The sequence below is a fragment of the Podarcis cretensis genome (assembly GCF_951804945.1).
Source record: "Podarcis cretensis genome assembly, chromosome: 4".
In the NCBI taxonomy this organism is placed as follows: Eukaryota; Metazoa; Chordata; class Lepidosauria; order Squamata; family Lacertidae; genus Podarcis; species Podarcis cretensis.
Window position 1 is genome coordinate 12,490,749 of NC_137173.1, and position 133,346 is coordinate 12,624,094.

Genomic DNA, 133,346 nt, shown 5'->3' on the forward strand with positions numbered 1-133,346 from the left:
CATGGCCTAGCTGGGTCATGTGCAGAAGGCCGAATGTAAATACTGGAAGGAGAAAAAGACGGGGTTTTGTTTGAATGTTTAAGGGAGAAGCTGTAATCTTCAACTTAGAAAAAACAAGCCCATGCTTGGATAAGCATGCGAATGCAAATACTTTGCATATATTCTTCTTTGCAAGGGACACGGGTGACGCTGTGGGTTAAACCACAGAGCCTAGGACTTGCCGATTAGAAGGTCGGCGGTTTGAATCCCCGCGACGGGGTGAGCTCCCATTGCTCAGTCCCTGCTTCTGCCAACCTAGCGGTTCGAAAGCACGTCAAAGTGCAAGTAGATAAATAGGTATCGCTCCAGCGGGAAGTTAAACGACGTTTCCATGCGCTGCTCTGGTTCGCCAGTAGCGGCTTAGTCATGCTGGCCACATGACCCGGAAGCTGTACGCCGGCTCCCTTGGCCAATAAAGCGAGATGAGCTCCGCAACCCCAGAGTCGGTCACGACTGGACCTAATGGTCAGGGGTCCCTTTACCTTTACCTTATATTCTTCTTTAGCTATATGTTCTGCAAGCAAAAGCTTTCGAATAGTTTAACAAGTGTTTGGACAGTGTTTTAAGTTCAAGGAAAGAGTCAGTATTGCACATGATTTGACTTCCTAACTGCAGTTTTGCTACTCGGCCAACATGCTTCTTCCCCCTCCTCATTCAGTCCCCAAAACAACCCTGTGAGGTGGGTTAGGCTCAGAGGGAGTAAATGGCACAGGATCACACCCCGTGAGCTTCATAGCCACGAAGGGATTCGAACCCTGGTCTCTCCCGTGTCCAAGCCCGACACTCTAACCACTGCACCACACAGGCTCTCTTGTGGTCTGTCTTAAGAAACAAAAGCATACTGATGGTGTTCTTTCATTGCAGAAGAAGGCTCTTTTCGGCTTGTCAGCTTGTATTTCGTTGATTGGGCTGTGTGCTCAATCACTATTTGTTGAGGGTCTCTCTTTCTTTTTCTTTTAAAAGAACCTGATTTGGTCTCCACTGTCGCCAACAACTATGGTCTCTCTCCTCCCCCCCCCCCCAGCTCCCACCATACTGAAGGCACGGGAGACCTTTGGAAGGGTTAATAAACAAACAACTTTAAACAAATGCATTGACCAAAAAAAGGGGGGGAGGGGAGAACGAGGAAAGAAAGTATGGGAACCGAGAAAGAGCGAAGGAGAAAATCTCACATCAAACATAGAGCGCTTAAAGGAAACGGGGAGGAAAAAAAGACTGAGAAAAGACCAGCTAGTTAATGCAGGACAGCTAATAAAAGGGGGAAGAACTGACGTTAAGAACACATTTGCATGTCTATTGGGCACTTGGGAAATGCTGATAAAACTGGCTTTATTTTTCAGCAGAATTCAGGAAATCTCACCCACAACATCTGTGCATAGACACAAAAGAGAACATCGGCGTTGTTGCAGCGTTTCAGGTCCGAGACCATCGCACGAGTGACAATGTCAGACTCATGTGTGCGTGTAGATCTGTGCAGCTCTTATCTCTCGATCCTGCCAGCAACGAAAATGGGAACATGGCGGTGGCTCCTATTCCCTTTCCTGGAAGGCTGGAGGGCCAAAACGCATTGCCAACGAATTATTTCTGAGCCACAGAGCTGGGAACGTGCCTGAAGCTTCACTCTCCCACACTTCCCCTTGTCTGAAATGGCCACCTTTATTTCGCTAACTACTTTCAATGGCTGCAACGGCCATTTTAATTTTAATGATCTATGGATATCTATATAAAGATAACTATAAACCAAAGCATAGAATTGTAGAGTTGGAAGGGACTCCCAGGGTCTCCTTGTCCAACTCTCTGCCATGCAGAAATCACAGCTAAAGAACCCCGGACACATAACCATCCAACATCTGCTTAAAAACCTCCAAGGAAGGAGAGTCCACCACCTTCTGAGGGAGTCCATTTCACTGCTGATCAGCTCTTACCATCAGAAAGTTCTCCCTGATGTTTAGTTGGAATCTGCTTTCCTGTAACTTGAATCCATTCATTCGGGTCCTGCCCTCCAAAGCAGGAGAAAACAAGATTGCTCCACCTTCCACGTGGTAGCCCTTCAGATATTTGAAGACGGCTTTCATATCACCTCTCAAATCTACTCCAGGCTGTTGTTGCTTAGTCGTTTAGTCATGTCCAACTCTTTGTGACCCCATGGACCAGAGCACGCCACGCACTCCTGTCTTCCACTGCCTCCTGCAGTTTAGTCAAACTCATGCTGGTAGCTTCGAGAACACTATCCAACCATCTCGTCCTCTGTTGTCCCCTTCTCCTTGTGCCCTCCATCGTTCCCAACATCAGGGTCTTTTCCAGGGAGTCTTCTCTTCTCATGAGGTGGTCAAAGTACTGGAGCCTCAGCTTCAGGATCTGTCCTTCCAGTGAGCACTCAGGGCTGATTTCCTTCAGAATGGGTCGGTTTGATCTTCTTGCAGTCCATGGGACTCTCAAGAGTCTCCTCCAGCACCATAATTCAAAAGCATCCATTCTTCGGCGATCAGCCTTCTTTATGGTCCAGCTCTCACTTTCATACATCACTACTGGGAAAACCATGGCTTTAACTATACGGATCTTTGTTGGCAAGGTTGTCTCTGCTTTTTAAGATGCTTTCTAGATTTGTCATTGCTTTTATCCCAAGAAGCAGGCGTCTTTAATTTCGTGACTGCTGTCACCATCTGCAGTGATCATGGAACCCAAGAAAGTACTTCTCCAGGCTAAACATACCCAATTCCCTCAGCCATTCCTATTCAGGCTTGGTTTCTAGATCCTTGATCATCTTGGTTGCCCTCCTCTGCTCCATTCCACATTTTCTTTTTTAAAAAGGCTTAGTCCCACTGAGGTGGTATACCTACTTATTTGGACTATATCACTTGATGCAATAGTCAATTGTATAATCAATGGCTGCTAGCCATGTCTATGTTCTACCTTCCGTGCTGAATGCCAGATGCTGGAAGCCACAGTGTTCTTGGGCTCAGGTCCTGCTCATGGGCTGGCCACTGTGAGAAGAGGATGCTAGACAAGATGAGCCTTTGGTCTGATCCAGCAGGGATCTTGTGTTCTTCGGGCGACTGTAACTGGGGGTTCACCTGATAGAATGTGCCTCCATACACAGGGCCGGATTTAGGTTTGATGTGGCCCTAAGCTACTGAAGGTAGTGGGGCCCTTTATATGTCCAGCTGCCCTTTGTAAACAACAAATTGTTGCTGTTTTTTGTATTGAATATACAGTGCTACCTCGGGTTACATATCCTTCAGGTTACATACACTTCAGGTTACAGACTCTGCTAACCCAGAAATATTACCTCGGGTTAAGAACTTTGCTTCAGGATGAGAACAGAAATCGTGCTCTGGCGGCGCGGCAGCAGCAGGAGGCCCCATTAACTAAAGTGGTGCTTCAGGTTAAGAACAGACCTCCAGAACGAATTAAGTACTTAACCCGAGGTACCACTGTATGCTATATGGTAATTTATGGACCTTATAGGTATCTAAAGCCATTTGCACATGTTGCCATGCAACCAGTCCATGCAGAATGTAGGCACCCTATATATAGAAAGGAGCAAACCAGTGATATTTTAGGAGCAGGCTAGCAGGTGGGGCCCATTGCTTACATCATAGGAGCCTACACAACACAAAACACTGTTGTTGTATGTAGGTTTTATTTTATTTGTTTTTTGTCTTATATTTTGGAAATGTACATCCAGGTATTTTTTCCTTTATATTTTTTTGCGGCCCCCAAGAGAGTGGGGCCCTAAGCTATAGCTTGTTTAGCTTATACGTAAATCCGGCACTGTCCATACAAAAGAATCCCCCATGCATATAGGAAGAAAGCATCTCAGGGAAAAGGCTAAGCTAGAAAGCCTTTCCTTTTGACATGCTTATTCTCTACATGCAGGGAATGCATTTATTTTTGCAAGAAACAACCCTAACCTTCACTCTGGCATAGGAGGGTTCAGAATCAGGGTTTTGATTATCTCAGCGAGATCCAGGCTAAAATCTTGGATTATGATGATGAATAATTGATACATCTTTGTTTTTTACTAAGTAAGCAGCCATATTTAATTGAACTTTATTATGGTTTGCATGACATGACATTATTCTGATTGGACGGTTTTGCTGAGTGTCTCAAAATGATAATTACCCAAATAAAATTAAATCTGTATTTCTGCTAACAGCATTTTAAATGTATCCTCACAATGGATTTGATGATACTGCAGAATAGGATTCATTACAGGATATGATCTTTATTTATTCCTTTACCCTATCCAACCCCTCCCCACCCCCATTGTCTTTAAGTTTGGCACAAATGCGCCATAAAATGAAAACAGACTCCTTTTAAAAAATCTCTTTAATATCTAGCAGTTAGGCACCAATTTGGATTTTGGATGATCTTATTATCTTCAAGATGATCAAACAGAGAAAAATACTGTCTGTGGATGGCTTGTGGGGGAGGCCAAGTTGTGCTGCCGTGATTGCACAGCTCAGTGAGTGCTCTATGATACAAATTGTGGAGTGTACAGTGTATCTAAATGCGTGACTACTCAGAAACAAGTACTACTGCATCCAGTGTGGCTTACTCCCTAGTAAGGCTGCGTGGGGTGAGAAATTAGATTCTGTCCACATTGAAAGATGAACCTACGTGAGCCATAGTTTACAAAACAATGTGCAAACCTAAAAACAGCCTTTCTTAGAAATTTTTCACATTTCCAAATATTGCAATGTAGTTCTCCAACCAAGTACAGTGGTACCTCGTGTTAAGAACTTAATTTGTTCTGGAGGTCCGTTCTTAACCTGAAACTGTTCTTAACCTGAGGTACCACTTTAGCTAATGGGGCCTCCCGCTGCCACTGCTGCATGATTTCTGTTCTCATCCTGAATCAAAGTTCTTAACCCAAGGTAATATTTCTGGGTTAGTGGAGTCTGTAACCTGAAGCGTCTGTAACGAAGCGTCTGTAACCAGAGGTACCACTGTAACGTGCTCAAAAACGCACATACTAGGATAGGATAAAGCGTGCACAGAAATGCCTATGTTTGTGAAATTGACATACAAAATTCATCACAGGAAAATTGCTTTGCAAAAGAAAATGTATATATTAGACAAAATTGCATACCAAAATTACAAAAATTTGCACTAAGAATTTCAGCGAGGATAACAACAACAACAACAACAACCTAATGTGGGAATGTGGAGAACTGAGCATGAGATTGGAAAAAGAAACTGTCCGTTCCTACTCCCAGGTAAGTGTGTGCATGCAGACTGCTTACTTAGAAGTAAGCCCAACCGAAATCAGCAGGACTTGCTTTTGACTAAACATGCTTTCTGGATCAGGTGGCTGTCAGCAGGATTTAAGCCTTGCCCCTATTTTGGAGAAGGCAAGGGGAAATGAAGGCAGAACAAGAGGCAGGCATGGCAACGGAGAGCTTTTTCTCTCTTTCGAGCCAATTTGCCAGCTTTCTGCTGTGATCACTGCAAAAAGGAGAAGCGGAGATAGGGGCTGGAAGGACACACAACAAAAGCGCCGGTTTCTGGGGAAACGTGGCTCTAGAAGATAACTCGGGCCACAGTTAAAGCAATGGTTGTGGGGTGGGGGGAGCAGTAGGAGAAGTGTCAAAACATTTAGATGACTGGGACATTTATCCTGGTGCTGGGGGAGAGGAGCCGAGAAGCTTTTTGCCAAATCCCAGTTGCTCCATTGCTGCCGATCTGGCTGGGAACTGAAGGCAAAGGAAAAAGATAAGCCGCCAGTTACCCTTCCATTTCTTTTGTGCTGGGGGGGGGGGAAACCAGATGCAGCATTGTTAATATTTGTTTTAATCCTGCCTTTCCCCAGAGGCGCCAATAGGTGGTTTTTTTTGGCCCAGTGGATAGGGCCCTCCAACCCACTGGCAAAAGAGGATGCATAAAATTTGCATGTGCTTCTTCTCACATGCAAATCTGTGTCCTCTTTTGCAAGCAGGTAAAGGTAAAGGGACGCAGGTGGCGCTGTGGGTTAAAGCCTCAGCGCCTAGGGCTTGCCGATCGAAAGGTCGGCGGTTCGAATCCCTGCGGTGGGGTGCGCTCCCGCTGCTCGGTCCCAGCGCCTGCCAACCTAGCAGTTCGAAAGCACCTCCGGGTGCAAGTAGATAAATAGGGACCGCTTACCAGCGGGAAGGTAAACGGCGTTTCCGTGTGCGGCTCTGGCTCGCCAGAGCAGCGATGTCACGCTGGCCACGTGACCCGGAAGTGTCTCCGGACAGCGCTGGCCCCTGGCCTCTTGAGTGAGATGGGCGCACAACCCCAGAGTCTGTCAAGACTGGCCCGTACGGGCAGGGGTACCTTTACCTTTACCTTTAAAGGTAAAGGGACCCCTGACCATTAGGTCTAGTCGTGACTGACTCTGGGGTTGCGGCGCTCATCTCGTTTTACTGGCCGAGGGAGCCAGCGTACAGCTTCGGGGTCAAGTGGCCAGCATGACTAAGCCGCTTCTGGAGAACCGGAGCAATGCACGGAAATGCCGTTTACCTTCCCGCCAGAGCGGTACCTATTTATCTACTTGCACTTTGACGTGCTTTCGAACTGCTAGGTTGGCAGGAGCAGGGACTGAGCCACGGGAGCTCACCCCGTCACAGGGATTCGAACCGTCGACCTTCTGATGGGCAAGTCCTAGGCTCTGTGGTTTTAACCCACAGTGCCACCCGCATCCCTCTTTGCAAGCAGAGAGCCCCCCCCCCAAATAAAGCAATAGTCCCTAATCACACTTGATATAATGCCTGGCAGACAGTCAACAGGTGAAGCGTTCCCTGTAATGGTATTTCGATAAGGATTAAGGCTTGACCTACTGAATTTCTGCCTGCAACCCAGCTGCTAATGGCACAAGAGCCCTGGCTTTTCTCTAATGCCAACCCTAAAAGCAAAGTCTAGACTGCAGTCCTAGAGTCTGCAGCAAAGAGACTGACTTCTGAGCGGACATGTATATCATTACAGTAGTACCTCGGGTTAAGTACTTAATTCGTTCTGGAGGTCCGTACTTAGCCTGAAATTCTTCTTAACCTGAAGCACCACTTTAGCTAATGGGGCCTCCCGCTGCCACCGTGCCCCCAGAGCACGATTTCTGTTCTCATCCTGAAGCAAAGTTCTTAACCTGAAGCACTATTTCTGGGTTAGCGGAGTCTGTAACCTGAAGCATATGTAACCTGAAGCGTATGTAACCCGAGGTACCACTGTATACCATAACTTTATACAGTGAATTCTTAATTAATGCTAGGTCTTTAGCTCTTGCTTCCAAAGATTTCATATTTTGCACCTGTCATTTGGGAGCGGGGATTCTTTAATACTTATTGTGCGCAGTGGCATTTGCAGAAAATAACTTCAAGGAAGTACCGGATCTCAGCAGAGCCCACCACAAGAAAGATGTGTCCTGGTAGCTGGGGGAAGGAAAGGTAAAACTACAGAAATTCCAAGCAGGAAAAGTGCAAGGAAGGGGGACACCAGAGAAAGCAACAGAGAAGAGGTTGGCTTGTTTTTGTTTTTTTTTAAAGACCATCTCATCCAAGAGGGACTTGGTTTCACCTTTCTGTTTCAAGTGACCCGGTTACATTGCCATGACGGCTTATTCCCACGCTGTGTGTGAAAAAGCAGAAAAGGTTTACGTTGCTTGATGGTTATTAATTTAAAATGATTCTGGGGTGCCAGGAAAACTCTTTGCTCCCACCTCATCTCATCTCCACAGGTGGGTATTGAGGAGATCGCTGGGATGATACATGGACAAGACCAGGACCAATGAGAAAGGGGGCCCATTTGGCCTTCAGCTCAAAAGGGGCCATCAGATTTAGACACTGGCTCATTTTTTTGCCGGGGGGGGGGGGGTAGGGAGAGAGATTTCATTAGTTTCACAACTTCGTTCCTGCATGCACCAGACCAGGCCCAAATGTGACATCCCTCTGCAAATCTAAGCCAAGTGAGAGATGTGATGATTTTCTCACTAACTGATAAGAGATTGATCAGATGAATAATTCACAGATATTAATAGATTGGGTTCTAACGGTTGGGAACATGCAAGGATGGAAGTGACCTGAGACTTTTTGGAATGCTAAGAGGCCAGTCTGGAGCACAAGGGTGGCAGCAGCGTGGGGGCAGGAGGGACAATTGCCCCTCACAACTACAAACAAGAAGCTTGCCCCCCCTCATTAAGGTTTACAGTCATACCTCGGGTTGAATGTGCTTCAGGTTGAGCGCTTTCGGGTTGTGCTTCACGGCAACCCGGAAGTAACAGAGCGCGTTGCGTCCGGGTTTCGCCACTCGTGCATGCGCAGACGCTCAAAATGACATCGTGCGCATGCGCGGAAGCGACAAAACGTGACCTGCGCATGCCATCGCGTCTTACGTTCTATTCAGGATGCGAACGGGGCTCTGGAACGGATCCCATTCGCATCCCAAGGTACCACTGTACTGTTATTTTTCTTTCGGAGATCTTTGCATGTGAGAAGCAACTCACCCACCTAGAAATATACTTTGCCCCTTCTGCGCCCATGCCTATAATTCCTCCCCTCCACTGTTGCCACTGCTGAGCACCTGTTCCTCCATAGTCAGCCCCCCACCCTGCAAACACACACACACACACACACACACACACAAACACACACTGATGCAGCTCACACAAAAAAGCCCTATTGGAGAAAATGTTAGGAAAAGCTCTATTTTCCCATCACGCCCTTATTAAACCCTGATTCAAGTTTCCCACTGAATCTGGGCCACTGGTGATCCTTTAGCTCAGTTGCCTGAGTCGGGCTTCTTTTCTCTGCGGTATAAACGCCCTGCTGTTTGTTGATAGTATTAATAATATGAGCAGCAGGAGTCTGTAGACGTTTGGGGCCTAGGCTGCGGGAATTGTTCTCGGATGACATCGGGCCGCCTCTGTAAATTACTCGGCGACCTGGGATTTCGGCAGGTTACCGCTATAACTCAAGGGCCTGCGGTTATTGCGTTTGCCTCCTGCTGCCTTCCCGCTTATTGGCCTCTTCTCGACATGAGGAGATGGCAGGCCCTGTCGCTTTGGGAGAGAGACCTTGGAAGCGGTGTCTCACAAAGGTCTTGTGCCATTGTTTCGACAAAAGCCTCAAGCGCGGAGTTCAGGAAATTAAAGGGAGGGCATGAGACCGAGAGCTGCCGCTTCTCGTGGAAATGGTTTTGCCCAACTCAAAGGCGAAAGAGGCTAGTCATGCCTGTTCGTTTTTGGAAGAGGTGTGTCTGCATTAGAACGCAAGAAAAGCCATCTAGGCCATTCTCGCAGCAGCCAACCTGATGTCTGTGGGAAGCAAGAAAGCAGGATTCAAGCAAAAGGGCGCTTTCCCCTTCTGTGGCTTCCAGCAATTGGCATTCAGAAGCATTGCTGCCTGCAAGTGTGGCGGCAGAACATAGCCGTTATGGCTAGTAGTCCTTGATAGTTGCAGAGCTGGAAATTCTGGGTATCTCCACCTGGCTTGTGCTGGCCCTTTGCTGCCTGAGGTGACACAGTGTAGGAATGATCGCTGGGTTGCAGAGCACACTCCGGCCCATGGGCAGCCTCAGCTGCCTGCACGCATGACCTTGGGGTGCGGAGCACTCTCTCCCTCACAGATAAAGCCACAGCTGTCTGAACATCTTGCCCTCAGTCTAACCTTTTGGGATCTCAGTAATCCGCCATGTCCTGTCTGTGACCTTTGTCTCTTTTGTCATACATTGTGCAAGAGGAAAATGACATGGTGGAAACAGGTGCCAAAATAACTTTGTACCACCCCACGATCTTGGGACTGTGTAAAGCTCACAGCCCAAAATGTATCTACCTGGGTTTGCATATTGTGTCAATAAAAAGGAGCCTCCACAGAGCTGGCCGGCAGCTTGCTTGCTTGCAGCTCACCTGTGCGCAGCTTACCTGCATTACCAACTCCTGCCTCATGTCCTTCACTTCACACAGCAGCAAACATATTGATTACCTGACCTCACCTCCCTGCCGGACAGGGAGCAGCATCCTTTCTGGAACTCCTTCCCCACCTGACAACACGGCTTTGCAGTGGCTCCTCCCTTCAGGAAAAGCTGGAGCAAAGCCCTGCCACACTGCCAGGGTGGGGAATCTCCCTGCCCCCTGCCCAGCAGCAAAGTTGGGTGGCAGAACACCTCCTCTCATGCCAACTTGGCAGAAGGGGAGGCGTTCCACAGAGCTTTGTTGCAAGTCCCTCTCTGCCCCAGAGGCTGGGGAGACCAGTGGCAAATTTGGGCAGCAGAACATGGGCGATGCCCCTTAGAGAGTGCCGCCTGAGGCAGTCGTCTCATTCTGCCTCATGGGCAGGCCGGCTCCATCTGGCTGTAATGCATCCTTGTGTTGTGAATATTCATCTTACTTTCTTGGGTAGCAGATTAAGAGATGTGTGTGAATGCAGAAGAGTCCTGTCTATTGCTCTGTCCCCTTTTACTTCTGGGCTTGCATGCAGCCTCAAGACATTTGGCCAAGGGAATGTGGCCCTCAGTCCAGAAAAGGTTGCCCAACGCCTGGGCCATAAAGGTAAAGGGACCCCTGACCATTAGGTGCAGTCATGGCTGACTCTGGGGTTGTGGCGCTCATCTCGCTTTATTGGCCAAGGGAGCCGGCGTACAGCTTCCGGGTCATCTGGCCAGCATGACTGAGCCGCTTCTGGCGAACCAGAGCAGCACACGGAAATGCCGTTTACCTTCCCGCTGGAGCAGTACCTATTTATCTACTTGCACTTTTACATGCTTTTGAACTGCTAGGTTGGCAGGAGCAGGGACTGAACAACGGGAGCTCACCCCATCGTGGGGATTTGAACCGCCAACCTTCTGATCGGCAAGTCCTAGGCTCTGTGGTTTAACCCACAGCGCCACCCATGTCCCTTTAGCCATAATGATGGCATAAATCGGTGGATCCTGAAGTGGGTGGTACTGCCCCCTGGGGTGGGTGGGATTACCTTGAGGTGCTTAGAGGGAAGTGCAGCAAACAGAGGACTCTGTAGGTGCAAATGGCTTTGAAAAGCTGGTACCACTGGATCAAGTTCAGCAGTTTTGTTGCATTAATTCAGCTAAATGGTTTTAACTGGATTTTGAATAAACGTGCAACTAATTGTTCCCACTTTGGATTTTATTGTGTTATTATCTCCCTTAGTGGGTCTTGAAGACAGCTATTCTGAATAATGCTTTTGGTGGGGGGCACAACTGATGAATTTATGGAACTATGGGGGAAATGGCCCCAAAACATCTGGGAACCACTGCTTTGATATATGCAGGTATGTACAGCACTCAGAATATTTTAGGTAATTGGCTGCTGTCTTACATGACACATTCTTGAAGACAAACCCTCTTTCCCATTCAGTATTATGCATTGAATGGGGTGGTAAGGATCTGTTTCTACGATGAAAGAAAATTCAGCAATGCTTAGTTTGTTTTTTCGGTTGTTAGTTTGCTAATTTTGCTAATATTGCTTTGTGGGTTACAAGAGCTGTAATGCTTTGTGAATTTTGCAATATGACTTTTCTCATAGTTGTGCTGTTTAGCCTATTTGTAAAGTTGTTTTGTTACTGGTGTTTTATGGAAGGTGGTTGTTTTACTAATGATTTGTTAATGTTATGTTGTGGTGTTCTACTATATTTATAGTATGTAAGCCGCCTTGCGACTCGAGTGAAAAGCGGAAATATAATAATGATGAATTTTATCTAGTTCCAAAACATTTTAGGCAGCTGGAGGCAAAACAAATGCTCATCTTGCTCCAAGTTCCACTATTTAGCTTTTGTGAGGAGTTGGTTTTGTTTTTTTTAATGCTCTTTAGAGTGCTCCTTAGCTACTTCCAGCAGCTTTGGTGGTTGTGTTTTTCTTTTTCTTTTCTTTAAAAAAAGAGAGGCATTAGAAAAAGTATTTTAAAAAGCTGCCAGCTACTCATAACCTCTGCAGACTAAGCATTTGCTCCTGTATAGAAAGAGCGACCGCCTCCCAATAGCATTGTCCAGCACATTAGAGAAAAGGATTAAGCCGATACATTCAGCTATTCTAACAGATTTCCTTTACGCCTTCAATACCCCACTCTCACATTCACTTGGATAATCACATTAGTTTTGTCGTTAAGAAAGGAGGGCACACCACCTCCCCTTCTATGGCAAATACCTAAACTGCTTACCCACCACCCAAAGGGGTTGCATAGATTAGGGAAACAAGACAAACGGAAGGGATTTGCCATCCTGCAGCTCCATGTTTCAGGACAGCCCTTTATTTTTTTTCACAGCAAGGAGATGGAACTAAAATATTTTTCCCCCTTTGCAAATGGAAACTGGGGGCTGCTGGGGTGGGAGAGAGGAAGCAATGGAAACCAGAGGGAGACGGTTATGCAGAAGATGGGATGGCATCTGAAAAACAACGGCACCCTCTTCAGTTAGCACCTTGAATAACAAGTTTCGAGGGGGTCACATTTCTGGATCTGCACAAACTAGCGCTGCTGGCAAGAGCTTCCTCCATTCATTCATTTACAATTCCCTTCTAATTAATGATAAAATAAATGGGAAGAGCCTGGTGTTATCAGGCCAATGGTCCAGCTCTCGCAGCGGCCACCCAAACTTGGTTCTAATCCCACCTGCAGCTGCCAAGATGCAAACAGCTCGCCACTAGAAACATAATTTTACATTACCTCTGGAAGGATGGTGCAGTGAAGTTTGGAATTTGGTGCAACCAGAACGACTCACCCAGTGAAGGCAGCTTGGCAGAAGAGCAATAAAATCCAACAAATATGAGATTATGCGGTGGCTCTTTTTTAGTTATCCTATGCAACCAGAATGTATGAGACATCATCCAGGCTGCCACTTGGCTTTCTGATCTGTTTATCTCAGCCCTAAGCTGCTGTACCTCCTTTTGTTGTGTGGGCCAATATATTTTCTTTTCTCATTGTACCAAGATCCCCTATATCCTTTTTAATGTTTTGTGCATCTGCATGTGTTTAGAACCCTCCCTGTGTATAGGGTTCTTCTCTTTATTTATTGCAGAATTATTTGTTCCTTTTTTATTGTTACTTGCTACATTGAAAACCAATACAAAAATTGATGGTGTGCTTTTTTTTAAGGAACAAGTAGTAGATCCCTACCACCACCGCATTCAGGTCTCCACTGCAGAATGTTGCAGGTGTGCTTGTTCATATTGGGAGCATTAGAATGGGCTTTATGCTTCGAATAACAAATCCATGCATGGAAAATTGTTGAGAATGATGAATGGAACACAATTCAAAGGAAAACATCAGTGTTGCAACCACTCTAGACCCCAGAATATCCCTTCATTTAAAACATCTGCCAGTTTAAGATGAGGGATAAGGCTTTGTCATATCGCCTCAAGCTGGCCGGTTCACATTAGCGGACAAAAAGTCTCTCTCATACCTACTCTTTTAAGCAGTTTGATATTGTTTCTTTTGGTCTAAATGACATATAAAGAAAGAGGAGAGTAGTTATGTTAGTCTTCAAAGTGCCACAGACTGGGTTTTTCACCCCTGATATCGTGGACTAACTGCAATTATTTTAAGAGGGCATAAGCTTTCATGTGCCGGCACCTACTTCCTCAGATGCATACATGAAGAATCAGACTGGGTGGATAGACAGTCGACTCAACTTCTTACCTATCCAATTACAGGGTCATTAAGCTCAGGAACACAAGATCTTAACTTCAAAACAACCTCAAGATGGCATATGACTCATGTTAGACTAAAATAAGTAACCATGATTGTTTATAGTTTTGTTTGCTGTAAAATCTGCTATGATTTAAAACTCAGTAACACACGCACACACATATTTATATGCTTTAGCCTACAAAAACTGATACCATAATAAAAACAGTCATTCATATCCCACAGATTCTTTCCTGTTGTTTTTCATGGTGACTAAGACACACTCACGCCCAACTGCAACAAAACAGTTATTATCCCTGTAAAATATGTTGAAGGTTTTATTGGAGGCTCATAGCTTATCTGGCCTTTTTTTCCTTAACAGCTTTGCAATCTGTTGGGCCCGACTGAGGCCTTGCAGTTCATGGTCCAATGAAAAGGTGAAGCCAGCTTAAGCCACCCTGTTTAAGGCAGGGTATAAATTCTTAGCAAACAAACACACAAACAAAATTACTGGCAGATAGGAACAAAGCCCCAAAGAGTCATGGCAAATGTGGTACAACACAGAGATGGGGCGGTCCTGTGCTGCAGCAGCTACTGTTGTAACTGAGTCTATCAGGTGAGCCATTCAATATGCCTGGCACTGTCTGCTGGGGGAATTCCGGGGGGGGGGGGGCAGAACCTTGAGCCCAACAGCGTCCCTGAAAAAGTTTACACCTATGTCATAAACTGTTGAGCTTAACACAAGTGTGTTGCTGCATCAGGCCAAGGATCCATCTAGTTCAGCATCCTGTTTTCTAACCACAGCCAGTGAGATGCTTTCATGCCCTGCTTGGGGGCTTCTTGAAAGCACCAACCTCCTGCCATTCTTGTGATTCCCAGCAACAGGAATTCAGATAGAAATTCCATGATCAGGAACTTTGAGCCATAATGCCTTATAGCCACTGATTTGTCATCTGTGAATTTACACTATACAGCTTTAAACCCAGTGGATATTGCAAGTTACTTATGTGCCAGCTTCCCATACACAAGGGATGCTTGTGGGACAAGAAAGGAAAGCCTCTCTCCCCCCCCCCCCAAACCCCCACAAAGATACCCTACACTCCCAAGTTTGGGTTCCAGTGCTCAACCAGGAGCAGTGGGAAATTTCTCTAAAGCAGCTTTCTTCCATAAGACCTGGTGGAGTGGACGGGGCCCTAAACACCGGCAATGCCATTTGAACTCTGTCAAAACTGTGAAGCGCCAGAAGAACATTAAGGAAGAGTCACCAGTCTGGAGCCATACACTGCAAGGTTTAGGTTTGCCACCTCAAAAGATCCTTTGCACAGCCAGACATCTGCTATACAAATAAGATGCTTTGGTTAGGAGAGAAAGAGGAAAGCAGGCATGAAACAACGAGGGAGGAAACACTTGTGTGAAGCCAGCCATCCAGCCAGCAGATCCTCCCTCGGCGTTGACAGGAGAAAGCGGAAACCACAAAAACCAGCTCTTTCAGTTACTTCGAACCATTACGACGATAGTTCTGCAACCAGAGTCTCATGTAGTGAACTTCCAAAAGACGGGCTTGCAGCACTGAGTCCGGATCGTAAGGGCTGTTGGAGCGCAGGTCCAAATGATGAGCACCTTCTGGGATCAGTATGGCAACTAGAGTGTCCGTGATATTCCGTGTTACTCCGCCCCCAGACCAGGGGTCGAGCCCACCATTGCTGGAAGGAAAAAGGGGAGAAAGAAATGAACATCTATCTGCATGTTAGGAACATCCCAATTAACAAAAGGTTTGCATCCCATCCCAGCAATCTCTGCAGGTCAATGGAAAGGCTTGTTTTGTGTTATCACCCTGGAAACTGGATCAGGGTGTCAACTGTAAAGCAACTGTCAGGGGTCCCGAAGGTCACGTGTGTGTGTCTCTCCCCATCACACCAACATGCCCCTGATTATATTGTATATTTGCACCAATTCTACTTGCAAGCCATTGTGGAAAGTATTCTTGGCTGAAAAGTGGGCCATGAATGTAAGATTCCAGCAAAAATTCAAGCTGACACCTGCTGTTTACTTCTGTGCATGCATGTCTAAGACACCCGTTCCCACAAAAATCATTCCTACTTTTAACAAGCTATGCGAATTGAGTGCAAGGCTGACCACATAAATCTCTTACTCATGCAATTCCAATATGCAATTATGTTATCATCCCCACCGCTGGCTTGGCATCAGGTTTGCATCATTTGCTGATTATTCAAGTACTACTACCTTGCATAAAATGGAAAATGTAGATGAGAGAAGCTGTCTGTTATTAGAGTAGCTTCTGTTGGCGGACAGAGAGTCACAATACAGTCACGGGTGGAATTCTATGCGGCTCCAGAACAGCACCAAACACCATCAGCTAGTGACATAGCTCACATTCCAGCCATGCCCACCACTTATGATTGACAGACACACCAACACCTCACCTGAAGATGATGTTGCTGTGAGCACTGATGTTCTTCCCCCCATAGAGAGTGGCGATCCAGTCAGGACGAGGTCTCACCCCCCAGGTTTTGAAGCATTCATCCGAGTAGGTTTTCAAGTCCCAATTTTCGGGCTCAAACATGTCGTTGATGCCATCTGAACACATGGGCATCACCATTTCAGTGCAAGCCTAGAGCAGAAGGGTGAAGAGGAAAACAATGAAATTAGTTTAGAGAAGTAGACTGCCTTTTTTTAAGGGGGGGGGGATGAACCAACTTATGATCCTCTGTAAAGCAACAGGCAGGTACATCAAGATTGCTGTATAAGTAAGGCAGCCGGTCCACTTCTAAAACAATCGAGTTTTCTACTTCAATTTTTTACAGTACAAGTTCACCATAACATGAGGACAATACAAAAGTGTGACTATTCAGCTTTAATTGCTTCATTGTTCTAAACTCCTGAGGCTCTGTGTATATCCGGAATGGGCACTCTTCTTGAAATTGCATTTGAACCCGCCCCCCCCCCCCCCGCCCCAGTCAGTATTTTAAACTTTTTTCTTCCAAGTTGCCCAACTTCACTGTTGTATTCCCCGGACATATTTCACAAGGCTACAGGAGGTCCAGTTCAACTAGTTTGACCTCAACGTCTAGACATTCTGTCGCAACTTGGCGGCTTTTCATCAACCCTCAGGTGTGTATAACTAAAGCAACTTTCATAATGTGACCCTGTTTTACCCCTGCCTCCTCCAGCAGTTTGGACGGCACACTCTTCTTAAAGAGCAGGGACCTACCTGGCCTTCTGTGCTCTGTTAAGCACTAGGCAGACTGATAGCATCACATCATGGATGAAGAACCCTTTCCCACCCAAGAGCTACATTTCTCCATGGAGAATCTTCTGGGAGCTGCATGCCAGAGATGAGTGGGGTCAAAGCAAAAATGTGCTTAGTCCCCCACATAACTGCCACCTGCCCCTGATGTGAGAGGGTTTCCTCCTTTATCCTAATTGCCATGCTTGGGTAGGGAAGGCCACAGGCTAGTTTGCCAGCCGTGTTCTGTATAAATAATTGGCACTGTAAATATACCCACCACCCAAAAACCTACCAGATTACAATTTGTTTTTCACTAGCCTGCTTGGCTGGCAGAGGAGGGGTGGAAAACACTGCCCCTCCCATTTCTACGCTAGATGTAGAGAAAAGATGGATTGCACCTTCTCTCCATCAATTCTGCCCCTCACAGTTGTGTTTAGGAATAGGCACAAATGGGCAAACCTTTATTCAGAACTGAGTTCTCATCAATGTTCAGTTCAAGGGATATTTTGCCTACTAGAACAGTCTCCTTCAGGAATACTGGGGAGTATGTTGGACCCTCCAACACCTCAATTGTCTTAATTTGGGGCAATGCCTCAAAAAGCATTCTCTATCTCTGTTATATTCCTCCCCATTTGAGGTATCCCAGTAACTATTGCTACTCTGAGGATCAGAATGGAGACTCCATGGTTCTTCAAATCTAATGGGCTTTTTAAAAGGACTCAACCAAAGGTTTACTTTCACATTTCTGTAATCCCATAATCATGTTGATATTTCTTAATTCTAATAGCTTTTAAATCCTTTAAGAAAACATCCAAAATATTTTGCATTTTCTCTAACTACTGTGCTTTATCTTGTGATATACTATCAAATTCCAGCTTGGTTTCACAATACTGAGTAGTTTTTATCTGTCTTCCGTTTCCACATTTGAACGTTCAGTTAGGAAGAACATTAAATCCGTAGAATGTATGTTCAGAATAGATGCCCATTTGTATAGAAGCACAATGGTTAATTGAACTCTCAAATGTGAAAATGGAGATGATAGCTAAGGATACTCGGGACAGTGAAACCGAGCTGGAATTTAATTGCATATGACAAGATAAAGCAGAATGGTTAGCGGAAATACAAAAAGAATTGATGTTTACTTAAAAGATATTACAATTTAGACATTTAAATATGATGAATTAGATCACAGAAATGAGTAGATATACCTTTCCCAATGACTCAGGATTAAATGGAACATATTGTAAAAGGACTTAAACGTAGATGGATCTATAACCGGGTCTTTATTGTGTTTCATACCTATATTTTTGATCCTATATTTTTTTAATTGTAGCTGTCGGAGATCAAACATAGGACATTCTGCATTCACATATGGGTCTCAAGAGCCCCACTTTGTGCTACAGTTTCACAGAGCAAATGATGCTGCATACATACCTGATAATACCAGCCCTGAATCCCAAGGCTTTTTGTGGCAGTCTGAGTTAAATTAAGGCATGAAGCACGTCCCGTGTAGTTATAGTAGACATCTACTGCCTGTAAGATGTTTTGCAGCAGCAATTTGTCTGGCAGTTTGGGATTCCTCAAGTATTTACAAACTGCCTATAGAAAGACAGAAAAGGGGAAGTTTTTTTTAAGAGAGAGAGTGCAAAGAAATCAGCAACAGACTAAACCTGCAGACAGGAGATGCTGCGTTTTCTGTAGACTCAGTTTGTCCACTCTGGTTAGTGATAGCAGATATGCAACCTCTAAACTACAGATCAGCAAATTAACTTTGAATCTTGGCATGGCCAAAACATTTGTTATTCTACTAATAAACAAAATCATTACCACAAATCTGCAGCGAGAGGATTTCCTTCATTATACTTTAATAAAAATAGCGGCGATGGACCTATGGTACTCGAAATGTTGCTGGACTTCATTTCCCATTATCCCTTGGCCAGGGCTGACGGGAGTTAAAAGTCCAGCAACATCTGGAGAGTCACAGGTTAGCCACCTTTGCTTCAAAGAACTTTGAGAGTTTAAGCTTACTAACCCCAAATGATTTTCACAGAGGGAAATCATCTACGGTTGAAGGCAGTACGTTACTGAATACAGGTTTCCTGGAGATTCTAAATGGGAAGAGAACTGTCATGCTCAGATCCTGCTTCCCATAGGCGTGTGGCTGGCCACTGTGAGGGCAGGATGCTAGAGCAGATCAAGCAGCCTCTTATGATCTTAGGTGCAGTTCCTTCTTGGTCTCTCCAAGAAGATTCATTCTAGTTTAAGATGGCTTCTTTGCAGCATAACTGTGGATGCTACTGCAAACAGGCTGAGGATAAGGTAACAATCTGTTTTACATTACTTTGAGACACTGATGATCTGGTGCCTTAGTAAGGTGCGAGGGGAGGAGGGGGAGAGTTCCAGCAACTTCGGTATTCAGCTCTTGGCAGGAGCTGGTTCGCTGAGCGAAGGGTGAAGGGGTTGGGGGAGTTAATCACTTATTAAGACGACTTCTAGCCTTTTCCAGCCTACTGAGCAGCTTCTCGGCTGGAAAACCAAAGATTCCTGAAAACTCCTTTACTAGCACAGATGTGCCATACGGAAGTTAAAGAGCGGCTTTAAGAGGCGGCAACCTTTTATGAAGGACAGCGGGGAAAGGGGGTAGGTTTGGGGGAAAGAGGGAAAGCCTGCACTTCCCCCAGAGGACCATGGGCCCCATTACAGAGGAGGATTAAGCAGATACATTCAACTGTTCGAACGGATTCTTTCCCCTAAGCTCTCAATACACCTCTAAGTCTCACTCAGGATAATCACATTAGTTTTATCACTGAAGTCCCCCCCCCCCCCCCGGTTTGAAAAGAAAGGAAGGGAGGAAACTGGAACAGCTTATGCCACCCAGAGAGGCTGCATACATTTTTCCCTTTTAAAAAAATGTTTTGCAACAAAAGAGAAGGAAATCTCTTGGTTTTAGGTGTTGGGGAACTGAAGTGCCTTGTCAAAAGGCTCTCAAAGAAAGCCGCCTCCTCCCTAAATGGCTTCTAGCCATAAAAAACCCTCTAAAGCAAGCAGTAACGAACAAAACAAATTTGGTTTCAAAGTTTTACCAAACCTGGATTTCCAGGTATCTTCCCTCATCTCTCCCCACTGCCCAATAAAAGGCCATTAAACTGTCCCAAAGTCCTAGACTGGGCTTGAAGAATCTCTGGGATGTGACCATTGCAGCATCTTCCCACCAATCTGTGTCCTCCCTGGACTTTTAGGTACCTGAAGAATCACCTCTCCCCATAAAAAAGTGTTCATGCACTTGGATCTTTAGGGGAGGTTATTGTGTCACTGCTCCACTGGAGGTAGACTTGGCAGGTACAAAGGGCAGGGCCTTCTCGGTAGTGGTACCTGAACTATGACTGCAGGGCCTTCTAGAAGCCTTTTGCTTCTATGTGCCATATTCTAGTATTCTAGCATAGGAAACACAGCTCACTTAAGAATACACATCCCCTACAATAAAGCTACTGCTTTCAACTACAGTGGTGCCTCGCAAGATGAAAAGAATCCGTTCCGCGAGTCTCTTCGTCTAGCGGTTTTTTCGTCTTGCGAAGCAAGCCCATTGACGGCTTATCGGATTAGCGCTATTAGCGCTATTAGCGGCTTTTAGTGGCTTATCCGCTTAGCGGATAAGCAGATAAGCGGCTTAGAAAAGGGGGGGGGGAGGAAAAAAAACCTGCAGGAACTCGCAAGACATTTTCGTCTTGCGAAGCAAGCCCATAGGAAATTCGTTTTGCGAAGCACGTCCAAAACGGAAAACCCTTTCGTCTAGCGGGTTTTCTGTCTTGCGAGGCATTCGTCTTGCGGGCCACCACTGTACTAGCTTGTAGCTCACTCCTTTTGCTCTTCTGTGGTGTGTGTGTTTGGGCAGGGGTGCTCCCCTCTCCTTGCTTAGGTTACATCACATCTTGGCTCTAGAAATTCTGCTAACCCCCTTATTAAAAAAGTATTCATTTCCTCTATCCTCAGGCATCAATTAAAATCAATTGTTTAGAAACAACTCACAATGCTGAAAGCCACAATTTATGTCTGATGCCTAATGTGCTGGCTGCTTTTGTACACTGATGTTTTTAACTGAAATTATTTGCTACCTTGGGAGTACCACTGTGGAGCCAAGAGGCAGAATAAAAATCCATTTAGTGTTCAGTTATTATTGAACTACAACCTCCTCAATAAAGGAAAATCATCTGGAGGTTGTGCGATCAACCAAATTATGCTTAGTATTCTCTTATTATGGAATCCTTGGGCATCTTGTGTCACTGCTATTTATTAATGTTTGACCTCCTAGAGTCTTTAAAAAGTGTTGGCTAAAAGAGAGGATGCGGAGCAAATGAAAAGATGCCTTTGTTCAGTTACCTTAATAGGCCAGGCAGGGAGAGGTTGCAAGAAGTCAGCCTTATATGGGTAGTCAACCATTGCCAAATTAACCCAAGTCTCACTTAGCCATCCTTTGAAAGCAGCAGCATCTGTCACAGTTTTCAGTGGGCTACACAGGCGAAATGTACACGAAAGCCAATGCAAGCCTTCCTCTGGAAAGAAAAATATACAGAGATTCAGTTAACACATATTAAGCTGCCTTGTGCCAAGTCAAACCATTGCTTCCTCTAGTCCAGTTTTTTCTCCTCTCTGGGCAGTGGCTCTTCTTGGGGTCTTTTCCAAGTTCTCCGATCCAGGAGTCTTTTTTAAAAAACTGGAGATGTTGGCAACTGAACTTCTATACTGAGTGGGAAACCTTTTTTTAGCTCAAGGGGCAAATTTCCTCACTGCCAACTTCCTGGGGGCTGCACTAATATTGGTGGGTGAGGCCAGAGAGGAACAAATGCAACTCTTTCCAGGAGGTTACATTCAAGCCATACAAAAGTCACACAACACAACCCTCTTCAGGGAAGCAAGAGGCATTACCCGGGTTCAAGGCCACATTTCACCCAGGCAGAAAACCTGGGTGGGCATCGATTAGAGTTAGTGAGGTGAGCTATGAGTGCTAGATAGAGGAGGCCCTGAACACCTAGATATGGCTCCTCCCCACTGTCAGTACAAAGAGTGCAGAAAGGAGGCTCTTAACATTTCGGGAGAGCCCTGAGTGAGATCCTATAGCCACTTCCAACAGGGATTACACAAGCAAAAAAGTATGTATGTGAAATATATTTGGGCAGCATCATGAGCATCTACTGGATACTACCTGTGCCCCAATAGGCTATGGATGACAACTCCCACCAACCACAGCATTTGTGCTTCTTAAAACCAAGCTGGGAAGAAAGTACCTGGTCATTATAATGTGTGAGGTATGTGTGAAGGAAGGGAATAAAGGAAAGTGCAATCTCTGGAGAGTGAATGAGTGGTAGCCTGGATGTTGTTTATTAAATCTGTATACCACCCGACACCCATAGGTCTCAGGGTGGTTCCCATCCTAAAGTTGCAATATAAAAAAAAGCATGAAATACATAAAACAGTGGTACCTCAGGTTACATATGCTTCAGGTTATAAACACCGCTAACCCAGAAATAGTACCTCGGGTTAAGAACTTTGCTTCAGGATGAGAACAGAAATTGTGCTCCGGCAGCATGGCAGCAGCAGGAGGCCCCATTAGCAAAAGTGGTGCTTCAGGTTAAGAACAGTTTCAGGTTAAGAACGGACCTCCGGAACGAATTAAGCACTTAACCTGAGGCACCACTGTACCAATTTCTCCAAACTAATAAAAAACACACTTAATGCTGAAAACCCCTTAAATACATTAATCTTACAACAAGGAGGCTGGTCCACACCCTCATTCCACCACCAAAGCACTGCCTCCAAAGCGATGACCCCCTTTGGTGTTGCCCCACAGGGGAAGTCACACCCCCCAAGGCAGGCAGGCTTTATAGAACTGCTAGGAGCACATCACAGCAGAGATCGAAGGCCTAGAGAAGGTTCTAGATGAGTCTCTTCATGAGCTGCCTACCTGTGGAAGCAAGACGGTCAACGGCTGCCCAGGAGTTCCTGATGCTTTCTGAGCAACAGTTCCCACTCTTTTTGAAATCTTCGGTTACGATACGATAGAAGCTGCCACAGGGAACCAGGTTATCGAACTGCCAGATGGGGGCTGAAGCCGCAAGAGCTCTGTGAGCCAAGGGGGAAAAAGAGGAGATTAATGAATAAGGAGATCTAACTGAGCACTTGTGGCAACAAGAGCTTTTGCCATGGATCCAAACCCTAGCAGTGAGCCAACTGAATCATCCCCCAAAGCCATTCAGTCTTGGCTTGTTTTTCGTAAGCTTTCCCCCTTCAGTTAATAGCCTTCCTCACAGAGCTGTTGCTTGGTTGTTCTTCAACATGGGGGTTGCAACCCATGACTTGCTTGTGCCAGTCTTAAAAGTGAGGACTTGACAGTGGCAACAGCACTGTTTTTAAAAAAGGAGAAAGGGTAGCGAAGAAAGGTCACGAGACAAAATTAAAATGTGTCTTAAGTTGTGATGTGCATGCCATCTGATGAATATAGTTAATGGGTGTTAATGCAGATGCAGAAACACCAACAAATTCCTCTGATGCCTTCAACACAGGGTTGGTTCCTAAAGGTGGAAATTTCCTGAAGCACCAAGAACAGCTGGTCAGAGTCAGTACAAGAGAATTCAGGTGCCATGCCCCATCTCATCCAGACCCACTCCAACCTGCCTAACATTCCCTGGAGCTAGCCCTTCTTAGATAGAGTCTGTGCCCACTGTAAGCTGCTGGTCCCCCAAAACTGAAGTAGTTTGCTCTGGTAATAAAGGAGTTTGTGTGTGTGTGTGTGTGTGTGTGTGTGTGCGCGCGCGCGCACAACACATACCCCTTAACCATGAGATGAACACATCTAAAGACACACAGACAGACAAATCTGGTGTGTGTGTGTGTGTGTGTCTGAATATTGGATATTTAAATCCAATTTGTTCTCTGTGAAATATGCAGAATTTTCTATCAGACAAGATCATTTTCTGATACTCTTTTGGTACAGCACTCACCCAATTACAATATGAGGATATTTCATTCGAAACCATGCAGCAAGCATCCCTCCATAAGACCCCCCTATGGCAATGACTGGAGTGTCCTGGGTCCCAGGGATAGTATGCTTCAGGTGTTGAATGAGCACTGCAAAATCAGCCAAAGCTTGCTCTGAAGACAGGTAATTCAGATGCTTGGCATCCTGAAACAAGATTGCATGACATTTGCATTTAGAAACAGAAAACTGACTCTTAGTCTTTGCTACCCCAATGCAGGAGGTGAAAATGCTATTCATTTCTCACATGGCTCAACGGAGAGAGCACCGGAAACAATGATGTGGGAGTTCAGCAAAAAGGTACAGAAGAATCCACACATGGCAGCAGACTTGACTACTCACTACACAGTAGCCCACATGGTTTCTACTGCAAAGGAACAGGACTGTGTCTGGGATGTTCCCAACCTTTTGGGTAGCACAAGCTCTACCTATATGAACATGTGATACAACTGCACCCTGAAATTGTGTGTTGTGGGAGGGATTATGCCATAGAAATTGTGTGTTGTGGGAGGGATTATGCCATAGTAAAGCTATGACAGTGGGTGAAACCCTGTCTACTTTTACCAAAGGAACCCTTGCAAATGTCACATGGCAAGACTGTCACCTCCAATGTAGCAGGACTATGAGGGAAGACACTGAGTTTTAGCTGTATTTAACTGGCTACCCTTGCTGAAACAACTCATCCCTATACCTCAAATTTCCATTTTGCAATTGCTCCAGAGCTCTCTTATTTACATATAAATTGCTTATGGTTTTTTCTATTACCGCACCCGTATCTCCCATTCTAGTTGTCCTCTAAAATTCTAAATTCTCTGTTGAACCAATAACTAACCTGAATGCAACGGGCTACTTACACTGAATGATTTGTTTCCAAAGGGCAGAGACTCTCCATAGTATCGGTGTTCAGCAAATACCAATATGGCATCAAGCTCTTCCGCTATGTTCCACATAAGACCCTGGAAGGAAGTAAAGAGAAAAACCCAGCAGAATAAATGTTGTCTATTTACAAACTGCCAACCACTAAACCATTTAAACATAATTTTAAGTTATAGAACATCCTATGCATACATAATTACTATAAATCAAAAGAGTTGTAAGGTTGTATATTCTGAAATTTATCATTCCAATTCATCTACTATATATTTTGTAAAGTTGTTTGTTCACTATGCATTTGGAAATCTCTTAAGATATGAAATTTTGCATAATGGTTCCTGAGATCAAGGACCAAGCTTTTGCCTATGTCTGGATACACTCAGATGCCCTTTTGAATCAACATGAAAACTGAGCCTTTGAAAACTGTCCTGAATTTAAGCACAGGGGTTTTTTTGGGGGGAGGGGGGCATGTTCTCAGAATTCATGAGCAATACCAGGTACTAGGCTGTTAGTCTCAAATAAAGTTCATATTACTGATTACTCTTCTGTAATATGTTAATTTAGGGAGCAAAGCAAACTCAAGATCAGTCACGACAAGTAAGTTGAGATCCAGAAGATTTCTGGCTCAGTTAGTTAATGCCCAGCACACCAAGGCTATGCCGGTAAAAGTACCACATCCCAGCTTGGCTGGAAATATGCCAGGCTAACTCCTTTGCCCCAGATCAGCCAGGGTAAGCTCTGCCTGAGCTGAGACCAGTGGATATTATGCTGGCATAAACCCTGGGGGGGGGGAGGACATTCCAGGGGGGTGAGCAGGACTGGGCAGGGTGCCTTGCATTGGATCCTAACTCCATTCAGATCAATCACATGACCTGGCAACCAGGGTGAGCATATGCTGGCAAAAAGGGTGATATAAGCAAAATTTACACTGGCATATTTCAAGCAACTTTTGTCAGCTTCCTATAGTTAGGATTGTTCTGTTAGGCATATTCTGTTCTACCATTCTGAAACTGATGGAGCAGTATTTTTTTCCCAGTTTTTTGCTTTATACATTTTTGCAGCAGCAAGATTTATCACCACTTCCAAGTCATCTATAACAAAGTTATTTAAATAATACAAATGTGATATTTTTGGCTCCTGGGATTATCCAGTCATTCCCATTATTATACTGCAATCCTGAAATATATGTAGGAAATCAGAATGCCAACCGTCTTCTAAGAGCTGTACAGATAATAAATGACAACAGAGTTCCTACCTAGAATCCTAGACTCTCCCTTACCGTATTATTGGCAAACCAAGTGATATCTCCTTCATTGCCAGTATAGAAGAGCATCGACCCGATATTTCTCTTCCAGTGCTGGTCTGCAATGAGGTAGCGTTGCTTGAATGTGCCATCTTCGGAAAAACCAAAGTGGTCGATCTGCAGCAACAGACAGAAGGGAGCTCATGATATGGAAAGAAGGGAAAACTCATCAATAAGGAATTTCCTAATTTTAGACCATTCTATCTGCAACTCTCCAAGTAATGAGATTCACAAGCTATTTATTTATTATATTTCATACCGCACCTTTCCCCCACAAGGAGCTCAAGGTGGCATACATAGCTCTCCTTCTCATTTTATCCCGAAAATAACCCTGTGAGGTAGGTTAGGCAGAGTGTGACTGGCCCCAGGTTACCCAGTGAACTTCATGGCTGAGTGGGAATTTGAATCCTGGTCTCCCTGGTCTGAGTCTGACACCGTAACCACTACACGAACTGGCTCATGTGCTATTCAGACATGCAGAAGAGTAGAAACAGACTCAAGTAAACATACTCAGCAAAGAAGATTGGGATGGGAGAAAGACAGTAGATGGAGCTGTTGCATAAACTAAAACCTTCTTCCAGTCAAAGCAAAAGATGCGATCTGAAGCTTTGTGCATTTGGACTACTCAGGTGGGATCCCATATATGTTTCAAGAAAGGCTACAAACAGTAACAGTGCTGAAGAAGTGGCTCACCTTTGAGGATCCTACTGTTTTTAGTTCTAGGCTATGTTCACATAAGCAAAACTAAACCGTACTAGATACTCAGAGAAGTTATTCAGTACAGTAAGCTGGCCCCTTAACGCAGCGGTTACACCTAAAACCAAAATCCTGTATAGTCAAAACACATTGGGTTCAATGGCAGGTGGGGTTGCCAAAGTCTTTTTTCGTGGATGCTCACCCCCTTTCTGCCTATGTATTTATTTGGCAGGCATGTAAAGCTGAATACACACAAGTTAATTGTGCCCAAGTTGCAGGCTTACTGTGCAGAACAGCAGTGGTGCTGCAGTGGCAGGACTTCTGAGGCAGGAGTCCAGAGCCCTGCTCAATACAAAGTTTTAAACTGAATGAAGCAATGCAGATTGTTTTCTTGGTAAGCAAAGAACAAACCTAGGCTGCAGAATGTAACACTCCATTTTGTTCATCTATTGGATTTCATTCCCTTGGTGGCTATATTATCCCTCTGTGGAGCATAGCTAATGTTAGAACTTTCATCCCTTGCTTTTTTTCAAAAGCCAGAGCAAAATAGGATATTACTCTCACACTGAAATTTAGGTGCTGGTGCTGGAACCAAGCGTAAAGGAATATCACTCTATGGACAAAATGCAACTAGTACAGTTTTCTGATCATGGGGAAAAGCTTTAAGAATTCACACTAGTCCCAAGCAAGACATGGTAGAGGGCAACAGGGCACATCCTGTCTATATTGTCTCCTTGTAAAAAGAATCAGGGAAGTCACAGGATATCCTCCTGCAGCTTACAAGCCCATGTCAACAAGCCAAGCCTTCTTAAATCTCAGTTTTAAATGAAGTATTATTTTAAAAATATGTAATCAAAGTTTTTTAACATTAAGAAGGGCAGGAGTAGTACAGTGGCAAAGCTAAACATAGCAATCCTATGCATGTTAATTCAGAAGTCTCATGGTGTTCAATAGGACTACTCCCTAGGAAGCATGTTTAGGGTTGATTCAGCATTTTTACACTGCTGAATCAAATGTCTGTCAGCTCGTCTTAATTCTCAAAGCACTGATCAAACCCTAGCCCATGGGAACCTAGAGGGGGTCAGGGCACCCACAAACCCATACTTTGTTTGGGAAAAGACATGTGTGAGCGAGAGTTACGGGGAAAGTCAGTCAAGACACACTATTACAAAGGTCCAAAGATCCTTATACACAAGACTCGTCAAATGTGGATCTACCAAGAAAGCTTGTTCACTGCCTTTCATTCATTGGTCCTACATAAAATGTAGGTCGCATTCATTGGTACCTACATAAAATGCAATGCATATAGATGCATCTTTACCTGTTAATGGCCTACAGTATTAGTGCAAGATGAAAGGGGAGGTTACATTTCAGAGCCTGGAGGCAACCAGATTATCATCATCGTTATAGCAGGGTATTAACTAGGTAGACCTTTGCAAGGTTGCTTTATTTGTGTCCGTTCTGCATCACAGCAACAACATTGGATCAAGTGACAGATAGTTCCAGGGCACCCTAAAGGCAAATGTTGTGGCACAAGCTCTCACAGATACTAGCGAAACAAACCTTATTCTGAAAGCTAGTTGTTAGTTCTTCAAAGCATCTCAAAACAGCTGGTTCCGTTTGCTACACTAAGATGGTCGCAACTCCTTTGCTAGAATTAGATCAGTGGAGTTTTACCACATGCCAGTTTTTAAAAGCTAAGGAGGAAGAAAGTTAAATTGTGAAAACATGTTCAAAAAAGAAAGCCAGCCTGGAAGCAGTTTCACAAAGCATCTTTAGTTCCTGGCCCAGATACTGAAGAAAGTTCAACACCTTTGTCACTGTAGTCACATTAAAGTAAAAGCAGGAAGTTTCAAAAAGCAGAAGTGGGGGGCAAGAAGGAAGGATGGAAGAGACAGAATATGACTAACTGAAGGGAGGACTTATTCCATTCTGGTGGTTGTTCCACATGTAGTTTTTATTCAGAATCTTATTTTGTACAGGCATTCACCTCGCCCCAGGAGAACTTCTGCTTTATCAGTGACGTACTGAGCATCACAAGGAGGAACATGAAACTCATGCAGAGGATTTTCCAAACTATCACTCCAAATCTTAGCTCACACACCCAGGTGAGGACAGTGGTTTACTCAAAGAACTGCAGGAACTCGCCAGCCCAGGAATGCAATGAAGAGGGTGCTCAACACATGGGCCAGGCTTGCTTCCTTTCACTGAAGAAAGGGAAAAGATCAGTGTTCAGGTATCCACATAAACTGCAAACACATACAACCACCCTTTCTACTATAGAAGAACCACCTACAGACAGGCAAGCCCCTACTTCCCCTAAATAAGACAAGGAACAACTTACCACCCCCTCCCTGGCAGTGCAGTATAGGAGGAACTTGAAATCAATCCACTCTTGTTGCAGTGACTAAGGAGTGCAGAATAAACACATGGCAGAACCAGCCTTCATTAGTTAAGCTGACAAAGAAAGGAGTCAGCAAGAGGCTTCAAAGCACCATGTGAAAATAATGTTGTGGGGAATGAAACTGCAGTGTTTCAAAAGATTTAATTGTTTTATTCAAGGTATGCATGTATTATGCCATGCCCCTCAGCAGTTGTTTCATGACTGGTACCCACAGCAATCTACCAAAATGCCAAGTGTGCCCACTGGCCATAAAAAAAGTTTCCAAGCCCTGACGCAAAGTCAATCACCTTGTTTTATTGCAATACATGGAGATGCTTCATGCTGGCACCACATATTCTCAGCTGTCAGAGATGCCATTTCAACTGAGTCTGTGACACCCAGTGTGGCTGGATGAAGATATGGCAACAGCTCCCTACAATCCGTAATTTGAAAGGTGGAAGCAAGCCTTGAGACTGTGTGCCCTCCATCCTCCAATCCTGGCCTAAACTGTATTTGTCATATTTTTAGGACAAAACCTGGTTTGCCAACCCATCAATTTCAGATTTATAAGGGAACTGAGATTTATGTCTGTACACATCTCATGTGAAGTCACAGCTACTGGGGAAGGGGGGGGGGATCTGGTCCGAAGGATAGGTAACATGGGATGAGGAATATAAATTCTTCAGGACCCTTCCCATTTTGTAAACCATGATTTGTCAAGCCTTTGCCCCTATCAGACAGGATCAGCCCCCTGAGGACCAGATGACCCTCAGGGTCCCTTCCAACTCTACAATTCTATGATTCAATCTTTCAGTAAATCCTTGTCTAAAACTAACACATTCATATTTCCTCCTCCCTTTTCACCTTTGTTAAGCCTCTTCACCTTTGGAAATTTTGCTCTACTTCTGCTTTTCCAAAGATAATCTTCAATCTATGTTTTTTTTAAAAAAAGAGATATTGCATCATGGTGTTTATATTGGGTTCAAAATGCAAACTGACTCTTGCTTCCCTCTGCATCTTCCCCAATCATAACCTCCCTTTAATACACACTGCAAGCTTAACGTTTGCTTGAAACTTACTCCCAGAATATATATAACCTTAAAACTGACCATAAAATATGATCACCTTTATATAGATAGCTGAGTAATTTGATTTTATGGCTTGATTTATTTTCATCAGCAAGCGTGTGCTCCAGACACTCAACACAGGAATTGAAAGTATCAGGTAGCAAGGGATGGGAAAACTTCTGCCCCAAATCCTGGACAACTACCGCCACTCAGAGTATGTTATTATCTCATTTCAGGGTGTGAATCTGTGTGCATGACTAAAGTGATCATGCCAGAAGCTGTGGAACAGAAGCAGACTTTGGTCATTATAAGACTGTGGTTTAAGCAGGCTTGGATGCTATAAGCCAGGCTTCATGCCCTCCAGATGTTTTTGCCCTACAACTCCCATGATCCCTAGCTAGCAGGACCAGTGGTCAGGGATGATGGGAATTGTAGTCTCAAAACATCTGGCGGGCCAAGGTTGAGGTAGCCTGCTATAAGCTTTAAGGGCAGAAAATCCCATGTCTACCTTGACCCCTTCATGGAACACGAGGAACAAAAGGCTTCAGTTGAACTGAGATCATGTGCCAGGTGAAGAAGATGCAAGACTCATTAGCAGCTGAGTGACCTTCATGAAATGCTTTGTGCCTGATAAGACTTGAGAATCTGTCACTTCCCAAAAATAATTAAGTAAAACTAAAACACCTTTCTTTTTCTTTTACAGGAGTCTGCCACTGATGTCACTTACCTACATACCGGTAATTTAATTTTAGTGAGATAAGGTGACGTGAAAGAAAAGAGTGAATTAGAAGACAGGAAAATTACTTTTGCTAGTTTTATAATTTTGCTGCTTTATCAGTTCCCAATGCTTTGATGAAGTCACGCAGAGCTCTTGGCACACAATCCACTGATAAAGATACCCAGATGGCAGTGGGAAGAGGGAAGTCCAATAGGAACTTCTACAAAGTCCTTTGACCCTACAGGACAATAATAAAGACTCCTATTGTCAAATAAATCCCCCAGTGATTTGTTCACAATACATGACTATTTTTAAACAACTCTTACAATATACCAACTCTTTCCATCCTAAAATTTTGATTAACCAAGGATGTTTTTCAATGAGAGTTTCATACTGGTTTCCGTTTGCTTGGGATCGCTTGTATTTTAATTACAAATGCAGCCATCCCTGCACCTGCCTGATTTTTTTTTTACTAAAGTGGAACCGTTCGGCTTTCGAGGCATGTGCAAAAATGGAAGCATTCACTTCTGGATTGTCGGTGTTCGGCTTCCGAATTGTTTGGCTTCCGAAGTGTTTCAACAACCGAGTTTCCACTGTATATGATTCAGTATTTCATGAAGCACATCACTTAATACTCCCAAGGTCAATTATTGCATAGTATTGCAGCACTGGCATCAAGATCTTGACTTTAAAGGCTATTATAACCTAAGCGCGGGTGGCGCTGTGGGTTAAACCACAGAGCCTAGGACTTGTCTATCAGAAGGTCAGCAGTTCGAATCCCCGCGACAGGGTGAGCTTCCGTTGCTCGGTCCCAGCTCCTGCCAACCTAGCAGTTCGAAAGCACGTCAAAGTGCAAGTAGATAAATAGGTACCGCTCCAGCAGGAAGGTAAACAGCGTTTCCGTGCGCTGCTCTGGTTCGCCAGAAGCGGCTTAGTCATGCTGGCCACATGACCCGGAAACTGTACGCCGGCTCCCTCGGCCAATAAAGCGAGATGAGCGCCGCAACCCCAGAGTCGGCCACAACTGGACCTAATGGTCAGGGGTCCCTTTACTTTTACCTATAACCTAAGACCAGATATAAAGAGTTATATTAGGCTGCCATAAACATGATCAAGACTGCTTGAGTCTATAGAGGCATTCATTTCATCCAAAGTGGGAGCCTCCTGCCAACACTAACACGATCATCATTTTTCATAGAAAAATACAGAGGTGCATTCAGAGATAAACAATAGGCCAGGAGCTTGCTAATAAATACATGCTGTTGTTCAGAACAAGAAGTCCAAGTAGATGTTCTCACAGAGGAACACAATGTACACTTCCATACCATGTTCTGCAAACGACAAGCTTTATTCAGGTTACAGCTTCTTTACACAGCAGTGTCAAAAGATGCAACCTCACACCATTAATTTCTTCAGAGACCATATGTTTGCCTTCCTCTCCTCAAAATAGATGTCTGAACTCCTACACCGCTTCCTGTGACAGCCTGGTACACACAAACAGGGTTCAAAAATCCCATTGTTCTAGGCGCATTTTGCAACAGGGAATTCCACTAATGGGAGCTGTTTTTGAGCTCAGAAACTGCTCATTCTAATGAAATTCCCCGTCGCAAAATGTGCCTAGGACAATGGGAGTTTCAAACACCGGCTAAATTTTGCTTTTGTGTAGTTTGGTTTCAACATGTGACAATGAACATTCAAAAAGTTTACTATCCTTTAATGTTGTTTTTAGTTCTGCTACCCAAAGAAGCTATTATCCAGTAGGATATATCTACAAGGGCAGCTCTTCTAGAGTCAGATTCATAGGGCAGTTCCAACCAAACTTAAAATGGGTGTCTTCAGGAGTTCCACGCTTGGGTGTGGTGGAAAGCCATCATACCATACAAAACTACTAGCCACACCTTTCCATTCTAATGAGTTTTGGGGCTCCACAACATTTAAGCAACATGACACTCCATTGTTAAGAAGGTATTGCTTAGTCAATGTGATATGACAGCCTTCTCTTGGAATGTCAGGTGCTAAATAAGGATAGGATAATGATAGATAATCCTATATTATATAAGCCAGACAGAAACAATCCTAATTCGGTATATGGATATGAAAGCTGACTGAAATAATTCCAGTAAGGAGTTCAGCTCATGTTGAATTAGGGTCAAAGTAGACATGATTAGGGCTGAAATAGACACATGAATCCCTGTATTGGCACCAATGGGTGGCAGGATTTCCTCCCCATTCCAGCTTCAGAGAAGGGCTTCCCTCGGAACTACAGTAGAGGAAAGAACAGCAAAGCTCTCCCTCCATTGCAACTCTTACCCTGTTAATTATCCTAAAATGCTACTTGCTGTTTTGACCCTTTACTTACTAAAATACCACTGCTTAAGAGTGGAATGAGCCCAAGTAGAGCTGGGAGGGCACACCTTCCTCTGTAGAGGTTGAAAGTTAAGATACAGTGATGAGGGAGGATATTGTAGTTTCTTTATCTGTTCCTTCTTTCTTTCGTTTCTTTCTTTTCTATATTTCCTGTACATTAGTTTGTTTCTTTTATTGTATTGTGAAAACTTCAATAAATTTTTTTTCCAAAAGAATAAAAATAAAATACCACTGGTTAACTTGCCCATATTGTGACTTCTTCACTATTGGGGGGCCATTCCACAAGTTATACAATAACCAGCCCATATGGGCTTGCTTCCAAGCATACATTCAGCAGGAAGTTACAGTCAACCTTTGCTCTTTTAAGAGATAAACTTAAATGACGTGTTTTCAAAGCACTAGCTTGTCAGTCACATTAGTGACACACTTATGTGTTGAGTGCCCAAACACATGCTTTTGCCCTACAGAGGTTACAGTCGTACCTTGTTGTCAAACTTAATCCATTCCGGGAGTCCATTCGACTCCTGAAACAGTTGAAAAACCAAGGCATGACTTCCGATTAGCTGCAGGAGCTTCCTACACTCAATTGGAAGCTGCTGGGTTTGCGGCGTTCGGGAGCCAAAACGTCCAAATACCAAAGCATTCGAGAACCAAGGTATGACTTTCACAATCTTGATCCTTCAAAAGTTTGCTTGGCTCCCCAAAAGTTAACACATTCTAGACCTTGTGGCTTTTGGAAAGGCGATTATGTACCTGACTGAACCTCAACTAGAAAGCAATGTAGAGTGATTGCCCAAGACCTGTAATCTTACACAGTATAGCTTGCTTGAAGCTACAGTTGTTTTAAATGAAGGCTTGCATTCTCTGCCCTGTGAGGCACTTATACTAAGATTATGAAGGCTATGTAGTAAAACCCAGCGGTAAGAAGACAGCTCCTTTCTCCGCAGGTCTATCCTAGGCAAGCCAAAATGGGTCACCATGAAATGCTTGAAAGAAAAGCAATCGAAGAGGACTCACAGGGCAGTTACAAATTCACAAGTCAGCTGAGCAGATCAAACCACAGGGGAATACTAGGGAAAATATGTTTTTGCGGGGGGGGGGGGACAACTTCCCACTAGAAATATATTATTATTATCTTGCATGCCAGTGATGCTGAGGATCATTAGAAGTAATGAAAATTTGGTTATAATAAAAAAATTTATGATCCTGCAATTGTCTGCTGATGCACCAGCTTCATGGGTTCTTAACTAGGGAACACATTATCTTCAGCTGGAGGATTCTACTTGTCTACTCAGATGAAAAGAGGGGTAGTTTGCTCTATCTCACCACTAGCAGAAGAGCAGCTGATGGGTATGCAGGAGAGGACTCTTCATTATGGCACCTGGATTTGAGAACGCAATTGAACTTTCTGTGATAGTGCTTCATCAACCAATAGACAAATTTATTTATCTGGGCGTTTAGCTTAGACAATTAAATGGTTTGCTACGTAGCCACGTGTAATTTTGGATGTTTACTGTATTGCTTTATTGACGCTGTAACCACCTTCAAAGTGCTTTGGAATGGAAAAGGAAAGTTAACATCCTTCTAATAAAAATAAGATATTGGACATGGAAGAATGGGGAGTTTGAACGCATGTCCATCCATGTAGCTCATTGGGAAGGCCTGTGTATGTCACTTCCTCAGCTGCAAGAATAAAGTGGGGTGATCTTATGTTAACCACCAATTGTTTAGAGCAGGCTTCCTCAACCTCAGCCCTCCAGATGTTTTGAGACTCCAATTCCCATCATCCCTGACCACTGGTCCTGCTAGCTAGGGATCATGGGAGTTGTAGGCCAAAAACATCTGGAGGGCCGAGGTTGAGGAAGCCTGGTTTAGAGGGAGAAAAGTGGGGCGCAAGTATCATAGTACAGCTGACAACTAGCAAGAACTCATGTCTGCAAAAGATGGGGAAGCTGTGACCTTCCAGATGTTTCAGACTACAACTCCCATCAGTCCCAGTCAGCATGGCTAATGGTCAAGGATCACCTACATCTGAAAAGCCACAGGTTTTCCTCCACTGGGTATAAGGGATCCTGCCATGCCAAGCTTTTTGTGTGAGCATGTGGGGGGGGGTTGATGAAGTGGGGGAAAGCACATATCTAAGCCTTAAGCACTGCAGTGAAGGAAAAAGCTGGAAATTATGAAAAGGAAACTCTTCAATTACAGACATCCTTAAAGAGTCATGTCTGCAGTCTGACCTACAGATTAAGTGCATAAAAATAAAGTTTCACTGAGAAAACACAAACAACTACTTCCACTATTTCCGAGGACTATTGTTCAAAGGCCTATTGTTTCACTCACAGTTTCTTTTGTCCCTCACTATGCAAACATCTGCCAAAAAGGACTCATATGATCAATGCTGGCTAGCAACCTCTAAGAGACAATCACTTATTTTAAGAATAAGATAGAGAGAATCAGACACCTCTTTCAATTGGTGTATGATGGAGGCAATGACTCTGAAAAGTAAGAGGAGAGTTATGAAATACAATACAGAAATTTTAAAAAGTAATACTCCAGGATATACTCCATTCAGACCTAGCCATTTATGCATGCCCTAGAACAGTGTTCTTCAAGCTTGGCTAAGGTAGCAGGGGATGTTGGGAGTTGTAGTCCAATAACATCCAAGAACTCAAGGATTAAGAGCACTACCTTAGAAACTGTTGCAGCAAAACATTGCAAGGGAAAGCTGGCAACACTAATGTGGCAACATGCTTGCCATTACTATTCTTCTTTTGAAAAATCCACAATGAAATTTCAAGGTTCTTCATGGTTCATGGGTGCAGTTTTTAAGACACTGCACAGTTGAGTCTACAGCATAATGAAGGTGATCTGCGCCATCTGTTTTAACTGCCTGGGATAATGGAAGACTGCATTTGCACCTGTGCATAATTACTTTCATGTATGAAACCAGGAAAAACACTAATTACACATCCGTCAAAACAAATTGATGGCAAGCGAAACTGCCATGTGCTCTCCTCCCTTCTGCAGTCCAAGACACCTATTAAATCAATAAGCAATTTGGCTTGCAACATCTTTCCTTCCACCCTAGAGTTATTTTTACTGAGCCACCCAGGGACAAGGCATTGCTACATCTACAGAAACACAAAGATCAATGTTTCTACTTGAAAGGCTTTTTTAGTTTGTTGGGCTATATTACAAGAAGGGTTAGGGTTACAGATAGGTAGCCGTGTTGGTCTGCCATAGTCAAAACAAAAAAATTCCTTCCAGTAGCACCTTAAAGACCAACTAAGTCAGTTCTTGGTATGAGCTTTCGTGTGCATGCACACTTCTTCAGATACACTGAAACAGAAGTTTCCAGACCCTTCTATATAGTGAGAAGGTGGGGAGGGGTATTACTCAGAAGGGTGGTGGGAATGGGTGATTGGCAGATAGCTGTGATGAGCCTGTTGACGACTCTTAACGACTGCAATAGGTCTTACAGGAAAAAGCAAGGGGTGAAAAGGTGAAAAATGGCAATAAGCAGGTTAAGCCACCTGTCATTCCCCCCAACTTCATTTTTTCCATGAATTTATTAGTTTTGTTTTACAAAATGTCTCTGAAAGTGACTTACAAAAAATAGCATGCACATTAAAACCACCACGGAACTAAAAGAAAGTACAAGCTAAAAACACATTCCTATTTCTAAAAAGGCACATCCCACCCACTGAGGGCCACAGATAATTAAATACCAAAGACCTGGCAGAAAAGAAAAGCTTTTACCTGGCACCCAAAGTTCACTTAACAGTCACAGCCAATAGCCGGGTTTTATGTTCAAAAGTACTTCACATACATTATAATCTCATCAATGTTTACAAGGCTACTATTGATGAAACTCATGAAATTTTAGTGTTTTTGGCACTGAGTTTTGAATCTCCCCCTCCTATGAATCAGCTAACAGTCTACAGCACAATTCTCTGCGACTTTCTTCTAAGCAAGCATGCAACATGTTCAATTGGGCTTACTCTCAGGCAAGTGTATATAAGAGCTACAACCAGAGGATGTTGGTTAGTAGGAAAAGCCCAAGAAACCTGCAAACTAATAATGACAGGATAGGTTAAAATTAGATGAACTCATAGGCAAAAAGTTTAATAAGGCACAATGGTTCTGTCTCTAAACACCAGTTGCTGGGAAAATCAAGGAGAGTGCTATTGTGCTTACGATATGCCTTGTGCATCAGGCTGGACACAGTGAAAACAGAGTGCCGGACCAGGTAAGCCTGTGGTGTGATCCCTCTTATGTACTTACAAAGACAACTGACTAAGTAGAAGGGAGAGACCAGAGTTTGCACAAGAGCAGAAGAACATAAGGCTCCATTAGCAGAGGGTGGCAATTGTGTCAAGGAAAATTGGCTGTGCTAACTGAAGACACCTCCTAGCCAAATAGAAAGACCATAGTTAGCTGAAACCCAGTTGCTGGCTTTTGCTTTCGTGCCCTAGTTGTGGGTTTCTGGAGAGCACTTGTCTAATCACTGCTGAAAAACAGAATAACCATGAGTTCATCTAAGTTTATTGTAAGAAAGCAGCAGCCTGGGGCAACAGAGTTGTGAGAAAGCACATTCTGTCATTCAAACAGGGACCAAGCACCACTGGGTGATTACACCACCCGCTTTCCTGGAAGAACATGATGCACAAGGGTGAAGTCGACATGGCTCCATTGGCCACCCAAAGATGAGCAGTTGCAAGAAGCTTGCTTCACCCCCTCCCTGCCGGAAATGAAATTAATCACCTTCCAAACAAAACACTAGTGTCAAGAGTATGTATGCATTTTTCCTCCTCCCTCCAAATCTTTTTCCTCTTACGTACTGTATCTCTTTTTTTTTAGGACTGTGAACTTGAAGACACGAGCAGTTTTATTACTTATCCTTGAGAGTCACTCTGGGAGTCTTCTTAAAAAGGCAAGTACAGTGGTACCTCGGGTTAAGTACTAAATTCGTTCCGGAGGTCTGTTCTTAACCTGAAACTGTTCTTAACCTGAAGCACCACTTTAGCTAATGGAGCCTCCCACTGCCGCGGCTGCGCGATTTCTGTTCTCATCCTGAAGCAAAGTTCTTAACCCGAGGTACTATTTCTGGGTTAGCGGAGTCTGTACCCTGAAGCGTCTGTAACCTGAAGCGTATATACCCGAGGTACCACTGTACCAGTCCTTTTTAAGTATGCAAGAATACTTGACACTGGGCCCCTCCAGTCACACTCATCCTGACCTCCTTGCACAAACATTGTCGCAGAGATTAGATTATATCCCATTTTCACTGAGTCTTCCATCTTTGCTGACCATATATTCCAATTTGTTTATGGGGCAATTAGACACTACTGACCATTCAACCCATCTCCATCCTGATTTATATATTTTCCCATGGCTCACTCATTTGCCCCACACTTTTCAATGCCTGTCACTTTCCAAGCTTATGTTTAAATGTGGCTCTGTTGCACTAGGGAGGCAGAGACCATTGACGCACCTGTAATGCAGTTATATTGTAAATTCCTATTAATAAATTACCAATAATAAATTTAATAGTTTAATATTTAATTTAATACTATTAATTTATTGTTAATGGGAAACTTATTAACAAATTATTCAGAAACTATTGTCATTGATTTAATATCGGTTCATTTATTACCAATGGCAAGCTATCAGTAAGTTGCTAATTACTATTAATGAATGACTATTAATAAGAAAATTATTGCTAGTATTATTACTTTTAAATATATGCATGTAAACCTTTGTCCTTATTTCCTGTCACTTTCCAAATATGAAAAAAAAAACCCGTTTTATTCTTTTGAAACGTGGCTCTGTTGCACTGGGAGGACAGGGACCCTTGCCTTGCCCCACCTGAAGCGAGAACAAATTTGCCAATAACCAATTTTAGACATGGAGGCACTGAGAGATTTTACTTTCTTGGGCCCCATGATCACTGCAGATGGTGACAGCAGCCACAAAATTAAAAGACGCCTGCTTCTTGGGAGAAAAGCAATGACAAACCTAGACAGTATCTTAAAAAGTAGAGACATCACCTTGCCGACAAAGGTCCGTATAGTTAAAGCTATGGTTTTCCCAGTAGTGATGTATGGAAGTGAGAGCTGGACCATCAAGAAGGCTGATCGCCGAAGAATGGATGCTTTTGAATTATGGTGCTGGAGGAGACTCTTGAGAGTCCCATGGACTGCAAGAAGATCAAACCGACCCATTCTGAAGGAAATCAGCCCTGAGTGCTCACTGGAAGGACAGATCCTGAAGCTGAGGCTCCAATACTTTGGCCACCTCATGAGAAGAGAAGACTCCCTGGAAAAGACCCTGATGCTGGGAAAGATGGAGGGCCCAAGGAGAAGGGGACGACAGAGGATGAGATGGTGGACAGTGTTCTCGAAGCTACCAGCATGAGTTTGACCAAACTGTGGGAGGCAGTGGAAGACAGGAGGGCCTGGTGTGCTCTGGCCCAGGGGGTCACGAAGAGTCAGACACGACTAAACGACTAAACAACAACAACTTTTAGGTATATGCCTATCAGCTTTTTTCCCCTCGCTCTTCCCCGCCTTACCTTCTGGGTGACATAGCAGGTGCGGTAAGTGCGGGAGTCATAGAGGAGGCCGGGGTCAGGGCGGGACGCCGTGTGGAGAGAAGGGGGTCCGGGGACGACGACGCCCCCTGAAACAAGGCACACAGCCTCCAACAACCCAAGTATCGCCGGAAGCCTCATGATAAGACTACCTCACCCGCAGCCGCGCACCGCCCTTTTTATAGCTGAGCATCGTGGGGGCGGGGCCGGGGGAACGGAGGGAGCAAGGCGCGAGACGGCTCCTGGCTCCGCCCATTGCCGGGAGGGAAACCAAAACCAAATCCGTTGGGCGGTGAGGGGAGGAGGAGGAGGGGCGGGAGGTGCCAGCTCGCTCCAAACCCCGCCCTCCTCCAAGGCGATTGGCTGTCGGAGAGGGCCCGCCCTCATTGAAGAGCGGGAGGTCGGCTACCGAGGCTTCCCGCGATTGGCTAGCTTGTCAAGACCTGCTGTGGAGGCGGGCGCGCGGTTCTGACGGTTGGAAGCCGCGTAGGGCGCCGCCGATTGGTCGGTGGGCGCGGTAGGGCGGGGAGGCCGGGCGGGGCTTGAGCGGCGATTGGCTGCCTTCGGTCGAGGCGGGAAAAACAGACCTTGTTGGAGTTGCCGGCGGTGTCTTGGGTCTCGCTCGGGGCTGTCTCTCCCCCTCTCTGATTGGTGCGCGACTCTGATGTCGTCACTTCCTCTGGAGCGTGAGGAGAATGTGTGGTAGGGGGCGTGAGGGAACTTGAAAGTCTGTGGTGAGTGAGGCGCTCCCCCCCCATTTTTCTAACCAATGTCTCTTTTTTCCTCTTTGTAATCTTCCTTCGTGTCTCTCCCCCCCCACTGGCCCCTTAATCCTGCGCCCGAAATTTTTGGTAAAACACGGGTTTTACCAAAATATTACCGAAAAATATTATTAAATTTCTGTGCCGCCCTTAATCTGGGGTTCACAGGGCGGTTTACACTATAAAAACCTAGACATACATACTGTAATAACAGACAAAAAACAGTTTAAAAATCCATAGATTCTTTAATCCAGAGTTTCCCAAACTTGGGTCTCTTCCTTTTTTGGGGACTACATTTCCCATCATCCCTGACCACTGGTCCTTCTAGCTAGGGATGATGGGAATTGTAGTCCAAAAACGGCTGGAGACCCAAGTTTGGGAAACGCTGGTTGCAAATGCCTGAGAGAAGAGGAATATTTTCTCCTAAATATATACATAATGAAGGCGCCAGGTGAGCCTCCCTGGGGAGAGCGTTTCCGAAATAGGGCGCCACCGCAGAAAAGACCCCGTTCTTGTGCCACCCTCTGGACCTCAGGTGGAGGAGGCACCCAAAGAAGGGCCTCAGGATGATTTCAGGCTCCAGGTCAGTTCATATGGAGAGAGGCAATCCTTGAGGTATTGTGCTCCTGAGCCGTTTAAGGCTTTAGAGATCAAAATCAGTGCCAGTGGTTGGACTACTACTGCCATTGTTACTACCATTAATTCAATTTATATACCACCCTTTATCAAAAGACCCCACGGTGGTATACAACATTAAAAAAAATTACAGAACATCAATGATAAAAACATAAAAAGCATACTGACAGATAATAAAATAGTCATCATAATAACAGTCCTCTCCCCTACACTTTCACAGGCCATAGATTATTTAATAGCCATAGGCATGGGTAAAGAGGAATGCTTTTGCCTGGTGCCTAAAAGGTAAAAGGTAAAGGTACCCCTGCCCGTACGGGCCAGTCTTGACAGACTCTGGGGTTGTGCGCCCATCTCACTTAAGAGGCCAGGGGCCAGCGCTGTCCGGAGACACTTCCGGGTCACGTGGCCAGCGTGACATCGCTGCTCTGGCCAGAGCCAGAGCCAGAGCCGCACACGGAAACGCCGTTTACCTTCCCGCTGGTAAGCGGTCCCTATTTATCTACTTGCACCCGGAGGTGCTTTCGAACTGCTAGGTTGGCAGGCGCTGGGACCGAGCAGCGGGAGCGCACCCCACCGCAGGGATTCGAACCGCCGACCTTTCGATCGGCAAGTCCTAGGCGCTGAGGCTTTAACCCACAGCGCCACCAGGCCAGGCAAGCCTCTCTGCAAAGAGCATTCTACAATCGGGGAGCCACCACTCTTGTTGCCACCCTTCCTTGTCACTAGGCAGCTCCCAAACCCCCGCTTTACCATTTTATTCTATTTATTTCTTTAAAAAAGTTTTTATTTCATTGTGCAACATGCTTCAAAGGAGGACTGTTGCAAACATCTTGAATGCCTTTGCATTATTCACCCATAAGAGCTTTCAGGATACAGTGGTACCTTGGTTTGCATACATCTTGGATTACAAACATGTCAAACGCAGAAGTGTGTGTCCCGGTTTGCAACCTTTTTTTGGATTACGTACAACCCTTTTTTTTTTTTTTTGGATTACGAACAAATTTTTGGGGGAGGCCCCATTGGCGAAAGCACGCCTTGGGTTACAACCTGTTTTGGTTTACAAACAGACCTCCAGAACGGATTATGGTTGTAAACCAAGGTACCACTGTATTGTGAATGAAAAGGAAAATACATTATCACACCACACACATGGCGTACAAAGAAAGAGTATATACTCTACTCAAGGAGAACTCTCCAATAGTCCACCATGAGACTTGGAATGGTAGGAGTCCTTGTTTGTTCTTCCTGTCTCATGTGAGATACAAATGGTCACTGTACCATGTAAAAAAAGAAAAGGGGTTTTGCCCTTCCTTTAGCCACATGGTTTCATTTTGTTTCTTTAATGTATTTGTATTCTGTCATTCTTCCATGATGGCATTCATTATTATTATTTTTCAAAATGTGTAAAATGTAAAGTAACAAAACCAGTAGCTAAATACAGTAAGCCTGGAGTATATGTGAGGCCATTGGGATTTTTTCCTGGATGCCTGCTCTTTTTTCACTCCTTAAAATTTTTTTTTTAATTGCCAAGCAGGCAAAGCAGAATGTACACAAGCTAAATGCGCGTAAGTTGTGAGCTTACTGTACATCAAAACAGTTTTACAACCACTGGTGCTTGCTTGCTATTTAAAAGGGCAAAGATTAAGTGGTACTAGTTAAAAACGTATAAAGCACAGCGCTTCCCCCCTTCTTTAATGTGTTATCCTCCAGGCACCCTTTTCCAGATTGACTCCTCTGGCCAAGGAAATCCTGATGTGCACATTATGCTATGGATCCCTTGGCTCATTGCAAAGGACTCTGCGACATGTTTTAAGGCAGGCATCTGGCTTAAAACCCCATGGGTTTTATACACTAGGAAATTTGCAGTATAACTACAATCGGCACCTGCATTACCACAGACGAAGGATTCCAATAGCTTAAGGCAGACTCTCCAAGTGTCTATTTTCCAGGGACAGAAACCATCCCAGTTTCTGATTTGATCCCAGAATGTCCCTCTGTTCCTTAGAATGTTCCTACTTTCCATCAGGGAAGTGGAGGGTATGGTAGGACATCTCTATTTTTGTCAGAGAAATGTTGGAATATTTCACAGTGCTGCTGTGAAATAACTGGAAATTTGAAACCATTGTACCTCAGCTGAAAATCATGTAACAATCCACCAGTGCATCCAAATCTATATTTCCTCTGCCTGTGTTTTAAGGTATAGCTGCTGGACCTCACTACATGCTCATTAAAGCATACGCAACACCATCTTGTGGTTGTACACACAGTGGAAGTGTACAAGCTTTCTTTCAGGGAACCTCTGACAAACGATGGTTTATTGGAATGTATTGCAAACAATCAACATATTACTGTATTTTTATTTTGAAATGGATTTTGTAGCTTAGGGGCCAGAATGTCTGTTTAGTATGAATGCTTTTTATCCCACACTGACTTGATGGTTGTGGCGGGTCCCAAAGCTTATTTTTATATTTATATTGCACCTTTCCTCCAAGGAGCTCAGAATGACTGGCATACATCATCTTTTCCTCTTTCCCATAAGTTGAGGAATAGCAACTCATCAAAAAATACCCAGAGAGCTTCATGGCTGAATAATAATAATAATAATAATAATAATAATAATAATAATAATAATATATTATTTATACCCTGCCCATCTGGCTGGGCTTCCCCAGCCAAATATTAAAATACAGTAATACATCAAACATTAATAGCTTCCCTAAACAGGGAATAAGGATTTGAATCAAGGTCTCTGTGTTCCAAGTTGTGCGCTGTTCTGTCCACTCCACCATACTGTCTCTTTCAAACACACAGTACTGAGCACTTTATAAAAATGTAGAAGCCATGTCAGGAAAAAAGAAAAGAGTAATTTCTTGCCGAACATTTTGCTTCTCTGCTGTTCTTGTGTGCAATTTCCTCATAACATCTCCCAATCCACATATTACTTACAAGTCACCCTACCACTTTATTGAGTGTTAATTAATCCAAAATTACTCAAACACAGCTGGTTGTGCAGTCACAAGCAATAAGGTGCATTAGCACCCTGAGGTAAATTAGGCAGAAATATGATTGCTCCAGAAGTACTAGATTTAAGTTGCTGCACCTGCAAGCTACATCTTAGCAGCTGCTTGCGCCCAGGGCTCTCATTAGCTTTATTCCTATAACATTAAAATCAGGTTTAATTTTGCTCTTGACCCGAGCTGAAGTGGTATTGGTCCTTTGGTAATCTTTGCTGCTGTACAGTCCAGGGTTAAAGTGTTTGAGTTGCAACCCTCATTTTTATTGTATTGTATTGATATGTTGCCTTTCATAACAAACCAGGTGCTAGAATGCTAGTATCGTCCCCAGGGCCCCAGTTGTAAGCAAAATGGGTGAAGGTGATTGTTCATATTAAAATAGGGTTAGACAAAAAAGAAAAAGCTTTGAGCCAGCCTACCCAGACAAATAATTTAGCCATATATATCATTTAGCCATATATATTATATATATATTAGTTCAGTCTATCATTGATAATTGTTTTATATAATTTTGTATACTTAGATGGTTTTTTATTATTAAGCAGCCTGTACATTTTTCTAAATAAAATGAATGAATACATATATGGAGAATAAGGCTACTAGCCATGATAGCAGCACTGTACATCTTTGAAGACCAGTTTATAAGGAACACAAGTGGGAAGAACGTTGCGCTCATGTCCTGCCTGTGGACTTACCATAGGCACCTGGTTCGCCACTGTGAGAACAGGATTCTGGGCTTGATGGAAATTTGGCCTGGTAAGAACATAAAAAGAACCTCCTGAATCAGGCTAAAGGCCCATGTAGTGCAGTATCCAGATCTCACAGTGACCAACCAGATTTCTGAACGCAACAGCACTCTTCACCTCTGCCGTTTCCAGCAACTGGTACTCAGAAACTTATAGTCTCTGACAGTGAAGGGAGAATTAAGTAAGTCTGCTTCAAAACTAGAGGGCTGAAATCCGCCTAGTGCTCCAGCAGCTGAAAATCTCATACGTCACTGAGATTTGTATGGGGAACATGTAAATGCAGAAACCAACAAGACAAAACCAAGGAAGATTCTAGTGCCATTTTAAGAACTAACACTTTTAGCATAGCGTTGAATCTCTGATCCTAAACCTCCTCTGCCTTGTGTGATATCTTCAGAAGAAAAGGCTAAGAAGTAAACCCTACACAAATCCAGAATGGAGTTCCAAAGATGGATGACATCTTGTACGCCTCCTTCCAGCAACTCCTGTAGCCAAGCTGTTGCCAGACATATTGCTCTGCTTTCCTTTGGACCATATCAGCAAGGCCAAGAGGGGATCTTGTCATCTGGGCAGCCATAGGACCTCCATATACACTGGCCAGCCTTGTGCCCAGAGAGGTCACTTCAGTGCTGCTAGCACAGTGGTTTGACTTCACCCCCAGAGGCACATTCCATTGTCCATTGATACAGATCTGTGCCAACCATGTTTTGTGTTCAGAACCCACTTCCACCACGATGCATGAATTAGTCACTTAAGTCTTTTTTTATAAATAAACAACCAGGAAAAAGGAAAAGAAGGCAGAGAATACAAAATATGTAGAAGCAAGAGTGGGGAAGAGAGATGAGATTAACAAAATAGAGTGGGGAAACTTTACTGGTAAATGTAAATGTGCAGCATGATTGCTGAAAATTTAGGTTACCCTGAAGAGCAATGAAAGTAGTCAGAAAGTAGATATTAAGGCTAACTGTTATATCTTCCCTAGGTTATTGCTGTACAGAGGCCCTTTCTAACCAAAACTGCTTTTCTTTTGCATTTCTACACTGCAGGTGCTGATCTTGCATTCTGCTCCAGCAAATGAGTCACTAAGGCATTAGCCAGTCCTGTAGATGAGGAAATACATGTGCCAGTTTGTTTTGCCTTCTGCTTTGAAACCCAAGAGCATATCTTGCTGAAATGTTTTGGTTAGTGCTTTCCCAACTTCAGACCCCTGCTCTCCCCAATTCCATAATTTAAAATCAGAACCTTTACTCTTGTATCTGAAAAACTTCCCCATTTTTAAAGAATCCCAATAATAATACCTACCCTCAGAGAAGTATGCTTTCTGTATTCACCTCCTCACTGGAAGGAAGCAAGTTCTGAACAATGAGTTATGCAGAGATGCAATGGATAAGGTTATTGGTGAATGAGCTGTCACAGTTCACGAGAGAGTTTCGATGGGGAGCTCTAGTGTAGCCAGTCCCATCCATGTTTGCTGTCAATGTTGATCAGCCGGCCATTGATGTCAGCAAACTTTTGTTTGCAAAGGAACAATACAGAGCTAACTTTGATTACCCCTTTGTAGCCATGTCCTTACCTGCTTTGCACTTCACATTACATCTTATGTCAGGTGAGGGGCCAAATTTGAACCAGTGCTGGACCTAATTAGGCCTATTATCTGGAAGTTGCCAACCCCTGGCTTTGGCAGTGGAGCTAATTACCTGTTGCACTCCATGGGCCACACAACCTGAATTACTACATATCAGGGACTCTTAACAGTCCAAGTAGTTTTTATTTTTTATTTTAATTCTTACCATCCTGCTACCGTGAGATCCCAGGGTGGATTACAGCAATAAAAAATACAATATTAAAATCAGTTTGAAATAAATTATATTCAAGAGAATAGGGAACTACGGTAATATATGTACAAATGTGTGTGTGTGTGTGAATCAAGTGTCAAAGGCCAGGGTAAAGTGCAAACAATAAAGCTTTTTGTCAATTAAAATAACAGAGAGTCAGAATTGGTGGCTGCTATACTACAAATCGCATTGAGTGATGCATGTCTAGGTTAAGAAACATCCACACTGTAGGAATATGAGCAGACTTGGTATGACTAACAATAAACTATGTTGTCTCTTGGTAGCTAACCCTGGGAGCACATGAATGGCAGACATCTCCTGGCTGCTTCTGTAATTTCTGTCCAGAACTCCAATTTTGTATATCCTTCATGTCAAAACTGCTTTTCCAGGCTACTCCTAGATTTGAAGAGGTAAGTCCACTCCAGAGCACTGATAAATTTGGACTATCATCTAGCACAGCACAAATAGGAAAGCTGTGGCCCTCCGAATGTTGGGCTTCAACTCCCATAAAATCCAGCCATCATAGCTAGTGATCACAGATTATGGGAGTTGTAGTCTAATAACACCTGGGGAGTCACAGTTCAAAAAGTGTGCAATGAATTCTCTAGGCCTGGGGTCAGTTTGAAACAACATTGTTTCCCCACTTGCATGACATTTGGGGCTATATGGCAATGGGTAATTTGCATACAAAATTCACATGAACTTTTATTATTGATTGATTGATTCATTGATTGAATTTATATACCATCCTATACCCGGAGGTCTCAGTCTGCTTGTCATGTGACTGAGGCTTGCTTTGCTGTAGTGGAGACCAGACCATGGCATTACAGAAGTACAAGACTTCCATCAGCAATTTAAGCATTATGCACTATGAGGCTAACACCATGTAGTGATAGTTTATCATTTTAAGACATTTATTTATCTGAGATAAATTTATCTGGCCATGTTAAGTAAATGGCAGTTTGTGGGCATTCTCTAAAGTTGGATGGGCATTCTCAGCTGGGAGCTACATTCCAGCCATACAAAAGCCAGAGATGTTCCTTTAAGTGGCCACACGCACAACCTTCAAGCAGGCAAGTAAGAGGACTTGTCACAGTTCAAGGACACCTTCCAGACAGGCAAAGCATCCAAGGACATGGAGCAAGGTCAGTGGGGGAGTGTGGCCTTGAGAGAGTAGAATAGAGAAAGTCCTAAGGGCCAGATAGCAGGGCCTCATTTGATCCTCAGGCTTGGAAGTTTGTCACATGGGGCAGCAGAAGGCAAATGCCATAGTTCAGTGTTTCCCAACCTTTTTTGGGCAAAGGCACACTTGTTTCATGAAAAAAATCTCGAGGCACACCACCATTAGAAAATGTTTAAAAAATTAACTCTGTGCCTATATTGACTATATATAAAGTAACTCTCTTTAATAGGAATCAAATAAACACAAAGAAAGTATTTTATAATTACTTTATTATGAAATAGTAAGTAAACAGAAATATGAAAAATTATAAAATACTTTATTCAGTGCGCAACCTGGGCCTGTTTGGCTGAACACAAAGCTGATATTCTGGCTGGAATCGAAGAAAGACACACACGTAGCTCTTCGTCAACAGCTCTCAGTCTCTCTCTGTATTTAGTTTTTATAGCAATCATGCTTGAAAAGCTCAACTCACAGAGATATGTAGTGGAAAATGGGAGCAATGTCAAAATAGCTTTGTTTGCCAGAAGGGGGAACTCCTTGGCAGTTTCCAACCAAAAACTGTCCAAAGGTAGATCAGCAAATCTTAGCTTGAAACCACGATTTTGTCTCAGTTCAGTTAGTTCCTCCTGCTCCTGTAAAGTCATGTCCTTTCCACCAACTGATGCTGAGCTATAAGGGTCCCTAACCCAGTCAAGGCATTCAGTGGAGACTGAAGAGAAATAAAATGACAACTTCCCCTCGAGAGTTTTTAAATGTTTACCTATTATCTCACACAGTGCAGCAGTGTGAACACCTTGCCATTGCTTGGTGAGTGTGAACATTTCAAGATTGCCACTTTCCACGTGTTGATGCCAGAGTTGCACCTTTGAACGGAATCCATTTATTTTATCTGTACTTGTAAGCAGGTTTTCATTTCGGCCTTGCATTCGTGTGTTCAGTTCATTCAGATGATGAAATATATCTGCCAGGTATGCCAGCCTTGCACACCACTCATCACTTGCAAGCAGCTTTGCGTAATCTGACCTCTCATTTGTCAGAAACACTTTATTTATTTTTTAAATGATATTTATTAAGTTTCACAAAATATAACAAACTTCGAAACAACAAACAACAAACATCAAAAATACAAACAATATCAAAAATCATAAGAAAAAAAAACATGGAAAAGATTCAACATAATAATAAAAGAAAAATTAAAAGAAAACTCTGGTTCATTCTAATAGTCTTCAAAACCTTATTTTCCTTGCTTCCTCCCGCCTTCCCTTCTTGTATTCCACTTTAAAAGTTTTTTCAGCAAGCTCATTCATATTCGTTTTCATCCTTTATCTTTCCCTTTATACTCTTCCTTATCCTAATCACTAGAACCCCAACATTTCATTTACACTGCCCTTAGCACTCATAGATTTTACAATGATTTTGTAGATAAACTTTAAACTTCTTCCAATCTTCTTCCACCAACTCTTCTCCTTGATCTCGGATTCTGCCGGTCATTTCTGCCAATTCCATATAGTCTATTACTTGTATCTGCCATTCTTCCAGGGTGGGTAGGTCTTGTGTCTTCCAGTGTTTTGCGATGAGTATTCTTGCTGCTGCAGTAGCATACATAAAAAAGGTTCTATCCTTCTTTAATACCAATTGGCCGACCATGCCCAGGAGAAAGGCCTCTGGTTTCTTTAGGAAAGTATATTTAAATACCTTTTTCATTTCATTATAAATCATCTCCCAGAAAGCCTTGATCCTTGGGCACGTCCACCAAAGGTGAAAGAATATACCTTCAATCTCTTTACATTTCCAGCATTTATTATCGGGCAAATGATAGATTTTTGCAAGCTTGACTGGGGTCATGTACCACCTAATGTAAGCTCAATATTTTGTCTCTTTCTTCTTTTGATCTTAACGAAATCAAGCAGTCCCTCGCCTTGTTCTTCCTTCTAACCCTTCCCAGTTGGAAGGCACTCACTATCTTAATTTCTTCAGGGTCCAGACCCCAGAAAGTCTCAAACTCCAGTGTGAGGAACTCTATTAATTCTCCTTCCTCTGTTTCCGGAACTGCTCTTATTCTCAAGTTGGCCTGCTTTTCCTTAAGTTCAATCAAAGAGAATTGTGCCTTGTAGTCATCCAATCTTCTATTAATTGGCGGTATTTTTTCCTCTACCGCCAAGATCCTCTCTTTCGCTTCCTCTGCTGTCTGTTTTGTCTCCTTGGATTCCTGCAGTAGCCTATCAATTGCCTGGGTATTGGAGTTCACTTTCTGCCCCACATCATTCACCTTTTGTCCAAGGTCTTTAATAGTTGAAGTGTTTAAGTCTATCTTGGTTGACAAATTTTGTAGAGCTGAGAGAATCTTATCCAATGTTGCAGAGTCTGATCCTACTGGTCCTGCTCCTTTGGCTTCTTCTCTTTCTGTAACTTGTGGGACAGAAAGGCCTGTTAAAGATGGTCTTCTGTAGTGTTGTTGTTGCTGTGTCAGCAATTGCTGCTGTTGTCTGGTTTTATATTTTATAACTTTCTCTTGCGCCTTCTCCTGAGCATTATCTTGTGGTTTGTCTTGATCCATTCCTACGGCTCAAGAAGTCAAGGTCACTTACACAGTTCTCACAGCTCCCAGGATTGTTCTCAGCAATAGTAAAAAGGCAGCTGCAGTGGAAAATTCCCAGCTATAACACAAGATACCTCTGGGGGAGCAGAGTAGCAAAATGTTTCATGGATGACAACTATAGAACAATGTCTTCGTAAATATAATAGTGTTACACAGATAGCAACAGTTACAAGCTCAGATAGTCCCAAAATGTTACCAATCTTTTGCAGAGGTCTGCTGTAATAGTTACAATGTCTATAAAACGGTGCATTCGAAGTGACCTTTCAATTACTTAAGGCAGACCGAAGTCAAGGATTAAGTGGTAGATTCAATCCCCCCCTTTCCCTTTTTTTGGGGGGGTTCTTCTGTCAGGCAGTGAGATTTAGCTCTTTATAAAATTTCAAATTCTGTGGTTCCCAGCTCCGATGTCCCTTGCTTTAAGCTGTCTACAAGTCGGCAAAGCAGGCTTCCTGTTTAAACTTTACCGATTTCAGATTCAAATTCAAGATCAAAGTCCCAGGATCAAAGTGTCAAAGTCAAAGTCAAATTACTGGTTCGCTTATTTTAAGTCCTTTCCTTTGATCCTTTCAAAGTTTCCCCAGTCTTACTCACGGGTAGATGTTTCAATTCGATGTTCACAGGAAAAAGGTCAGCGCTCTCCGGCAACTGCTATGCAGCTTCACTCCGTAGAAGTAGCGATCGACTCCCAGCACAGCGCAACCCCGCTCCGCTCCGGAGCTCTTTACAGAGCTCCTTTGACAGTTCGGGGTGCGCTCCGTGTGCCCACTGAGCCCCACGGCCTCAGGCTTCTCCCGCCTGCAGGTTTTTTAAGGGTCCCCCGCTTCGCTGCAGCGGTGGACCCGATTTCTACGGAGCTTCTCCCTCCGGTTAGAGGGAATCCGCCATTGCCGATAGGCGCCGCCTCCGGAAGCCTCATTTGTCAGAAACACTTTAAGTTCCTCCCGCAGCTCATACACACGAACCAAGACCTTGCCACGCGACAACCACCGGACCTCCGTATGAAACAGCAAGGTTTTATGCTTCGCTCCCATCTCCTCACACAAAGCTGCAAATATGCGACTTTTCACGGGTCGTGACTTTACAAAGTTTACCATGCGCACAACATCATTCAACACATGAACTAGGTCTGCTGGTAAAGTCTTGGCTACGAGGGCCTCACGGTGCAAAAAACAATGCGTAACAATCACATCTGGATTTCTTTCCTTCACTCTGCTTACAAAGCCTTTGGTGTGCCCGACCATGGCTGCAGCTCCATCGGTGCAGACACTTGTGCAGTTTTCCCACTTAAGCCCTCCTTGTTCAAGGTATTCTGATGTGACCCGAAAAATTTCTTCTCCTGTTGCTTTTTCTGGCAATGCCTTGCAGAAAAAGAAGTTTTCTCTAATTGCATCACCATCAACAAAACGCACATTGGCCAAGAGTTGAGCATGTCCACTGATATCAGTAGACTCGTCAAGTTGTAATGCAAATTTCTCACTGCTATGGATCTTTTCCAAAACCACACTTTCAATGTCTGCAGACATGTCATTAATACGTCTGGAAATTGTGTTGTTTGAGAGAGGGACTTTGGCTATTTCCTTAGCTGCTTCAGGTCCGAGCATCTCCTCTACAATAGCTTTGCAGGCGGGAAGTATTAATGTCTCTGCCACAGTGTGCGACTTTTTTGACTTGGCTATAAGTTCAGCAACGTGATAGCTAGCTTTAAGACCTCTTTCATTTACCTTTGAGGTTTGTCTCATGAAAGTTGCCTGTTTCTCCGTGTTTTCACGCAGGCGAACAAAATAGTCCGCATTCTTGTTTTGAAGCGAAGGGTGTTTCGTTTGGAGATGGCGTTTAAGTTTGCTTGGGACCATAGCACTGTTAGCTAGCTTTTCACCACACACCACGCACAGTGGAGTTGGTTGGTTTGCATCTCCGGTGAAAGTAAATCCAAATGAAATATAGCTTTCGCTATATTGCCTTGTGCCAGAGAATTTGCTTGAGCTAACCATCTTTGCTTTCTTTTCATGCCCACTCATACTTGGGCTCTCATCTGGCTCCAAATTTTGTTCAGAGTCCAGTTCTTTTCTTTTCAAAAACTTTTCCATCACTGCAGTATCCGGCCATCCAATTGCCACTGACAAACGGATACAGACCCCTTTTTCTTACAGCACAGCTCGCACAAATTTACACGCAACACCCTTTTCGAATTAAAACACACAGTCTCACGAGAGCAAGGAGCAGCGATTTTATATTTTACGAAAAGAAGTCGCCAGAATCATACCACACATGGTGCCATCTGCGTGGAAAAAAAAAGCTTCCGTGTGTGTGCATTCCCTGTGGCCACTGTATCATTTAAACCTACATGCACTCATGCCAGAGCAGGTGTCTTGAATCCCCAGAGCACTAATACTGCACATGTCGGCGAGGATACACCACAGCTGCTTTTCTCTTTAAACCATACTATAATCAGAGTAAACGACCCCTAGCAAACCCTGCTGAGGGTTTGCAGTTTGCACAGTCCGAGCTCACGCGTGTTCCCTGCAACTCCGCCTGCCTCCAACGGGACGTGCTCCCAAGTAAGCGCGTTTAGCACTGCGGTGCTCGTTTGCCTGGTGATTTGCAATGGTCGGTGCTGGGCGATATTGTGCCCCGCTGGGCTTGTTTACGGAGCTCGGGCCTCCTCATGGAGTTGCTGGCTAAGTGACGGGTCTCCTGAACTTCTCAGGTATCCCGGTTCCCCAGAGGGCATAATGATCGCTGCCACGCGGGGTAACGTTACAAGGGCAAACTCCCGCTCTCGGGAGCCGAGGGCAGCAATTCCACGTGGCTGGAAAGAAAATGCGTGGAGCGCCTGCACGCCGGGAAGGGGCAAGATTCGGCTCCGTAGCAACCGGGAAAGGTGCAAAGCGTGTGGCACGTTTCAACTACCGGCTCCGGGCTCCCTCGGCCCCAAGCGGGAGGGGGGCGCCGAAAGAACCCGCCGCCTTTTTCCTGCTCCCGCGGCGAGGCTTTGCACTTTCTTTCCGGTTCTCTCCCCTGCGCCGTTTCCTAAATTTTCCTCTCGCCCAAGTCCTGCCAACTGCGAAAGTCAACTGCCAACTGCGAAGAACCGTAGGACTGGGGGGTGGGTGGGTTGGAGAGAGAGCGCCGCGCAAGAGACGCTCCTCCTCCCTCTTCTTGCCCCCCTTCCTTCTCCCCCCCTCTTTTTTTCTTTCTTTCTTGCTGCGTCTGTTTGTACTTTAGCTCGCCCGCCTCCCTCCCATGGCACACCAGGCAACGTCTCGCGGCACACTAGTGTGCCGCGGAACACCGGTTGGGAAACACTGCCATAGTTTAAACTGCAGTGAAAAACTTGAGTATTTGGAACTGCAGTTGAAAGATTCGCCACACGGGGGAGCTGTATGGTTCAGCAGTATGTGATAAGTGAAGCCTAGTCCAGAAAAGCTTCTGCTTTAATAAATCTGTTAACATTTACACTCTAAAGTATGTCAACATCATTTCCAGTAATCTGTAATTCCTCTAACACAAAATAGATTAATTATCATTTTCCAATTGTTCACCGAGTAGCCCACCTTTCATTGTGATGCATTGCCAGGTTTAATTCCCCCTTTAGGGCTTAACCTGAAGCAGGGCATAGTTCTGGCCTCTAAAGGGTCAACTCTCTCTTTTAGAACATACAAAATGACAAAGAGTGCACAAAGAGTATATAACTGCAACCAGTTCTGTCCCCCAGGAGGTCACAGAGTGAGTCTCCCATACAGGATTGTTTCCCACCGCTTCTCACTTATGAAATTAAATTGTCTGTTGCAGATGGGGACTGCCTTTTCCTAACCAGCTCTGTGAGTTCAAATCTGAGCTGAGGTTTGAATCCTCCGCTCAGAACCTGTGAAAGCAGGTTGCTTATGCCATTTTCATTCATTTTTTCCTAAGGCAACAATCCCAAGTACACTTCCTAGGAAGTAAATCTAATGGGACTCAGTGGAACTTGCTTCCAAGCAAATATGCAAAGGATTGTGCTGTTAGATTATTAAGATGACAGGTGATTAAAGACTTAGGTTGGGAAGCTGGTATGCACCTGCAATATTTGTCAGCTTCCAGTAGCTTTTTCATCTGGTCTTTTAACAGGTACAGTTGCCTGAAGTGTGGCTGCTCAGGTGACTCTAGGGAAGCGAACTACAGGTATCGACTCTCACTAGAGGTAGCCGACACTCGTGATGTATTTGAGGTGACAGTATTTGGAAGCTGTTTGGATACTTTCTTTGGAGTGACAGCAAAGGGACTGCAGAGGTAAGGAATGCAATATCATTTCTCTGCTGAAAATGAGTGTTTCCCCCTCCCCCCCCACCCAGTACATCCCAGACTGCATGTGATGTAATTATGTCTCTAAAAACAGTTGCGGCACATTTTGCTGCTTGGATACCAAGCTGGTATTTATTAATAGGGGCAATTAAATCTGTGCAGCTATGAAATTTGTGGACATTCAGCAAACCCAGCATATTCTAGTGGGGTAGATCCCTGGACAAATCTGGACTCAAATTCCCTCTCAGCTTTCCTTAAAACATTTTTTAAATTGATGTTTGTGTATATAAACATCCATCTGTAAGATGAAAGAAGAGCAAACAATGACTACATCTTGCCACCTAACCCTGATTTCAGTTTATAAGAAAAAGGGAGCATGATTGCTTCATGCCCTGCATTTAAAAAAATGGCAATAATCAGTCTTTGTCCTGAAAATTCAAGCTCTACACTGCATGTGTACCAGTGAGTAACACTGAGGTAAGCTGGAGCAAAGCAGGTACAGCCTAATGTAGCATACTTAAGCTAAACTGTCTTGCAGTATTTGCAGAAGATGAGCCACTAATGGACAAAAATGAAGGGTTCTGATAACAGTCAGAGGCCATGAGAAAATGCTTTGTGTTCTCAAACTTCTATGCTTTATAAGAGAATGATGATTTGGACCAAGGTTTGAAACAGTGGCTGGGGGGCGGGGGGCAAAAACTGTATTTTTTAAAAAGAAGCAAAGTAAAGATTCTCAGGAGCCCTGATTGATGCTAACTAGGCCCAGATAGCAATCTGTTGTCATATGACTCACTTCTATTTCTGATACTAAGCCAGGCTTTTTAGCCACCTGCGAGCCATTTAAAGCTCTTCTGAGCTCTTTTGGGAACAGCAGGGTGCAAGTGAAAGAAATTATAACCAAAGAATTGACTGAGTTGCTCAAATTCATATGTGGACTTTGATACCTTATTCCAGTATTCCATTAAAGGTAGCCAGATTATAACAGAAGCAACAACTTGCAGAGTTCTCTCTCCATGTAATTCAAAAAGACCCTCTTCATATGGGGATAGACATGGTAACATTCCCCCCTTCGCTGGGAGAAGAAACGCCATGGTGCATTTGCAGCAGCACAACCAGACACCGTCATTTGCCCCAGCTGCAACAAAACATGTCTCTCCCACATCGGTCTCTACCGCACAGCAGACACTGCAACCTTCCAAAAGCTTGAGTTCACCCCCAAAGGCACAATCCTCCATCATCTCCCGAGACAGATGGATGCCAACAACAACAGCTCCCTAATTCATAATTTTCAAGCCTTTTTCAGGTTTCAGTGTATTCAGGCTTTTGGTTCATCTTGTCCAGTATTTACGAGTATCTGCTGTAACTGAGAACAGCTCTCAAAGGCCCCAGGTAAAGATCTTTGATAAACCTGGGAGACTGTCCCAAGAAATCTGATACATACAAAGGAGATGGAAGGAAGGAGGGAATCTGTTTCCTTTTTCACGGCAGGCCTGGAAAACCTAAGTTCAGCTTCTTCTATTGTACAAGTACAGGGATTGAAGGAGGCATTACAATTTGAATATGATGGATGCTGTCCTTTTCGGATACACAGGCAGACATTTGCACGTACATTTTCAACTTGCTAATACATGTGCAGGGACGCAGGTGGCGCTGTGGGTTAAAGCCTCAGCGCCTAGGACTTGCCGATCGAAAGGTCGGCGGTTCGAATCCCTGCGGCGGGGTGCGCTCCCGCTGCTCGGTCCCAGCGCCTGCCAACCTAGCAGTTCGAAAGCACCTCCGGGTGCAAGTAGATAAATAGGGACCGCTTACCAGCGGGAAGGTAAACGGCGTTTCCGTGTGCAGCTCTGGCTCGCCAGAGCAGCGATGTCACGCTGGCCACGTGACCCGGAAGTGTCTCCGGACAGCGCTGGCCCCTGGCCTCTTAAGTGAGATGGGCGCACAACCCCAGAGTCTGTCAAGACTGGCCCGTACGGGCAGGGGTACCTTTACCTTTACCTTTAATACATGTGCACAAACAATCCTGGGTGTGTTTACTGCGAAGTAAGTCCCACTGTGTTCATTAAGGCTTACTCCCAGGTAAGGTTGCACACCATAGCACAGTTAGTGATGTCCTGGCTATTTGAATGGAAGTGCATTTTGCTAAATTCTCTCTTCGCAGCTTGCTGCAAAGTGTAACACAGCAATATTATTTTGACACTTGGACCTTAAATTCCTTATAGGTCTCAGAAGCCAAGCTGTATCCAGTCAGTAATTTTTTGTAACACTTTTATTCAAGGTACATTGAAGAACTGAAACAAGAAGCAAGGGAACCAGACAGGGATGCTGTTCCGGGTTTGGTATTTCAAGCAGTTGAAACGTGCTTCCTTGGGAAGAAATTTGTCTTTGGAGTTAAGGTAACTCACCCCCACCAGCATGTTTTGTTCAAAGAATGCACAACTCATTTTGGGGGGAGTGAGCATCATTCGGGGGGGGGGGGGATGAAAGCTGCCAAATTTTGTGCATGACTGCCTTATTTCTATATTTCACCCTAACCCACCCCAACCCCTCAGATGCCCTGGAACCTTTTTAGCATCTGGGGCATTCTAGATGGTGTGGAATAGCTGCCCCAAGAAGCTGAATTGTTTGAAATGTAGAAAGAGAAATAACTTGCTTCTGCATTATATCAATGGCAAGCCCTACCCCATCCCCCGCCCAGAAAAAATCACTCATCATCAAAATCCACACACTCCAAAAAAATGTCTACATGTGAATGGATTGAAGAATTGGAGAACCTATTTTCGTTCTGCGCTAGTTACTTCACAATTGGTATTTTAACTAAAATTAAGACACCAAACATGACTAGTATTTCCTACGGCAAAACATTAACGTCTGCACCAGGAAATCGGTCTGGCTGCATTTCAAAATTAGAAGAGGAGTGGGAATTTGCCTCCAAGCGGGAACATAGAGGCAGATACCAAGAATGAGGCTTGAATTTCTCGATCCATAAGGTGCGAACAAATAATATATATGCCTCCAGTGTTCTGACTTCTCCAAGTGATGGCTATAAGACCATTCAGTTCCAACTGCTAAAAGTAAACACGTGCCATCAACAGCTCCTTGAAGCATGTTTGGATATTTTCCCGCTCCCCCTTCAATCAAAGGCACAGCTCCTGGGAGAGGTACAAAATCAAATCACTGCAACAATAATCCTACTCTAGGCTTGCTGATTTTATTTTTTTCATTTTCAATCTCTCTGTTCAACAACCTAGAGTTGGAAATAGGTAGAGTGTTTGTGATCAGAGAGGGAGAGAGATTACTGTCAGTTTGCACAGATATCCTCTGAGTTTGGGCATCTGCCTCCAGACACCTTACATGTGAGGAATTATAATGAGCGGTATTAATGAGAATAAAGCTGCTTATGAGGAAGGGTCTCTTCCTCAGAATATCTATTTTGTGACTGTTAGATTCTAGGAAGAGCAAAAAACCAAGGCTTCCTTCTCACAGAAGTAAATCTGTGTCTGGGGTACACCACCTGAGGGTGCAGATGCGTGCTCATGTGACACGGGGGGGGGGTCTACATAATTGTTTTCCTAACATGCTAATATCCTATATGCAAAGTCTTTTTAATATGAGGGAGGAGTCGTTTTGAACTGAATTTGCCCCTTACACTTGTTGTGGTTGAAGAGATTTGGTGCTGGGCTTGCTTTAGTGCCCTCATCAGTTTGCAATTTGGATTGACCCTCCTTGTATTATAGACAGGAGAGAGTCCTTGTAAACCTTGTAAATCTTGTAAACCTAAGCATTTGGGTTCAAAACATGGAATCCCCTTACAGCAGGCACACCAACTCCAAAGGGCATAGGTGTCTTCAGACTCCTCAAAATCTCCCCTGATGGGGCTGGGCTCCCTCCATGTTAAGGGGCGGCGGAGGCTAAGTGCGGAGTGCTTTTGTGGCTGAGCACGAGAGGAAGCCGCTCTGCAACATTCTTCTGCATCGTGCACATATGACGTCAGACACATGTCGCATGCCAGGTCCCCCTAATATTGGGGGGCAAGACAGCACCTCTGCCTTACAGTACAACTTCCAAGTGAATCCAGCCAGCTAGCCTCTCCTACTATTCTGAGGTTAAAAAGAACCGTCCACTGGTTGTAGTTAGGAGAAAGTGTTTCTGTATAAACTACCTCTTGGCCCTGTATAAACTACCTCTTGGCCCTTGAGTACTTAACAGATGCTTACTAGATAACTTATAGTATGGAGTTACAGGAACTTGAAATTTCAATCCTGTGTATCTGGGGTTTTGGGGCAAGGGATTGTTTCCCATGGTCCCATGGGTGCAACGATCTGTGCAAAATTTGTGATAGAAATTGAAGTTAATGAGAACCTTGTCTGTCTTAAGAAGCAAAAGTCCAATATCAAAGAATAGCTGTAAGTTCCCAAGGGAGAACAGCAATGTCTTTCTGCACAGATTGTGGTCTTGTCTCAGTTTAGACACTCCTTTTGCTGTTCCTGACAGTTTCCTCAACTCTGCTTGCTAATATGCAAGAGTAGCTTTCGGGCCTTCCTCTTTGTCCTACTTACCTGAAATCCTAATAGGTTTCACCTGTTCTTGTCTAACTGGCTATGACTGCAACCCCACAGCTCTAGCCCAAGTCCTTATTCAACCACAGTCCTGCAACTCAGTTTCCAGTGCAGTCTGTCTACAACAATAAATATCCTCCTTATTGACATGCGGATACCAAATAAAACTATAATGTTGTTCCCCAATAACATAACATTAAAGAAAACCCAGGTGTACCCATGTGTACCTTGCTGATAGTCGGGCATATGCAGAACCCAGGTGTACAGCTGCCGTAGGTGATGATGAAAATGGGAATGTTTGGATCAAAACTGAAGCATTTCGTCTTGGTTCAATTCTGCTGGACTACAACTCTCATCATCCTTGGCTATTGGAAATACTTGCTGGGGTTGATGGGAGTTGTAATCCAGCAACATCTAGAGGCCCATAGGTTCCTGATCTAAAGTAATCAGCTTCATGAAAGTGATTGGTCCAGGTAAACCTCTTACGGTTTTGAGCTATGAAATAGAAGTACCTTCTTGTAAAGTATGCTAGCTGATAGAGCACCTTCTATTATCTTGCAGGATTCTGATAAGCAGGATGGCACCGGCTCCATGCAAAATTGCTGCCAAATTGACAAGAACTCCAGAGCTCTCACTGCCTGTCAGATGGTTGTACCAAACTCTGGACTTGTGGGCTGCACTGTTATACAATATCTCAAGGAGCTGCAAAGTTCTTACTCCAAGCATAACCATGGGGGCTTCTGGCCTCCTGACTGCTTTGCAGCAGTTGATCAACCAAGCAGAGAACTCAGTGGCCTGCATGGCTCTGGCACCTTGGGTACAGTTCCATCAAGTTGCATAGATGTTCTTTCAAGCCTCTGGCCTCAATCATTTGGACTGACTTCCTCCTGCGTTTCTTCAGGAACAACCGCTGATCTTGTAGCTCTAAGTACAAGCAAGGCTGCCCAGGATGAGCCAAATTCGGATGATAGTCCAGTTTCTTTGCATAGCCTGTCAGTCTTCAAGCCCCAGGACCGTAACCTGACTGCGAATACAAAAATAGAACAGAAAGATAAGAAATGTCATGTGCACGATGTCACTGAAAAGAGAGAAGCAGAAGGCTATTCCTCATTAAGAAGAAAAGACTGCAGATCATTTCTGAGCCCCTTAGAATTAGAGGAAAGAGACTCTCCTCTGAGAAAAATTAGCATCCAGTGCAGTGAAGGACTGGAAAAATCATGGACCTCATTCCCACCCCAGACATACGATGGATCTCTTTCCCCCCTTGCTCCATCTTCCAGTCGCATTAGAGCAGGTGGAAACTCTCAAGAAGCTCCATGGCTTTGGGATGAGCTGCCGTCATCTGAAAGTTTCAATGAATTCATTGCCAAAATTGAAAACGACAAAGCCATGGTGTTGCCAACAAAAGCTGATGTTTTGGAGCATTTCCCCAGTCAGGAGGCTGATGAATTCCATGGACCTTTTAAGCAGTCGTCTCCCAAGCCAGGCATTTGCAGTGCCAATTTCATTACTGAAGAGTCAGGTGAGAAACTGAAGAAGCTAGCTGGGAAGATGGAAATGTGCAAAGAAGATAATTTCCCTTGTCACCAGCTGAATCTTCCATGCTTCATTAGCAACAGATACCACCAAGAAGCCTCTTACACCTCTTTACCCACTGAAGAAAAGGAAAATTTGGGGTGTTGGTCCAACCAGCACCCAGATCTTTCACCTCGGTCCACCCCAAATGGAATTAAATGTTCTCATTCAAAGGGAAGCTGTCCGTCATCCAAGGAAGGAGTTGGCCAAGATGTCAGTAGTTGTAAGAATCTCAATTCCTGCTCATCTACCAACAACTGTCTCAAAAGCCCTTGTTTACAAACCAGGAAGACTACCCACTTAAACTGCAAAGGTGATGGTAATTTAGACAAATGGGAAAATAAAGGAAGTGTTAGCGATCAGCTAAACCAAATGGCTGATCTCACAAACACCCAGGAACAGGGTTTCACCCTGGCAACTTGTGAAAAAACAGACAAAGTTTGTGAAAAAGGGAGAGAGTTGCTCTCAGAAGTGCAAAATTATAATTTTAGAGAGGCTGAGGTCAGCGGTTCCGATTGCCCCGGGGGTAGTTACAATGCTTCAGCTGATCTCTTTGATGCTAGTACCAGACAGGAAGATGCCACTGTACGAATGTTCAACTTGGCACCAGCTTTCTCTCCACAGGAGGGCACACTGAACAAGAAGTGTATAAGATCTGAAGCCATGCTGAGTGAGCAAGATGCTAGCTGGAATACTTCTTGGCATGGACTGTCCTTACATAAAATGTTCGCTACACCTCATCAGAAAACAAGCACCCCAGTTGCTGGTTCCATATCTGAGTTTGAGCACAGCCCTGCAGGTACTCCAGGCTTTGTGCCTGATTCCCAGTCGACTCCCCTTTCCAGACCTTGTCGACAAGTAAGCCTCCCTAGCGGGAGAGAATCCATTCTTACCAAATTGCCACGGAATAAATTGTCTTGGATCAATGCCAGATGCAAAAGACCCAGGCCTTCCTTGAAAAATTATTTAGCGAAACAGCTTGTCAGCAAGTTCCCGCAATCTAGAAGGTCGAGCGATGCAAATTCTGTTAGCATCAATGCATCTGGTCCTCAGCAGCTATCTATCAAAGTAAGTCCAGCCCAGAGGCTGTCTGAAAACGATGATGAGGAATGGATTCCTCCGTCGGATAAAAAATGGATACATCCACTTGCTTTCCAGAACAGAAAAACTTTGGGGAGTGATGCCAGTTGCCAAGTTGCAGAGAAGTCTCCTCTTTCTGAAAACAAAGTAAGGTCTGTGATTCCAAAGTCTAATGTTAGCTTAAGGAAGGTAGAATTCATTCATAAAAGGCAACAGCCGACGGAGACTAGATTTGAGGATGGACCTGTTCCTGAAGATGGTGTTCATCTCAGACAGCTCATGAATGAATCCCCCAGCTCCTCTGCTTCTGCAGACGTCAAAGGGCCAGGCCCTTCTTCCATGCCTGGCAGCATGCATAACACTGCAGATTGGTCTTCTGAACTATTTGTGTAATAAAACAGCCAGCTCTCCCACTTGGAGGCCACTTTGTCAAATTCATCTGTTTGTACGTAAGTTTCCTTTCAAAACATCCTTTTTGGTCAGCGTTGTGCCTTTTGACATGTTCTCAATTATGAGTAGTTTTCTGAAGTGATTGTGAAATGGGAAAGGGCTGTTTTGAAGAAAAAAACCCACTATTGTTTGTTATTCCTCTTGGCACTTTTAAAAAATGAATTATGTCTGTTGGACTGAGCATTAAATAACTATTTGCTAGAAGACAAAATAAAATGTTGCCTCTATCTCTGGGTATTTTTTATCAATAGCTGTGAACTGGTGACTGCTCTATTGCTGTGTAATATAGAGGGCAGCATAAGGGTACAGAGTGCCCGCGTGGCACACGAAAGAGAGGTGATTTGGGTAGCCCCTCCAGTGCTTACAGGCAAGCTTATGCTAAGCTGTGTTCACTCTGGGGCCCACCTTCAGTGGCTGCTCCACCAGAACCTTTATTTACACCCCTGTGATAGAATCATAGAATTGTAGGGCTGGAAGGGTCCACAGGGTCATCTAGTCCAACCCCAGTCTTTTGCCCCATGTGAGGCTTGAACCCATGATTGCGAGATTAAGAATATCATGCTCTAAATGCTGCTTGCAGCAAATAGGGCAGAAGATAGGCTATGCTTTTGGGGGCCGATGCGAGTTGATAGTCCAACAAGACCTGGAGGCCCACAGATTTCTCATCCTTGTTTGAGATTCCCTTCGTTTCTGTCCAGAGGAAGAGGGTTCACAAAATCCTTGTGAACTGAGCTGTATCTCCCATCAGCACTGCTTCCTATGAGCGTCAGGAGGAAAAGCACTGCTGGGTTTTGTGTACCTACAGTCATGAATATACAGATTATTGGGGATGAAATCTAGGATGCCCATTTATAGTATACACAGGTTTCAGGATGACCATTTACAGTATGCACAAGTTCCTGTAGCACGCCACTAACTTGTACAGGATTTTCTGTACAAAATTGGGGGAGGGGGAGAGAAAAGCTGCTTTGAACAATCGAGGGGAAACTATTAAAATGGAAATAATTGTAGCTGCTCTGCTCTACCAGAAAAGAGTTTTTTGGGCCTTGGTGTGCAGCTGTGGGAAATGAAAGCAACATCTGGAATGCAGCTCTTATAAAAACCCAGGAATATGGAACAATACATCGCTGATTGATCCATCCAATGCGTATGGTTAAAAATGGATGGCTTAACACAATGGGCTACTTCCAGTTTGCCTTGTGGCATTCCAAAAGCACATCTTTTGGATATCCAAATGTGTCCAGAAAGCTTTTTTAGTATTCCTGCAAGTACTCTGACTTTGCAAATACTTTTTACCATGAGTTCTGCATGTGTACAGGAGGATGATTAGCTAAATTAATATTGCCTTTAATTATCTTAAGAAATGCATAAGAAGTGGTCAAAACAGGGGATCATGAGAGGTGCTGATGGGAGTCCATAAAAAGATTGTACAAGTGGTGATGTTTTGTAGTATGTATTATAATTCGTATGTTAACATTAATAAAAATTATATAAAAAAGAGTTCTGCATGTGTACAGCTCGAGAGGAGCAGTAGAGGAAGAGGAAGAGTTAACGGTGTGTCCAAACAGTGTGTCGCGACACATTAGCGTGTCTGCTGCAGTGTGTAGGCGTGTCATACAAGCACGCTCCACAATCCTCCCAGGGCTGGAAAGGGGTTAGTTTAACCTCAAGTTTGGTAGTAAAACTGAATTACTGTGACATGAAATAATGCATGTCTAAAAAGTGTGTCACAGACATGAAAAGTTTAGAAAGCTGAGTTAAGGGCCAAACTAAAGTTTTACCCAGTCAAGTTTAACTTGGTCATGTTCGTTAATATAAATAGGTCTACTCTAAGTTGAATACTACCTATGCATTCTTCATTTCATGGCAACTCCCTTTGTCTGTATGTATTATGCAACTCTCCACATAAAAATAAAAACCCTAGGGGTATATTTGATCATGCCACATGTGGTTTGACCCTGTAACATTCCTTTAACTTCTCATCTCGTGTGTTTCTGCTGCAGTGATAAAGGAAAATAGGAAATTGCCTTACACCAAGTCAGACTCCATCTAGTTTCTGGCTGGCAGTAGCCATCCAGGGTCTCAACACAAAGGTATTTTCCATCACTTGCTACCTGCTCTTTCTCACAGGAGATACCACAGAATGAACCTTTTGCCTGTGATTTATCAGAAAACTGCAGTCCACTCCCTTTATTTTGATAAAACCTTGTAGGGGGCAGAGGGAAGACACACACTTTTTAAAATGTTGACTTTATTCTCAAAAAAAGGCTAAAACTTTAGCAGCTTCTTTTTCAATGCAGAAGAGATCGCCTTGTCGGTGATCGGGCACAGCCTCCTAGAAGCACCTTGAGTAAAAGCAAGCCCTCTTTAAACAAAGGGTTGATACACAGAGCGCATCATGTATCCATGCCTTTTCACATGTTCCCCTTTCACCAGGGGAGATGCACCCGTCCAGTCCCCAGCAAACAGTGCCCATTCTTCTTCTGCACATAATTGAACTAATTAATACTAATACAGAATAACCAGCGAATTAATACTAAAATTACAATCCATTGCAGGTCCATCATGAACCAGACAGTTCACCCTTCCTTGCAGGGTAAGCGAGTCAACACCAAGATCTGAGGAAAATGGCCATCTCTGCCCCTGTGATTCTTCTTCCAGCATCCAATTTGCAGAATCTGGGTGCGTTCTTTGAGCATGGCACAAGAGGTGCAGTAACAATGGAGATGAGGGCAGGACACATTTCACACTGCTTCCAACTTTTGTGGTTTGGGACTGAGGGGAATGCCCAAGCCAAGAGTTTTACATACAGATACACACGCGCACACACACAGTTGAGCCCAGGAGAGCGCAGCGGACAAATTAGATGAACTACAATCGTGAGCCTGCAAGCGACTACATTATAGAGGAAGGCTTTTTGATGCTGCAATTTGAATTCGCTTCTCAGGAGCTACAGCTTTGCAAGATGGTCGCAGCCTCAGTAAAGATCAGAACATGCGCTGCCATTATCTGTTTTATTCCTAAAGCATATAAAAACCCTATGAAATTGTGCGCTCGCTTCCCAATGAGAAATACATTTCCACAAATGGATTTGAGTCCAGTACCGTGGCAGCGGCTGCTTCTGCTTTAATTAAAAGCACGCTCAGTATCGATCCTTCTGCAGACTGTACTGCTGTTTTGGACAGCTATTATCAGGACTGATCTTGGGGTTTTACTCCTTTGGTAAGGTCTTCCTCACACTTTCTTTTTTACATTTAGCAGTGCACACCACGTGTGGCATCTGTGCTTAAAGTGGACACATGGATACATTTGGCCAGCCCCCCCAAAATCTCAGAATCCTTGTGTTGTAATATGCCTTTAAACAGACAACTCTATATTGCTGTCCAAATTCCCAAGTTACCCAGCATTCCAATGAACCAGTCCTGGAGCTATTTCTGCTAACTCCCGAAATAATTAACTATATTCAAAACACCTTCATCGGGTCACTTCCATAAGAGGGAAAGTGGGAACAGAAAGCTCCACTATATGCCAGGACGGTGCAAGAATGCTGATTTTAATTGCAAACTTCAGAACACTTATTTGTTCAGGTCAAGTTCGCAGAGGATTTTTAATGCTCCTCTTTAATAAGCTAAAACCAACTCTTTCAACCCACAGAAACGGCATCCAGGCAAAATGAGGCCCATGGTGTACTTGTTTCTACCAGCAAAAAAGGGGTTTTTTTTGTTTGTTTGTTTTACAATTGGTGCTTTCTAGTGAACAGTTCCTGGCTTCTGTACAAAACAGAGCGGGCAGTTATGGATCGCATCTAAAATTTCACCCGGGGCAAAAGTTAGCCAAACTATTAGTACTCAAAGAAGTGAGAGAGCCAATCTCCACTCTTGTTGGTTTCAAAATATTGGCATTTCTATTTTTAACTTCCACGTCGATGAAAGTGTATGGACATGAGAGGCATTAACACTTATTTCCCACCCCCACCCCCCAAAAGAAACATATTTTCAGGGGCTGTGCCCTAGAAACCGAATGATTTGGGCCATATCTATATACACAGGTCATTGCTTAGCTGGCAGGCCATGACAGCTGCATGATGGCTAATGTGCATTACATTTATTAAAAGGTCGGGGGGGGGGAGAGAAATGGTGCAAGAGAGAACTTGCATTACTCAGCAATTCCAAGGAAGTTTCCCTAGTTGCTTCCTGGAAGTGAAACCTGGCTTCCGCTTGCCATCGGATACCTAGAGCACCCTTGTGAATCCTCACCACCTCCAGATTACAGGGGAATTACATTTTTATATATATTTGTGTGTGTGTGTGTATATATCTTTAAAAAATTAAACCAGGTTATATTTCTGTTACGCTGACCCTGCAGGCGAAGTGGCCAGCCTGCCATGCTTCAAGGTTGTGAACCTGACGACATCCGCCAGTCAGATTGGGTTGAGGTGGCAGGAGCGGCCTTTGCCAAGACAGGCCTTGGCGAGAAAGAAGAGTCATAACCCTCGGGGGCTCGACTGGTTATCAGTTGAAATTGCAGCAAGTCAAATAGCTGATACTTTTCCCTTCCCCGGGCAACGGGGATTCCACATTGTTCACAAGCGTGTTTTGCCGCGCTTCGCTGATCAGCCGGCAAGCCAAGTCGAGAAAGAGTTTTTCCACGTTATCCGATTCTTTAGCCGAAGTCTCCAGATAGTACATGTCTTGGGCTTCGGAAAATTCCTCCGCTCTTTGTTGGGAGACTTCTCTTTTATCCGCTAAATCAATCTTGTTCCCTGCGTAAACAAAGCAGACGGAAGAGATTAGCTTGGCTGCAGGCAGCAGAAGCCAACGAAAACTAAAAACCCCACCCTACAGAGCAGTGGAGGCTGGTCCATTAGGATGAATGGGGCACTGACCCACCAACCCTCAACTACTCCCCACCTTGCTTGCCTTCTTATAACCAGCTCAGGCTGCTGGCTTCCTCCTTAGGCTCAGCCATGGGTTGGCAAACTAAGGCCCAGGGGCCGGATCTCGCCTAATCGCCTTCTAAATCCAACCCACGGACGGTCCAGGAATCAACATGTTTTTACATGAGTAGAATGTGTCCTTTTATTTAAAATGCATCTCTGGGTTATTTGTGGAGCACAGGAATCCGTTCATTTATTTATTTTTCCAAAATATAGTCCGGCACCCACAAGGTCTAAGGGATAGTGGACCAGACCCCTGCTGAAAAAGTTTGCTGACCCCTCTCAGCATCGCCTTTGCAGAACTCAGCAGGAAGGAGGAGGGGCACAAAACCAGAATTTATATCTCCCACTTCCAGATTTGTCATCCACACCCCACATTCCCAGGTATGGGCACTACTGCAACCTAAAGGGGGTGAGCAGCAGCTCTGCACACCTCCCATTTTCTCTCCCTGTCCCTTGTCCGTATTCATCTTGGAATGGTAGAACTGTACAGTTGGAAGGGACCCTGAGGGTCAGTTAGTACCACCCTCCGCAATGCAGGAATCTCAACTAAAGCATCTGCCTTCTATCATCAAGTCCAATTATTTCAAACAGGAAGGAAAGCCTTAAGTTTTGTTGTAGTTTGTTTTTAATAACAAAGTGGTCAATATATCTGTACAATCCCTGGTGCCCATTTTGTACCCCTGTCCCAACGCACTTAAATGACTGGAAGAGTTTCCATTTGAAAAGGAGCCAGAGGAGAAGATGCGACCCAGCATGGGGAATTATCTAGCCAGTAAGCCCTCCTAGGAGCAGTGGGGTGTGTGTGTGTGTGTGTGTGTGTGTGTGAGAGAGAGAGAGAGAGAGAGAGAGAGAACCACATTACTTTTCTGGGTATTCAGAATAAAATTTCAGTGCAAAAAGAGCATGTAGATGCAACCATGGGTTTCTGAGCTACTAGTGGGGGCTGCAACAAAATATTGCCTTGCAGGATACTCCAGTTCTGGAGACTCCATTTGATCCTCCCTCGCCATTTGCTCCCTCGGTCCTCACAAAGAAAAGCATTCCATGGCCACTAAGCTAATGCATTTCTCATTCAGCTATGTTTTTGGGGAAGCTGTTTCTCCCTTTCCCTTTTGCCCTGTTTCCCTAAAGGGTGGTGTGGTTTTTTTGGGTACAGGCAAATCTTGGGGTTTCCCTGAGCCTGCAGATGCTTCCTTCCTGTGCACAGATACTGGTGTTTTGCCTGCATAAGCAACGTCAGTCATCTCTGAACACTGGATATGGGCATGGGGAGCAGGCTGCTCGGTTAAGTTAAGAAAACGCTGCAATTTGTGGGCTTGCCATCATGACATACAAAACTCATAAGAGAGGTGAAGCATGGAAGTCTGGACCCTCTTTCTCCTTCCTTCCCTGCTCTCCTTGGAAGTGACCAGCCCTGTCTGCATGCAGCCTCTTTACTACTCCAATAAAATCTGCCAACGGCAATCAACAGCTCTATAAAACTGCTCCGGGAGCCGTTTTGAGACCTTGGGCCTCCATATCCTTGCTAAAAATCGCTGGCGTTAAGCCTAGCGCAGCGCATAGCTGTGTCCAAAGAAGGCAGGCCACACATATCTCCCTTCCGCCAATGCTTCCAATGGCCCTGTGCTCCAACTCCCCCTGCCCAACTCTGCCACCCATGGATTTGCTATTAAGGCTCCCTTTGCATCAATGCCTCTTACCCACTAGGACGGTGATGACCTTATTGCTGGCGTACTGCTCTATCTCCCGCAGCCACTCTGGGAGGCATCGGAAGGACTCTTCGCAGGTGATGTCATAGGTCAGTATTAATGCATTAGCACTGCGATAGTAACTTTGAGTAATGGACCGAAATCGCTCTTGTCCTGCCGTGTCCCAGATCTGCAGCTTTTTTTCCCATAACAAGGGAGGAAAAATGATTGGGGTGGGTGGGTGGGAAGGAGAAAGCGACTGCATTAGTACAAAATCCTCAATTAGAATGTCTCATTGACCCCAATTTCCTTCCCGAGAATGTCTCAACGTAGGCAATATTTCTTCCGTATGCCACCCGATAAACCCAACCCCATTTTAAGAATGTCGAAAAGTGCCTTGCTGGATCTGTTTAAAACAAGGTTGTATTGCATGTCAAAAGGCCCACAGCTTCACCCTGAATTTTATTAGGAGAAACGGAAGGGATGGATCGCTCTCTCTTAGCTCCTTCCATGATTCGTGATGATATAAACTTCTCTCGTGCCCTGTCTACTTTATGACACAGACACAACCCTTTCTGCATTTTGAGATTTACAACAGGAGGCATGAAGCTGAGATGACTCTTGGGCTGGGGTATTTTGGGGGGGTTGTTGAGAGGGGGGCTGTCGCTGTTAATGATACTAATTTTTGTATCTTTATTTTAGATCTTCTGAATTTTATAGGGAAATTGTTTAATTTTGGTTGTGTATTTTTGATACTTTATTGTTTATTACTACTTATGTTATGTCTGTAATTATGTAATTCTTTTAAAGCCACCTTGAGCATGGTTTCATCTATGGAAAAGCGACATACAAATAAAATTATGTATGTATGCATGACATCCCCGGTGATTCTCCTTGGAACCAGCCTCATGTGGATACTGCATATGCATGCAAAGTGATGGGGGAATGTAACTGGGCAGGTGGGCAGCCCTTCCGGGACTGCGATAAGGAACGGGCTGCCCACCAGAAAAGGTTCCCTACCCTTGCCCTACAACAACTTAGGGCCCCTCCAGACTGGTAGGTGCCCTCCCCGGGTGTATTCTGCAACATGTCATTGAATCCAACAATATTGCATTAGTGCTGGATTTATACTGCACAGTCCACATATCACTCTACTCTATTAGTTGCTGTACAATGCTCCCCCAGAAAACTTGCCATACGTCTGTATGGAAATCGGGAAAATCTCTTAGACGTATGGGAGCCCATAAAGCAATTTTGCCCAAAAAGCTCAACAACTTTGGCCCCCTCCCCTCCCAAAAAGCTTAACAACTTTTCTGTCCATAGTTACAGTGTTTTAAATATGGCAACCCTAGAATATAAGATATTTCAGCAGGAAGTTAAGGGACATGCACCAATCTGAAGCAAAGCAGGGTGTCCTTCTGAAAACCTTTGCAGGTGCAAATATTGCTGAAAGTGAGAGCATGTATAACCAACCTAATAGCCTAATAGGCACAAATAATATTGAATGCACAATAAAAAGAGTGCCTGGAGGGGCCCTTAGGCAATCTGCACTTGCCATGCTATAGCAACCATTCACAATACCCCTTCCAAAGCCGCCAATATACTTATAGGTTGCCAGCTAAGCCCAGTAGTAGAGGCCATTTGTTAGACTCTGGATCGCCAACATTCACCTCCAACATGCAAAGCAAGCGCCAGGAGGGATTTTCAGTAGAGAGAAGCCACAGGTGGGAGAGTGAGATGCTTAACCCCTAGCCTCCCAGCCACTTTCCTCTACAATCTCTTTCTTAGTTGCTTCCTCCCAATTGATTGGGAAACCTGATCTTTGGTTCATAGGAGGCGGGGGGGGCAGAGGATGAGGCAGAGTGAAAGACAGGGGAAATGAGATCCTTCTATGGGAATCCCCACTGCTGCCACAGGGAAGTTCCATATGAAGGGGAAACTCATAGGATGCAGAGTTTTCATACATCACACAACATGGCGCCAATATGAGAGTTCCAATCCCAAGATCCCAGGTATTTCCCTGAGTGGTCATATATATTTTAACAGAGAAAACTGTTTTTCCTTATGTCAAATCAACTCAAAGTGGAGGGAAAAACCAAGCAAACCCTTACCTTTACTTTTTCACCATTGATCTCCACTGTCTTAATCATAAAGTCAACGCCGATTGTGGCACCTTGCCCTGGTGGAAAAAGACCCTTGAGAAGGGAAAACAAACATTGTTCATAAAACATTTTCAGCATAAGGAATGTTGGACATTTCACACTGCCGTTGTCCTAGTGGAAGAATCTTGTGAACACCGATCAATGTTCTGACTTGAGGCTCTGTGTCATTACATGCCTCTTCTGAATCTCTTCTTTACGGAAGGCTAGAGGGAAATTTTCAGATTTCCTGCAACAGTAGAATTTTGCTCAAGGCAACAGCCCTGCAGCATAATGGCAATCAATGAGGCACCACCAACAGGTCCAATTCTAGGTTTTTTGCAGGCAAGGATGCCTCATTCAGTGGCTGGGGAACGTGGCCAAGGAATTGACACCTGCAGTTCCGTGCACAGATGGTCTCCAGAGTCCCTTGGGGACACCGTCCTCCCTTCGTAAAACGCATGGCCAATACTCTCCTGAGCTGCACACTTTGGATTTCATTTGGATTTCTTGTACACTGTTTTCCTTCGTCCAGCTCAGAGAAACCACTTCGCAAACCCCCCCCCCCCAAAGCTACTGTTCTGCAGCCGGTTTTTCAGAAGATGGGGGACCAAGTTGTGCAAATCCCATCTGACATGGAGGACCAGCCCAACGGAGCAAAAAAATAATAATGTTTGGAAGCTATGAGAGGTAGCTGAAAAGCCCAGTATTTCTCAAAAGTGAAATATGTGCAGATTCTCTCTCACCTCCCCCCAACTTTTTATACAGAAGAGATGTTTGGGTGGTTTTGTTTTCCCCCCGTGTGCGCAGCAAGCAAGATTTATGTTCCTTGCAAAGGAACACAAATCACCTGGAGATGTCTCCCAGAAACCACCAAATCACAGCGAGTTCGGTCAGTCTGCAGTGCTCCCAGCAGAATTTTAAGTTGGCGCTGTTGGAACAGAGCAAGCAAGCAAGCAAAGCACCAGCTGCCTCTTTTGTTAGCTCTGCACCACAACTTGTTCCTCTTGTTTTGTTGGACACCTCCATCCCTCGGAACACTTACAGGGACGGGCTGTGGAGTGGATAAGCTGGTGTTTTGATTCCCCACCCCCACTTCCCCAGGGGTGGGGGGTCAACTTCGCTCCAGCCCCCATGGCAGGCTGCCCATAGAAAAGAGAATATTTCCAGGCACATTCTTTGAAAGGTCTCCACGGGGAAGAAGTGCTGACTGTTTAAGATGCAGAACTGCCAAGAAACATTCCGTGCGTTACGCAACCGCTCGGCAAGAACTTCCTTTCTACCAGGCTATTGCAATGTCGCCGCTGACCCTTTCAATGTCTTCTTGCACAGAAAGGGAAGAGGAAAGCCAGTTTTCTGTTATTACTTTCCTTCCACCAAAGTGGCATCACCTACCTGCTCATAGAAATATAACAAGAGCCCATCTGGGTCTGCATCCTATAGGAAGTCTGCAGCACAACAGAGCACTCCCCTGCAACTTGGTCATCTAGTCCCACCCCCCAGGCCCAGACAGAGGAGGGGCCATATGGGCCACTTGGCCCGGGCCTCCGATTCCAAAGGGGGCCTTAGCCAGCATATTCACAATCGCAATAACTATATTTTCCATTTTGTCTTTATATGCAGATATGGTTAAAGCCTTGAAATAAAATTATTTGTCAGCATAACTTTTGTGAAAATTATTTATATACAGTCATACCTTGGGTTGAATACGCTTCATGTTGAGCATGTTCGAGTTGCGCTCCGCGGCAACCCGGAAGTAACGGAGCGCGTTACTTCCGGGTTTCGCCGCTCGCCATGCGCAGACACTCAAAATGACGTCACATGCATGCGCAGAAGCGGCGAAAAGAGACGCGCATGTGCGCAAATGTGCCGTCACCAGTTACGTTTGCTTCTGGATGCAAACGGGGCTCTGGAATGGATCCTGTTCGCATCCCAAGATACCACTGTACTTACTTATTTATAAGACTTCAGCTATCCCCAGGGTAAAAAAAAGGGGGGGCACATTATCTACCTGGTCCGGGCCTCTGCCTGGCTCTGCAAGCCCCTGCAACCCCCCAGCGATGCAGGAACCACAGCTAAAGAATCTCCAGTGGATCCCCATCCATCCTCTGTTTAAAAACCTCCCCAAGTTCCTGTTGATGCTGCAATCCTCAAACAATGTGCATGGTCCAACAGAATTTCCCCAGCCTGTCTTCACCCATGAGGTTCATCCTGCCCCAAAACCCAGCAGCAGCAGCAGAGACTGCAGTTCAAAGATGGAGAGCCTGCAGCCCTTCAAATGCTGTTGGACTCCAACTCCCATCATCCCTGACAAGAGGTCAATCTGGCTGGGGATGATGGGAGTTGGAGTCCAGAAACATAAGGAGATCGCCAGACTGGCCACCCTGATACAAGAATAGGGGAACACCCGGAAGGTCACAGGCAAGCCACTCCTGCGTTGGCTGATGCCCTCTCTTACTATATGATGGTACAGTCCTGCCTCATACCAGGAGATGATGGCAGAGGTTCTCCTGGGTCCTAGCTCCTTCCTCCTGCGCACTAACACATATATGAATGTGCTGCATACACATCTGCCCTGCCCTTCTCGAATGCCTGAAGCATCAACAACCCTGAAATGCCACCTTACCTGAGTAAACCGCCGCACTAAGCAGGTCTTCCCCACGCCAGCGTTCCCAATTAAAACTATTTTGAAGAGAAAGTCATAATCTTCCATACTCATTTACACAGCTGCAAGGGAAAGGAAAACAAGGAATTAAAAAAGAAATCCCCAAAGGGCTTCCGTCGCAGCCGGTCTTCTCCAAAGGGCTTTAACTCCCGCTGGTTAAAGGAGCACCAGGTTTCCAGTTAAGCTCCCTAGAATCCACCGGCGATACAGAATCAGAAGCAAAATACATAAAGGAGGGACATTAGAAGACCCAGTGACTTATTTCATTATTGACGGACTTTGATCCTCCAGGTATTCAAGGCAAAGGTCACTGCGGTATTGGCAATTTCTCACCAGCACACAGAAATCATGGCAGCACATGAACCCAGGAACTGCTGTTGCCTGTGATCTGGTAACCTCTAGGTTAGATTACTGCAACGTCTTGAACTGCCCTGAGAACTGTGGATGAGGGATGCTATGCAAATAATATAGTTCCCTTATACAGCATTCAAAGAAACAGTTCCCAAACTCCTTTGGGCCACCAACCCTTTGGTTTCATGAACTTATCCCCAGTTCCAATTTCATTGTTCTGTATGGGACAATGACAATAAAGATATCGTATATATCGTTCCCCCTAGCCTGCAAAAAGGGTTGTTCAGAATAGCAGTCTGAGCAACCTGCTAAGGAAGATAATAACACAATTTTAAAAAATCAAAACAGTAACAAGTGATTGCACATTTTATTCAAAATCCAATCAAAACTACTAAGTTTAATTAATTCAACAACACTGGTGAAGTTGCTGCATTGATACCAGTTTTTCAAAGCCTGGTAGTCATTTACAACTCCAGCGTCCCCCTCTGCTGTCCCCTAGGTAATCCCCACCCCACCCACTTTGAGAACCATTGATTCAGCCCATTGGGCCACCTAGCCAGCAATGGCTCCTCAATCTGCCCCAGGTTCTCAGGGAGAGAGAGGTCTTTGACAGCTCTGGGGATGTTGGCCTCCATCTGCCTCAAGAGACAATGGAGTGCTCCTCCGATGGTGAAGTCAAACCACTGCGTTAGCAGCATCTAAGTGATCTCCCCGGGGCACAAGTCTGGGCAGTGAGTATGGAGGATCCTGGGCTGCCCGGATGACAAGACCCCCCCTTCTCAGCCTCGCTGAAGTGGTCCAAAGGAAAGCAGAGCAAGATGTTTGGCACCAGCTTAGCTGGAGGATTTCCCGGAAGGAGGCATACAAGGGTACCAGAGATCTTTTTACCTAGAGATGCTGGGAGAGAAGGTGGTACGAAGGGCCATATCACACATTTATAAAGGTTCCCATGGATGGATCAGTATTAGAAACTGGAATAGAAAAGCTAGGAGCCAAATGGCTCCTGGGACCTGGGTTGTGGGGGCCAAAACAGAAGGTCTAGTTGCCATGGGGCGGGGGGAGAGAAAGAGAGAGCCAGCAACACTTTATTTATTATTTTGATAAGCATGAACTAATATGCAGTTCACATAAGTGACACATTGTTAATATCACATTTTTAACAGAAATTGTTAATACATGGTGTGGCGATCACACAGGGTCCCCGGACGTTTCACCGTCTATTGATCCCTGTGCCACCACTTTATTTCTCGCTGCCGCCACCCAGGCCCTACCTGGTACAATACTGAGTCCAGTCAGGGTTAAATTGGAACATAAACGTCTGTTTATTTATTGCAGTTTAACAAGCGTGTGGTTTCATAAATGGTATTGGTCAATTACAATCATAGGGTGCCTATCCAGACCTATAACTTCCGCTACCTGCTCTCCCTCACTAAACCACCTCTCAGATATTTACTTGTCTTCCTAGCTCCTAACTGTTCCTGACTCAGCTTATACGATACACTAACTCAACCTACCCACAGACTCTATCCCAATTCACTCCCACTCCAACCAACCACCCAACTCCCACCCAACTCCCCCCTTCGCCCCTCCCAGAGCTGGTTTTATAGTCCCTCTGACTCCACCACCACCACCCCCCCCCCGGGTCCTGACTGGATAACCTGTTTAACTATTTCACCTCCAGCACTCTCATACGTTAACGTCACACAAGTATTTAATGTGTTTACAGCAAAAAATATTGGTACCATGCTTCAGTTTTCAAAACACTCTACTCTCTATTGTTAAACTCCTTAACATATACTTTGAGGCTTCAAAGCACATACGTTTCAGTAATCCTTGAGTGTCAGCCAGGCGCAAAAAATGGCACCCAGACTTTCTGAGGTGCTCGCAAATGGAGAATCTTTAGGTGTGAAATGCGCCTAGCGCCCTGCTAATTTCGAACCCTGGGGTGGATGTGAAAAGCACATGGTAGCCCCCCTTTGGAGCCAACTTTGTCATCTCAACCTCACCGTACGAACATGACTGCAACTGGACTTTGGCTACAGCCAACTCGCTTCTCGCCTGTTGCTGTTTCTATCCTTCAGTAACAGCGCCACATTACAGATGCAACCCTTTGTCACACTCAGTGCTCAGTGACCCTCGGGCAGCTCGAGGTATAAAACCTCAGACGGCAGCTCCTGGGTGCCGTTCAACTTTCTGTCTATAATTGCACAGAAGCCACGGGATGGTTTTGGAAGAAGGCCTTCGGTTTCCCTCTTCTCAACACAGGAAGTGAATTCAGTGTTTAAAGCGGTAAGAAGAGCCCTGGTGGCTCAGACTGAAGGTCTATCTGGTCTGCTTCCCACAGCAGCCCCCAACCAGATGCCTCCAGGAAGACCAAAAGCAGGAAGTGGTGCAAAGCCCTCTCTCGCTGTTCTTCTCCAGCATCTAGTACTTGGAGGCATGCTACCTCTGATTCTGGAAGTAGTATACTGCAGTCAGCAAGGTATCATGGTTAGAATGTTTGGCTATGACCTGGGAGATTAGGGTTCGAATCCCCACTCAACCATGAAGCTCTCTGGGTGACCTTGGGCCATCCACTGTCTCTCAGCCTAAACTACCGTATTTTTCGCTCTATAAAATGCACCAGACCGCAAGACGTACCTAGTTTTTGGAGGAGGAAAACAAGGGAAAAAAATATTCTGAATCTCAGAAGCCAGAAGAGCAAAAGGGATCGCTGCGCAGTGAAAGCAGCAATCCCTCTTGCTGTTTTGGCTTCTGTTATAGCTGCGCAGCCTGCATTCGCTCCATAAGACACACACACATTTCCCCTTACTTTTTAGGAGGGAAAAAGTGAGTCTTATAGAACAAAAAATACGGTACCTTGCAGGGTTATTGTGAGAACCACATACACCATCTAGAGCTCCTTATCCTCCACGAATATGTCTTAAATCCCTGTTCAAAGCAGCCCAGAGATGTTCACGCATACCTTGTGGTAGCAAATTCCATATGGGCTGCGTGAAGATCACCTCCTTCTTGGTCTATCCCGAACTCCCGCCAACGTTCAGCGTCACTGAATGACCCTGGGCTCTAATATTGTAAAAGAAATCTCTCTCTGTTCGCTTCATCTACTCTGCCCATTATCTTGAATGTTCTGTTTTATTATGTCTACTTGCTTGATTTTATTGGTATTGCAGTCATAACAGCCTCAACCAGAAGCCAACATCACTTTTGACTTTCAGGCATCTCCTGAATATTTTTTATTTAAATGGCAGCAGGCCTTTGTAGCTGTTTAATTAGCCAGTCACTTTAATGATTATTTGTAGTATTATTACTATTACTATTACTATTATTATTATTATTATTTGTTGTTGTACACCACCCTGATAATTCATGATACAGCAGTAAAGGAATGCTTTTATGAATGAATAAAATAAATAAGAATGATTATGAATATGTAAACCACTCAGAGTGTTAAGAAAATGGTAAATAAATCTTGTAAAATATCAATATACTGTATACCAACCCTCTGTGAACCCTGCCTTAGTCAGCCCAAAACTAGAAAAAACCAAATGCCTTTAGTGTTTCCTCTAGGGTAACGGCTCTCAATTAGCTAAGCACTGTGTCCCCCTGTTTTTCAAAAGCCAAGTTATGGACCCCCTACTTTTGAAAATCTTGACATCTCTTTGCCAGTTTTTATCATGTGAATGGTGCCACCATACCTTCCAACATTCCCCAGTGCAAAACTGGGCCGTGCTCCCGTGCGAGTCACATGACCCGTGCGAGATCACAGCCCCCCAAAATAGGATGTCCCCATTGATGGGGATGTGCCTCCGCAGACCACCAATTGGGAACCATAGCTCTGGGATGATGTGCTCTGACCCCTTGAGAACTTTAAATGGGATGGGGGAGAACCATGCAGACTGCTTTGAGATCTTTGGAGAAAAACATGGAACATAAATGCAATAAATTAAACTGAATTTCGGTTGCTCTTCTCTTCACCTTTTCCAACACTGCATATATTGGAAAAGTGGGAACCAGAATGACACAATATTCCAAATAGGTCAGGACCACAGATGTATAGAAAGACATCACACGGTTCCTGCATACTGGATCAACTTTTTCATTGAGCAATCTACCATGATGCCAAAATCTCTTTCCTGGTCAGACCCCCCCCCCCCCATCAATGCCATGTGAAATTAGGGATTTATTTTATTTTACTAAAAACAATCACATGGAACACAGAACGAATCTCATTTGACATTTTGTGGCCCGTTTGCCCACTTTGGAGAGATCCTTTGGGAGCTCTCTGTGGTCTGCTTGGATCTTCGCAGTTTCATATAATTTATGGCTATCCACAAACCAAAAAAACCTCACTGCTCTTTCCTGTCTCCACTTCCAGTCCGCTTTAACAAATAAAAACAATAGGGTCTTGCGCACTTTGGAAATGATCTAATTCAGCGTGGTCTGGGATTTCAAAAAATAAACACAGGTAACATTCGTGAGTCCATCAACTATAGTGAAGAAGATTCAATCATGTGCGAGGAAAAGCTTTTACAGTGGTACCTCGGGTTAAGTACTTAATTTGTTCCGGAGGTGCGTACCATATTTTTCGTCCCATAGGACGCTCCGTCCCATAGGACGCACCTACTTTTCTGGGGGGGAAATAAAGGAAATAAAGGTCGGGGAACTGTGGGATGGCGGTGCTGCGCCTCCCCGCTGTCCCCCGAGCTTGTGGGGCTGGCCGATGTCTGCCCGGCGCGAGGGGCGCTCTGCTTCAGGGCGCCCCGCGCGTCGGGCGGCAGGCTACTGTCCGCAGCATGGGGAGCCCTCTGTTTCAGGGCGCCCCACGCGCCCCCCGGTGCGCAAGGCTTGCCGACACCTGCGCGGAGCACGGGGCGTCCTCCGGAGGGCGCCCCGTGCTCCGCGCTGCAGGCTGCCGCCCGCAAGGCTTGTGCGCCCTGGGGAACTCCCCCCGGGCATGCAAGGCTTGCGGATAGCTTCCTGGAGCCTGGAGAGCGAGAGACGTCGGTGCGCACCAACGCCTCTCGCTCTCCAGGCTTCAGCGAAAGCCTGCATTCACCCCATAGGACGCACACACATTTCCCCTTCATTTTTGGAGGGGAAAAAGTGCGTCCTATAGGGCGAAAAATACGGTACTTAACCTGAAACTGTTCTTAACCTGAAGCACCACTTTAGCTCATGGGGCCTCATGCTGCCGCTGCGCCGCCAGAGCACGATTTCTGTTCTCATCCTGAAACAAAGTTCTTAACCCGAGGTACTATTTCTGGGTTAGCGGAGTCTGTAACCTGAAGCATCTGTAACCTGAAGCATATGTAACCCAAGGTACCACTGCTAGCAGCAGCGCTGTGCCTGAGTTAATCAACTGCAGTAAACAAGATTAAATTAGCAAGGGGGGAGAAGTCCTTAGGGTACAGCAAAATCCCAACCCTTTGAAGCCAAAAGCTGGATTTGCAGGGCATCACATTAGAGATCATTATAGCTTGCAGAAGCCTTAAGAAGGTAAGAAGAGCCTGCTGGATCAGACCAATGGCCCAGCTACTCCAGCGTCCTGTTCTCACGGTGGCCAACCAGATGCCCCACCAAAGCCCTCTCTCCTCCTGTGGTTTCCAGCAACTTGCATTCAGAAGCATTACTACCTCCAGCCAAGTGGGCAGAGCACAGCCATCCATGTTTAGTAGCCATTGAGAGCCTTGTCCTCTGTGAATTTGCCTTGCATTTAAGCACTAGCCTGGTAGCCAAATGGGACGTGGGTGGCGCTGTGGGTTAAACCACAGAGCCTAGGACTTGCCGATCAGAAGGTCAGTGGTTCGAATCCCCGCGACGGGGTGAGCTCCCGTTGCTCAGTCCCTGCTCCTGCCAACCTAGTAGTTCAAAAGCACATCAAAGTGCAAGTAGATAGATAGGTACCGCTCTGGCGGGAAGGTAAACGGCGTTTCCGTGCACTGCTCTGGTTTGCCAGAAGCGGCTTAGTCATGCTGGCCACATGACCCGGAAGCTGTACGCCTGCTCCCTTGGCCAATAAAGCAAGATGAGCGCCACAACCCCAGAGTCGGCCATGACTGGACCTAATGGTCAGGGGCCCCTTTACCTTTACAGCACTAACTGTCAGCAAATCTCCAAAGTTTCAGGCAGGGATCTCTTCCAACTTGTTCCTGGAGACGCTGGGGACTGAATCTGAGGTCTTTCTGCATGCAATGTAGATGTTCTACTGCTGAATTACGTCTGTTCCCCGGCAGTTCTCAGGCTTGCTTCATCTTCTGAGATGATTGTTGGGTGGGATGGAAGCTGTATGTTGATCTATATCATAGAATCATAGAGTTGGGACAGATCATCTAGTCCAACCCCCTGCAATGCGGTTGTCCCATACAGGGATTGAACTTGCAACCTTGGTGTTATCAGCACTGGTAGCCAAAGGTGAACAGGAATGGCATGCAGGCAACAATTTACATCTGATGTGGATGTTACATCAGCTGCGCGTGAGCCTCTTTGCGCTTTTTCCCACCCTTCCCCTTGACTGTGCGTGACTGACTTCTCTTCAGCTATTGCATGTGTCAGGGCCACGCAGATAAGGATGATCCTTTGTCCCTGTCTGTGCAGACACAGGGGGGAAGGACACCCAGAACAAAAATACTAAGGGGGTGTGGGAGGACTAAGTTGGTTTTATTGGAAGCAGAAGGCAAAGAGCAGCCAAAACACATTCTGAAAAGGAGAAGGGAGGGGGGAGAGAGAGAGATGGAAACACCCATCTGCAAAGTCTAAATATTTCTTGGAAATCTTTCTGGCTGCTGCAGATGCATTTCTGGCCTCTGGAATGTGGTGTCAGGGTTGTTACAAATGCTCACAGCTGGCCAGAACAATCAGCTCCCTTGGAAAAGATTGCCAAAGGTCCAGGGCAAATAGAAAACCAACAGGCCCTTTGACCCAGCTGGACAATTGCTACAAAGCATACTGATGAAAAGACTGGCTTTTGGGAATACTATAAAAACAGCTGAAGCACTGCTTCAGAAAACGGGGGTGGGAGGGCAAGAAAGAGCAAGGCCCCGCCAGGTTTAGATTTCTTCTCCCCTACAAAGCAAGTCAGGGACTAGACGAATTCAAGCTATATAAATATAAGCCCTATCACATGGCCATAAAATTCTGCAATAAGAGCCAAATTATGTGCTGTTCCAGAAATCCATTATTCTGCTATTGCTACCTGTTTGGCTATGCAGAGCAATAGAATCCCGCCTGTTGAGTGCTGGGGGTCAGATTCAGCATTCGATTTTCATTAGTTTGTTTTCAGTCGTGAGGACCAGGAACTTGTGCCCTCTCGCTCTCTGTCAAATTCTGTGCTTGCAGAAAAGTGTAAGCATCACTCTCTATGATTGTGTACGTTTTGTTGCATTTGCAACCCGTGTTTCTCCCAGCAAAGAACCCAAGGCAACGTAGAAGAAGAAGAAGAGTTTGGATTTGATATCCCGCCTTTCACTCCCCTTCAGGAGTCTCAAAGCGGCTAACAATCTCCTTTCCCTTCCTCCCCCACAACAAACACTCTGTGAGGTGAGTGGGGCTGAGAGACTTCAAAGAAGTGTGACTGGCCCAAGGTCACCCAGCAGCTGCATGTGGAGGAGCGGAGACGCGAACCCGGTTCCCCAGATTACGTGACTACCGCTCTTAACCACTACACCACACTGGCTCGTACATGTTTCTCCCATGCAGTCTCCCATCCAGGCACTGACCCAACCCGGACCTTCTTAGCATCTGCAAGGTGTTCACCTCCTCTGCCTTCAGACCACACCCTGGGATCTTACGCTGCAGAGATCTCTGCAGTGACTAACCCCATCTCTTCTAGCGTTCACCTGGAATGTTGCTGCTGTCAGGAGGCCAGATGTTTGGCTATGAACAGCTGCTGACAGGACACAACAGAGCACTCCTGCCTCTTCCAAACCACCACCGCAGCTCCGAGGCTCAAGGGTGTCAGAGAAAGCACGACTCAAAACATTTCCCCGGTTTGGGGAGACTTACTCCAGGATGTTGTCTAGACAAAGGAACTGAATGCCTCCCCTCTCTCTCTTTGCACCCCAGGCGTGTACAGGGAAGGAAGGAGCCTGGGCTCCGTGTCCCTCACCAGCCTACACGCCGGCGTGCAGAATATCTGCCCAGGAACAGGAACGCAAAGAGGAGGAGTCAGAGGGAGCAGCCAGACTGTCGGTCAGCCAGAGCATGCATGCTGCTTGTGGAGAAAAGGCAGCATCAGAGTATCTCTGATTCCGCTCTGAGGTGGCTGGCTGCAGAAAAGGGAGGAGAGGGGGAAATGTAGTGTTACCGGAAAAATCCGAGGGCTCCCTTGGACAAAAAGTAAAGACACCAACCAGAGTAAATTGGAGCAAATCGGCAGCCTGTAGGCTTGGCCTTTATTGACTGTTGCAACAGGGTGCTCCCCTCACTTGCAGGTGAGAGGAAAGACACAGAAAAATGGTGTGCAAGACCTTATAAAAACTTTTGAAATTCCCATCCTCTAGGTCAAGCCCACCCCCAGAAACATCATGCATACATTACAGAAAGGGGGGGTTGAGGGAGGAGTTGTGGTGGTAACCTGAGTGTCCTGTCACCTGGCTGGTTCCCTCTTTCCCCCTCCCCATGAGTACTTTCCAGGTGACAGAGGGGAGTTTGCAGTTTCCTGCCCCCAGAGGGAAGAGCTGATTATTGTCCTTTGTTCCAGTCCGTGCTGAATCCATTCCCATATGCAAGTTCTTTGTGATCTTGATTGTCTTCTGTCTAGGACCATCAGGGTTGGCATAGCAACTGGGCAGGGCTCCTGTGGATGTGCTGGGATGGTGAAGGGATTATGGCTGCCCTGTATCAAACCTTCCCCATTTTGTAGTCCTTCGTTCATGGAGTAAAATAAAAGAACAGTGCAAATCCGATGCATGGTTGATTTTCTATGAATTTATAACAGAAGCGTAGCGTATGTAGTGTGTGAGTGTGAGCGTGTGTGAAGTTTGTACAAACTGAATGATGGGGGGGGGGTTTCCTGCTACAGTAGAAAATAAAGTTTTCAGATGTACAGTGGTACCTCAGGTTACATAAGCTTCAGGTTACATACGCTTCAGGCTACAGACTCCGTTAACCCAGAAATAGTGCTTCAGGTTAAGAACTTTGCTTCAGGATGAGAACAGAAATCGTGCTCCGGCGGCGCGGCGGCAGCAGCAGGAGGCCCCATTAGCTAAAGTGGTGCTTCAGGTTAAGAACAGTTTCAGGTTAAGTACGGACCTCCGGAACGAATTAAGTACTTAACCCGAGGTACCACTGTAATAGAGCCTGCAATGCTAACTCACTGTGTGTGTGAGAGAGAGAGGAAAGGAAGGGGGCCGGCAGCACCATGGGCATGTGGCTCTTTTTGCTGAGGGAGGACATCTCTTGCAGAATTGTGGGGGGTTTTATGGCTACACACTGTTGTTGTTGTTGTTTAGTCGTTTAGTCGTGTCCGACTCTTCGTGACCCCATGGACCAGAGAACGCCAGGCACTCCTGTCCTCCACTGCCCCCCGCAGCTTGGTCAGACTCATGCTGGTAACCTCGAAAACACTATCCAACCATCTCGTCCTCTGTCGCCCCCTTCTCCTTGTGCCCTCCATCTTTCCCAACATCAGGGTCTTCTCCAGGGAGTCTTCTCTTCTCATGAGGTGGCCAAAGTACTGGAGCCTCAGCTTCACAATCTGTCCTTCCAGTGAGCACTCAGGGCTGATTTCCTTCAGAATGGCTACACACTAGCCAGGCTTTAACTTTTTTTACTCATTTATTACATCTCTCCCAACACTTACTCCAAAGAGCTCCGCTCAGAACACAGGGTTCTCCCCAACACACACACATTCTTTAAAAATTTTTTATTTTTGCCCTTTCTGGGCTCTTTTAGGGCAGTTTCTACCATTTTAAAAGTCACTTCTGGGTTTGACGTGATGCACGCATGCATGGGTTGTGCGTCAATTGGGTGAACATAAATGGGGAGTTAGGGACATGGGTGGCGCTGTGGGTTAAACCACAGAGCCTAGGACTTGACGATCAGAAGGTCGGCGGTTCGAATCCCCGCAAAGGGGTGAGCTCCCATTGCTCGGTCCCTGCTCCTGCCAACCTAGCAGTTTGAAAGCACCTCAAAGTGCAAGTAGATAAATAGGTGGGAAAGTAAACGGCGTTTCCGTGCACTGCTCTGGTTCGCCAGAAGCGGCTTAGTCATGCTGGCCACATGACCCAGAAGCTGTATGCCGGCTCCCTCAGCCAGTAAAGTGAGATGAGCGTCGCAACCCCAGAGTCGGCCACGACTGGACCTAATGGTCAGGGGTCTCTTTACCGCTTTAAATGGGGAGATGCCTGTGTAGCAAGCTTGGGGAGAAATGTTCCAGGTTTTGCAGACAGGTAGTGTGTGTGGGTTTCTTCAGCACCTGAATTTCCAAGTGTCGCAAGCGCTTTGGAGGTCTCTGTTTCAGTTCAAAGCCCTGTGGAGAGATGGTGCTTTGGCCGGGACAAGCGCTGAATCTGTGTCCAAAGATTGTCTGCTTCCGTTCTTTATTTGGGACCCCTCCAAATCTTCTCCACACCCCTAGGATGAAGCACTGTGAATGCTCTGCAACACCCTAAGTTAAGCTAATAAAGTATTATTTTGCTGGTGTGAAGACTGAATGACAGATAACATCTGGACGGCAAAATGATGCTACAATTCCATCAGTCTCTAGGATTCCTGATTCTCACCTGCATCTTCACAAGCATCACTTGCAAAGTTGCTACTCACTTCTTGAAAGGAGAGAAGTGTTGCCAGACCCCTCCTCTGGGTGGCTTGAGACAACCCACAGACGCCTCAGAGGAGCCATTTCCTGAAGCAGCAGAAAACCACGGGAGGAAACATCTTTTAAACCCCAGAAGGACAATTTAGCCTCGGCACAGAGGGGAAGACAGAGCCAGGTGTAAGCTAAAACCATCTTGCCCTTTTCACACAGAAAGAGAAGCCAAGAGTGCATTGCTGTCTTAAAGTAAAATGAAAAAAAATACTGTGACAGGAGGCACTTCCATAGTCTGAGCCGCCAGAAAAATGAAAAATGCAAACTGCAAGCCTCAAACTTGGCTTCTGAGCATCATCAGCTCAGGCCTGGTTCCAATACAAGGCTAAAGGCCAACTACACACGTCCAGGAAAGGGGGGGGAGAGTACACGGTCACCACTGACCCACATCTCCTCCCGTACGGTTGTGATTATTTACAGAGCCAACACAGTGCAGTGGTTAGAGTTGGGCATGGGCCAAGGAGAGGCCACATGTCCAACTTTAGAGAGGACTGTCGTCTGTTGGAAGGGATGGCCGGGCTGAGTTTGTATTGGGAGAAGCCTAAGAATGAGAAACTTCAACAGGTCCAAAATGGAGCAGACAGATTCCTGGCTGGGGTTCTGTTTAAAATTCGCATAACCCCAGTTTTGAAACAGCAGCAGTGAAACCCAGCTTGTTCCCGGGGCCGATTCAATATGCTCACATTAGCGTTTAAAGCCTTAAACAACTAAGACCCCCCAAAAAGCATCTCCTTCCCTATGGACCCTCTTAGACCCTCTTAACCTTGGCATCTGCAGAGAGAGGGCATTCTCTGTGGTAGCCCCAAAGTTGTGGAATTCTGATTTCATCACTACACAGCTTTCAGCTGAAGACACTTTAATCTTTATTGTGGCCTTTGACACTAGAGATTTATATTACTGCATGCCATCCCAATCTCCAAGCGGTGCAAAATTCCAGGGGTTCCAGGAGCTTTTACCCAGGGTTCGTATTTCCATAAGAATAAGGGGCAGTAGAGACTGCAGTGTCTTTATGATATATGGTTTATTTACACATATATACAACCTGAGCTTACAATGGAGAGGTTCACAGCATTAGTACCCCAAGAGGGTCTTGATTCACCCATTGCCACAGCCTTGGCTATATATAAACCATCTGTGCAAACTACAGAAACAGTAGGACAAAATACAAAAATGCAATAAAGCATTGTTATATAAAAAGACAGGGCACAGCTTAATAATCAAGGAAACCCATGAAGTTGCATCTTCAAAGATGTCTAAAGTAACTGGTGGTGCTTTCCAACAGGCAGGGGAAAGAGAGTTCAAAGTTATGCAGAATAAATCATAGAAACTAGTTAAAAATTAAAGCATAATTTATGCAAAAATAAGAGAAATGATGGAAAGTTGCCCAGTTTGCATGATTTATATCCAAGAGGTTATGTCCTTTCCATCGGCCCCACCCCCACCTATTTACCCTCACAACAGTCCTGGGAGGTAGACTAGGATAGTCCAAAGTCACCTTGTGAGCTTCACTGTCAAGTCAGGCTTTGAGTTTGGGCACCTGCCTTTTCCTCCTCCTCAGTCGCCCCCAATATACAAGTCTCAGCTGCTTGCACAGCCACCCATCCCAGCATTTGCAGGTTCCAAACACCTGCAAAGACTCTGTGGCTCTTCTCTCTTACTGTTTGTTCATCATCTAGCTGTGCTCCTGCATGCCCCCCTCACCTCCTCAAAGAACAATATAGTCCCTTTCTCAAAATGTAGATGCCGTTCTACCTCAGCTCAGGAGCCTTGCCAGGAGCAAGAAGGCAACCAAGCAGATACAGATGCTGCCTAGATGTGTTCTCTCATAGCCAAGGACATCAGAGATGAGATGTCTGCAACCACCCATTACACGGTCTAGCCATTAACTTAAAACATCGAGATAGCTACTCTCTCTGTAGTCGCCGTATCTCCCGACTTGGATCCTAAATGTAGTCTGGCTCTGTGGCTGTCTTTAGCTCTCAAAGGAGAGAGAGATGAAAGGCTTACTGAAAAGTAAACCCAAGATTGCACTGTAAAAGACTGAGGAATGCAGTTATAGCCATCTTCAACCTTTTCAGGCAAAGACCTCATCTTTACCCCTAACATTCAAAAAGGGACCCATTTAAAATTTTAAGCTGTATGTTTGTCTTTCTCCCATCTCTTCCAATCTACTCCCAGACCTTTTTAAACTCATCCTCTGCATCCCTCTCCTTCTGCTACCCCCCTCCTCCTTGGAACAATTTGAAGAAAGTGAGAATGAAAATGGTCCTGGAGCTAGTGGCTTGACCCACCTTGGGTTGGGGGCTGCTGGACCCTGTTATGGGTCACCACCCCCCAGCCAAAAAACCATGATCAAGCCTGCAGTGCTGGAAGGAAGAAGCAATGATCTCAATGGACTTGCTTCCACATAAGCACGCAAAGAGATGTCGCAAGTGATAACCAATTACATTACTTTCTGAAGACATCTGAAGGCAGCCCTGTATCGGGATGTTTTCAATGTGTGATGTCTTCGGAAAGTAATGTAATATAGGATTGTGCTGCTGAATGCTAGACTTTTAAAGTGGACTACCATAATTTGCGATGCACCAAGGCGTGAACGCAATTTTGACTGGCCAGGTGCTTGCCAACACCTCCTCCCCTGCAATCCTGATTTTAGAAATCCAAAGCAGACAGGAAAAACAGCCTCTGGGTCACCATTTGTGGGTGGTGGACTTGTCTCGCTTGGTGGGCCGCAAGCTGTGCAGATGTTCCTTGTTACTGGGCAAAGCCAAAGCAAGAAAACATCTGCATCTTTGTGGACAAGGTAGTGCCAGAACTACTGACATACAAATCTCACTCGCAGTCAATATGCAAAGCATTCTGGGTTGTTTGCAAAGTTTTGTGTGCATACAAAAAGCTGTCTGCCCTCAAGGAGTTTACAATCTTCGGGGAAAACAACAAAGAGCAGAGAGGAACAGGAGGGGCAAGAGTAGCTATGGAAGAGTGCAAGCAAATACAGTCACATTTCACCTTAAATGCTGAATCCACGTTCTCCAGCATTGGCTTCAAGATATAGGTGGCACAATGTAGTGGAAATGCGGAAGACAATTGTATTCCGAGGAGTTAGGTGGCATGTCCCTTTCCCTTTAACATCCCCAGTTTGAGTCTTGTGCTTCACACACCTGTCAGGTGTTTCTTTGGTTCTTCTGTGTTGCAAGTGCTGGCTGGATGCCGGGCTGCAGGTAGTGGGAGACTCTCAGCTGCTCTGTATTAGTTCCATCTCAGGGTCCTGGGCTAATCATGAGTAATGCCAGGTGCCCTTGATTACATCAAGGCAGGCTATAACAGCCATAGGTGGGAGAGGCCCGGGGAGCTTCTGCCCAGATCAAAGGACCTGATGCTGGGAGACCGAGGGTTAGGGTCTTTCCCCTGCTGCTCTACCTGGGGCTCCGGGCAGCTGAAGGGGAGATTGGGTAGCCCCTGTCAGGTATGTTTTATTTTATGCTTTGTATGCCAGCTGTTTATTTGTTAATAAAACTGTTTTGGTTCCCCTTCCACCTCCTCATTCCTTTTGTCCTGATATCCTTGGAAAGAACTGCTGTATTTGGCAGCACAATGGCAATGCTCTGCTCAGGAACAGAGCTATTGTGGTATGTCAAATCATGTGGTGTAGGACCCCAGGCGCCAGCCCTACCCCAAATGTCCCCACACACATGCCAGCCTGCCCCCTGCACTACCAAGCTCCCCAGATCGAGCAGAAAAGTCTGAACGTTCCCCGCAATCGGGAACCCAGCATGGCGGGGGTGCTCAGGTACAGAGAGGCTCATAAGTGCATCCAGCCCAATGTGCTTAGAATTCCCCTCCAGGCATTCTTGCTCAACAGGACCTCCCAGCCAACAGCTGGAAAGGAGGCTTAATTGTGAGCAGATATGCAGAGAATCAAAGCTCTCTACATGCACATACATGTTCAAAGTGAATGTGTGAAGACAGCAGCGGAGTCAGGCACACATTACTCTCAAAGATATTGGCACATGGAATCGCGAAGGTCGGAAAGGAGCTTCCAAGTGCACTCAGATGAACATTCTTAGAAGACCCTTTCAGGCCAAGGAGGTTAGGAGTTTGCATGCAGGGCAGGGATGTTAGAAGGGACGGTTGCATGTGTGCTCCCACGCGCCCCCAGACAACCCCCCCCACCTACTTTTTAACCTGCCCATCAATCTTTCACAACAGCCCTGTGAGGAAGGTCAGTTTTATCCCCAGACAGCAGACGAAAGAGAAGGGAGCGAGGCTTTCCTGTGGTGAATGAGTGAAGGAAGGGATTTGTGGTCACTTCCTTTGAATTGAAATAAATGGCTGTATTTTCATTTCAAAGCCAAAGTTCCTTCGTGCACTTGCAATGCAAACAGATACAAAAACGAGGAAGAAAGAATGAAAAAAAGAGGGGGCGGGGTGAGAGATTGGGAAGGTGAGAAAAATGGATTTTCCCCTTCTTCCAAGACATAAAAAATTGATGCCTCGATGGCAAAACCCAGCGCATTACAAATCCTGTAGGTGCGAGTTGCATTTTATAGGCAGCAATATAGGGTGGCAGGTGTTAGCTCAGTGTCCTTGGTCTGATTATGTTGCTGGCTTCAAAAGGAGCAGACTCGGGCCCTTTAATTAGGATGCATGGCGGAGCTTATTTTATGCCTCTGCCCAGCGCAGAGCAAGCAAACCTCCTCAAGCAGGACAACCCTCCTGGGGAATTTTTCTCCGCAGAGCTCTATTAAACGCACAGGTGTTAATGCAACTGCATTCTGGCACACAGGGAACGTGCAGCATTTCATGGCTCACACGCTGCTCTAGGAAGCGGAAATCAAGGCTGGCATCAACGTCTCATCCCAGCTCTGCTACAGACCATAAGTTTTAAGGGACTTGGAAGGAGTCCTTCTGATAAAAAGGGGGGGGGGGGGGAAACAGGCACTGCCTTGGAGATAGATACCACAATCTCTCTTTGGTAAAAAAAATAAAAATGGTTTTGTGGGTTTAAGAATCTGGGTGAGAGAGCCTGCTTTGCTGGTTTGTTTTCAGCCAAGCTACTGGTCACTGTTCCCGACAGCTGTAGTGACAAGTAGGGCCTGCAACAAAAGGTTGCAGCGCTCCTGTGCAGCACTCCAACCAACCAGCTGTGCCTGATATCAGTCCCTTGCACCTTCCTGCAACCCATAGGGTGCACTGGCACCGATGCCAGCCTTCAGCTTACCTGATGGCAGCAGCAGCAGCAGCACATGGCCATTTTGATTTCCCATAATGCCACGGGCATAGTGTTGCTCTGGGGCATTGTGGGAATTTGAATCCTGCCTGCTGGCCAGATGCTTCTCTTTCCCCTCATGCCCATCGCCTCTGCTGGCAAAATCTGAGAGGCAGGCAGGGCTGCCAAGCTGTCAATGGCCTGACTTCACAACGGCACATGGTTTGAAATCAGCTGAGCTTAGGGCATAATGGGAAATTTAAACAGAGACCTGCTGCTGCCAGGTGAGGCAAAGGTCAGGCAGCCCAGTAGTGGACACTTTAGCAAGGAGGTTCTGGAAACCTGAAGCTAGACCTCAAGAAACCTGAGAGGAGGCAGAGAGGGACTGTTTGTATCTGTCTCAAGAGACAACGGAGTGTGCCTCTGGGGGTGAAGTCAACCTGCTGTATTAGCAGCACCGAAGTGACCTCCCTGGGGTGCAAGCCTGGGCAGTGTGTATGGAGGTCCTGGGCTGTCCAAACGACAAGACTTCCCCCTCTCGACCTTGGTCCAAAGGAAAGCAGAGCAAGACGTTTGGCACCAGCTTGGCTGCAGGAGTTGCTGGAAGGAGGCGTACAAGATGCCATCCAACCATCTTATGGACTCTACCGCATTTGTGTAGGGTTTACTCCGTAGCCTTTACTTCTGCCAAAGATATCCCGCAAGGCGGTGGAGGTTTAGGGTCAGAGTTTCCTTTCTCTAAAATGGGCTCCCTTGCCAAGGGGACGAGCTGCATCTGCCCCCCACTTCCTTCTACAGCATGTGCGGAAACTGTCTTTTTTTAAAATATATATATTTTTATTAGGAATTTCAACATAAGAATTTATCAGAAATACATCCTCCTCCTCTTCCCCCCTCCCCAAAGAAAGAAAAGCCCACAACCCCCCCCCCAGACGTCCCTCAGCTCCTCTTTCTGATTTCTCAACACAGATTGTTCTCTGCATATTATAAAAATGTATAAATCCTTGATTTATCTATCTATATATTGCCAATAAAGAAAAAATTGTGAATGTTTATTCAAAACCTGCCAAGGAGTCCAGTTCATTTTGTTGTTTCTTTAAATACTTTGTAAAAGGTTCCCATTCTTCTTTGAAGTCACAGTTGTCCTTGTCACGTGGTTTGTGTGTCAGTTTCGTGAATTCCGCATAGTCCATCAGTTTCTCTTGCCACAGTTTGCAGAAACTCTCTTACTGACCATTGGACCCACTACTGATCTCATCTGCTCCATCCACCGGAGCCTGTCTTCACAAGCAAGGGAAGCCCCTAACTCACTAAGGGTTTGAGACCCTTTGGCTGGTTTAGCTGGGGTTTAAACCACAGAGCCTAGGGCTTGCCCATCGGAAGGTCAGCGGTTTCGAATCCCTGCGATGGGGTGAGCTCCCATTGTTTGGTCCCTTCTCCTGCCAACCTAGCAGTTCGAAAGCACGTCAAAGTACAAGTAGATAAATAGATACCGCTCCGGCGGGAAGGTAAACGGCGTTTCCGTGCGCTGCTCTGGTTTGCCAGAAGCGGCTTAGTCATGCTGGCCACATGACCCAGAAAAACTGTGGACAAACATCGGCTCCCTCGGCCAGTAAAGCGAGATGAGCGCCGCAACCCCAGAGTCGTCTGCGACTGGACTTAACGGACAGGGTTCCTTTACCTTTTTTAGAAGCTGTTCCTGGGGTACGGCCGCTGTCACACGCTGACAGCTTCCAGGAGCCGCAAGAGAGAGCTGTGTGCAGCATGGGGACCCAGCAAACTACCCCAGAAGGAGCACACGTGTCCCCCATCAGGGGTACTGCCTATCCCCCAACACCCCATACATGCCAGGCAAAGAGGGATAAGACATCAATAAATGAATAAAATCTGGCCTCATGCTGAAAAGTGATCCTCAAGGCTCTAAACCTCTTCTTCCTAAATAATTACACACACACACGTGCACGCACACACACACTTCTCTTCTTTCTCCTGGATCAGTTAGACTTCACGCAGGGCTGCTTGAAATTCAATAGCTACAGCCTGTCCCGGAAAGGAAAAAAATGGGGGGGGGGCCCTTCCCCAGATGCACAGAAACATGTAATAAACTGTCTTGCGCTTTCATGGCATGTGAAAACCCTGAGGCTGAAAAGATTGTGCTGAAATGAGGTTTCAAAGCCGTAATGGGACAATATTGCTGAATAATCAGAAGAGGCTTGCAAGAAGCCACAGTGCTAGATGCATGTGAATGGAAAACCAATTTTTCTTTTTTAAAAAATAAAAATAAAACCCACACACCAGGCTGCAAGATCCTATTCCTTCTATTAGAAACCAGAGTTATGCTTCCCAAGCTATGCAGCACATAAGGGAGAATATTTCTTTTCAGAATTTGTTGGCTTCCCTTTCGGAGGTACCGCTCACAACAAAGTGACCTAAAGTGACTTTACAAACACAACGGTCAACACTAATGCCAACTGCAATACAGATGAAAAATAAAACCTAAGAACCATATCTACACAAATAAAAGACACATCCCACAGAGCCTGCTACCGCCCCAGCTAAAGCCCCCTTGAGTCTCCATCTGGGGGGAAAGCAGGATATAAATATACTAGTAACAACCTTGGCAGTAGAAAATCAGGGGGCAAAGGTTCCCCAACAATACCTTGCCAAAAGTGATTATTATGCGCTCCACATTATTACAAACTGTATTTATGAAAAGTGTTTTAAATGTTTGAATTTTATTTGAGTTATGGAGAATTGTCTCCAATCGCAGGATTGCTGTTGAAATGAATCAGCAGGACAAACTCACATCCTTTTATTTCAGTGGGTCTACTTTGAGCTGAATTTACGTTTAACACAACCCTATGAATGTGTAGTGTTTATCATTCCCATTATTAGCAGAATTTATATCCTGCCTCTGCTCCCAAAGCAGCTCATGTTTTACTAAATCACCATACTGCAAACTGCCTTTTGCGGCCTCTGGAACAATGGGAAGCATATAAATTTCTTAAATAAATACAGCCCGCTACCCCCACCCCACAAAACAAAACCCTGGAGCTGGGTGCAGCTTGCCGCTTGTTAGCTTTTCTCCCACGTCCTCCCTGCTCCTCGGCCCATTTCTTGATTTCCCTCTTTGTGCTGCAAACACAATCACTCTCCGCTCCCCATCTTTCGCCTGCCGCTCAAGGGGCAGGAGACCGGCCCACCGATATATTCCACACGGAGCGGGACCACGTGACGGCTCCTGCAGCAGCTAAATTGCAACCCCAGAGAACAGAGAATCAAAGATCCGGCCAGAGAGCTGCTACTCCAGCCCCCGCCAGAACCAGGCAGCCTGCCGCACGCCAGGCCTCTCCCAGCTGGCTGCCTTGCGCATCAAAATTGAGAGCTGTCAACTTCCATTGGCAGGATGGGTTTAGGGGGAGAGAAGAAATGGGCAGGATGAGACACATGTGGAATCCCAATTATTTCTGCCACCCCCACCCCCGGTTGCTTCTGTCCCTTCAAACCCTTGCCAGGCAAAAACTGCCTACTTAACTTATTTTATATCCCCCACCTTCCCTCCCGAAAAGGGGTCCAGGAAGGCAAACACACAAACGCTGCCCTGGACTCCTCTGGGAGGAAGGGCACGGTATAAATTCAATTATTAAAAACCGTTTAAAACAGGGGTAGGCAACCTAAGGCCCGTGGGCCAGATGCGGCCCAATCGCCTTCTCAATCCGGTCCACGGACGGTCTGGGAATCAGCGTGTTTTTACATGAGTAGAATGTGTGCTTTTATTTAAAATGCATCTCTGGGTTATTTGTGGGGCATAGGAATTCGTTCATTTTTTCCTTCAAAAATATAGCCTGGCCCCCCACATGGTTTGAGGGATTGTGGACTGACCCACGGCTGAAAAAGGTTGCTGACCCCTAGTTTAAAACATCCAAAAGCAATTCCAAGGCAGCTGCAGACTGGGATAAATCTCGACCCAAAAGGCTTGTGGTAAAGAGGAAGGTCCTTAGCGGGGCACCGAAACGGCAACAGAGACAACACCTGGCTAATATTCAAGGGGAGCATAATTTCAAAGGGTAGGTATCACCACACTAAAGGTCCTCTAGCTAAGAAGGTACCTGAGGGAAGCCCTCACCTGCAGGGTGCAGTGATCAATGGGATGTAGGAGATGGTCTTTCAGGTATCCTGGTCCCAAACATAGGGCTTTATATGCCAAAACCAGCACTCTAAACTTAGCCTGGCAGCTAATTGGCAGCCAGACTTCTTCCGATTTTGAGCCTACAAAGCTGTCTCAAACCGTTGGTCCATCTAGCTCTACAGTGGCTCTGCACTGATTGTAGCTGTACACGCTCTATAGAAGTGACTGGATTTTTTTATATTAAAAATCATTATACTATCATCATGCGCTTATTTAAACCTGGATCATGGTGGACAACATCTTCTTAGGTTGACCGATTTCTGACTCTGCCCCCAGGCATTACCAACTGGGGTTTAAGCATTTATAAACAATGCAATGCCGTTATTTGGCTAATTAAAAGGTCACTAAATCATGTGCAAGCTTTCGAGTTCTCCAGAACTCTTCACCAAGAAAAGAGGGGGGAAGGACAGATATCTATTGCGCCATGCAAATGAGACACATGCCAGCTAGTCTGGTATTAGGCATACAAGCACTAATAAACTTCTCTTCCCCTGCTTTCCCCCCTTTGTTTACTGTCTAGCCTGACGAAGACATAGCTATCAACCTTCCCTTTTTTTGTGGGAAATTTGCTTATTCCAGCGCCATTTCCCCCTGCTTCCTGCTGCTATCGCGGATTGTTAGATAACCTATAGACTGTCCCCGGGACAGGTGAGGCTGCTGATCCATTATTTTCAAGGCTGCTGATCCCTTATTTTCAAATCTGAAAGTTGACAGCTATGCGAAGAGCTCTGGAGAACTCAAAAGCTTGCACATAATTTTGTGAATATTCAGCTGGTCAAAGTATTGCAATAATATGGCCATTTTTCTTTTGGGCCAATCAGGCTTCCTTTGCTTTTTAACTGGGGTTTCCACATCACAAGCTGCCCCTGGCCCAGCCAATGGGGATGGTAAGAGTTGTTAATGACTCAAGGCAAATGGTTCTATCAGGAGAGGGAAGTTTCTTAATGACATCCATTTAGATGGACACTTATCAGATGGCTGGTTCATTAGGAAGTGGATTGGGTCTGATGGGTGCGAGACGGCTCCCTGGGGGCGTGTCTGCTATTTCCTGGCCTGTAAGTAATAGGCAAGTTCATGTACCATAACTTGGAGCCAGTCTTCACTGACAGATAGCGGATGTGCCAAAAACAAAAAGTAAACAAAACCAGGTCTTTCATTTGATAAGGTGCCCAGCTGCAGCTCTGCTGTATGTAACAGAGGTGCAGTTAGGCCTCCTGGTTCTTGCTGCCAAAAAAAAAAAAAACATTTCACAGGGCACTCAAGCAATTCATGACAAGGAACCACAACCATTAAAAGTGTGACCTCCCTCACCTGTTCTGTTTGAAAAAGCACAGCAGGGGGCAAACATGTACAAACAGCACAGCCTAACTCAACAGATTTGCTCTGCTGAAGCATGGTCGCAATTGCTGACTGCAAGCAGCACAAAAAGTTTGGGTTCTTTAAAAAGATTATTTAAAAAGAAGCAGCAGCAGGGAGGCCACAGGAACAGCATGGCGGAAGGAGAAGAAAATGAATTCAATCTCAAATGCCATCAGGAGGACCCAATACATGTATTTCCCTGTTGCAATGATGGACCGACTGTGATTATCAGTTAAAAGCAGTTGGCTAGTTCAGATGACAACCATGAGCTAGGTTAAGAACTTTGGGAACTTAAAAAAGAAAGGTCACTTGATAGCAGGACAGTCCACATATATATTGGCCTATTCCAGCCTCTTTTTCTTAATGGTGACTGCTCCTGCTCAGAATGTACAGGAAAAAGGTTTTTGGTCCCTGAAATTCATTCTGATTGTGCAGATAAAATATAACTGATAGAATTCTACAGGATGTGGTATTGGTGTGTTAAAACAATCAAGATCCAGTGATCCCCAGGCATGCAGGGATGGTGCCCGGGCATCTCCACTTGGCTGCAAGGGGACGATAGCCAGGGTGCAAAATGCACCTGGCGCATGGCTAATTTCAAACACTGTCTAATTTCAAACACTGGCATCAGCCCTAGGACACCAAACAGCACACCATTTCACAAACTACAGTTCCTGAGACACTCTGGGTACTGTGTCTCGTTCTAGATGCCACATTTTTAGGAGGAGAGTGACAAACGAGTGTGTTCAAAGGAGGGATACCAGAATGGTAAGGGGTCTGCAAACCAAGTCCTGCAAAGCACAGCCAAAAGAGTACATTTAGCACGGAGAAGAGAAGATTCAGGAGAGGCGAGATAGCTACCTCCAAATACCTAAAAGGATTCCACATAGAAGAGGAGGCAGATTTGCATTGTTGCCCCAGGGGGTAGGAGTGGAACCAATGGGTGTAAATTTCAGGGAACCACCCCTTCCATTCTAACCTTGCAAAATCTCCTCTTCTTCCTCTTGCTTACCATCCTTGCCCTTTCTGTTTCCAGAGCATGTCAATCTGTTAGCGATGCCAGTGCACAAGAGGGAAGAGGCACAACTGCAAGGGGGCTGGCAGGCCATCCCAAACACCTTGATGGGCCTGATCTGGCCCATGGGTTGGAGGTTCCCTACCCCTGACCCACAGGATGGGAGAACTACCAGAAAGACTCTTCCTATTTTGAATGACCAGGGATAGCTCAGTTGGTTAATAACCCCAAGCTTGTTAGGGAGAAATGATGTCTAAAGAAACTGTTAAAGCAAAAAGCTCAGCTATTAGAACTGCAGGCGTTGCTACAAATAAAACTAAAGTGTTCGGTTCGTGTCAACACAGTTGCGCCACTAACTGAACAGCTTATTTACAGCAGGATGAAATTTCATGAAGTGTTGAGAAGGATGAGAGGAAAAAATGAACTCGGCCTTTCCTAAACTAATGCAAAAAATATGGCGCTCTGCAAGTACTTTGTCCTTTGTTCTCTGCTTCAGATGATTTCCCAAGGCACTGAACACAACTAATCATAAAGTTCATCATATTTAAAGGCCCCTTGAAAGAAGCAGTGGTTAACCACTGCACCAAGATTTTACACGCATGCCCCACACTAAGGGCTCCGCTCGCTGGCCCCACCTACCCCTTTGCCCAACCAACGCCCCCCCATACACATCACACACACACACACACCATTTCTCTCCTATCTGAGGCAAATTCCATCAGTGACTCACAAACTTGCCACATCCAATTACAGTGCTTCACTTGGAAGTGCCTTTAAACACAATTCACCAAGTGCAATCAGCTCAAACGGTGTCTGCCGCGTAGGAGCAAAACTGTTGGCATCTTCAGAAACAAACTTGCAGCCAACGCTGGTGCTGACCTCTAAAGCCCCAAGTCCTTTCAGGACATGTGTGGGGAAGCTTTGGTCCTCCAGATGTTGCTGGACTCCCATCATCCCAAGCCATCGGCCATGCTTGCAGGGGCTGATGGGAACTGTAGCTCAACAACCTCTGGAGATGAAATGTTTAGGCAGGTATATCAAGGACAGATCGCACACATTTTAAACTACCCAGGCCCGGAGGTCAATACGGCCCTTACGACTAGCAATAGGATTTGAAGCAGGTTGTGTATGGACTGCATTTTGGCATTCCTTACAGCAAGTTCTTGAAGACTACTTATCTCCTCTTGAAAACATGACTGTGCTCAGACTTCCCTGATCCCCTGGGTTCTGTGCCTCTGCGTTTCCAATATTCTCCTGCCGTTTTTAATGATTTTATGCTATTTCTATAGTTTATATGTACACTGCTTAGAGTCTTTCCCTCCTAGCATTAAGCAGACCAAATGTTTTCTCAGACAAGTGAATAAATAGGGGTGGGACTATCCTGCTCAGGTCCTCACCAGACAGCCTACGGCCTTCCCTAACCTAGCTGAGCCATAAATACTCCCAGGTCACGGCTGCGGGGTTGCCTGTGCCAATGGCCTATTTTAAGCCATGCCTGTCTGGCTGACCATCTCCGTGCAGCTGCCTCCTGCTCACTTCAGGACACTGCAGCGTAGACCCCAAACCATGAATCTTCTGCATGAACCTCAGGCCAATGCCAGACCCATCACCCCAAAATCCAGCAGCTACTCGTGTTAGTTCCTGCTGCTGAAGCCTACAACCCAGTGCTGGCAGTGAGTGACAAAATTAGACCTTACATATAGCTTAACTTTCCCGTTATGCCACTTGAACAAAACAGGCAACCCGCAACCCGTTTCAGTTAAAATTACATAGGATTGTCAACAAGGTACAGTTACTGCAAAGGGATCGTTTTGCCATTTAAATCATTGCACTAAAAGGAGGCAGCACAACAAAGAAGACTCCTTATTCATCAAGAAAGGCCACCGCAGAATCCTCCAGGGTGCTGCTAATTCCCACATTTATTTCCAAACTGCTTGTCTGTTAATTTGCTTACAGTGTGAGTAGTTGATGTGTTAGTCAGGTACAGAAGCCTACAGGGCTAGAATCTCTGGCTTCACATCCAGGGGCTTATATCAGCCTGGATAGCTTAGTTGGTAAGAGCATTGTGCGGATAACGCCAAACTTGCAAGTTCAATCCCTGTATGGGAAACTGCATTGCAGGGGGTTGGACTAGATGATATGTCCCAACTCTATGATTCTATGATATAGATCAACATACAGCTTCCATCCCACCCAATAATCATCTCAAAAGATGAAGCAAGCCTGAGAACTGACAGGGAACAGACGTAGTTCAGCAGTAGAACATCTACATTGCATGCAGAAAGACCTCAGATTCTGTCCCCGGCATCTCCAGGAACAAGCTGGAAGAGATCCCTGCCTGAAACTCTGGAGATCTGCTGACAGTTAGTGCTGTAAAGGTAAAGGGACCCCTGACCATTAGGTCCAGTCATGGCCGACTCTGGGGTTGTGGCGCTCATCTCGCTTTATTGGCCGAGGGAGCCGGCATACAGCTTCCGGGCCACGTGGCCAGCATGACTAAGCCGCTTCTGGCGAACCAGAGCAGCGCACAGAAACGCCGTTTACCTTCTCACCGGAGCAGTACCTATTTATCTACTTGCACTTTGACGTGCTTTCGAACTGCTAGATTGGCAGCAGCAGGGACCGAGCAACGGGAGCTCACCCCATTGCGGGGATTCGAACCGCCAACCTTCTGATCGGCAAGTCCTAGGCTCTGTGGTTTAACCCACAGCACCACCCGCGTCCCACAGTTAGTGCTGTAGACGATACTAATCTAGATGGACCAATGGTCTGATTGCTACCTACGTTCCACCAACCCAGCAGGCAGCTGTATAGGAAAGGGCCTCCCCGGTCTAAACCTGGCTGGCCAAACAGTTCCATGTCACAAACATTCTAGTTTCACTGAAAGTGAATTCAGTTCTGGATCTCCTGGCTGCTTTTTAATCAGGGCTAGCCATCTTATTTTGCACATAAGATGGTAAGAACTGATTTTTTAAAAAACAACCTTTTATTACCCAGTCTCAAGACCAAAAATCAATATGCTAGTTTAGATGCCTAGGCAACTCAGTGTCTAGGATATCTTTTAAACGCAAACTATAAACATATTTGCTCTATGACTTGCATGTATTTTGTATTTTTTGCTGGCTATAGTTACATACCCCCCAACATTTCTTTGATGAACGTAGGGACGTCCTATTTAATAATAACCACCACCATCATCATCATACCCTGTCCATCTGACTTGGTTGCCCCAGCCAATCTGGGCGGCTTCCAACATGTATAAAACCAAAATAAAACCAAAATAAAACATTAAACATTAAAAAACTTTGCTATACAGATGTCTTCTAAAGGTTGTATGTATAATTACTTATCTCCTTGGCTTGGTGATTGTCTAACACCATACCCTCCAATATTTCTTTGACAAAAATCGGGACGTTCTAAGGAAAAGTGGGACCTTTCGGAATCAAATCAGAAACTGGAACAGCTTCTGTAAATCCGGGACTGTCCTGGGGAAATAGGGACACTGTTATTCTAAAGCAGCAATGCTGCAGCAAGCAAAGGCTCCAGCAGCTAAGTCAGCTGCTTGTGGCTGCAAAGCCAGACAGGATGTTTGTGACTGTTGCCATGGAAACAAAGGGGCAGTCCATTCTGTACTTAGCACCGGATGTTAGCTCAGTGTGTGTGTCATATGACCTGTACAGGATGTACATGGGTGGAGTTTGGAGTTTCTCTCTGTTTGTTGAAGAGAGCAGACATGTTTTCTCTTTTACTGTTTGACTGCTGAAGACAGGAATAAAACATGTAGATACATTTCTGTCTGAGTCTGATTCCCCTCCCTGGGGATATGCTGGAGAGCAGGGAGGAGGGGAGCAGTTGGTGTGTTTTTCTCACAGCCTGAGGAAAATCGCCGGAACGGACCTCGTGTGTTTTTTCCTTCGGGAGTCACCGGAGGGAGGTCGAAAGAATTCAGCCGGTGCCTGGAGAGATAGGCACATACCTCTGACCGACCCTGAATTCTGACATTGGTAGCAGTTGACGGTTGCTACGATCCATGGGAGTCTGCATCAAGGAGACTGTATTCATCCCTCTCCATGGAAGCTGATTCTCTGCAGCCAGAAGCTGACCAGAAGAAGCTGAAAGCCAAGCTACGGAGCCCAGGTATGAGATTTTCGGGCTTAGAAGTGTGAATGCAGATTGATTAATTCTCTGCTTCATGGGAGCAACGTTTGGGAAAAACAGCTCCGAGAGAGAAGAGTCTGCATTCCAAACATTCCTGTGGTTTTTCCTGTCCAAGGAAAGGAATGTGGTTGCTTAGCAACGCAGGCCAGTTTCAAGATAAGGGCTGGAAGTCAGGCTATGCCCAGGGAGGCAAAAACAGCTCGTGTTTTGACTAGGCCTTTACAAAGGAACTGTGAAAGGGACTTTCCAAGCGGCCAGTGTTATTGCTGCCAGGTGCACAGAGTGTAAACAAGCCAGCTATTGGATTTTAGAGGCTTGTGTTTGAGAGTCAATGCAAGGACTCAAAATGGATGCCAAGAAGGGGGAAGGCCTGCCTTCTCCACCCCTTTTGACCAGTGACAATTATGCATCTTGGTCTATTAAGATGAAGGCCTTGCTGCAGAATCAGAGACTGTTTAGGGTGATTGAGAACCCCATCCCTGCAGCACCAACGCCTGTTTGGGAGTCACAGGATGTGAAGGCCAGAACTGCTATAATTCTGTGCGTGTCAGACTCTCAGCTTGTTCATATACAAGATTTACCGCACGCGAAAGATGTTTGGGACACGCTGAGAAGGACATATCAGAGAGATGCAGGTTCTTCAGCGTTGCTGAATTTTGAAAAGCTGACTAACCTGAGGCTTGCGCCTGATGGAGATGTTCAAGCGCACCTGACGGAAATGAAATTTCTGCGTCAGCAGATGGTGGAACGCAATTTCCATCTGCAGGAGGAAGTGTTTTGCTTCATAGTGATAAACAGCCTGAATCGGACTTACAAAACGGTTGCCAGTCAGCTGGGGTCTCTCCCAGCGCAAGATTTAACGTCGGACAGGGTCTTTGCCGTGGTTCTGAACGAACATGACAGACTTGCCGCCCTGGAAGTCAAGGACAGGGGGAGTCAAGAACGGAGTTCTAACACCCCCACTGCTGTAGCTACTGGAGGAGACGCCGTAGCTTTGAACGTTGTCCGATGCCACAATTGTGGACAGACTGGGCATCTTCAGCGGTACTGCAGGAAGCCACGTCAGAACAAAGGAGCCAAGGGAAGCTCCACGAAGTCTGAGGCGTCAGGCAGAAGTCATGCCAAGTCACAGGCGAAGCCTGCAAAGACTTTGATGTCCCTAAAAGCCACACCACAAGTGGGGAATTCCTTCATTTTAGACACGGGAGCGACGGTTCACATGACCCATCGCAGGGATTTGTTTTCGTTGTTTAAGAAGCAAAGCTTCGTTGTACAACAAGCCAACGGTCAAGAGCTGGAAGCCACCGGAATTGGGACTGTGTATCTTAAAAGTCTGAACTTGACTATAAACGATGTTTATTTGGTTCCAGAGTTGAAGTACAATCTGCTCAGCGTTTCGCAGATTGCCAAGAAGGGACTAAAACTGTCCTATGATGATCAACACTGCGAGATCTACAAAGATGGAGAGTTGTATCTTTCTGCCAAAGAGAAAGATGGACTGTATTTGTTGACTTTTGATCAAAGTGATTACATGGAATGTAATTCTTGTGATTCTAACATGATTTCTTTTGCAGGTGTAGCCAAGAAGAACGCCAAGCAGGTCACCTCGAGGGTCGACAAGGCATTTCAGCGAGTGTATGCTGATGTGATTGGTCCTCTAGCACCTTCTAGAGGCAATGCAAAGTATTACCTAATATGTGTTGATTCTTTTACAGGTTTTGTCTGGATTTATCTTTTGGAGAGACCAAAAGACGCCTTAGAAAGGTTTAAAGAGTTTTGTGACAAGGTTAAAAATATGCATGATGCTGACATAGATTGTCTTTGCACAGATGAGAAGCCAATTTTTCTTTTACAGGATTTCCAGAGGTTCCTGAAGAAGAAAGGGATAAGACACAAAATTGCAGCTTCCGAAGAAGCTTGGAACAGATGTGTCTGTGTTAGAGTGAACAAAGAATTGCAAAAGGGAATGGAAGGGCAATTGCTTAGTTCACATCTGCCACATGAGTACTGGGCTGAGTCGCTAATGTCATATTGTTACACGTGGTTGAGAAAGGTTTCAAAAGACTTGGGATGTTCTCCTTTTGAGAAACTGTTCCACAGAAAACCTTCTGTTGCCCATTTCAAGGTTTTTGGGTCTCATGTGAGAACAGAAGCTCCGGGTGGAGTAAAGAATGCCAGAGGCATTTTTGTGGGTTATGAAAAGGGTCTCTACAGAGTAATTTTGTCCGAATCTGGTCAGGTGATTCTCACAAAATTTCTAGAGAGTGCTCCTGAACAGGAGCGAGTGATTGTTCACACATTTCCCACAGGTGATGATGATTCTGATGATGATGATGATGAGTTTGATCTTATTGAGTTCAGTAGTACCGATGATGACAGCGATAGCTCAGACAGCTCAGTTGTCACAGTCATTGAGAGGAAATCTCACACAATGACTAGACCCTCAGAAGAGGAGGATGAACCACTGATTAAGCTTAGTACTGGTTCTTCAGAGAGTTCAGAGGCTGAACCAGAAAGCAAGGGAGAGCAGCACCTCTTACGTAGGTCTGAGAGAGCAACGAAGGGTGTACCACCCAAGAGGTATTCAAAAGAGTTTGCCAACCAAGCTATTGCATGTGTTGCTGTTGTAAACGACCAAGGTCAAATTGAAGCTGTGTCTGAGTCAGAGACAAAGGCACAACAGAGAGTTGTTAACCAAGGTAATGCAGAAGCACTCATTCCTTGGAAGTCACACAACCAGAGAGGTACATTGGTAAAACCAGTGGCGGGTAGTTCCAAGGGTGGAACTGAAACAACAGGGGAGTGTTATAAGTATAACAACTGTTTGTTTTCTTCTCTGGATGACGCTTTGCTCGCAGCACGCATTGATACTTTAGGGGGAGTATGTTATTCTAAAGCAGCAATGCTGCAGCAAGCAAAGGCTCCAGCAGCTAAGTCAGCTGCTTGTGGCTGCAAAGCCAGACAGGATGTTTGTGACTGTTGCCATGGAAACAAAGGGGCAGTCCATTCTGTACTGAGCACCGGATGTTAGCTCAGTGTGTGTGTCATATGACCTGTACAGGATGTACATGGGTGGAGTTTGGAGTTTCTCTCTGTTTGTTGAAGAGAGCAGACATGTTTTCTCTTTTACTGTTTGACTGCTGAAGACAGGAATAAAACATGTAGATACATTTCTGTCTGAGTCTGATTCCCCTCCCTGGGGATATGCTGGAGAGCAGGGAGGAGGGGAGCAGTTGGTGTGTTTTTCTCACAGCCTGAGGAAAATCGCCGGAACGGACCTCGTGTGTTTTTTCCTTCGGGAGTCACCGGAGGGAGGTCGAAAGAATTCAGCCGGTGCCTGGAGAGATAGGCACATACCTCTGACCGACCCTGAATTCTGGAGGGTCTGTAGTTATAGCTCTCTCTACCTTTAGGAAGTGCAAAGACTCCCACCCCACCCCACCCTTTATAACATATTTTGCTCAAATGCTTTAAAGCAGGCATAGGCAAACTCAGCCCTCCAGATGTTTTGGGACTACAACTCCCATCATCCCTAGTTAACAGGACCAGTGGTCAGGGATGATGGGAGTTGAAGTCCTAAAACATCTGGAGGGCCAAGTTTGCCTATGCCTGCTTTAAAGGCCCTCCAAAAAGAGCAAATACTGCCATACTAATTATTTAGTGGTAGAAAATAAAAGACTAATAGGCTGTTCCACAAATAATTGAATCTGGCAATCTGAGTCTGGTCTTTGAGATGTCAGGGTGGACATGCTGGTTTGAATCCCAGTGGGTCAGCTCAACTGACTTCTGAAGCAGCTTGGAAAGGGTCCATTCTGCAAATCTGCTGTCCCCTTGAAATCACTGAGATGGCCCTAAGATAAAGGAGATCACCAGCAATCCCATGTCTCTGACCGAGCTCTATGAGCTTGCAATAAACAGCAGGCCCAGATGGAGAAGAACATCTGCAACCCAAAGTGCCATTCAATGGGGCCCAAATGAGCATCCAGAAGTATCTCCACGGCAGCTGCACTTGCAAAAGCTTATTTCCGCACAGGCTCTTCTTTACAGAATCTAAGTGGGTGGATTTTCCACTTGAATAAAGCACTACCTACAGCTACACAGTGCTTTGCTTAACTTTGCAGTCCAGTCCAATGGCTATTTGGAACAAACAGTTCCAAACAGTTCAGGAAAGTGCTACAGTGGCTGGGTGACAACACCATTATTAAAATTAGGTTTGCATGCTTATACTTGGGGTAAATCACACTGAGCTTGGTGGGGCCAAAAGTGATTTGCCCCAATTAAGTGTGCACAGAACTGAAACTATGAAGAGTTGTTGTTATTGTTCACAATTTGTATTTTGGATAATGGCATTGTTACCCACCCTATCCCAAACCTTAGGAACAATGGTTAGTAGGGCATTTAAAAATAAAAACAGCAACAACAATGAACAAGCCCACAGTAATATAAATGACTTTAACAACTATATGAACAACATATGCTCCAAAAGCGCTATGTTTGGATTGGAGACTCCAACACGCCCTTTTCCCTAAAGTCTTTGCATAGTTTTCTCATAGCTCACATATCACCAGTTCACCAAGGAAGCCCCCAGCACAAACTTATCAGGCTGAACTTTCAAAGCTCGTCCTTCTGGGCCAAGGAAAACTGCTCCTAGAAAAACCTCTGCTTTTATAGCCAGCACAGGAAACTGCATATTTCTTTACCCCCAACTTGCCAAGAAAAAGGGGTGGGGGTGGAGAAGATGAGGAGGGTAAAATAAAAGAAGCAATTCCAGGCACAAAAGAAATAAAGAAATCTATGGCAAGCAGAAGGGACCTGGGCTGTCGCTGCATTGTTGCTTTCCTTTGACAACAATAAGAAAGGAAGGAAAAGAGATCAGATAAAATATAAATGCAAGGCGGTTGAGCTGAGGAATGTCGATCCCTCGGGAAGGGAACGGCACTCGCAAGATTAAAGAAAATGATATCAAATAGGATGTGCTGCAATATCGGCTTTTGTGGCCATTGTGTCAGTGTTTACAAACGCGTTGATCTCAAGGAACAGGGGGGTTCATTGTTCATCCCGAACTCATGTCACGCAGGGCAATGCGATTCCAATGAAAGTTTGCCAGAGGACAAAACAGTGTCAGTTACACAAGGGAAGCGCAGGAACAAATCTATGCAGTAGCGGCAGAGGAGAGGCAGCTAGCCGGCCATATGGATTCAATTCGAGCCGTTCCCTTCCAGGGAAGGAACTCTGCACAGGAACCAACACAATGACGCCAGGCCTATAATCCAAAAACCACTTAAGACAGATCACACTCACACTCTCTCTCTCTCTCTCTCTCTCTCTCTCTCTCTCTCTCACACACACACACACACACCAGTTTTTCTCCTCTGTATGCTTTTACTTGGACAAGCTGCTGAAATCAGTGGGATTTAACTTGGGATCTCACTGTTCTTCCACGTAGTGCTTTCATCAATTGCATTAATTATAGGCGATGGGGGGAGGGGTCTCTTAATAAAAGCCACAAGCCCCACTGCCTGACTCTTCAGCCAAATCCCATAACACCCTCCCCAAAGGCATTGTAAACCCGCTAGCTATTGGGGTTGGGCACTGAATAGAAAGTCCTGCTGCTTGTCAATGAGCTTGCTTCCAACCACAGTCCAGAATACACTTAAACCACAGTACTGCAGAATTGGAAGGGACCCTGAGGGTCATCTAGTCCAACCCCCTGCACTGCAGGAATCTTTCACCCAATGTAAGGCTCAAACCCACAACCCTGAGATTAAAAGTCTCATAATGAGCTATCCTTATCTGGCAGCAATCCTTTGGTTTATTGGGGATTTTATGCTGCCAGAGTATATGCTTGCATAATGGGACGTGGGTAGCACTGTGGGTTAAACCACAGAGCCTAGGACTTGCCGATCAGAAGGTCGGCGGTTCGAATCCCCGCGACGGGGTGAGCTCCCGTTGCTCGGTCCCTGCTCCTGCCAACCTAGCAGTTCAAAAGCACACCAAAGTGGGAAGGTACGGTAAACGGGAAGGTACGGTAAATGGCGTTTCTGTGTACTGCTCTGGTTTGCCAGAAGCGGCTTAGTCTTGCTGGCCACATGACCCAGAAGCTGTACGCCGCTCCCTCGGCCAATAAAGCGAGATGAGCGCCGCAACCCCAGAGTCGGTCACGACTGAACCTAGTGGTCAGGGGTCCCTTTACCTTTACCTTTAAGGCTCAAACCCACAACCCTGAGATTAAAAGTCTCATGCTGAGCTATCCTTATCTGGGAGCAATCCTTTGGTTTATTTGGGATTATGTGCTGCCAGAGTATATGTTTGCATAAGAAACATATACTCTGGCAACATATAATCCCCCCCCCAAAAAAAACCTATGATTGCTCCCAAATAAGTTGTGAGAGCTCAAGTTAGGATAAGGGCTCCAGAGCCAGTGTCAAGATGCAGCGTCCTGGGCAGCTTGGAGGGCCCCAGCAGGACGCCTTTGCTCCCAGCTGGGCAGCTGGATGTGGGGAGCTGCCATTTTAATTTCCCACATTGCCCATGACTGATGCTGCATCAGGAGCATTGTGGGAAAATCAAAAGCAGCAGCCCAAATTGCCATGGCTGCCCACCCCTGCCAGGGAAGCACTCCAGGTGAGGAGGAAGCTAATGACACATGAGGCATTCCACCAGAGGGCACTATGCCAAGAGCTCCCTGAAACCTGGAGCCAGTTCTGCAGAATCCCATTGCAGCCAGCGCATCTCAAATGCACTGAAGGAGGTTTGTTTGGAAATAAGCCCCTTCGGATTGCACTGGAACAACAGGTGATGGGGCTGACAGAGGTGCTACTCTCCCTGCACGCAGGCTGTAGAAAAGCCCTTCCCTAAGGAACAACTCTGTATGCAGGGAACACAATGTTTTTAAAGCTCCTTCCCAGTGCATGGGAGCATTTATCCGCCTGCGGCGCAGCATATTTCTGCCAGTGGTAGCACAGAATGTGCAGTCAGGAGTTCTTGCAAGTTAGAATAATAAACCCTCACAATCCCTATAATGCAGTGGGGCTGGGACTAAGACACTGATTTGTCATACGCTAAGCTGCTGGGCTGAGCAGACCTAACTCATTCTCCCTTACCCACACACAACTTCATGTTGGGGGTGGGGGGAAGGTGACTTCCCTCTTCTAATCTCCTCCCCACACATTAGATTCTCAATCACAAGAAGAGAAAGAACTGTCACATTTAGCTTTGCAGATTCCCACACAGTCTGCAAAATTAATATTTGGGGGTGGGGGAGTGAGCAATGGTGACCCTTCAACTAAAATTCAGCCTTATCAGAAACGCAAGTATTGCAACTTGTATGGCTTTTGACAAGACTGCACTCAATTCATCAGGGTGCCCAAGCATCCGAAACACAGCTGCAAGCTATGCAAACTTGCTGAACTCAGTGATGCTTACTTCCCAAGTTGACATTCAGAGGCTCAGGCTACATAGACCCACCTTCGCAAAACTGAGGATGGTTCCTGAAAAAAATGAAGAGGACCAATAGGAATCTTTCAGACTATTTTAAGACGCCAGTCATCCCAGGAGAAAGAGCAGAACAGCCCAAGTCCTTGCTGTGTCAATGTTTGCTTTTCCCCTCGCCAATCAGGCATTTCTCCCGACATTCCCAGGGCCTTCCATCTCTCTGAGCATCTTGGCAGCATTAAGAACAGTGAGTGACTGATTCTGGTTGCCAAGAGAATAAAACTGGACCAGTACAGCCGCTTCCCTGACAATTTATGGCTTGCATATGGTCATTTGGAATTTGTCGTTAGTGTGTGGCCAAAGTTTTTACAGAGTTGAAAACACACACACACACACACACACACACACACAGAGAGAGAGAGAGAGAGATTCCAAGCCTGTTAGCAACCATTCTAAAGAAAAGCAAAAACAGGAGTGGGGAATGAGGTGAGGTTTTTGGGGAGGTGGGAATACTCATTGCAACATATTGGTTATGTAGCAGGATAGGATGCAGGCTTCCTCAGAAACAAGTCCCACCAAGCTGAATCAAACTTACTTCTTAGTAAGCATGCTTAGGATCTCAGCCTTACCATACATGCATGCCAAAGTATATCTTATAGACCAATCCTTTCAAATACTCTTGGTGGAAGCAAGTCCCATTTTATTCAACAGGCTAAACTTCCAAGAGAGAGTAGGACTGCACCCTCCCTATAGGAAATTACAGTGTGATCCTACGCACTTTGCTCAGAAGTAAATTCCACTAAGTCCAAGGGTGTTTAGGACTGCAGCCTAAGCCCATCAAACTCAGTGGAGCTTACTTCTGAGTAAATGTACCCAGGGTGTGGGGTCCTGGAGGACTATTATCTTTTCTCTATTTTAAACACCACTCGCCTACCCTTATGACTATTGCTTATGTCATCTTTTTTTTAAAAAAAAAAAAGACGAGAGCCATTTCCAATAGTAAACATTTCTGACATTTAAACACACACACATTTCTATCCTCTACTGATCTTGCAAAAAAAGGAGGCAGAAAGAGTGATGGGGAAGGAGCTGACTCAAGTCTTCCAAGCTTGTATTAAATCATCTCTTTCGCACCCAGTAATTGTTCAACGTGCCAAAGAGTCTCCACCGCAGCCCCCCAAAACACGAACACACCCGGCTATGTTCAGTCAATGCCACAATTAAGTGCTTCAACCGTCCCAGACACTCACACCCCAACATCTGGAAAGGGGAAGAAATAGGACAGAGGCAGGCAAAGAAACACTGTCTGATAAGCATTCAGCAAGCAAGCCCGTCTCTGTAGGGATTCCGCACATGTAACCTTTCCTTTCCCAAAAAGAAAAAAAAAAAGACAGGAGGAGGAGGATGGGGAAACACCGGGTTTGCAGACAACTCCAAGGCTTTGTTGCTGGGGCTCATCAATAATCTTCGGAGTTAGGAGGCGGCTCATTATCATTATCACTTTGCTTTGGGCGATGTTGCATCCAAACAGCAGGGAGGGGAGAGAAACCAGGAGACAAAGCGTGTTTCCACCCCCCCAACCCTTCCCCACGCCGCCGCCGATGCATACATCCACAACACGTTCCGGATTTTAGACAGACTAGCAAGCTGATAGATATGAAGGGGAAATAATGCTTTAAATAAAATAAAATAAAAAAGCATCGCGCAACTCACCTGGTTTGGGACGGCTGCTCCCTGCCCTTTACAAAGAACATAAGCCAAGAGGCCAGGTTGGAAACCAAGTCACTTAATTAGACATGAGCGGGGCAAAGCTTGCGAAGCAGTTCCCTTGGGATGCAAACTGTAGAAGGTCGTGTGTGTGCGCCGCTTCCTCCCCAACCAACCAAGCCACCCACTCCCGCCCCCTTTTGCTTGGGATTCAGTCACTGGTGCTGCTGCTGCTGCTGCTGCTCTGGTTGCTGGAAGCAGCAACAGCAGGGGGAGGGAGGAGGAGGCTGCACACCGATCTGGGTCTGGCACAATGAATTGCAGCGCAGAAGGACCGCCCCGCCCTTCAGCCGCTTTGCAATTACATCATCCTTCTGTGGCTCGGCAGGGGGCGGAGGCGGAGGGGGGGGCGGGGAAAAGGAAAGACAGAGCCTTCCCATTGGCCCCTCCGGGCAGGCGTCCCTTGGGTCCCTGGGAAACGTAGTCGGGGCGCCGTTCCGCCCCGGGCTACTACAGGCACGTCTGGTCGTTCGCGGCACTACAACTCCCGTGAAGCCCCGCGCGGCGCGGCCTCAGAAAGGAGCTGAGGGAGAAGAGGGAGGGCCTTACGGCTTCGGGAGCCGAGCCCGCTCGCTCCCTCAGAGCGGCCATATTGGCGGCGGTGATGACGGTGGCGGCGGCAGTGCGGTTCTCGACGGGCGCCCTGCGGAGAGGAGGAGCGGCCCTAAGGAAGCCGGGTTTAAAGTGGCGGTGCGGTGGGAGAGGAGGGGGGTAGGGAAGCGAGTGGGGGTGGGGTGGGAATAAAGCGAACCGGAGCGGTTGAGGAGAGCTTTTTCAACCTGAGGTGGGGGGGGGGGGGAGTGAAGCGACGGTGGGCGCGAGGAGGTCAAAAGTCCTCAGGTGCGTTTGACGATTCTCTCTCCCTCTCCCCTCCCCTTCGTGATAAGTGACGGGCGGGGGCGCGCGCTGGGGGGGGGGCGTGTTGCCGTGGGAACCCCCGACGGGAGCGCGGCTGCGCCTTCCCCGCCCCTTCATAGGTGTCCCCAGACCGCAGCGTTCCGCGCTTTGCCGCGGGTGGCGCAGAGGTTAGAGCGCTCGTTGCCGGCGTCGCCGGGAGCCCCGCGTTCGGTTCCCGGGCGCCTCTCTCTGGCCGGGTTCCCCTAAATGGCAGTCTGAACACCGAAACAATCGGTTGCTGCGGCGCCAGTGCAGAACGCAAGCCCTGAGGCAGGAAATCCCATTGTGATTAGTGGCGCCTGCTACTTAACCTGGGCAGGGATAGGAAGCTGCCCCAGACACTTACCTGCTTAGGTCCATCTAGCTCAGTGTTGTCTGCACTGGCTGGCAGCGGGCCAGGACTGAGCTCTCAGCCCTTGAATTTAATGGGATTTTACTGTTGAGTTGAGTGGCTTTGTTTGGGGTGGGTGGATTACAGTTTCACTGAGTTTAGGGAATGACCAGGTTTTTATTTCTCTCCCTCTTCCCTAATGCAGCCTACAAACCCTTCCGCTTGCAAAACCATCACACTGCCTGGCAATCCTGCTTTTCGTAAAACTAGGAGAGCTGGTCCTAGTGGCCTGTAGTACTGAGAATCTGTCCAGCTTGCGGCTGTAATATTACAGCGAAGTGGTAGAGCACTTGCGTGCAGGGAGTCCCCAGGTTGAATCCCCAGGGGATCTGCTGCCAGTCCGTGTAGACAGTGCTGAGCTAGAAGGACCAATATTGCAGTTCAGGGTAAGGCAGCTTCCTAATCTAGACAAATTCCCCAATAAAGTTGATGAAAGACAGCAGAGTTATAATAGTTTTAACTTTGGGAGTTCCCGTCCCCCTCCCAAATTCCTACTACAGATTTCCCTTGCTTCCAGGTACTTTGTGATCTACTCAAGATATACCTTAACAGTGCAACTCGGTACATCTTTACTCTAAAGGTCTCACTGAGTTCAGTGGTGCTTACTTGCAGGTAAGTGGGTATAGGACAGCAGCTTTAAAAATAATTTTCTCCTTCTTGACAAGATCTCTGGGATCTTATTTGAAAGGTGAGGTAGAAATCCCTGTAACAAATAAATCATACCTATGATAGTTTAGATTGTGTTGGAATTTCAGAGCAATATTATGGAGCTCCATTGTGCTAGTTTGCATAGTCCTAAAATGGTGAGGTTTCAATGTTCCTGTTTTAATCTGCTACATATACTATTATCCTGCCTGTTTGTTTGTTCTACAACAAACATTCCAGGTGGCTGAAAAGTTTATTTACAAAGTGTTATAAAAGCCTAGTGAAAACAGATATCACAACAGGGCAGTAGCTGAAAGTATAAGGACAAATTAACGATAAGGGTCACCCTTGTTTTGCATTCAGCAGAATCACATCTTTAACCATCAAACCCCGAAGATATTCTTGCGTTGCAGGAAAAAGATGACTCTTGGTCTCCCAAGTCTACGATTCTATGATATTGGTCTCATTCTGTGGGAATTGTTGGCTAAAAATGGAGCATCATTGACGGATGTCAAAGAGCTCAGTGTGTGGATGTTACACTAGTTCCCCCCCCCCCTTTTTTTATGAATACTTCTTCCAGTGCAGGAATGGGGAACGTTTGGCCCTGCAGATCTTGCTGGGCTTCAGTTCCCATCATTCCTCACCAATAGCCATGCTACCTAGGGCGGGTGGGTGTTTGTCTAGTCCAGAAGGACTAGGCTGTTGAACAGAAGATAAATAAACGGACAGGGGCCTCTTCAGAAGCATTTACCTGCTGTGTTCTCTTACCAGTTTTGGTGTTAACCATGTTTGGTGTATCCTTCAGAGAGTTTGAGTCCATTAGCTTTCCTATCGCTGCTGTGGAACTACAGAATGCTATATTTAGGCCACTGCTTTGCTTTTGCAGAACTACAATTCCCAGAGTTCCCTGGAAAAAAGGATTGTTAAACTCACTCTTCATATATAGTATTGTGAAATATAAGTGTGTGTGTGTGTTTGAAAAATCAGCTTTGCCCACACATGTATATTTTAGGGAGGGGAAAAACTCACTGCTTGACCACTTTTTAATTCCTTCTATATTCCTAATGCCAGGAAATGTTCTTACCCCAGCACAGCTTTTTAGAGAGATGAAGCGTACTGCATTACCGTATCTTTAGAAAGGGCTTCTATAAAGAGCAGGCAGGGGGCTATTTTATCTCTGATCTTAGTGCTAAGCACCACAGTGCTGAGATCATAAAGTTAGCATTTTACTTTTCACAAATATAGCCCTCCAAAGTGCTGGGCAGTGGGGAGGGGGCTGGAAATGCTGGTTGTGTGTGCATCAGCACCTGTCTTGTATGTGTGATAAATTTATGTAAGAGTGTGTCGTGTGTGTGTGTGTCCATGCATGTGTACACTGACCACTTTCACCACTGGCATGTGGCCTTCAGAAAAGTGGTTGGTCGTCAGTGTGACCCTCAGACCAGAAAAGACTAGCTGTTCCTTGTTCACACCAAGCAATCTCACCTGAACGTACATTCGGGGTTTGAGATTATATTAATACACAGGCTGAGTCAGTAAATGGGGGCAGGGGGAAGGCTTGTGATCTAGTCACATAAACATTTGTTACGGTCATTCTAAACCAGGGGTTGTCTTCCTTTTGGACCAGTGAGCCTATTTCAAATGTTGGAGGCCCACCAGTCACAAAATAGCTGCTATTGCAATTGGGGAGGGGGAGGTGATGGTGGAGGATAACCTGAAATGGTTGCCACAGGGAGCGTGGCGACATGCAAAATTAGAGACACAGCCATCCACAACAAGTTTATGCTTTCCATGGGAAGTCTTACCTGTCCCGATTGTGGAGGTACACAGCCATGGGTGTAGCCGGGAGAGGGGACTCTCCCCCGGCCTGGATCAAGTAAAACAAAAGGAATACCTAACTAACTGACCAATCACATCGGTTCTACCCCCCTCAACAAAAGTTCTCCCCCCGCAACAAGAATCCTGGCTACGTCCATGCAAACAGCACTGATTTTAAACATACTGTACTCTGATCCTACTGCTGAACATTTTGCTCCATAACATTATTTCTAGGAGGCCTGGAGACACGTTTAAAAAGAAGAACGAAAGCATGAAGTCTGGGGCATGTGCCCAGGTGAAAGCCTTTGCTTGGTGCCCACAGGTGCCACGCTGGAAACCCTAGTTCTAAACTTAAAAGCAGAAATGCAGCCCAGTCTTATGTGTGTTTACTCAGAAGCAGTGCTTTTTTTCTAAAAAAAAATGTTTAGGGGTGCTCTCATTTTCCTACTCGTATTGAAATATTTCCCCTCAATGAGGCCAAACTTAGATTCACAAAATGTTTAGGTGTATGCGTACCCCCAGAAAAAAGCACTGCTCAGAAGTAAGCCTGCTGTGTCCCAAGGGACATTACTCCTAAATCAATGTTCTTGAATTTCAGCCTTATGCTGAAAGCTCCCTTAGACACAGCGAGGCTTACTTCTGAGTAAACGTGTAGTGGTGAATTGACACTGGCTTGGTGCACTGAGCTTAAGCCCACCAAAATTACTAGTCAGCTGCAACACATTGGCAGACACTGTTGGAGGACAGAGTGGAGTGCTTCGACATGCAAAAGTTTCTTTCCAGGTGAGTGGCTTGGGGAGGACATAAAGCAGGGGTCCCCAAACTAAGGCCCGTGGGCCGGATAAGGCCCAAGGGATTCGTTTATCCAACCCGCAACAACTCACACAGCAGCCGCCTGCTCTTACCTGCGCTGCGCGGCTGTCCACATCTGGGTCAGAGAAGCACCAGAAATAGCTTGTGAGCATGCACAAGTGTTATTTGTGCATGCGCAAGCGTTATTTCCAGTGCACATCCGGGTCAGAGGAGGCCCGTGCACATGCGCACAAGCTATTTCCGGTGCTCCTCCAACCCTGAAGTGCGCTGGAAATAGCATGTGCGCACGCATATGGGCACGCGCTCCTCCTGCCCACCGCGTGATTGGCGCTGGAGACACCAGCCCGAGGCGCAGCAAGTTTGTCGACCCCTGACATAAAGCAATGATGGGAAACCTGTGACCTACCAGGTGTTGCTGGACTCTAGCTCCGATCATCCCCAGCCAGAATGGACCACAGGGATGATGGCTGGTAGTAAGCCACAGTCTCCCCATCCCTTGTAAAGTAAGCAACTAATGAGAAATGCAAAGTGCTTAATGTTCAGTTCTGCGTTCTCTTTCAGGAGCTGCCAGCGCAGAGAATGTGACTTCTACGCCGCCTCTTCGTCTCTTAATGGGGTCATACTAGAGATTTCTGTGATCTGGGCTTTATCTGCCGTTTCTGGGAGGACGAGGGCGTGCTGCTTATCCCATGACCCAGCAAGAATTGAAGCAACAGTGCATTCATTTTATCATGGCTAGTTGGGGGGGGGGGAGGTAATTTATTCAAAGTTCTTCCTTCTGCAAACACTTCACTCAAACCTTGTTCGTTCCTCCTCAATCCCTTTTCCTTCACAGCAGGTAGATCTGTAGCACCTGAAGAAAATGTTTATTGAGGGCTTTGAAATCTGAGTAGGCTCAGGATGTTCTCTTTTGGGTGTCAGAACATCCTGTTTTTAAGACTTGTCAAATTGAATCTCCTCCGCAGCAACAAATCCATTCATAGGTAAAGGCAGTAAGTATTTTGAAAAGCCCTGCCAGGATCTTGTTTCTGTAAAGCGGCATCTGACAAAGGTTTCACTGAACGTTGGCCGAAATGTTATTACAGACAAATTAGGTGCTTTTTGCTGCCTTCTATAGAGTCAAACCTTGATCTATGTATTGTTTACTCTGGCTGTCTCAGGTTAAGAGGTATTGACAAACCCTTCAGTGTGAGATCTTTGAAATGGAGATGCCAGAGATGAGCCCAGGACCCTCGGGCATGCAAGGCATGTCCAGTACAACCGAGTTACTTTGTCCCGACATTTTTGGGATGGTGCTATTGTTATAAATAGTCCCATCGGTCTGCTGCAGAGTGATGCACTATACAGGAGACTTTGCAAAAAATAACAGCCGGATGCTTACCCCCAAAGTGTTTGCAAAGTAAATTTCAGCTGTGGGTGGGTTTGGAGGAAAGGAAAAAATCTAAAGAGGGGAAGGATTGTGCTAGGAATCAGCAACTGAAGAATGCACCAATTTGAGCCCACAGTAAGTTGCAGGCCACGAGTTCAGGTTTGTCCACAGAATAGGGGCATCAGCTTGGAGAGATGGCCCTCCAGCCTCAATTACTAAAGCTCTGACTTGGACAGGAGCACAGTGGAGTCTGTGAACTGCCAATCCAATTGCACAGCAATTGTCTGTGACCTATAGACGGGACTTCTTTTAAAATTTCTTCTACAAGAGGAGGCAGCAGGAACCAGGTAAAAATGAGTCTGGTTGCACTTTGGTCTCGATACTGTGCAAAGCACCTACATAGTATGTGGATCAGCAAGATTATATAAACTCAAGAGGGGTTGACATACTGGAGATTGAATTTTTTTTTGCACACTTCATATTTTCAACTCCTTCTCAACTTGGAATCGCTTAAGCCCAGGTGTAGTTAAGAGCTGCAGCCTCATGCGGTGATCATAACAAGCTTACGTAGAAGTAAATCCAGTTGGTTGCACAGTGGGACTTGGTTCCTGCTCCTAAAGATAATGCAGGCGGTCTGTTTACCAGGTACAAGGAAGTGGCCAGTTGCGATTTTCTTGGGTCAATTTTATTAGACAATTCAAATGGCTTTTGTGGCCAGATCTTATAAACAGCCTAGTCAAATGACTTTGATTTCTTTTCTTAAGCTACATTTACACATACTTTTAACTTTTATCCCTTGGAACCAAATACGTGTTGAATTTAATTTCCAGGTGGACCTTCTTTCAGTCTCTCCTTCAGTTTTCCAAAGCAATACTTTTGCTTAGCATTATCCATGCCACTGATGCTGCTTTTTTAGAATGGAGCAATTCAGTGCTGCTGCTGACCTATCCGCTTACAAGGGTTCAACACTGCTGGGGAGAGAGGCTTCATTGCATCCATTATGCACAGCAGGAGTGAAGAGGCTTTGTCCCTGCAGACTTGACTTGGCTACGGTTGCCAGCATCCCTGCTGATGGACCATGCTGGCTTGGTCCGATGGGAGTTGGCTTCCCTCTGAAGTCTGGGGGGCAATAGGTTCCCCTTCCTTGACACACAAGATAGATTTTAACCTGGTGGCTAATTTAATGATCAACAATTATACTAGAAAGGTTTGATATTAATGTGCAGAAAACATGGCTAACTATCAAGTAATGATGCTTTCTTTCCACAGTTTACCATATGCTGAATGCTCCTTACCACAGTCCTTTTAGAAAGCCTGATGCCATCCTCGTGCTGTAGAAGCAGATACAGTAGTTACCTTTTCTTGAGGAAATCTGGAATGTCCTTCGAAGGCTCCTTGCTGATTTCAGTGCATGGCAGTCTCCCCTAACCTGATGCCTTCCGACTTGTTTAGAAGTCTCTCATTCCAATTGGCCTTTGCAAGCATGGACAGTGTTCAGAGAACGATGGGAGTCTTGGCCTGACAAAATGGGGATAAGCCACAGATTGGCTTTAAAAAGCATGTCACGCTCTGGCAGAGGAGGGAGTCTGGTTTTGGTAAGATGGTCATGAAGGGCCGACCCACCCATGGGGCAAGTTAAAGGCAGCTGCCTCGGGCAGCAGGATCCACAGGGTTAGCAGATCTGACCTGCAAGGAAGGCTGGGAATGTGGCCTCTACATCAGCCTTGTTCCTGATGTAGATCTTCACTCGCCCCTTCCCTGGTGGGTGGGCATTGGGTGTTTTGCTTCGGGTGCCAAAATGCCTTTGGCCGGCCCTGTGTTGGTGGACCATCAGATAAAGATGTTGATGTTTTCTTCCCGACCCAAGGCTGGCAGATATGTTGGAACCACTGAGCGAATGGTCAGCAGAAAGACGGTCATCACAGGTATGAGTGCAAAGTCAAGTAGCTAAACTTTGCTAACCCCATTTTTATCCCAAGTGGCTTAAGGGTTTGCGTGGTTCTTCCCTCACAACCCAAGCTGTCCCAGTGAACTTCCTGGCTTAGCAGGGGATTTGAACTCTGGTCTCCGAGGTCTTAGTCCAAGATTCTAACCATGGCTCCACATCTCCAGTCTTGCAAGAGAATGAAGAAGCCTAGGAGGAGATGGCAGGAACAAGTGACCCATACCATTATATATTGCATAGAAAACCTATACGAATGGGCAGTTTCCAGAACGTTAGCTTCTTGCAGCAAAAAACCTGAATCCTGTGGCACCTTGGAAGAGTTGCTGCCACCCCATCACTGTGCCTCTTACCTGGGCTCTTCAGTGGCAGCAGTTTCTGGTGACATCTCATGAGAGTCATGCTCTCCATGAGATCTCGCAAGATTTCGGCAAGGTCTTGCTGGAAACGGCTGCCAGCAGAGGCAAGGTAGGTGCTCTCTTTTGGACTTCCACCACTTGAGGTGAGTGCCTCACCTTGCCTCATCAGTGGGCCAGGCCTGGTTAACAGGCTTAGTGAGCCAGCCTTCACTGCTCAAGCTTGTAGGAATGCTTTTCTTCACCCTCAAAGTCATGTAAATACAGTGGTACCTCGGGTTAAGTACTTAATTTGTTCCAGAGGTCCGTTCTTAACCTGAAACTGTTCTTAGCCTGAAGCACCACTTTAGCTAATGGGGCCTCCCGCTGCTGCCATGCTGCCGGAGCACAATTTCTGTTCTCATCCTGAAGCAAAGTTCTTAACCTGAAGCACTATTTCTGGGTTAGCGGAGTCTGTAACCTGAAGTGTGTGTAACCTGAGGTACCACTGGTATGTTTGTACGAGAGAAGATTGGCTGCCCCCCAAGGCTGCTGCAGGCGGATTACGAGTAGGATCTGCAAAAGGGTTGAGCGTCCCTCTTCCTGCTCCTTTGCCCCATATTTGTGCAAAAATTGAATGGGCCATTGAATGTTTGTGTAATACTGTAGTCAGATACGGTGGCTTGGGCCATGAATGGGCAGATGCTACATGTCGCCATCCAACCAAGAAGGGGTCCTTGGTTCTGGTGTTTATGGAGTGAGGGAGGTTCGCTAATCACAAGCAAGTTGAGAACAGCATTTAACTGGAATTGCCTGTAGAGAGCTTGCGTGCCTAAGGATCCTCCCAGCACTCCTACAGATGCAATAGTGACCCGCATTTGCTGGCTTAACAACATTCCAGTGTGAAATATTTCACATCTGCTGCACCTTAACAGCAGATCATGCTATTTTGTCTGTTAAACCGGTGTCAGCTCTCCTGAGCCTCGGACAAAGGAAAAAAATGTCTCTGTCAGCTCCCTGATCCTTTTTAAGCTGGCAGTGGTCCTGGGCCTTCCTGTGTGCATATCAGATGCTTTGGCACCAAGTTGGGGTCCCTTTTATATTCCAGGTGTATATAGGTAAATATATCCTAGAGGTGGGGCTAGGGCCTGTTTCCCTGTGGGGCTTTGTGTTTTAAGAGCTGTACTTGCATCCATTCAAAAGGAGCACCATCTGTTTCACAATTTTGTTTCTCCATAGGCAAAAATCTTGCCTGCCTGTTCCCTTTCCTTCGGGTCATTTGCTGTTGAAAGACAAAACCTTCCGAGGAAACGGGGATGGGTGGAAACTGAATATGGGTGTGTCACGGCATTTTGCATCGGTTGATGGGAGCAGGCAAAGCATTAATCAGGAAAACATGACCCAATTATCTATACAGCTAAGATGCATTTGCTTCTGTGTCGAATTGAAACGGCATTTCTTAATACATTTTTAAGTGACTCACACAGGCATTAACAACTTGAACAGGAAATTAGAAATCCATGACTCAGCTGGGAAGAGAGCTCTTTTCTCTTACAACAAGCCTGTGTAACCATCTCTTTCTTTTCTCCATAGGCTGCTAGAACTACGCTCATGCTAATCTTTTGTCTTTTCAGCCTAAAAGACCACGGTTGGTACTTTGATGGGGCCCAGGAACCGCTTCTTGCAATGCAAATGGCAAAACAGGACTGGGAAGTCAAGATAAACCTAAATCGGCTGGCTTGCTTTTCATAGCTCCCACCAGTGCAGGCCTGAGGTTGTCACTTTGGAAAGTTCATTAATTCTTCGGTGGATCGTAAGCTGCTTAGCAGAAACCTAGATCTGCACTTGTTAATAGGGCATGTGCAGAGCTGAGGTTGAGCACCATTTTTCGTCCAGTAGGGGGAGAAAGAGACGCCAGGCACACTGAATCGAAAAATGCAAGAAGATCGTTTTCTGCGTTGATGGCAGGAAAACGGTCACACACCCCAGGCTGTTGTTTTTGGAGCAAAGGAGCAGGCTGGTGTACTTAGTCACAAGTCGGCAAATGCTGTAAAGGCTCCAGTCTTTCAAATACGTCACCACCCGTTCGTCAGGCAAACGCATGTTGCTTGCGTAAGGGTCAAGATATAGGTGCCCTAGCAGTGGAGGAGAGATGATGGCATCCACTCTGTGCAGGTAGTGTTACTGCACAGGGGACTGGAACATCAAAGCACCCTTATAAATCAAGTGGAGGGGGAGCTGTGGCCCTATCAAGCAAGGATTCTGGGATTTGTAGTCCAGCAACATCTGGAGGCCACAGGTCATGACAGAAATGCTAAATCGCTGGAAGCAAGGATTAAAGATGGCGATAGATTGTGGAGGAAGGTTGTGCTTCACTTCTAACAAAAGAGCTAACCTGAGTAGCTCAGCTGGTCATATAGTGGCTGCTAACAGCCCCAACGGAAGCAAAAGCAATACAGGTGTTTTCCCCCTTTATCCTTCTGTATGTTCTGTGTGCTTTGGACTGCAACTTCCATAATCTCCGTTCCAGCATGGCAAAGCTGGATGGGCCTGATAGGAGCTGTGGTCCAAAACTTGCAGGTTGACAGAGAATGTAGGGTGTGGGTCTTTTCTCTGCCTTCCCCCCAGCTTTTCCTGCAGATAGAAGGAGAGATGGTTGGGACTTAATATTCAGCATTTATCTAGCATGAGTCCCAAGTGCTGTAAACTACATGCAGTGTCCCTGCAGTCCCTTACAACAACATTGTAAAGTAGGCCAGTATTATCACTCGCCTCCTGCAGATGAAGGACTGAAAGAGGGTTTTTTCTGCTCTTGCTAGCTTTGCCTATGTGGTACCCCAGTTAAATAGCATGTGCTCATTTATCCCAGCCTATTCTATTTATGAAAAGTGTAGTTTTTGTCTATTGTCTTGAGTTCTGCTCTCAATAGCCTCACCTGCTGTGACTCATGCTATCCACTTTGCTGCCTGCTTGATGGCATCAGATCATCATGTTCCTTCCAGTGCCAATTGGAAACCATCCGGGAGGTGCTGCAAATGAGATTATGTCTCTCCCAGCAGCCACCTGCTATGACATCTTAAGAAGAAACGTAGCATTTGCCATAACCTTGATGTCGGCTCTCTGATCTTATCCTTTGCACATTCTACATACTAGGCACAGTTCCACTTGGCTTGATGCATTTGTGCAAATCCAAAAGCTCAGGCTGTTGCATTAGCTGATATACCTCCTAAGGCAGCCTCCCCCCACAAAAAAACAAAGCGTGTTTGCTGATTACACCATCACATACAGCAGGGGTGGGGGAACATTTGTCCATACAAATGTTGACAAACCACACCTCCCATCAAGTTAAATTCTGGCCTGTGAATGTTGAAAGCACAGAATGTGGAACTAAGTTTCCTGAGAAACTTTGCTCTTTCTTTAGCAAGATGCTGGACCTTACGACCACAAGGACATGCCCAACAGTGAATAATGTCTTGTTGAATCTCAAAAGCCAGAGGTTTTGGTTCAATGCTTTCCTGTTCCTGAAGCCCTGGGCAGCAGGTGCCAGTTGGTGTACACAAGGATGGAGGAACCCTTGGCCCTCCAGATGTTGTTGACTTAGAGCTGTCACTATCCCTGGCCATTGGCCATGCTTGATGGGACTTGTAGCTCACCGACTTCTGTAAGGTCAAAGATTCCCTGCATCTGGTGGAGACAGTATTGAGCTAGATGGGCTACTTTTCTGACAGCGATCTACATTCCCATTCAGTAGGATCCCCAACCCTTGGAGAGCAGGGAACAAGGAAATCTACTTCTGCTGGCCTTGTCCCATGTGCCTTTCTTCAGATCCAACCCAATAAGATCAATGACAATAATCCTGTTGCCTAGATGTGCCTAAGTTAAAAGTGTTTGGCTAGCACATGGAAGATATGGGTTCAAATCCCCACTTGCCATGAAGCTCACTGGGTGAACTTTGGCCAATCACTTAATCTCTGCTTAACCTACCTAACATGGTTGTGGGTGTTAAATGAGGTGAACCATGAACATTACATTGAACTTGAAGAAAAAGGTGGGATATAAAATAATAACCTGCAATGAAGGAAAGCCCACCACCTGCCAAGGTGGCCCATTCCACTTGCAAGCAGCTCTTAGTGTTAGAAATTTCTTCCTGATGTTTACTTTGGATCTCATCATTTGAATCCATTGGTTCTGGCCCTACCCTCTGGAACAGTAGAAAACAAGCTTGTTCTGTTTTCCATCTGACAGCCGTTTAGATATTTGAAGATGGCTACCATGTCGCCTCTCAACCTTCTGTTATCTCCTCAACTGTTCCTCAGAAGGCTTTGTTTCCAGGCCTTGATCATCTTGCTCTGCACACATTCCAGCTTGTCAATATCCTTAAACTGGATCAGCCCTGCAAGTAGGAGTGGAACCAATATATCGCTGTGCATCTGCTCCCAACCCAACAACCTGATCCAGCAAGACACCAGGCCCAATGGCATCACATGCTGCTGAGAGATCAAGGAAAGCTGGCAGGGACACACTCCCAAATGTCCCTCTCCCAACAGAAGTCATTCGTTATGGTGACATGGGCCTTTTCTGTGCCAAAACTAGGCAGGGCAGTGACTAACGCCCCTCCCGCAATGATGAATTACCTACCCCCTGGGCCTAGCCAGTCAGTCCCCTCCAAGTAGATGTTAATAACCACAAAGGGCAAGAGTCAAATATGGATGTGGTCAGTTGGACTCTTCCCAGATCCCTATTGGCATCCTCAGACTTCAATAACTAAAACTGATCCTACACAATCAGACCACGTGGCGCACTGGACATCTCCATAGGATCCTTGCCGATGGTGACATTGAGTTCAGAATGAGAGTGAGCGACCTTGATCCCAGAGTTCTTTGCAAAACTGTCCCAACAGGCCTCTGAGGGCTCCAGCACCTCCACTTGGGCAAGATTTTGGCAATCCTTCCACCACTCAGAAAAGCTCTATTGGGGGATGCAATGGTGGTCCTCTTTGCTGTCATCACTGCCACACAATAATGTTATATGTGCCTGGATGTCCATCCCTGCTTAAGGACATCCTTTCCCCATGGAATTTATGAATCATACCTCATGCTTCCCATTTTGACCTTACAACAACCTTGGGAGGTAGATTAGGCTGAGACAGAGTTAAGTCACACTGGAAGTTTGACTGCTGGGATAGCTCAGTTGGTAGAGCATGGAACTCTTAATCTTAGGGTTGTGGGTTCAAGCCCCATATTGGGCAAATGATTCCAGCATTGCAAGAGGTTGGACTAGATGACCCTTGTGGTCCCTTCCAACTCTACATTTCTGCCATTATAGCCCTTGTTACTCTGGATCTCCCCCCCCCCCCCCGATGATCTCTGTCTGCTAATCCATTTAGATCTTGCTTCAGGTTTGGTGATGGAATGTGGATAAAATCTTCGGTTTTAATATTCTGCATCTTTCTTCTCACCAGATCAGTTCAGAATACCAAATTGGTACATTTTGGCTGTCTGCATTATCAAGATTTTGTTCCCTTCATGCCCTCTCTGGCTTGACTCAGGAACATACGCACCAGGGCCATTAGCCAATCTGACTCATCTCATCCCTCCACTCGGTAAACAATAATTTTCAAAATCCAGACGCTGACTCCCAGAAGATCTTACATCTGTGAGAAATGGGACCTGGGCCTCTGGTTCACCACTTAGATGGCTTGCTTCTTTGTGAAGCTTCTAATTCCTGAGAGAAACACGGATGGGATTAATTACCCAACCCAAAAGGATTATGCTGAAAAGTTTCCTTGCGATTTGAAAGTGTGTTACACAGAAGTGGTCCCCCAGAATAATAGGAATAGGAATATTGGCATTATTCTGAAATTCAGATTGTGCATTAAAAATCTTTGCACTTGTTTGATGCTTCTCAATAAAAGAGAAAAGAACGAATAGAGATTTCAGGGATAGCCAGCTTTTACTAGGGCTGGTCCTATAGTTTGAGTGAGGTGGTTCTCTCAGGCAAAATATTTCCCTGCTGATCTCAAGCTCAGTGGCAGAGATTGTCCCATCACTACTGCTGAAGATTGCACATGTGCACCATATATTTGAAGCACTATGGTACCATTTTAACAGTCATGGCTTCCCCCTCAAAATCTTAGAAGCTGTAGTTAAGGGTGCTGAGAGTTGTTAGGTAAAGGTAAAGGGACCCCTAACCGTTAGGTTCAGTTGTGGCCAACTCTGGGGTTGCAGTGCTCATCTCGCTTTACTGGCTGAGGGAGCCGCCGTACAGCTTCCGGGTCATGTGGCCAGCATGACTAAGCCACTTCTGGTGAACCAGAGCAGCACACGGAAACACCGTTTACCTTCCCGCCAGAGCTGTCCCTATTTATCTACTTGCACTTTGACATGCTTTCAAACTGCTAGGTTGGCAGGAGCTGGGATGAGCAACAGGAACTCACCCCATTACGGGGATTTGAACTGCCAACCTGATTGGCAAGTCCTATGCTCTGTGGTTTAACCCACAGCGCCACCCGCATTCCTGCTGAGAGTTGTTAGGAGGCACCAATTTCCCTCACAGAGCTACAATTCCCAGAGTTCCTTGGGAGGAACGGTGGGTTGTTAAACCATGACTGATAACAAGAGCATTTTAAATGTGTGGTACATATGTGGCCTTGGAGTCAACAGTCAGGTTTTTCGGGATTTTGCATGGGGGTGGAGGCATTGTGTAGACATCTGGTTCTTCATCTCAGCAACATGTCTTGAGTCAGCTATGTAAATGCTTCTAATTTAAGAAGCTGGTCCCTCGAAAAAAGAAAAAGCCACAGTAGGATGACATTTTGGTTGGCCCTACTGTGGATTTTCCTAATTCAGGGAGTGATACTATGGCCGGTTGTTGTTGTTTAGTTGGTTCACGAAGAGTCAGACACGGCTAAACAACAACAACACACCATAGTGTTACTGTTATTGTTGTTTAGTCGTTTAGTCATGTCCGATCTTCGTGACCTCATGGACCAGAACACGCCAGGCACTTCTGTCTTCCACTGCCTCCCGTAGTTTGTGCAAACTCATGCTGGTATCTTCGAGAACACTGTCCAACCATCTTGTCCTCTGTCATCCCCTTCTCCTTGTGCCCTCCATCTTTCCCAACATCAGGGTCTTTTCCAGGGAGTCTTCTCTTCTCATGAGGTGGCCAAAGTATTGGAGCTTCAGCTTCATGATCTGTCCTTCCAGTGAGCACTCAGGGCTGATTTCCTTCAGAATGGATCGGTTTGATCTTCTTGCAGTCCATGGGACTCTCAAGAGTCTCCTCCAGCACCATAATTCAAAAGTATCAATTCTTCGGCGATCAGCCTTCTTTATGATCCATCTCTCACTTCCATACATCGCTACTGGGGAAACCATAGCTTTAACTATACAGACCTTTGTCGGCAAGGTGATGTCTCTGCATTTTTACTATATTTTATTTTATTTATACCCCACCCATCTGGCTGGGTTTCCCCAGCCGCTCTGGGCGGCTTCCAGCAAAACAGAGAAAACATAATAAAATGTCAAACATTACAAACTTCCCGATTCAGGGCTACCTTTGCAAGAGAAACAAAACCCTGCAACCAAACCACAGTGACTTGTTTCCCTGAATCAAAACAGAAGTCCAGAACTGCATGCCACATTTGTAGAACAAAATGCAAAAAGCAGAACAATTGTTGCAGTGTCTGGGAGCACAGAGCACCCAAAACCAATAGATCACAGATCTGTTTCATGGTGCCCAGTGACTTTGAATCTTGCACTCTCTGTTCCCTGAAAGACAATGCTCCCTGCACAATGCTCCCCTTGGGCTTCTTTTCTCTTCTCCTGGGCCTGGGCATTTTAATTGCCTATATAGTTCAGAACTCGTTTCAGGCTTGGCTGTCAATGACAGCTCTTGGAGATTTAGGGCGTTCTCTTTGTGTGGCTGCGGTGGGATGCCCCATGGAATGGAGTTTCCCCAGCTGCACTATGCAGATGTAAGAATTCCTGAGAGTTCGCTTAGGGATAGCAGGGTTTGATATTTTTCCACACAAAGATCTGACTGCGAAGAGTCATGGGAGAGCGGAGCCATGGATCAAGTCAGAACTAGAGAACTATGAAGGACCTAATAAAAAAATTCCTTCCAGTAGCACTTTATTTGCTGCCAAGGAGTGTGGTGGAGTCTCCTTCTTTGGAGGTCTTTAAGCAGAGGCTTGACAACCATATGTCAGGAGTGCTCTGATGGTGTTTCCTGCTTGGCAGGGGGTTGGACTCGATGGCCCTTGTGGTCTCTTCCAACTCTATGATTCTATGATTCTATGACTTTAGAGGCCAACTAAGTTTGTTACAGTGGTACCTCGGGTTACATACGATTCAGGTTACATACGCTTCAGGTTACAGACTCCGTTAACCCAGAAATAGTACCTCGGATTAAGAACTTTACTTCAGGATGAGAACAGAAATTGTGCTCTGGCGGTGCTGCGGCAGCAGGAGGCCCCATTAGCTAAAGTGGTGCTTCAGGTTAAGAACAGTTTCAGGTTAAGTACGGACCTCTGGAACGAATTAAGTACTTAACCCGAGGTACCACTGTATTGGTATGAGCTTTCATGTGCATGCACACTTCTTCAGAAACACGAAAGCTCATACTAATAACAAACTTAGTTGGTCTCTAAGGTGCTACTGGAAGGATTTTTTAAATTTTGTTTCGACTACGGCAGGCCAACACGGCTACTTACCTGTAACTATGAAGTACCAGTACCTGTGACGTTATAAATTTATTGTGGCATTAGATTGTCAGTTGCACGAAGTGTGGTCCTCAAAAGCCTGCACTCTCTCTCTCACACACACCCCCCTCTGTAAATAATATAGTTTGTCCCATGAAGCTTTATTATCACATATCTGTACTCCACCATTTTCCCTGACGGGGACTCAAGAAAAGGCTAAGTAGTAAACCCTACACAAATCCAAAGCAGAGTCCCAAATTTCTAACACCATGCAGCTTGCAGTCACTACTATTTAAACTGACGTACAGAAATCGACATCATTTCATTTCCTTTGAACTGTTTTGGATGCTAGCCATCTGCGTACATTCTTCTGGTTCACAAAAAGGTGTTTTCAAGGTGCTTGTTCTATGACATGTTGCTTTATGGAACCATTTGTGCAATACGTTTAATAAACTTTTACACATTTCTTGTTCAGACAGGCGAGCCAGAGGTAGAGCAGGCTCTCATGATTAGATTAATGAGTACATCAGAGACTTTTTTTTTGCTAAGTTGCTAAGGCGACTTTTCAGCAATTTGATGATGGCATCAGGAGATAATGTAATTACAAGCAATGTTTTGCTTTGGCTACTGTACTACATAACGTTTGTGTGTGAGAAAACGAGCAAAGGCTTTGCATATTTTTTGACTAGTGCATCCAGTGATCTAACCCTTCCAAATCCTTTAAAAAGAAAGAAAGAAACTTGGAAGGGGGGGAAATTAAGAGCGCAATTCACAATTCTTTCCTCCTTTCAATATCACTTGTCTTTACCCACCAAGTGAATTCAAAAAGGTTTGCAAAACTGTGCCACATCATAACAGTAAAAAAAAAAATATGTGTTTTTATTTAATAAAATTTGTATACCGCTTGATTGTAAAAAAAACCACACACGCCAATGTGTTTTACCAAAATAATAAAACAATAAAATTATCAGTAAAAGCAATTATAAACCGCTCTTTGAAGCATTCAGACATTAGTTACATTGATTTCGAGGGGCCTTCTGAGTCTAAGTCGGACGTCACTGAGTGGACTTAAATGTATGTACATCAGATTCCCCGTAAAAGATTGCTGCCCCCCCCCCAGTCTATGGTGGTCCCAACTGTCCCAACCCCACTTCACATTTTAGAGTGTAAGAAATGAAGATAATTCCTCCCCCCCCCACCCAATTTTTGATAATAGGCCGTCATTCATTATGTTTGGTATAAAACAATGATATGTACCGTACATTTTGTTTTAAAACTCATGGTTGTATTCAACTAGGCTACTCTCGAGTAGGCGCATTGAAATCAATGGACCTAAATCAGGTCTGTTTATTCAATTGTTCTACACTGAGCAGGACTAACATTGGTTAGAGCCCATTAGCAAGCCCAGCGATTCCTTAAGTCAGCAGAGTGTGTTACAGCTCAGTCGCTGAGTGTAAATTGAGCAACGTGGGAGAGTCAATCTGTGTTTGAACTTCTTGGTCCTCCTGGCTGACAGGCAGAACCTGTTTAGAAGTATCTCTTAGGAGACACTCAACGGTCTTTCTCTTTTAAGTTCTAGGGTGTGGGCAGTTGGGTCACCGTGTAGGTTCCAGGTTTGTGGGGAAGGGCTAAAGAATATGCCCTCTTTGAGTGGGTCCAGATCATGTGCCCAGTCGTCACCACTGCACAGAGGAGGTTGTTCCTGTTCCTCCTCCTTGCTCTTGTTACTGCTCACATACTTGAAAAGATAGGGCCGGCTCTGGCAATAAGTCAGGGCTGGGGAAAATTTTTTGTGCCTGAGGCAGGCACTCCCATCTAGCCAGCATTCTGCCAGTGGAGGGTAGGGCCAGAAGGAAAAGTGGGAAGAGCCACTGCTTACATACCCTCAAACATTTCTCCAATGAACATAGGGATGTCCCATTCCATAATGATAATTTGACTATTTAATACCCCACACATCTTACTGGGTTGCCCCAGCCACTCTGGGCAGCTTTCAACATACAGTCCTACCTTGGAAACCAAACACCTTGCGAATTGAATGTTTTGGCTCCCAAACACTGCAAACCTGGAAGTGAGTGTTCTGGTTTGCAGATGTTCTTTGGAAGCTGAATTTCCGACATGGCTTCCGATTGTGTGCAGGAAGCTCCTGTAGCCAGTCGGAAGCTGTGCTTTGGTTATCGAATGCTTTGGAAGTTGAACGGACTTGCAGAACAGATTCCGTTCAGCTTCCAAGGTACAACTGTATATAAAAACATTAAGCATAAAAAAACTTTCCCTATACAGGATTGCTTTCAGATAATAATAATAATAATAATAATAATAATTATTATTATTATTATTATTATTATTATTATTATTATTATTTATACCCCACCCATCTGGCTGAGTTTCCCCAGCCACTCTGGGTGGCTCCCAATTGAGTGTTAAAAACAATACAGCATTAAATATTAAAAACTTCCCTAAACAGGGCTGCCTTCAGATGTCTTTTAACGATAAGAAAGCTGCTTATTTCCTTCACATCTGAAGGGAGGGCATTCTACAGGGCGGGCACCACTATTGAGAAGTCCCTCTGTCTGGTTCCCTGTAACCTCACTTCTCACAATGAGGGAACCACCAGAAGGCCCTCGGCGCTGGATCCAGTGTCCGGGCTGAACGATGGGGGTGGAGACGCTCCTTCAGGTATACAGGACCGAGGCTGTTGAGGGCTTTCAAGGTCAGCACCAACACTTTGAATTGTGCTCAGAAACGTACTGGGAGCCAATGCAGATCTCTCAGGACCGGTGTTGGCTTGGGGGTCGGATAACTCCATACCCTCCAACATTTCTTCAGTGAAAATAGGGACATCCTAAGGAAAAGTGGGACATTCCAAGATCAAATCAGAAACCAGGATGGCTTCTCTAAATCAGTGACGTCCCTGGAAAATAGGGGCACTTGGAGGGTCTGAGCTCAATGGCAGAACGTCTCCCTTGCAAGTGGAAGGTCCCATGTTCAATCCCTGGCATCTCTGGGTAGGCTGGGAGAGATTTCTGCCTGAAATCCTGGAGAGGTACTGCCAGTCAGAGTAGGCAGCACTGAACTAGATGGACCAACGGTCTGTCTTGATATGAGGCAGCTTCCTATGTCCCTAAGATTAATGGATGTAGATCATAGATTTGCATAGTTGTGTATCATCTATCCAGGGAAGCAGGAAGTTGAAGGGTGCATTCCAGCTACACAAAAACACTCCAGGAGGTTGCAAAGCAGAGCTGGTGAGAGGGGGTGTGGCCTGAGGAGAGTCCCAAGGGCCAGCCAGAAAGGCCTCGAGAGCCACCTTTGACCCCTGGTCCTAATGCCTGCATTAGGCAGAGCGAGGGAGCTGCCTGAGGCAACAGGTGCTGAGGGATGGGTAGGTGACGCAGAGAGAGATGAGGTAAGGTACAACTGCCATCATGAGTGGCTTCTGTCCATGGAATGAGGGAGGTGCCATCTTGTCCTTTACCTCAGGTGGCAAAATACCTTGAGCAGGCCCTATGCAATAGGGCAGGTGAGCAGGGAGGAACAGAAGGAACAGGGCCAGCAGGTTCTTGCGGGTTGTGGCCTTTGGCAGCTGGCTGACAGCAACAAGCTCTGTTATAAGTCGCAGTGGAACGGGTCCAGAATTTGCAAAGAATGGCTGTGGAAGAATTGGCAGGAAGTCTGGGAAGGTCACAGTAGGCAGGCAGACTAATTTCTTTATTATTATATGCATATCCCATCTTTTAGGGACGCGGGTGGCGCTGTGGGTTAAACCACAGAGCCTAGGACTTGCTGATCGGAAGGTCGGTGGTTCGAATCCCCGCAACAGAGTGAGCTCCCGTTGCTCGGTCCCTTCTCCTGCCAACCTAGCAGTTCGAAAGCACGTCAAAGTGCAAGTAGATAAATAGGTACCGCTCCGGCGGGAAGGTAAACGGTGTTTCCATGAGCTGCTGTGGTTCGTCAGAAGCGGCTTAGTCATGCTGGCCACATGACCCGGAAGCTGTATGCCGGCTCCCTCGGCCAATAAAGCGAGATGAGCGCCACAACCCCAGAGTCGGTCACGACTGGACCTAATGGTCAGGGGTCCCTTTACCTTTACCTTATCCCATCTTTTCTCTAAGGAGCTCAAGGTGTTCACATCTTCTCCCCCTCCCATTTTATCATCACAACAACCTTGTGAGGTAGGTTAGGCGGAGAATCAGTGACTGGCCCAAGGGCATCTGGTGCTGAGCAGGGATTTGAACCCTGGTCTCCCAGGTCCAACATTCTATCCAGTACACAACATGCAGCACCCCTGGACTACTCCTGGGGCCCCAGTGCCCTGGCAGGACCCATCCCTCACATTTGCTGTGTCCCCTCCCCACTTTAAACGAAGGAAGGTTGGGAGCCATCATTTAAACTCCCCACAATGCCCTAGCATAGCGTTGCTCCAGGGCATTGTGGGAGCTGCAGAGACCAACCAAGACAGGAGAGGGCTCAGAGGGAGGGCATTTTGCCAAGGACCCTCTCAAGCCCAGAGTTGGCACTGACCTAGCTTTTCTGGAAAGTAAATGGCTTTGTGAGCATCGTGGCAGATGGAGCATACCAGCCACACACTGCAAGAAGCATGTGTCTGTTTAGAGACAAGACACAAAGAGCCTGAGGGCTGAAAGCGAGAATGTCAGTTGAATTAGAACGCTGGATTCCTGCCCTTCAAGGCTGCATTGCAGCGATTCACACATGCACCCAAACAACGGGCGCTAAAAGGGCTGGTGTTTGTAAAAAAAAATTAAAATACCCCGGACATCTCAGTTCGGAAATAGGTTCATTGAGGACTGGGGGAAATTCGTGGAATATCTGGAAAATATAAGTGAGGGTCAGATAACGCTAGTCGGGTTTAAAAAGGCTCTGTGAAAAGGTTGGAATATTGTCTAAAGAGAAAAAGAAGGAAAGAGAAAATAATGTCAATATAAGCTAGGATTTGTGTGAAATTGTTAAATAAGGGTATGGATGATTCGAGGGGAAGCTGAAGGAAGTCTCAAAGAGAGAAATCTGTGACAATAAGGTGTAAACTGCTTTATTTTTTGTTTGTTATGATTTAAAAAAACAATAAAAATTATGATATCAAAAAAAAACAGACACTACAACACAGTGTGTCACCTTTTGTTCAATATTGTAGGGATGGCAGCTAATCTAATCACTCTTGCTTTCCTTCAACCCTTTAATCTCAGAGCAAAGATCACAGGACTGCAGAACCAGTGAATTATTTATGGCCAGATCCCTGCTGAAAGCATGAGTGATATCAGGGAATCTGGAGTGATTGGATTTATAGGTTTTCCATAACAACCTAGAATCTCGCCTAGGGATAAAAGGTTGCCCAAATAGTCACACGGCTAAGGCAAAAGCCAGGATGAACAGCCCTGGACAAAACAGAGAGCTGATGAATAAAAGGTAAAGGACCCCTGACAGTTAAGTCCAGTCACAGACGTCTCTGGGGTTGCGGCGCACATCTCGCTTTACTGGCCAAGGGAGCTGACATTTGTCCACAGACAGTTTTTCCAGGTCATGTGGCCAGCATGACTAAGTCGCTTCTGGCAAAACCAGAGCAGCGCACGGAGACACCTTTTACCTTCCCACCAGAGTCGTACCTATTTATCTACTTGCACTTTTGATGTGCTTTCAAACTGCTAGGTTGGCAGGAGCTGGGACCGAGCAACGGGAGCTCACCCCGTTGTGGAGATTCAAACTGCCGACCTTCCGATTGGCAAGCCCTAGGCACAGTGGTTTAGACAGCTGATGTATACTTGCACACATATTATGGAGTGGGACTGAGGTATACTTGTGGGTCATGAGATTTATTTGTCCTCTATATGCACACAGCACGTAGTTAAACTTTGGGAGGCAGTGATGGTCACCAATGTGGATGTAATTTGAGAGGGATAATGTCACCAGCGCCTTATCTAGGCAAAACCACTAATGGATTGTGTGAAAGATAAGGGGTGTGGCCTTTGGGAGTGTCCTGAAAGCCATATGGAACATGCCCGGAGGGTGAATTTTGACCCCTTGGCCTGAAGTTCCCCACCTTTGCATTGAGATGATGGTTTTCAAACTGTGTTCC

General features: G+C 45.6%; 3 protein-coding genes across 5 annotated transcripts; 1 reads left to right on the forward strand and 2 right to left on the reverse strand.

Moving 5' to 3' along the window:
* Positions 1 to 13,802: 13,802 nt before the first annotated feature.
* Positions 13,803 to 40,139, reverse strand: PRCP (prolylcarboxypeptidase). Its single transcript, XM_079973891.1, has 9 exons — positions 39,886 to 40,139; positions 26,057 to 26,197; positions 24,759 to 24,860; positions 23,870 to 24,051; positions 22,834 to 22,991; positions 21,252 to 21,424; positions 18,309 to 18,473; positions 16,069 to 16,256; positions 13,803 to 15,327 (listed from the first exon to the last, which is right to left on the reverse strand). Exons 1-9 carry the CDS (start codon positions 40,042 to 40,044, stop codon positions 15,117 to 15,119), a joined length of 1,479 nt encoding a protein of 492 aa, XP_079830017.1. The 5' UTR covers positions 40,045 to 40,139; the 3' UTR covers positions 13,803 to 15,116.
* Positions 40,140 to 40,492: 353 nt separating this feature from the next.
* On the forward strand, positions 40,493 to 65,943 carry DDIAS (DNA damage induced apoptosis suppressor). Of its 3 annotated transcripts, none has more exons than XM_079973513.1 (7): positions 40,493 to 40,637; positions 46,107 to 46,241; positions 47,180 to 47,305; positions 54,785 to 54,946; positions 57,234 to 57,351; positions 60,076 to 62,618; positions 65,178 to 65,943. In XM_079973513.1, the coding sequence occupies exons 3-6, from the start codon at positions 47,196 to 47,198 to the stop codon at positions 62,560 to 62,562; spliced, it is 2,877 nt and encodes a 958-aa protein (XP_079829639.1). In that variant the 5' UTR covers positions 40,493 to 40,637; positions 46,107 to 46,241; positions 47,180 to 47,195; the 3' UTR covers positions 62,563 to 62,618; positions 65,178 to 65,943. The 3 variants fall into 3 exon arrangements, with proteins under 3 accessions (XP_079829639.1, XP_079829640.1, XP_079829641.1); XM_079973514.1 differs by having other exon boundaries at positions 60,076 to 62,614; XM_079973515.1 differs by lacking the exon at positions 46,107 to 46,241 and having other exon boundaries at positions 40,498 to 40,637.
* Positions 64,854 to 111,037, reverse strand: RAB30 (RAB30, member RAS oncogene family). The gene is made up of 5 exons (XM_079974213.1): positions 110,288 to 111,037; positions 74,011 to 74,111; positions 71,358 to 71,441; positions 69,259 to 69,442; positions 64,854 to 67,381 (listed from the first exon to the last, which is right to left on the reverse strand). The coding sequence occupies exons 2-5, from the start codon at positions 74,101 to 74,103 to the stop codon at positions 67,131 to 67,133; spliced, it is 612 nt and encodes a 203-aa protein (XP_079830339.1). The 5' UTR covers positions 74,104 to 74,111; positions 110,288 to 111,037; the 3' UTR covers positions 64,854 to 67,130.
* Between the last annotated feature and the right edge of the window lie 22,309 nt (positions 111,038 to 133,346).

What these genes read in the sequence shown, in the direction of transcription:
- DDIAS (XM_079973513.1), top strand. Translation starts at nt 47,196, where the DNA reads ATGAATGGCAGACATCTCCTGGCTGCTTCTGTAATTTCTGTCCAGAAC. An exon ending in CTACTCCTAGATTTGAAGAG is followed by an intron (nt 47,306 to 54,784) that starts GTAAGTCCACTC and finishes GTCTTTTAACAG; the next exon opens with GTACAGTTGCCTGAAGTGTG. An exon ending in AATTTGTCTTTGGAGTTAAG is followed by an intron (nt 57,352 to 60,075) that starts GTAACTCACCCC and finishes ATTATCTTGCAG; the next exon opens with GATTCTGATAAGCAGGATGG.
- RAB30 (XM_079974213.1), bottom strand. Translation starts at nt 74,103, where the DNA reads ATGAGTATGGAAGATTATGACTTTCTCTTCAAAATAGTTTTAATTGGG. An exon ending in TAGTGCGGCGGTTTACTCAG is followed by an intron (nt 71,442 to 74,010) that starts GTAAGGTGGCAT and finishes TCCCTTCTCAAG; the next exon opens with GGTCTTTTTCCACCAGGGCA. An exon ending in TCAATGGTGAAAAAGTAAAG is followed by an intron (nt 69,443 to 71,357) that starts GTAAGGGTTTGC and finishes TGGGAAAAAAAG; the next exon opens with CTGCAGATCTGGGACACGGC.
- PRCP (XM_079973891.1), bottom strand. Translation starts at nt 40,044, where the DNA reads ATGAGGCTTCCGGCGATACTTGGGTTGTTGGAGGCTGTGTGCCTTGTT. An exon ending in TTGGAAACAAATCATTCAGT is followed by an intron (nt 24,052 to 24,758) that starts GTAAGTAGCCCG and finishes ATCTTGTTTCAG; the next exon opens with GATGCCAAGCATCTGAATTA. An exon ending in TATCCTCATATTGTAATTGG is followed by an intron (nt 22,992 to 23,869) that starts GTGAGTGCTGTA and finishes CTTGGCTCACAG; the next exon opens with AGCTCTTGCGGCTTCAGCCC.